At 35.1% G+C, this 101,214-nt stretch overlaps 3 protein-coding genes and 1 long non-coding RNA gene across 7 annotated transcripts; 2 read left to right on the top strand and 2 right to left on the bottom strand.

Annotated features, from left to right (window-relative positions):
* The first annotated feature begins 16,488 nt into the window (after nt 1-16,488).
* LOC128555706 (uncharacterized) lies at nt 16,489-17,647 on the top strand. Of its 2 annotated transcripts, none has more exons than XR_008370278.1 (4): nt 16,489-17,167; nt 17,268-17,370; nt 17,438-17,470; nt 17,540-17,647. It is a non-coding gene; the product is annotated as an uncharacterized LOC128555706 (long non-coding RNA). The 2 variants fall into 2 exon arrangements; XR_008370279.1 differs by having other exon boundaries at nt 16,489-17,068.
* LOC123524404 (EF-hand calcium-binding domain-containing protein 14-like) lies at nt 17,296-48,889 on the bottom strand. 2 transcript variants are annotated; one of them, XM_053538891.1, is made up of 15 exons: nt 48,559-48,889; nt 38,156-38,316; nt 31,976-32,112; nt 30,001-30,099; nt 29,697-29,825; nt 28,614-28,679; nt 27,874-27,957; nt 26,432-26,593; nt 25,883-26,002; nt 25,271-25,357; nt 24,202-24,349; nt 23,453-23,575; nt 22,563-22,643; nt 21,572-21,751; nt 17,296-18,865 (listed from the first exon to the last, which is right to left on the bottom strand). In XM_053538891.1, exons 1-15 carry the CDS (start codon nt 48,693-48,695, stop codon nt 18,813-18,815), a joined length of 1,767 nt encoding a protein of 588 aa, XP_053394866.1. In that variant the 5' UTR covers nt 48,696-48,889; the 3' UTR covers nt 17,296-18,812. The 2 variants fall into 2 exon arrangements, with proteins under 2 accessions (XP_053394866.1, XP_053394867.1); XM_053538892.1 differs by lacking the exons at nt 38,156-38,316; nt 48,559-48,889 and adding exons at nt 36,488-36,633; nt 37,221-37,644.
* An 11,187-nt stretch (nt 48,890-60,076) lies between these two features.
* Nucleotides 60,077-80,767, bottom strand: LOC123524406 (all-trans retinoic acid-induced differentiation factor-like). The gene is made up of 7 exons (XM_053538893.1): nt 80,644-80,767; nt 71,349-71,497; nt 67,139-67,210; nt 65,404-65,475; nt 64,611-64,726; nt 61,923-62,023; nt 60,077-60,204 (listed from the first exon to the last, which is right to left on the bottom strand). Exons 1-7 carry the CDS (start codon nt 80,734-80,736, stop codon nt 60,088-60,090), a joined length of 720 nt encoding a protein of 239 aa, XP_053394868.1. The 5' UTR covers nt 80,737-80,767; the 3' UTR covers nt 60,077-60,087.
* A 93-nt stretch (nt 80,768-80,860) lies between these two features.
* LOC128555707 (tektin-2-like) lies at nt 80,861-91,874 on the top strand. 2 transcript variants are annotated; one of them, XM_053538894.1, is made up of 6 exons: nt 80,861-80,961; nt 82,321-82,737; nt 83,777-83,991; nt 87,788-88,010; nt 90,646-90,869; nt 91,603-91,874. In XM_053538894.1, exons 2-6 carry the CDS (start codon nt 82,324-82,326, stop codon nt 91,793-91,795), a joined length of 1,269 nt encoding a protein of 422 aa, XP_053394869.1. In that variant the 5' UTR covers nt 80,861-80,961; nt 82,321-82,323; the 3' UTR covers nt 91,796-91,874. The 2 variants fall into 2 exon arrangements, with proteins under 2 accessions (XP_053394869.1, XP_053394870.1); XM_053538895.1 differs by having other exon boundaries at nt 80,918-81,036.
* Nucleotides 91,875-101,214: the final 9,340 nt, after the last annotated feature.

Genomic DNA, 101,214 nt, shown 5'->3' on the forward strand with positions numbered 1-101,214 from the left:
CTCGTACACTAAAATTTTAGGTGGCTATATGTACTTTTAATGAAATAAATTACCTTACCTTTAATGTCTGATGTGCTTGAGCAATTGTCAATATCTTATTACATTTACAAAATATTGAAGTAAACACTTCCTTGTCGATGTGTGTTAACTGCTGGGTAAGAATTGGAGTTAATCATAATGGCTATGTTCAAATCGGATGGAACTTTGTCGACATTTAATGCAGAGTACCCATTTAAGTGCATAACGGCTATCCTAGTGACAAAAGCCAACGGGCTTATCATCTCTGGAGATGACAAAATACTACTTTTATCTCAGGATCGTGAGGAGATAGAAAAGATTCATTATGTCACGTACAGTGTTCCGGATATGACCTGGGTACAGGAGAATATCTTTGCTTTCATAGATAAAGGAAAATGGTTCTATAGTGATATTTATCTCATGAAAATCGACAATAAGAGAGTAATTCAAAAATCCAAGTTTTCGACGGAAAAGAACTGTGAAGCGATATTTTTCCGTGGCAGTTGCTTTTTTATGTCTTTTTCTGGACAACCAGGCTTTGTGAAAATAGTCGATGAACGTGGTGAATTCGTTGCAAAAATTAAAAATGACGCAAGTGGAAAGTCGATTTTCTCTGACTGCAGTCCCTTTAAACTTTTCTTTGATGATATATCACAGTTATTTGTATGCCATCACTCATCGTTTACTGATGGCAAAGTAATGACCAAAATACAGTTAAATGAAAAGTTTGAAGTGTTGTTTTATGATATTGTGTATACCTCTCGTGGCGTTGTTACAAGTAATCTAAGCGAGCTTGATAGGGAACGAATTGCTTTTGCAGTTTCTGACGGTAAAAAGAGTAGTGTGAAAGTACTTAATAAAGGAAGCTTTGACGTAGCAAATGTTTCTGGGTTTAAAAATCTCAACAAGGTAGCGGCAATATGTTTTCACAACAATGAAATGCTTTTAGCTTTAAAGAAATCGAGAGTTACAACAGAAATAGTCGTTTGCCGCTTCGAAGGTAACTCCGTTCATTCGTTATCGTATATTTAGCAAAGCTACAATAAGGTAACCGTCGTTTAAGCTAACGACTCAGATTCCATGCGTACTAATGAAACGGACAGCATATGAACTGAAGAAAAAAAAAACACTTTCGTTTAGGAACTGACAGGAAGAAAGGTTCGTGATCAATTCAAACAGTGTAAGCTTTTGTGACGATACCGGATGTTTTTACTATATTTGGCATGTGCACACAGAAGTAACTAATGTTATCCAGCAGAAACATTTTGAAATAGTATATTAGTAAATACCATTTCGTCTGTAACAGAATATAATATGACGCTACGTTCTCTGGTGACATTTTTTGGTGGATGAATCATTTAATTAGCACCTCAAATCTTGTGTAAGGTGTAGGAACTTCAACACGTCAGAGCAGGAACTAGCAGAAAAAAGTAATCGATGAAACATTAGTGATGTTTAACCAATAGACAAAGGATAACCATTTTTAAATGAGCCAGTTAACCACACATTAAGTTCTTGTCTTGTGCAATGGTCGGAGTACGGACGTACGAATCTTTTAGAAGTTGTTGTATGCCTTTTTTCTCATAATTCCAAGCCTTCTTATCGATCGAAGCCTTTGGAAATTTTGTACTTGCATCGATTTCCTTTTTCCAAATTTTAAGCATAATGTGGCAAATCATGGCAGTTGAAAAGAAATAAAAAGAAAATACTATCACTCACATTAAAATAGATTTATGCGTAACAGAAAATTCTGGCAGACAATTGGCTTATTCAAAATCATTGGGTAATGCATTATCTTCTTACAAGACAATCAACTGCTTCTTGTATACATTTTGATGTGCAAGCACAATTATATACATATTAAGACATTTTTCAAAAACAGTTTTAGTTTTTGAGAATTAGAACAAAAGGTAACATGTCTCAGTTAGCCGAGAAATCATCTGGCCATTTCAGAAAGTGAAGGGTCTACGAGGAAATGATATTTATTGTGCTTATTTCAATATATTGATAATGATCTGGGACTGAAAAAGAAAGACAATACTCTTGTTTTATTTCAATAACCACTTTATTTACACATTTGTTTTGTTGCAATATGAATGATAAATAAAAGAAGAAAGTTTGTTGTGAAGCGATAAATTGTGACCTGTACAAGAAAACAAACTGGTGTGTAATATTTGATTATTTTCTCTGATAGCTGTTGCTATGCCCATGTAAGATACAAACTAGACTTTTGTTTATAATCAGTCTGTCATGATATATTTTAACAGCGTAGTTTCACTCACTCTGTAGTATCTTTACCTGTTTAATTTAAACAAATTAGAACACAAACAGTTGTGCAAAATCAATGGTTTACCCCTGAATTGATCCGTTTACAATTACATTTTGTGTAGTTTCTCCCTGAATATATGTCATACATTCAAAATTAAATGTTGAGAAGTAAGTAAAATGCAATAAATTTCCAAAAACAATCAAAAGCAATATGAACTGACTGAATAATGTACAGAAACTGATTTTAAGAGTCGCCAATAACCTGCTACATTGACAATAAGCATATTCTTAATTCTGATGCTGTGGCCTGACAAAGTCACAAGAATCACAGCATTAGATATAATCTAACATTGTTGGATCTTAACAGAAATTTACTTTGCAAATAAAAAAGAGAGGATTTTTACTATTACCAAAATACCCTATTAAAAAGTACACAATTTTCAAGAGTCCCTTAGCTAGAATATGTGTGGTTTACATAAACATTCAGAAAATCATCTGTTTCAGAGGGATAAGCATGTCTCTACAGGTACTTCTAAAACTGTTCATAGGTACAAACTTTATGACCTATTAACAACTGACCTAAGTCGCTCACCTGTACAGGGCAACCCCAAGAAATGTCACATCTCGAACAATTTCTGTTGAGAACCATTCAAATATTTGTCAGAAGTTTTCCTTGTTTCAACTGATTACCATACAACAGTCCAAAACTGAACCCCAACAAAATTAGTAGAGCACCACCAGCCAATACTACCCCGATTGTCATAAAAGGATTATGACCCCAGTGATAGTCCCAAAATAAGACCCAGTTACCGGGTTTAAACAAGTTTTAATGGGAACCAAAGGTACTTTTCTCACTGAAAACTGTGCAGGCCAAACTGTTCGACAGACCAGCACAGTTAATATGTTTGAAAGTGTTTTTTTTTTCTCTGACCAATTTTTAACAAGAAATGCCCAGGACCGTTTGGAGATATTTAAACTATAATCCCACAAGACACTACCTGGAAAAGTAACCCCACGCTGGCAGATTTATCGAGATTACAGAACATTACAATAACAAAGCAAATCCAGTGTAATCTTGTAAATATTGTGATCGGATTCAACAATATTTCCATTATCATTTTATGAGCAAAATTAATTGAAACTAGCATTTATAGACATGTACACTGTAAAACAAAAGCATACATTTACAATCAATTGATTGTTTTTGACAGTTGAGTTTTCTATCTGCCAAATGAATAGTCTTAGTCTACTTATCTGAAGAAACTGGATGCACTTGATTTATTTTCTTCCAGTTAAAAAAGCGCTGAAAACTTAAACTCAATGTTGGATCAAGCATAAAGATTGGGGGGAAAAAAAACGTTTTTAGCTCCACTATTCGGAGAATAGGGGTCGGCGTCGGCGTGAGCTTTCGTAGTTAAAGATTTTCGGCAATTTTTGTTTTTCTGTCATATCTTTGATACTATCGCTTATACCTTACTGTAACTTCACATAAACATTTCGTTTGTTTGTTTTGGGTTTAACGCCGTTTTTCAACAGCATTTCAGTCATGTAACGGCGGGCAGTTAACCTAACCAGTGTTCCTGGATTCTGTACCAGTACAAACCTGTTCTCCGCAAGTAACTGCCAACTTCCCCACATGAATCAGAGGTGGAGGACTAATGATTTCAGACACAATGTCGTTTATCAAAAAGTCACATAAACATTGTCCAGCATACAAACAAAGTATGTGCAGGGGCTGGGACCATTATACCTAAGGTCAAGGTCATCAAGGTGTTATACTTAGGTTATTTTTAAGGTTGATATTTTTTGGCATCCTTTGTTTCTCTGTCATATCTTTGTTACTATTGCTTATATCTTACTGTAACTTCACATCAACATTGTCCAGCACACAAACAAATAAAATAGTAATAACACTAAACAATTAAAAACTAATCACTTTGGTGGTGGAAATAAATAGAAATATAATTTCAGTTAAGCAAAGTCTTTATACTTTATGTGCATGTAGTTTCTTGGACTGTATTTCTGATATAATTTAATACTATCAAAATATAGAATGTCAGTACCACTTCCATACTTGACCTTTAACCCCTCTGAGTAGTAGGATCTTTTTATATCTTGGTGTATCTTCTTTTTAAAGTAGAGGTCTCTTATTGAGACATAAATTCATTTTACTGTCAAATCGCCGAATAGTGGAGCGCGCTGCTCTTGTTTATAACACTGGTCAAACTAGAAAATTAATATAGTTCACTACATAAAATATACTGAAAAATTGGCTTGATGTGCAATAAGCAAATGCATAAATACAATTCTATAAAGAATTTGTTGCTAAACTAATGACTAGCTTTAACATTAAGTATTGTTAGAATTACTAGCGTTAGTAGTCAACTGTGCATGATAAAATAAAGCAGACAGCCTCCAGATCGTTCGACAACAAAAAAAAAACATATTTTTTAGATATCTTGAAATAAATGCTATATTTCTTAAGAAGGCTTTAAAACTTAATTACTGACAAACTTTATGTTACGGAAACACATGAGAATTGCTGTTTTTACTACTTTTTACGATGAAAATCGAAAGCGTTTGTCACGCTTTTACTCCAGGTAAACTGTCTCGATTATAAATATCTATATTTCTCATTATTCACTACTTCAGCTATAGCGCTATTGGTTACGACGACGGGAAAATGTCTTTATTGCCGCGGCGGTCTGGGGTTCGATTCCCGGTCATATTTTTTGTTGATTTGGAACTTCTAAAATATTTTAGAAACATTCATATTCTAATGTTCATAATATTACCAAACTTCAATTTGAAAGAAAGATTATTTTTTAACCAAATCTGGAGGCATGCTGCTTTAAAAGTTTAAACATGATTTTGTATTTCAACAAAAAAGTTACAAAAAATCCTTGAAAACAGTGTATAGATAAACACCAACCTTGGAACGGACAGTAACTATATTGATTATCTACTGGGTTTCAGATGTTTAAATCTGTCAGAGGAAGTTTTGATCTCTCCCTGAAAGTTAATAAGTCTTATATTTACAGATTTTATTATATATAACAATAATGTATTATTACATTTTGGTGAATTCAAAACAAATAGAAAACAAAAATGGCACATAAAATACAAAACGTTTGTCAGTTTTAAACACAAGTTAACTTACCAGACTCTGAAATATTATTTAAGTAGTATATTTACAAATCTATTCAAAATAAACTTTATATGAATAGCATTTCGCTGTATAACATGCATATTTAATTTCCTACTTACAGTCACAATACATACAATTATGTATATCTAAAGCACACAAACTTTCCTCATATATTTTCACACATTCTTTGATAACTGTCAAATGCAATAATAAATACAATTTGTATTTTTATATATAAATGTACATTCTAATTCACTCTTCAATGATTCTATATATGCAAAAGTTTTATCTTTCAAACACACAATGTTTTGATAAAACAGTGCAAAACATAGACTGTTTTTAACAAATCTAATACATTCATATTACTGGTGCCCAAATATTCTTTTACAGTTGATTCAGAAATTAAACTTCTATGGGAATGGAAAGCTTAGTGCAAGAGGTGTGTAAGTGCCTGTCATTTCCAAGTTAATGAATCTTGCTAACTGTAGCATTGTGAAGAAAATTATAACATAATAAACCCTTCTTATCTATCCTTATTGTTAAGGAAGTTCTGCTACAGCAGTTGTTCTGCTATCTGTTTGACATTTAATTGTAATTTTCCTGTATGTAACACAACTGGCATTCAGTTTGCTCATTGTTACTAGTCGCTATGCTAATAATTAGACATTCAGCTGTAAATCAGAACATGACCAAATTAAAATTTTTGTCAGAGATTTAGCATTCTTTCTGCTACTTCTTAGACATTTAGCAGGCGTTTTGCTAATGATTCGACAAAGAGCAGTCTTTCTGCTTTCTTTTAGACATTTAGCAGTCACTTTGCTATAAATTAAACATTTAGCTATCTAGAAGATGAACAGCTATATAGTTTTGTTCTTTAAAGAAAAAGAAAATACTGGACCTAAACAAGTGAATGAAGTATTGCCATGCAATAGAAAGTCCCCTACTGGAAGGCACCTAATTTTCTCTACTGCAGTATAACATAATGAACTGACATCTGCCAATGATGTATAAACAATATTGTACTATATACAATATAGTACAAGGAAATTCATTGATGCAAGCATCAAAGACGCCGCAAAGTGTTGTGTCTGAAGTACATTTTTTGCAATATGAGAAATCACCTAATCATTACTTTATTAGTCTGACTGGCTACAAGTTATCAACATTAGCACATAAACAATATATGTTATAAACTGTTTAAGAATAAACATGATAGAAAAGTTTTACCATGCAATACAAATCCTCTACCTGCAATGACATTAACATTGCAAGTAGGTGGTCCCTTTACATACAAAATTAAAGTAATTATTTCACTAACTAAGGTCACCTCCTGTGAAAAGTTCTTATGTGCAGGAGCGTGTGTATGAAGTTTCACAGAAATGCAGTTTGTTGGGAAATGAGGAAATGTTGAAATTATTTCAAAACTGTGGTTCACAGAAACCATTATTTTTATTATCATGTAATGTAATGAGTGTTTTCTATTTACTGATGAAGTTTTATGGACCTTAGTCACCTACATTATAGATTTCAGAATGCAGATTATACACAGGAATTTACTGTTTCCGTTGCCAAAAACAACCAAAAATTTTGTCCAAGAAAAGAATGATATAACATAAATAATCTCTATATTGCCCCTATTCACAAAGCATGAATCTTTCTTATATACTTTTGAATATCATAGAATTCATTTTTTTCGGACGAACGATAAACTTGAAGTCTTCGTTGAACTGTAAGGTTACTAGGAGTATGTCAGTGTCTAGATTCAAATCTAATATTACACGAAATTTAGCAAGCATAATAACCCGCTGCCAAAGTGTAGAAAATATTTCAATGGACAAATACAAAAACTATCTATTAAATTAAAAAAGAAAAAAGAAAAAAAAAGAAGCAAGTAACAAGATATAATAAAACCAGAACAACTGACTAGTCATATAAGATCAATGAACATATAAATTCAACAAGGAATTCTATTTTAAAGTCACTGATGCTTTGATAAGTTATTGTCCCACGGCTTTTGATATTTCGATCTATCCACATTTAAAGAAGTATTAACTTGTCACTAACAAATTCAGCCAAATGCTCTTTAGCCTATTGCACACCTTAGTTGACAGTGTATATCTGTAAACAATGAGTAGATCTATATGACACATAAGCAAAAAAAAAAAAAAAAAAAAAAAAAAAAAAAAAAGGAAGAAAAAAGAAAGAAAAAAAAAACAAAAACAAAAAACAACAAAAAAAAACAAACAGAAATAGGAACTTGCTAAAGTGTGCGCATTCTGAAATTACATCATTGTACCTATCAACAAAGAAAATAAGACAAAAGGTTAAAAATAAGTTAACAGCGGCACTTCCTTCGTTCATTTCAACATATCTGTGCTTATTGATTCCTTTGTTTACTTTGTAAATACGTTTTTTTCCAAGGAATTTTTATGCAGGCAAATTGTAATTTTTTTAATATTCTCTTCGAAGTTTACTGCAAGATTATTGTGGTATATGGTATATCAGCTCTGTACGTGGTGTGTTCTATTTATAGACAATGAGATAGGTAAGTAGGTCATGCTAAGAATAGAAATAGAAAACTTGACTTACAGAGTAATCTCCCTTATCAATAAATCGGATCAACATTTTTGACGAAATTGTAAATAAAAAATATGTTCTGCTATACAAATAAGGAGAGGAAAGACAGATAGCATTGTTTTAAATCACATAATAAGTTGCATTACATACATTTTTTATGTTTTCTTTTTGCCATTTTTTTGTTTATTCACTAAAAATATTGTGCAATATCGTTGATCCTTTTACAAACTATTCACTGTGTTCAGTTTATCACTCCGAAACTATTCATTACCATCTTTACAGGGTCCGAAATAAAAGTGTATCCCATATACTCGACACCGCCTTCAGGGCGGCGTCGAATAACAAGCACCTGGATTAAAATTTGCATATGTAAAAACCTACAGTTGTTTTCATTTGGAATTTTTATGGCCGATTATAAAAAAGTTATCATAAAAGTTATATATAGTACGAAACAAAGTGAAATTAATCCTAAAAAAATCTATACAATGTAAGTCCACAAGAAACTCTTTACCAGGTAGAGATAGATCAAAATACACCTAAAAATTGGATGTAACATGCATGTTGTACCACAGAAAAGTGGTCTCGATTTTTCCCTACAATATAATCTATTTATAGTAACAACAAAGGGACATAATTCTAAAAACAAGGGTGCATTATGGTGGTGAACATTTGTGCCCAGTTACATCAAAATCCCCCCGTGCATGAAGAAGAAATGCTCCGGACAAAGTTATTCTTGAATTTGACCTTTGACCTTAGACCTAGGGACCTGGTTCTTGCGCATGACAATATGTCTTATGGTGGTGAACATTTGTGCCAAGTTACATTAAAATCACTCCATACATAAAGAAGAAATGCTCCGGTCAAAGTCATTCTTGAATTTGACCTATGACCTCTAAGTATGACCTTGACCTTAAACCTAGGGCCCGGGGTTTGCGCACAACATGTTGTCTCATCCAAGGGAATGTTTGTGCCAACTGATATTTAAATCCTGTTTTGCATGACAAAGTTATAGACCGGACAGGAAAAAAATCCTATTGACCTTTGATCTCAAAGTGTGACCTTGACCTTTAAGCTAGGGTTCTGGGTGCTGCGCACGACACGTCGACTCATCATGGGGAACACTTATGCCAAGTAATATTGTAATCCCTTGATGGACGATAGAGTTCTGGACCGGACAGGAAAAAACCCTATTGACCTTTGGCCTCCAATTGTGACCTTGACCTTTGAGATTGGGGTACGGGTTTTGTGCATGACACGTTGTCTTATCAAGGGGAACATTTGTGTCAAGTAATATCAAAATCCCTTCATGGATGGCAGAGTTAAGGACCGGACAGGAAAAAAGGCCCTAATGACCTTTGATCCTCAATTGTGACCTTGACCTTTGAGCAAGGGTCCGGAATTTGCGCGCGACACGTCGTCTCATCATGGGGAACATCTGTGCCAAGTTATATTGAAATCCCTTAATGAATGACAGAGTTATGGACCGGACACGAAACAGACCCTGTTCATGTCATGTTAACATTTGACTGCTAAGTGTGACCTTGACCTTTGAGCTAGGGGTCTGCTTAAAGTTGTGCATGACACATCGTCTTATTATGAGGTACAATTGTGCCAAGTGATATTAAAATCACTTCATGGTTGGGAGAGTTATGGACCGGACAGGAAAAAAAGCCCTGTTGACCTTTGACCGCCAATTGTGACCTTGACCTTTGAGCTAGGGGTCCGGGTTTTGTGTACAACACGTCATCCTTTCATGGGGAACATTTGTGCCAAGTAATATTAAAATCCCTTCATGGATGAAAGAGTTATGGACCGGACACGAAATTGCGGACGGACGGAATGACGGAATGACAGAATGACCGAATGGCGGAAAAGCGCATTCCTATAGTCCCGGAAACTGGTTTTCAACCAGTAGGGGACTAATAACCCCTCATACTCCAGTCAGAGATAAACTATTTCCATTAAAAAATTATCAGTTCTAAAAGGTTACATTCTCTTAGAAAAAAATATCATTACCTATTAATCTATTTAAAAAAATCAGCATTTCAAGATGAACCTTTGGGACATTCCTCAGATGCTTGGCAACAACATGGCTTCTATTCTTTTATCTAAGTGGTGGTGTAGGTTCTGTAACTGTTTCAGTTGTTGTTGTTGCTCTCATATGCATATGAAATGAATGGACGGATACAATTTTCCGATGAATAATTAGTTTCGCTGTCCTTTACTGGTGTTGCGCGTAAACAAAGACGAAATTGAGGTAAGTGAAGTCATATTTTGCTTAGTATGACACATTTATAAATGTTATCGAAAAAAAAAGAAAAATACTATTCGGCAACGTCATAAATGTGAAATATCTGGTTTGTAATTTACGATTCGGCATTGTTATCACAAAAAATCCGTCGATATTTGAAGCGTGAAAAAAATATGAAATCGACAAAAATGTAAGTTTCTGACCTCATGTGCATTATATGAGGACACATAAAGCTGCTAATGAAAAAAATAAAAAAAACAATTGTAATATAAATGCGAATATCAAATTTATTTGCTTCAAATCCTGCTTATGGGGGCACGATTGACAAAATAGATCATCGGGAATGGGGTTGCTCCTGTTACGTATGTGAAAGCAAAACTACTTTGCGCCTATATAGGTACATATAACTGTGTTATTTCAATTTCAAGATATAATTGCCTAAATTATTTCGAGTAGAAAGGGACCTTGATTTAAACACAATCGGAGATAATGCAAATACCCGTATATTATCAATGTCCGTACTTTATCGTGCACCGGACCTCAGAAATGTTATAGTACTTATACTGCAAGTATAGTCATGAGAAAAACATGAATAATTATCATTTTGTATATCATTTGCGTAATTATAAGGTATTTAGCAGGCAAATAAAGGGGAATTTTTGCAATTCTGCTCTAACGTTGACCTAATGCCGTTGACCACATTTACAGAAATTTAATATTTCATGGTTAAGGAGTTCTGCTAGTGACGTTTCTCTGCATTTCTGGACACCTTTCTGTCGGATTATTGTTGATGCAAAAATCAAGGTCTTTCTGTTGAACTGCTCCTACACAGGTCGCGCATAAATAGGGAGAGGCCGCAGTCTTAAATCATTTGTCCTCCACCACTGATTGATGTGGAGAGGTTGACACGTTTACGGAAAACAGGTTACTACAGGTACCGAATTTCTGCCAGCCCAAAGTTGAAAACGGCGCTAAAGACAAAAAGCCAACATCATGTTTCCTGCTCTTCATTTGAAGTCAAATTCCTTGAGGCAAAAGTTACATGTGTTTTTAACGTCAATATGAACAGCAAACTAGTGACTGCGTTGATTGTATCTTGTTGCAAACATGGCATAGGGTACAATTGTCTTTCGTTGTTCCAGTGGATGGTCTTTATGTACACCTTCAGCCTAGCGTTAGCCATAAACTGCCAAAGCACTATTGCTGCAAACGAGTTTTCTTGCTAACATTAATATGTTTATAAATAAACATAAAGAAGAAGAAAACGACATTGTAAAAATTACTGGAATTGAAAAACGACTATTTGACTATATAAGGTATACGAGCAACTCCATTCCCAGACATGATATACTGAACACAAACTTAATACCAACTTCCTTTATTGTGACTGTTAAAAATGTGGTTTGGTAGAATCTGGAACAACTGATTAGACCTTCCTGGGTAGAATGAATAAAGTTACATCTTTTAACTTGATATTTCTTAATTTAAAATAAATTTTAATATTACAGTGATTTTAAAATAAAATAGCATATAGCAGGTTTGCTGTTTTATTCAGCATATATAAGCGTGAAATGTGTTTCTGATTGATAGCAAAGTGTTAAGTACAGTAGCTGTCAGCATGATCATAACATAAAACTTCTGTAAACATAGCAGGTACCCGCACCTGTATAAGGGTCAGCTATAAAAAGAAAAACTTCATGATGAAAAGAGAAAGAAAATGAACTAGATGTTTAATTATATGGAGGCCAGGTATTATCCGCCACAATACAAACTTACATATTTCAAATTAGTAAATGCAAAGTCCATGCACCTGGATGACAACTTCTAACCTTTCATATTGATAATTATAAATTACATGCGCCAAGATGACAAATTCTTACTTCATTGGGCGTAGACTAAATGTTGCAAATGAGAATCACATATCACTGTTGACTATAGATATTTTTTTTCATGAGATTGGTCATATTTGAAGTGATCATGAAAATATTTTATCCAATAAAATTATTGCATTAATTGTACGGACTCCCATTTCTTCCTTCCTATTCTTTTATAGATGATAATGACAACACTGTTTATTGGTGATAAGATACGTTATGTTACCTAACGGGTAGATAAGAGGTGAAACTTGCATATCTAATTTGTCTTATCAACGGTAAATACAGGGTGCTGTCCCTTGATGAAAGAATACTTTTAGTTTCACATGAAATACTTCCTTGTCGGATGGTGATGGTGTCAGATGATTAATCATAATGGCTATGTTCAAATCGGCTGGAACTTTGTCGACATTTAATGCAGAGTACCCATTTAAGTGCATAACGGCTATCCTAGTGACAAAAGCCAACGGGCTTATCATCTCTGGAGATGACAAAATACTACTTTTATCTCAGGATCGTGAAGAGATAGAAAAGATTCATTATGTCACGTACAGTGTTCCGGATATGACCTGGGTACGGGAGAATATCTTTGCTTTCATAGATAAAGGGAAATGGTTCTATAGTGATGTTTATCTCATGAAAATCGACAACAAGAGAGTGATGCAAAAGTTCAAGTTTTCGACGGAAAAGAACTGTGAAGCGATATTTTTCCACGGCAGTTGCTTTTTTCTGTCCTTTTCGGGACAATCAGGCTTTGTGAAAATAGTCGATGAACGTGGTGAATTCGTTGCAAGAATTAAAAATGATGCAAGTGGCAAGTCGATTTTTTCTGACTGCAGTCCCTCTAAACTTTTCTTTGATGATATATCACAATTATTTGTGTGCCACCAGTTATCGACTACTGATGGTAAAGTAATGACCAAAATACAGTTAAATGAAAAGTTTGAAGTGTTGTTTTATAATTTTGTGTACAACTCTGGTGGCGTTGTTACAAGTAATTTATGCGAGCCTGATAGGGAAAGAATTGTTTTTGTAGTTTATGACGGTAAAAGGAGTAGTATGAAAGTACTTGATAAAGGAAGTCTTGACGTAGCAAATGTTTCTGGCTTGAAAAATCTCAGCAAGGTAACGGCAATATGTTTTCACAACAATGAAATACTTTTAGCTTTAAAGAAATCGAGAGTTACATCAGAGATAGCCGTTTACCGCTTCGAAGGTAGCTCTGTTCATTCGTTATCGTATATTTAGCAAAGCGACAATAAGATGAATCTTCGTTTAAGCTCAAGATGACTATCGCAAATTCCATGCTATTATCATCTCGACACGAATGAAAAACGGGCACCATATGAACTGCAGAAAAAAAAAAACTTTTTCGTTTAAGAATCGTCAGGAAGAGTGATATGACACCAAGTCAAACAATGCACGCTTTCGTGACAATATTGGACGTTGTTTATTAATATATTTGACGTGTGCACGCAGAAGTAACTAATGTTATAGGCAGAAACATTCTGAAGTAGTAAATAAGATCATACAAAGCTATTTTCACTGAAGACATTTTTTTTCAGTTATGCATCTTGTGTAAGGTGTGGGAATTTCAACACGTCAGAGCAGGAGCTAGCAGCGAAAAGTAATCGATGAAACACGAGTGAGACAAAGGATAACCAGTTTTCACTGAGCCAGTTAACCGGACATTAAGTTCACCAAGTGTTACAACTGGCTGTTGCCTTGGACTCGTGTTTTGTGCAATGGTCAGAGTATAGACGTACGAATTTGTTTAGAAGTTGTTGTATGCCTCTTTCTCATAAGCCCGGCGATATATGACCATTTTGTGTCGATTCGCCGTAAAACCCAACTCACTCACTCTTTCTCACAATTCCAAGCCTTTGGAATATTTGTATTTGCAGCGATTTCCTTTTTCCAAATTTTAAGAATACTGTGGCAAATCATGGCAGTTGAAAAGAAATACTCGAGAAAATGTCTTCACAACAATAGATTTATGCATAACTGAAAATTCTGGCAGACAAGTTGGCTCATTAAAAATCATTGGGGTAATACATTACCTTCTTACAAGAAAAGCAACTACTTCCTGTAGAACATTTTAATGTGCAAGCACAGTTACATACATTTTAAGACGTCTTAGTTTTTTGAGAATTAGTACAAATGGTAATAAATGTCAGTTAAACCAGAAAGCATCGGACCATTTCAGAAAGTGATTGTCATCTTGTTAAGCCGACAACTTAGAATTTTTCTTTTTGGGGATGTCTTTCGTTGTTGGGAGTATTATAATGTAACAAGAAATCTTTTGCAACAAACATCTATTATTGACAAGAGCTGAAACACCAGTTAAGGGGCTCGGAATAGAGAAAATGGCTTTTATTATGCTTATTTCAACAGTAATAACCACCGGTAATTATCTGGGACTGAAAAAAGAAAGACAATTCTCTTGTTTTATTTCAATAACCACTTTATTTACACATTTGTTTTGTTGCAATATGAATGATAAATAAAAGAAGAAAGTTTGTTGTGAAGCGATAGATTGTGACCTGTACAAGAAAACACAATGGTGTGTAATATTTGATTATTTTCTCCGATAGCTGTTGCTTTTCTACATGCCCATGTAAGATACAAACTAGACTCTACTTTCCAGATTTTATTTTTTGTTTATAACCAGTCTCTCATGATATATTTTAACAGCGTAGTTTCACTGACACAATAGTATCTTTACCCGTTTAATTTAAACACATTAGAACACAAACAGCTGTGCAAAATCAATGACCAACTCCTAATTTTATCTGTTTAGAATTACATTTTGTGTAGTTTCTCCCTCCTTCAAAATTAAATGTCCGGAAGTGCAAGTAAAATGCAATAAATTTCCAAAAAACAACATAAACTGACTGAATAATGTATATAGACCGAGTCTCCAACAATCTGCTACTCTGACAATAAGCATATTCTTAATTGTTATGCTGGGTCTGCCAAAATCACATGAATCGTATCATTTATAGGTATAATCTAACATTGTTGGATTTCAACAGAAATTTAATTTGCAAATAAAGGATTTTTACTAACACCAAAATACCCTATATAAAAATTGCACTATTTTCAAGAGTCCCTTGGCTAGAATACCCTTAATTTAGTTTACATAAACATTCAGAAAATCGTAAGTTTTAGAGGGATAAGCATGTCTCTACATGTACTTCTAAAACTGTTCACAGGTACACACTTTAGACCTATTAACAACTGCCCTAAGTCGCTCACCTGTACAGGTCACCCCCAAGAAATGTCATATCTTGAACAATTTCTTTTGAAAACCATTCAAATATTTGTCAAAGTTTTCCTTATTTCAACTGATTACCGTACATCAGTCCAAAAGTGAACCCCAACAAAGTTAGTAGAACACCACCAGCCAACACTACCCTGTATTATCATAGAAGAAATTCATGTAAAACACACTGTGATAGTCCCAAAATAAGAACCAGTGACTGGGCTTAAACAAGCTTTGAAGGGAACCACCAGTTAATATTTTACATAAAATGGTTAACTAAAATCACCATTACTTTTTCAATGAAAACTGTGCCGGCCAAACACTTCACCACAGTTAATATCTTTGAATGAAATGATTTTTTCTCTGACCAATTTTTGTAACAAGAAATGCTCAGGACCATTTGGTGGTACTTAAACTATAATCCAATGAGACACTACCTGAAAAATTTACCTCATGTTGGTAGATTTATCCAGATTACAGAACATTACAATAACAAAACATATCCAATGTAATAATGAGTATCACAGAAAAATATGATAATTTACACTAATGTAGTATCACCTTAGCACTAAAATCTTTTATTTACTATAGACTCGTGCTGAAGTGATGCATATGTTATAGTAGAAAAATCGTACAGAGTGTGGCAAATCTAGGATTACCCCAGTGGTATAACAATATATAGATGCTGCAAATATTGCGATCGGATTTAACAATATTTCCATTATCATTTTATGAGCAAAATTAATTGAAACTAACATTTATAGATATGTACAGCGGAAAACAAAAGCATACATTTACAGTCGATTGTTCCTTTTTCGACAGTTTTCTTTCCACAAAATGAAAAATCTTAGTCTCCTTCTTTGAAGAACCTGAGAACCTGGATGCACTGACTTTCTTTTCTTCAACTCAAAACAAGCACTGAAATTTAACTTCACGTTGGATTAAGCAAAAAAACTGAAATATTCAATTTTCATTACACAGGTCAAACTACAACAAATATGTAGTTGGCTACATAAAACGACTGAAAACTTGGCTTGATGTGCAATAAGCAAATGCATAAATACAATTCTGAAAAGAATTTGTTGCTGAACAAATGACTAGCTTTAAATAACATTAAATATATTTATACTGTTAGAATTAGTAGTTATTTAGTTAGTAGTCAACTGTGCATGATAAAATTAAGCAGTTTAAACATGATTTTGTATTTCAACAAAAAAAAGTTACAAAAATTCCTTGAAAACAGCGTATAGATGAACACCAACACTGGAATGGACAAGAATTGTGGATTATCTACTGGCTTTCAGACATCAGGGGTATTAGATCTCTCCCGTTAATAAGTCTCTGTTGAACTTAAACCTCTATGGAAAGGTTTCAAACTTCTTTTTTAGTCAACTCTATGGGAAGGTTTCAAACATTTTTAGTCAACTCTATGGCAAAGTTTCAAACTTTTTTAGTCAACTCTATGGAAAGGTTTCAAACATTTTAAGTCATCTCTATGGGAAGGTTTCAATTTTTTTTTAGTCAACTCCATGGAAAGGTTTCAAACTTTTTAAGTCATCTCTATGGAAAGGTTTCAAACATTTAAGCCAACTCTATGGAAAGGTTTCAAACTTTTTAGCAAACTCTATGGAAAGGTTTCAAACATTTTTAGTCAACTCTATGGAAAGGTTTCAAACTTTTTAGTCAACTCTATGGAAAGGTTTCAAACTTTTTTTAGTCAACTCTATGGAAAGGTTTCAAACTTTTTTAGTCAACTCTATGGAAAGGTTTCAAACTTTTTAGTCAACTCTATGGAAAGGTTTCAAACTTTTTTTAGTCAACTCTATGGAAAGGTTTCAAACTTTTTTTAGTCAACTCTATGGAAAGGTTTCAAACTTTTTTAGTCAACTCTATGGAAATTTATTTATTTATTTGGGTTTTACGGCGCACAAACACAGTATAGGTTATATGGCGCCAAACAGGACTACAGGTTTCAAACGTTTTTAGTCAACTCTATGGAAAGGTTTCAAACTTTTTTTAGTCAACTCTATGGAAAGGTTTCAAACATTTTTAGTCAACTCTATGGAAAGGTTTCAAACTTTTTTTAGTCAACTCTATGGAAAGGTTTCAAACTTTTTTTTAGTCAACTCTATGGAAAGGTTTCAAACTTGTTTTAGTCATCTCTATGGAAAGGTTTCAAACTCTGCTAGTCAGGCAGGAAATAATTTAACAGAACTGGCAGAATAAAGATCACAAATTACTCTCAGACATAAAAAACAAAACTGAACAAAATTTACATAACAAGCACTTAACAGTTCATAGAATCAACGATATTACCAAAATGATTGTAATGAAAAATCTCAACTACATGATCAACAATAATGTATTATCACAATTTAAAACGATTATGGAGACACTTATCACAAACAATTTAAGAAGTACAATATATTAACAAACAGAAAACAAACATGGCACATAAAATACTAAACTTTTGCCAGTTTTAAACACAAATTATCTTTCCAGACTCTGAAATATTATTTAAGTAGTATATTTACAAATCTATTCAAAATAAACTTTATATGAATAGCATTTCGCTGTATAACATGTATATTTTACCTACTTACAGTCACAATACATACAATCATGTATATCTAAAGCACACAAATTTTCCTCATATATTTTCACACATTCTTTAGTAACTGTCAAATGCAATAATAAATACAATTTGGACTTTTATACATAAATGCACATACTAATTCACTCTTCAATGATTCTATATATGCAAAAGTTTTATCTGTCAAACACCCAAGTTTTTGATAAAACAGTGCAAAACAAGCTCTTTTCTTCAACATTTTTTTTTTTTACAAATCTAACATATTCATTATTGATGCCCAAGTATTCTTCTACAAGTGATTAAAAAAAAAAAAAAAAATCTGCAGAAATGGAAAGCTTAGTGCACAAGGAGTGTGTAAGTGCATGTCATTTCCAAGTCATTGAATCTTTCTATGTGTAGCGCTGTGAAGAAAATTAGATAAAAAATTTATCATACACGACAGTTGTTCTGCTATCTGTTTGTCATTTAGTAGTCATTTTCCTATATGTAACACAACTGGCAGTCATCCTGCTCACTGTTACACATTTAGCACTCATTTTGCAAATAAATAGACATTTAGAACATGGCTAATTTCATATTTTTGTTCTTTAAAATAAAATTTGAAAATACGGAAATTCAAAAACAACCTCACACTCCAATCAGAGATCAATTTCTTCCATTAAAAATTTACAAGTTCGAATAGGTAGCATTTTCTTAGAAAAAAATATTATTACAACCTATCAATCTATTACAAAAATCAGCTTTTCAAGATGAATGTTTGGGACATTTAAACATTTGTTTTTCCTCAGTTGCTTAGCAACAACATGGCTTCTATTCCTCTATCTAGGTGGTGGTGTAGGTTCTGTAACTGTTTCTGTTGTTGTTGTTGTTGCTGAAAGAATACCGTAATTCATAAGAATTCATATGAACACGAAATGAATGGAGGGATGAATAATTACAGTGAAGCTCATACTTTATGTTCGGATATTAGTCACTAATGATTATGCCTGTATTTTAGACGTGGCCAAGTTGGACGTAATATCAGACTGAAATAAAATGAATGTGATAAATACGTCACAAGTTAGACTAGGGATGGGCATAATGCTAGAATTATACAGGGCTTTGAATGATCAAAGTATGGAACAAGAGGGCCATAATGGCCCTATATCACTCACCTGTTATCATTGCACTTAAGGACAAGAAGGTCAAAAAATCATAATCAAGATCAATCAAAAGAATTATGAGAAAATATAGTTGAAATTTTCTTAAAGTTACTTCAAATAAAAATATTTTCAAATCAGGCCAGTAGTTTCATACAAGAAGTTTTCTGTATAGCCATATGGGAAAATGAGCCCCTCCCCCAGGCGGCCATTTTTTCAATGAATCAAAATTATTTGAAGGAATTTGGTAGAGGGTTACCCAAGAAACTTTTGTGTAAAATTATTTTGAAAACGGACCAGCAGTTTCTGAGAAAAAGATTTTCAAAGTTCTATATAGGCATATAGGGAAAATAAGCAAAACCCCTTAGGGGCCATGTCTTTCGCTGAATCAAAATTATTTAAAGGACTATAGTAGAGGGTCACCCAAAGAACACTAGTCTTGTGTAAAATTGTTTTGAAATCAGTATTCTATATAGCCATAAGTCCAAAGGACAGGAACAACAAAGGGAAGAAATTTAACCAAAAAGAAATAAAAATTCTTACAAGGTACAGATATGTCAAAATACACATAAAAATTGGAGGTACCATTCATGTTGTACCACAGAAAAGTGGTCTCGGTTTTTCCCTACAGCCAATAATAAAAAAGTTACTAAATAAGCCATTTATAGTAACATAAAAGGGAAGTAATTAAAAAAAAAATCATTGTAAGTGAACAAAAGAAGGATCTGCCAAATAAAAACAAGAGCACTGCAATGCAACGCAAATGCAGAGCAATATACACACATTGTCAAAACAAAATCATATGACCTTTGACCCCTAAGTGTGACCTTGACCTTGAAGTGAGCCATCCAAAACATGCGCTCTGCACGTCGTTTCGATGAGGTGAACATTTGTGTCAGGTTTCTCTGAAATCCTTCAAGGGGTTCAAGAGTTACAAAGCGGAAGGGAAATTGCTAACCAACAGACAGACAGACACCGAGGCGATAACATAATACGTCCCTTCGGGCGTATAAAAAAGAATCGAGATCTTATGGTGATACAAGTTGTGTGCAAGTTTGGTTAAAATCAAATCATAAATGAAGCTGCTATTGTGCAGACAAGGTCAAAATTGCTAATTTTGGCCCTTTCAGGGGCCATAACTCTTGAACCCATTATGGGATCTGGTCGGTTCAAGAAAAGAACCAAGATCTTATGGTGACACAAGTTTTGTGCATGTTTGAATAAATTCAAATCATAAATGAAGCTGCTATTGTGCAGACAAGGTCAAAATAGCTAATTCTGGTCCTATCAGGGGCCATAACTCTGGAACCCATAAAGGAATCTGGCCAGTTCAAGAAAGGAACCAAGATCTTGTGGTGATACAAGTTGTGTGCAAGTTTGGTTAAAATCAAATCATAAATGAAGCTGCTATTGTGCAGACAAGGTCAAAATAGCTAATTTTGGCCCTTTCAGGGGCCATAACTCCAGAACCCATAGTGGGATCTGGCCGGTTTAAGAAAGGAACAGAGATCTTATGGTGACACAAGTTTTGTGCAAGTTTGATTAAATTCAAATCATAAATGAAGCTGCTATTGTGCAGACAAGGTCAAAATAGCTAATTCTGGCCCTTTCAGGGGCCATCACTCTGGAACCCATAATGGAATCTGGCCAGTTCAAGAAAGGAACCAAGATCTTATATAAGGTGATACAAGTTGTGTGCAAGTTGGTTAAAATAAAATCATAAATGAAGCTGCTATTGTGCAGACAAGGTCAAAATAGCTAATTCTGGCCCTTTCAGGGGCCATAACTCTGGAACCCATAATGGAATCTGGCCAGTTCAGCAAAGGAACCAAGATCTTATGGTGATACAAGTTGTGTGCAAGTTTGGTAATAATCAAATCATAAAGCTGCTATTGTGCAGACAAGGTCAAAATAGCTAATTTTGGCCCTTTCAGGGGCCATAACTCTGGAACCCATAATGGGATCTGGCCAGTTCAATAAAGGAAATCTTATGGTGATACAAGTTGTGTGCAAGTTTGGTTAAAATAAAATCATAAATGAAACCACTATCGTGCAGACAAGAAATTGTTGACGCACGCATAATAGCAAATTCTGGCCCTTTAAGGGGCAATAACTCTAGAACCCATGATAGAATCTGGCCAGTTTTCGAAAGGAACCGAGATATCATGCCAATACAAGTATTGTATAAGTTTGATCAAAATTGCTTGAAAAATGTGGTCTCTATCATGTTCACAAGAAATTGTGGACAGACGAAGGGCGATCACAAAAGCTCACCCTGTCACTAAGTGACAGGTGAGCTAAAAATACAAATGAATAAAGAAAATGGCTGGCAACCACATGAACTGATACATTTGGACTGGTACTCGAGCCATCAATGTTAGATCGAGAGGTGTTTTACTGTATATGAAAGCATTGTAAGCATATATATTGTTCTTTACCAAGTGAAATTCCAAATGCTTTTGCGAATTCAGCAAGTGAATATAGTCCATTGTTGTCCTCATCATAGGGTTTGAGATCTTCCTCTTTCGGGGTCTGCGGTCCCAGAAAACCATCTAATACATCATAGTTTACTTGTCCAGTGCCTGCACGATCCCATCGACGGAAATTTGTATCCAGCTCTAAAAGATAAAGACCTCTGTGTTTGTCTTTCGATTAGCACTAAAGCCTGCCAGTTACAAAACAGATGTTAATGTACATGACCATGACATCAACTGATGCTCGCATATGTATATGCTTATTACAGTACAGTGACACAATATAGCTGCAATGATAAATGGCAAGTCTGAAATAATTTACTCTAGATACCAAACTCTGCCAAAAATTTCAAAACCTAAAAATTATTCCAGACAAGTATGATAAAATAAGTCATTGATTTTATGGCAAAATCTAAAACCTGGTGATATCTTTTGGAAGGTTTAACATCATATGTTTAAGATCATGACCTTAACATACAGACAGTACCTCATGTTTCCAAAACTTAGGTATGAACTTAAAAAACTTTGAAATATATGCAGAAGTCCAGTAATTTTGATATTTTTATATCAAAGAAAATTTTGTGACCAAGGAAATGTATATCTTCTTGAACAATGTAGAGCAGAAAACATCAAAGGGACATAATATACTGTTTCTAATTGGATACATTTAATTTTACATTCAGTAGTGTTCTGAACAGCTAATTACTGGTCCAATATATTGTTCCCTGAAGCACAGAACAACAGGTAAGTCCAATACTCAACAGGTAAGTCCAATACTCTGCAAATATATGTTGGAACAGACTGCAAATATTTAACTATTTTAGTTTTTCAACAGCAAAGTTGAAAGGTAAACGAGACAACAACAGTTATTAAGAATTATCTAATACTATTTTCCAAAACATTTTCCTTGTCCTCAAGATGTTCAGAGCTTAGAAAACATGTGCTGCACATATACCTTGTGGTGTTTTTATAAAATCCACATGGATGGTTCCTTGCTCTGACTGTGATGTACTCGCCACTGGACTTGTACCTGGACCTGCAACATCCAACACATGAAATAACTTCTACACGATTATCTTTTACTGATTTCATTTTGTAGACAGTAACAGTATGTACAGTTACAGTATGTAGTATTTTAACTTATTTACATATTTCCTTATTTATTCTGTGATGTCATCAGTCCAAAGTAGTACCAGGTATATAAATGGGCACCTTTTACATGGGTATGGTTTCCGCCAGACATCTTGACTGCCAAGTAGGTAAAGTAGCTTATGGACCTCGATGCCATCTATTGTATTATGTTAAATACTGCAACAATCAAACTCTGATGGTAAAAAGTGTCTTCAGATATGTACTAGTGGGAAGCTACCCTAACCAGTGTGACTTGATTTTATACTAGAACAGACAACTTCCATTTAATATCTTGATAACGGAGGACCAATGACTTCCGACACAATGTCTATAATCAAATCATCATCACAGAGAACATTGGACCAATCCAGGGATCAAATTCATGACCTCTTGATTCATTGTCATCTGCTCTACCTAAGGAACTGACCAGAGGGTATTACTTTCTGAAGACCTTAACAATTACTGTCTCCTTGGTATGAAGGTAATGTTGCTGCTATTTATAACACAAGGAACTGTACTACAAATATCTGTACATGTGCTTCACATGGAACTGAACTGCAAACATTTGTGTGTGTTGCAAAAGGAAGTGTACTGCAGATGTATGTGTATGTGCTGCACATGAAACTGTACTGTGAATATCCATGTATGTACTGTAAAGAGAACTGTCCTACGAATATCTGTGTATGTGATGCACAAAAGTATCCCGAGTTATACCTTTAGTCGTGTTTTCCTCCTCTTTCTTCGTTGTTACAAACTCCCCAGGTTTTACTGTAGTTGTCTTTGTAACTTTCTCTGTACTACCTGGCCCCTCAGATACTTCAGGGGCAGCACTGGTACCTAAATTTGTGTGACACAAAATGGCATTATTCATTTAATGCAATATTTTCTTTAGTAGAACCTTGATTTCATATAAATCAGTTTCAGAAACAATTGCTAAACAGTCTAAATGTTTGTCTAATCCATTGACACGGAGTCTGCTACACAGCAGTGATTAACTTTGCCATACAAACTTATTCGATTTTGCAATATTTGAAATGCTTTCCCACTTTACACTTGGTTTAAACAATATTTTATTAATCACAATTCATTTACAACATGTATATATATATATCAAAAAAGCATACAGGATTGAGTAGGAAGCTGAAAGCTTATTTGATGCTCTCTCCTTACACTCTCTCTCACTTTACACTTCTAAAGTAACAGGAAGATTTTAAGCATTAAGATGCCTGTAATGCCTGCCTCCTTAAGATAAATGATTGAAAAGAGAAGCTAACAAGAGAAAATCCTTGTTTTTAAGCTATCCTTCGAACACAAAAAAGAACAGAGAAGGGAAATGGCGTAAATTAAAATATTCAAAATGCAAGTGATTGCCATAGCAACATCATGTCTGCTACATTCTGCATCAGTATATAGTTTTGTAACAAAGCGACACTCATAGCAACAACATGACACAGATACCGTACCTGCTAGTTTCTGCATCAGTGTTGCTAGATACAGTCTGGTAGCATCAACCTGATGAGTGAGATTTGTTACTGTATTGGACTGTTTTGTCAACAATTGTGACATCGTGGTTACATCTGTTTTCAGACTGATAAATGATGAGTTCAAATTCTGAAAGCAAACATAGGACAATTTAACAGTATGTTTAACAAATAATCAAAGCCTTTGAGTGGTTTGTTACCTGATGTATGGCAGTTCAGAGTTCAGATGTGCACAAACTGAACCAAAAGGGCAGAACAGAGATGCATTTTTCTTTTTTCAGTATTTGGTTATTAAGTACTTAATATATTTTATGGTGTTGGGACATTACATGAAACACTGTACTCAGTTAACGAGGTATTCAAAGATGCAATTTTCAGGTAAATGAACTTCCACTCTAAATAGTATCTGACACTATGAACTAGACATATGGCTATCCCTGGTAATAGATACTGATATGACCACAATTTTGTAACATTACTTGTTCTTTTAGCCACGGAGTAGTAGTATGGAATAAATGGGCTTATGTTGTGCTGCTAGCTGCAATTACCCGTTCGTAGATAGTGGCAGACAGACACTGCCATCTTTCATGTAAACCAGCATATAAACAAGAAGCTGTGTTCAATAAACGCTTGATGCCCCCGGTGGCATCCTTGTCGATACAAAGCAACCTAAGTCCAAAACGAGGTCAAGGTCAAGGTCAAACTGAGGTCAGGTGATGTGTGAAGATGAGGAATGGTCACAGGTTACATCTGCATTAGTATCAAGTCATTCTAGTAAGGGGTATTGATGCTAGACGAAACGGTCCAATTTGGTTAACCTCGTACGGACGGACGAACAAACGAAAGGGATGAACGGACGGACAGGACAACCACTATATGCCTCCCGCATCAGTAGATAAAAACACTGAAAACATCTAAAGAAGATCATTTGGAAGCACAGAACACAACCAAGCATAACAACAGCAGACTCAGTTAGACTGAGTCTGTACATGAGAGGTAATGGAATATGCAACACCTCTCATGCTCCCTAACACCAGCTTTAATACTATACCTCAACTTTTGTCTCAAATCCATCACCTAATGTTTTGAACATTTCCATACTGACATACTCATTGTCCCCATCTGTCACAGGTCCAGGCTGTTAAGGATATAAACAAGACAGTGTCAACTTCTTGCGATAACAATTTCAGCAACTGATTTTCACATTTAAACTTATAAGAAATGAGAAGTATTTTGAACCAGCATGTTAAACAAAATAACATAAGTTTGTAAGATCTTTTTAAGAGACAAAACTTTGAGCTGGCACATGAAGAGGTGAGCATTTCTATACTCTTATACATAAGTTTAGTAATTTCTCAAAGACTTGTCTGCAAGGCAACAAATTTTCAATGCAGTACAGAGTAGAGTAACATTCTGAAGAAAAAAACATGTACCTTAAAACCTGACTAGCCCCTCTATGTGGGATCATTCTGCTGTTGGCTACCTGGGTCATTTACTACAATTTGTGGAGTGACCCCACATAAATTCTTCTGACTCTTACGTTATTTATTTCGTTCAAAAATCTATTTTGTGCTGTATTTGGCACTATAAACACTATAAACTTTTGAGCCAGTGTGACATATTCTCCATGTATAAGACAATAAACATCCAAGAGCAAGTTTACCTGTGACTCAAGATTTTCATATTTTTCTTCCATGTCTTTCAGAGTGCCAAGTACTTGTGTTATATTCGCCATTACTGCTTCTATATTGCTATTAGATGGAAGTGGACTTTCATCACTCAGCTAGAAATAGCAGCATTGTAACAGATTAATAGACAATCGGAATTAAACATGGTTCTACAACTAATCTTTTGTAGAAATATTTTAGTTTTTTTCATGGTTTTAAGTGTAAATTAAATCAGTAATCAGCATATTACACTCTTCAGCTTATTCACTCTATAGAAGGGGACTTAACCTTTCAATATAATGCAAATTATCATGTGACAAAACAATTATTCATGAAAACCAAAGATCTTTCATTCATGCAAAAGAGTTTAGCTGTTAATTCTGGAACTGAGTATGAACTAATACAAAATTGTCTCAAGCTTGAGTTGCAGACAAAGAACCTCTTCCTTCCTTATAATATTGTGGGCTTCAAACACTTTGAAAGACACCCAGTGTTCCACTGCTCTTCAATGACCTGACCCATATATGTTATGATACTAAACTCACCAAATCTTGAACAATGTCTGTGACACTTGACTTGAATTTCTCACTAGTATAGTCATCAGTGAGTAAATCATGTTCACTGGCAATAGATGTGTGGTCTGTAGATATACTGGATATGTTTTTCATCAACATCTGACTCGTCTCCTCCAGCTTCACTATTCTCTCCTACACAACAATCAACATGTATAACTTAAGTTTTAAGCAATCTATGACTAGGACAATGTTTTGTGAAAATGTACAAATCTATTTAATAGTAACTACTGTAATTCTTTGATCATTACCGTATTTAAAGACACTCATTATAAATCAAGAACTGCAGTAATTAAAGATACAAATCTGCTATACACTACACAGTACAAGAGCTGTCAGTGGACAGCGTGCTCGACTATTCTCAGTGCTTGATAGTATAATATAAGCTATGAGTAAAACTTTAACATTACAATAATCATATTTTAAGTCAAAAAGGGGCCATTATTCAGTCAAAATGCTTGACAGAGTTGCCTCCTCCTTTTTACAGACTGGGGTCATGATGGTAAACAAGTATGCAAAATATGAAAGCAATATCTCAATGGACTTTGAAAATATTTGGGGTGGTACGCAAACTTTAACATTACAATAAGCATATTCTAAAAGTCGAAAAGTGGCTATAATTTAGTCAAAATGCTTGATAGAGTTGCCTCCTCCTTTTTACAGACTGGGGTCATGATGGTAAACAAGTATGCAAAATATGAAAGCAATATCTTAATGGACTTTGAAAATATCTGGGGTGGTACACAAACTTTAACATTTGTGTGATGCTCTCGCTCACGCCGACGCCGGGGCGAGTAGGATAGCTCCCCTATTCTTCGAACAGACAAGCTTAAAACTGAAATCTTTCTACTCTTTTTAGTAAGGCTTTGAAAATTGTATATTCAAGGTAAAATGACCTCATCAAGCTAAAACCCACTACTCTAGTTACTTTCTAGTTTTGTAGCAAAATGTTCAAAATTAAGCAAACAATTTTTTTTTAAATTTGACTTACATTATTTATACTGACTACACAATCTATTATATTTTCAAGTAAAACACTAATTATTCTAGTTTTTGACCTATGTAGAATTGACAATTCTGATGTCCTATCAATAAAAAGACATACCTACCATACCTAGATATTTTGCAGATGTTACCCTAAGCAAACACCTATCTAGGACTAAAAGTCAGTAAATAAATTTTCTTAACAATTAACATCTTCATGAATGTCGTTTTTTTTCTAAATCAGTAACTGCGAGGATCTCACTATTGTCAATTTTCCTAGGAATTTCCGAGTTTCCAACATTTTTACATAGAACAAGTCCATTATATGTATTTCTGACAGAAGTGAAATGGTTATCCTACACTGTGTGGACAGCCAGTCATGTACTGAACATAGCAAAGTTAACACATCAAGATATTGTGTTCAGACCTACCTCCTGCTGACTATTGCTCTTCATCAACACTGACAACTGGGTAGACACTGAAGAATTCACTGTCTGTAGCTGGTTGGATAGTCCCTGAAATTATAGTCATATACTGTGAAATCATTTAATTTCCAGGGGAAAACACCTTGTGATATGGGCCAGAACAGGTGTGACCCTGACCTTTAAAGCTAAGGGTCTAGGTTTTACACATGACATATTGTCTTGCTATGGTGATCATGTCTGTCAAGAAATTAGATTTAGGACAGCAATAAAGTCTGAAGCAAACACATTGATCAATTACACAGATATATCAAAACTTAAACCAAGATGCAGACGCGAATGTCAGGGTGAGTAGGATACCTCTCAATATGATCTTAAATCTTCTCTGTGACTTTGGACTTTATTGAAATGGACTTGTTGGTAAACCCTGGAAATTAAAGACACAAGACAGTAATTAAAGCTACAGTAGCCTGTCACCGCCTTCAGCTGGCACAAGATACACTGATCTCGAGTTGCTACATTAGTATGCACAACAATCTGTCATGTACATATTCAAAGATGAAAAATATTCTATATTAAAAATCTTTCATGTTATGTAGTTAATAATATATACTGCTGTTTATTCTAGGGTGAAATTCAATACAATATTGACCATCCCTTGGCAGACCAGACAACAGATATATATGAGCAGTAAGAACACACCTATAGCAATACTAAACATTTACAGAATTATCACTGACATTTATTACCTGAATCACATTTGCCAGGTCTGGTTTCATGCTCTCTCTGTCTGGTGTAACCTCACTTGCAGAAACCTGTAATACAGTCGATATAATTTGCTGGCAGTTGATCATATAACATTTTCGTTACTAGAAATATTTAACAGTTACTATTATGCAATATGAATTCTTGATCATGTATGAATCAATCGCTCAGTCTCAGAAACTATGACACATTTTCCAAACTTACAAAGCTCACATTGTGAGGGATTTATTATTATCACTTGTTCAAGGCTGGCAAATAACTAAGTACTGTATATCTGTGAATTGCTAGTCTGGATAAATTACTAGAAGAATACAGACTACCTGCTATAGGGATACAAAACTTTTTTTCACTGACTGCACTGAAAACATCTTTTTTCTTTACCAAGTTTAGCATTCAAATTTAAATAATCACTATTCACTACTGCCCTCAAGAGCCATACCTTAAAATATTCTGAAGAAGAATGCCAGAAATACATCAGCAATATCTAAATTCATTGGCATTCAATTGTCAGTCCTTAAACTTTCCATTACCACATAAAACACTCTACACCTCTCGGATGATCTTAAACAACAGAAAATATTCTATTCATGTTTTCTGACGGTCTCAAACAACAGGAAGATGATTGAAAACTATCTACATTTGATCTTCACTGGTTTCAAACAACAGGAAAACATTTTACACCTATCTCCGAGCCTACAGTTAAGCATTTTACACCCATCTCCAAAACTACAGAAAAGCATTTTACACCTATTTCTGAAACTACAGGAAAGCATCTTAAACCTATCTCCAAAACTACAGGAAAGCATTTTACACCTATTTCCGAAACTACAGGAAAGCATCTTAAACCTATCTTCAAAACTACAGGAAAACATTTTACACGTATCTCCAAAACTACAGATAAGCATTTTACACCTAAAACTACAGGAAAACATGTTGCACCTAAAGCAACAAGAAAACACTTTACACTTATCTTTGATTGCCTCAAAAAAGTGGAAAACAATCGATCACATTAAACACCTACCTTTGAAAGTTTAAAGCAAAGACAAGTGATAGGAAACATTTTATACCTGATTTTTGACTGTTTCAAACTGTTGTTTGAGAGAATCTATTGATTCACTAGTTGTTTTCATGAAAGGCGAGACTTTATCCACTGTATCCTTCATATTTTTGACATCACTGCCCATTGTTGCCACAGTCTGAAATAGTTTCAACATGCATTTTTCTGGTAACTATACAGCAAGCAAAGATGTCAAAAGTTCTGTGATATTTAAATCTACTTCACACTACCTTTGTTATCAAATCACGTAACAGAGGGTTCCTAGATATAAACTCCAAATTTTACACTAATATAGGAACAAATGACTAAGTTACCTGTGATACTGTCTGTAATTTTTCAGGTAACTGTCTGAGTTCTGGAGCTGCCTTCAGCCCTTCCCCTAGTTTATCAACTCTTCCTGACAGCTGCAACACCTGAAATATTCATACGTAAACAAGAGGGTCATTGACCCTAAAGTGCTCACCTGTGTACAAGGCTTCAAGTGTGTTTGTATAAGTACAGAGTTAGGTTTCTTCTATGTTAGCCTATATTAAATACATATCACACACACTTTTGAACCTAGGGCAATACTTTGAACAATTATGGTAGACATTACAAATCTGATATCACACGCCAGATATCAAAGCTCTAGCTATTATTGATTCAGAGAAGAAAAGTGACCACGCCCCCTGGCAGCCGTGTTTTTAACGAATCGGAATAATTTAAACAATCTTGGTAGAGGGTCACACAAGAACCATTTGTGTAAAATTATTTTAAAATCATGCTTGCAGTTTCAAACAAGATTTTTAAAGTTTCCACTATATACACATAGGGAAAAGTGACCACGCCCTCTGGCGGCCATGTTTTTTGACAAATCAAAATAATTTGAACAACCTTGGTAGAGGGTCACAAAAGAACCATTTGTGTAAAATTATTCTAAAATCGGGCTAGCAGTTTCACACAAGAAGATTTTTAAAAGTTTCCACTATATACATATAGAGAAAAGTCACCATGTCCGGCGGCGGCCATGTTTTTTGACAAATCAAAATAATTTGAACAATCTTGGTAGAGGATCACATAAGGACCATTTGTGTAAAATTATTCTAAAATCGGGCTGGCAGTTTCACACAAGAAGATTTTTAAAGTTTCCATTATATACATATAGGGAAAAGTGACCATGCCCTCTGGCGGCCATGTTTTTTGACAAATCAAAAGGGTCACGGCCATGTTTTTTGATGAATCAGTATAATCTGAATAATCTTGGTAGAGGGTGACAGAAGGACCATTTGTGTGAAATTATTTCAAAATCGGACCATCAGTTTAGGTGGAGATGTCGTTTGAAGTTTTTTCTATTTTTAGCTCTGGCAGCCCCTTTGTGCAACCAAGCAGAACCGTTTGAACAACTTTGGTAGAGGACCACCCAAGGAACATCATGGCCAAGTTTCATCAAAATCCATCCATTGGTTTTAGTGGAGATGTTGTTTAAACACAAATATTGACGACGGACGGACGACTTGACGGACACACGCCAGACACAGCCTGATCACAATACCTCACCATAAGCACTTTGTGCTCAGGTGACCTAATAAAAATACTACAAATTTGTTACAGCAAACACAAGACATATATTTCTCCCTATGACACAGAATATTCTGAATGAAATACTGGTATGAGGTAATATTATCTCACTTGACTCACACTGCTTACTATTTTATTTTCTAGCTTTACTTCATTACATAGAACCCTATTTCTAATAAATTTCGTTTGTACTATCATAAATACTATTAAACAGTCACATAGTTGTAGTATTCAACAAATCAACCTTTTACACTTGCTTATGTCATTGCCATATTATATCACTTTTAACCTTTAGCCTGCTGGCGGCAATTGGTTTTGCCTTTGCAACAAATGCAGACCAAGATTAGCCTGTACAACTGTGCAAGCTGTTCATTCTCTATTCAGTCAGTAAATTTTCAGTAAACACCCCTTTGAATATAGGCCCAAATTGAATGATGGACCAGTCCACTTTAGAAATTTAACAGGGTAAAGGTTAATAAACTGCTATGTTTCAACCAATTTAAAGGGTAAATAAATTGTGAGAAAATAAACCTAAAAGGCCAGTTGAGTTGTGGAATTGAGGAAATCTCATTTGGACTTGCCCAAAACATGGTAGAACCTAAATTTTGGTCAAAATCTCACTTTCTGGTTTCCTTATCTACCACTCTTGGGCATGGCAGATTCACTTTATACATGTACTAAACTGACTTCATGTTCTTTACTGGACAGATCTTTATAGCAGAAAAATCTTACAGTTCTATTTATAGCTGATATATCGGAGATCGTTGTTTTCAGAGATTTACTCTGCTGTTCAAGGGTTTTATTCACTGCTGCCATCTGCTTGTAAAGTTTCTCCACGTCATCCGTGCTGGCCATACTTCGGCTCTCCACTGAAATAGCAAATATTTCTATCAAACACAGGCAGCATACTGAACTCAGCTGTGTCCCTCTGTGAACCTATTCATGTCCTCCCTTCCTAAAACAAACTTCTTTATCATACAAAATTCGTGTTCAAAACATGAATATGATGATAAAACAGATATTTTAATATTAAACTGCATACTATAACGGATAGTATATTATGCAAGTAAATAATGTATTACCACATTTAAGGTTCATTTACTTCAAAAACACATGCAGCGTACATAAATAAAACTAGTGCCATCAAATAATACGTCCATTCTGACCATTTAATACCACAGTGACCATGAACTTTAGCTAAGAAACCTCAAAATCAAGATTGGTCCATGGTGAAACATGTGCTTTCTAATTAAAATGTGGTTTTTCACCAATGGTCACCATGACCATGACCTTTGACCCACTGCCCCCACCCCCAACCGATAAAAATTCATCGCCCAAGATAATGTGCAAACAAAGTTGTGAGGATTGTAAGTCCTGGTGTTTTTAACATACAAAGTCGAAATGGATTTTGTACCACAGTAAGAGTCATTGTGACCCTGACCTTTAACCATCAATATGGGTCATCCACTGCAAAGAGCAATGAGCCTGCAAAAGTTTTAATTATCACTCTGAACCTAAAAATTAACAGTGATCATCTGTTGGAAAATATGTCATTTGTTTTCCCATACAGTGACCACCTCAGTAAGATTTAGTAAAACAAAACAGCCACTTTCTGTTCTGTAAAATATACCCTATTATCATTTTAAAGACAAAATCAATGACTGGATTGAAATTGTTAAGAAGAGCATTTGCTTAGTTGAAAATCAGATCTCAATATTGGATGTGATGCCAGGCAAGACCAAACGGTAAGTCTATTTTGTAGGCGATCTTCCTGAATACTCAGGTACCTAACAATAGGTCTACTTCTGAAATACAGAAAATCATTTCATGATCAATGTAGTAATATTGTAACTCTGAATTCAGTAGGTCATGATTATTTACAAAACACATATGTTGCAAACAATGAATGATAACAGATTGATTTATTAAGCCACACAATACTTGCATCAGAAAATGAATGCAATTCACCTTTAACGGATAAATAATTTTTCATCTACCGGTATTCAGTTGGCAGACATAGGTGTCACGTATCATGTTTATACTTTCAGGAACAGTCACCCTTTTGGGCTGCAAATCACACTCTCAAACTTGGCCTAACTTATGTAATTTTGAACAAGAATGATGTCAACACTATATGATATATGATGCATGTTCCTTAGAAATGCTTTTTTACAGTAGGAGGCATTTTATTGTTTAATATTTGTAAACATACTGAAGTGGTGTACATGTGTAAATGGTGTACATCCATCTTTCCCTTGCGTAATGACATCAAAATCCAAAAACATCTGAACCACACTTAATATGGTGCAGTTGCACTCTGTATAACATTTGATTCTAAATGGACTAGTATTCATCTAGTTTTCTTCTTTACTATGTACTTGGATTACCAGTCAACGCATGCTTTAGTGACCTTGCTGTAACCGAAGTTTCTTAGTTAACTTCTATTTATTGTAATTTGTGACTGAGCAAACTCATGCCCTGCTTTTCATGCTTTATTCCATTTTTTTTTTTTTACACAATCATCTGAACTGAAGGTCAGCTAGTAATTTTACAAAAAAATGTTTTCATAGGAAATTGCTCAAATATATACCGGTATCATAGTTACTTACTTTTTGCTTCTAACTTCAGTCAGAGCTCTACAAAATATGTAACTTCTCTATATGAAACAGAGCTGGTGTATGGATTCAACTTCTCTACATCAAAAAGAGGCAGAAAACTGGATTCACCTTTTAGTTTAGTGGAGAACGGATTCAACTTCTCTGCATGAGACAGAGAATTATAATGATTTTAACTTCTCTGCATAAAACAGAGTAGAAATGATCATTTTCATTAATTACGGGGTACTTTTTCATTATTGAGCTTTTTTTTCTATATAAAACCTAGAAGAAAGGGACCTCTTATCATCAAAATTTAAGTTTACTGATAAAGAAATCTTCGTGTCTACTTGAAGTACTTGAAATGGTAACAAAATAACCTCTTGATTATCTTTCTTCAATAACTTCATCCCATAAATTTGTATTAAATAAAAAACAAACACTTAGATATTAAACAAAGTTCAACCTTGACTTTAAAACAATTAAAGAAGGACAATTGAAAACCAGGAAAAAAAAAACAACACAAAGTTTTACACAGAACTCAAGCATGGTAAAAACTAAACCAATTTACACAAAAGCAAATAGTGACATATACTTAATAGAATGTGCAGAATACATCTTATTTATACTAACCAACTTTTTAAGGGGTCTTCACCATTTATTGATTACACATAAAACTTAAGTAACAATCTCAAAATATACATATGCCATACATTGAAAGTAGAGTAAACTTACCTTATTCTCTATTGAATTTATTTAGCTGTGGGAGCTTTTGATATAGACTATAATTGGGGAAGTCCTAAAATCTTTGAAAAACGGTCGATACAAGAGTTGTCCATTTTGCTTCAGATATTTTGAGAAAGTCATTTTTTTAGATATCAAATATTTCTATTTTTGACATGGAGAAGAGGAAAACCATAAATATATTTAGAAAATTGGTGCACTTAGCTATCATTTCACTCTGAAAAAAACCTATATAAAGATGAATTTGAATTTTTTAGGTACCATCTCTACATATGGCTAATGCACATACATACACTATAACTACAGACATTAGGTAATCAATAAAAGTATTCAAATAAAAGTCTCTCTAGTTAGCATGCATACATTTTTCATGCCCAATACAGACCTACTACAGCACAATATTGATTATGTCACTATCATGTACATGTAAGGTGACAGACAATCAATGACTTCTTAGGTAGATAAACAAATATACCAATTCTAATCAACAGAATGTCAAGTGTCGTACATACAGTGCATGTACATAGTAAATCTTGTAAATATTTCATATTAGTACAGACTGATTCCTCCATGTATCTTTTGCCAAATGTATACCAAGTTTGCTAGGCTGTGTCCTAGACCTTAAAGAATGGCTATTATTTAAGGGTGACATCAAACAAAAACAGAAATGTGTATCTAAAGTTTATTTAAAAGAATGTAAATAAATCATTGCAAAATAACATGATGACAAAATAAATACAACAACAGAGCTGGAATCATTCCATGAAATTTGTATGAAATTCAGTGATGTTTACTTACATACAAATAATTTAGATTTTTATCATTTACACCTTCAAATAATATTTACAAGTAAGAGGAAAACTTTCTTCTTAAAACAAAATTAGAACTACAAGTGCAAATAAGGTGTGTTTGTAAAATATATATGCCTCCCACAATGGCCTATACCACTTCCAGTCCTTGTATCAATTTAACTGTGTCCTTTGACCTACACAATAATAAGTATCATGTACTGACCACAATTATCCTATGAAGGCTGTGGACTGTAAGCCAAACCATTCTTTAGTTACTGACTGGAGACCATATTCAGTCTTGAGGTCTCTGTGACCTTGACCTACTGACCTCTGTAATAACAAAGGTCATCTACAGACCACAAGCAATCATCTTATGAAGTCTGACGACTGTAGATGAACTTTAGTTTTTCAGCGGAAACCATTTTCTGTTTAAATATCCTTGGACTTACTGACCAAAAAAATTTGAATCATCTACTGGCAATCATCCTGTGAAGTTTGACAATCTTATATTTAAAGCCTTTGATTACATCGAAGAATGCAAGCTAGTGCATAAATTATAAATATAGACACATAGACCCCTTTTTGCTTTGACACTTGAATTGCATAAAATCTACATTTCATATCTTGTATAATCCATGTAGTTAAACAACCTGTTGAGAATTTGGTAAATTATACTTAGAAAACATGAACACACTTAGACATATAGATATATATGAAATCTCTTGAAAATATAGAAATAATTTAAATGATCTTGATTTAAACAAGAGCAGTCATAGGGACAGAGAGCCCTGATTACTCATAACTCTTTACCAACAGAGAGGTAACAAAACAGCTGAATGATGTTACAGGAAAAATTATAGTCAAACATTTAGGTGGCTTGCCATAAAACTTTAACCCGAAAGCGACACCAACACTCACTGCAGTGAATACAATAACACCTACTTCTTTGAATAGCCATGCTCAACAAAATCTTCAAATCTCAGTCTCCTATACTCAATCAAAAAGCTGGTATTAAAAATCTTATACAGGATTTAAATGTTAAAAATTTCTGTCTTACAGTAAAAATATCATTCCAGCTCTTAGACACTACTGACAAACGGTGCATATCGAGTTACCTGTTTGCAAGCTTATTCTAAGTAATTCCAGATCTTTCTTCATCTCTACATGCATCCAGGTTAGTCCAGCACATACTAGCATACAGGCAACAAGCAGTAAGAATATGAAGACTGATGTACATGTTGAACATAACCCTGAACCCCGGCTACAAAAAAACAAATGAAATGAAATAAATATACATTGCTACCAACAGTTCTGTTAAGGGTTTAGACAGTCACACTCAAAAAATTGGAGGAAATGGGATACTTTTATAGGGAAGATCCTTCTACATATGCAATTAAGAACTTGTAAACATTGAATGTTTCAGGCATGCAAATTCACTTTAATTAATTGTATCTACAATGCGAGTTATATTTTAATGTCTACATTTTCAATGCTGTCAAGTAATTAACATGTTTACACAGCAAGTGTGTGTTCTTTTAATGAGACAAATAGTAGCCAAGCCTTGATATTGCTAATGGTTCAATTATCACGTAAATGGACCTCAAAACTATGCTATCACATCACGACTATCCCAATGTCAAGTTATAGTTTTACACTAAATTAAAAGAATATGTTTATACTAAAAAATTGACAGTTGGGTGAATGATGTAGATGTTAGCATCTGGTTACCAAACATCTTGTCTTGTTGGTTACTGCGTGTCTGTGAAACTTGCTAACTGAAAGGGTAGAGCTCTATGATCTATTAGATGACACTATTTGAAACAAATCCACACAACAAAATGAACATACACTTTTGGTGAAGATAAATGAAAATCGTCGTCTGAAGAGTCCGACCCGTTGTATTTTAATAATTCATGACCGCTGTTTGAATTTTTTCGTCGGGACTTCACACCGCCGACGAGGGCGTCTAGTTCCCTGCGCTTCTTCATTCTTTTGGACGGTTTAAAGTCCACATTGACCCTCGCGTGTGGATCCAGCTTCGAGCTCTGTATGACTCCCCACACTGTTGTTGTTCAGTTAATTAACCCTGACATAAATTTGTATCACTCTGTGTCAAAATCCCGGAAGTTATGTTAATTGATAACGAAGCGATCCGATTGGCCGTTGGTTGTTTTCCAGTAACACTAACGAATACATTTGCGCTTTCATATTATTATCGTCTACAAGTTTATCGTTGTCATCGCTCTATAACTAAATTGTGCTGCAGTAAATCCTGTATTGGTAAATTATATACATATTCCTAATTTACATTAAAGTTTATTTATTTTAACTAAGCATGGACATGATAAGTAACCTACCAAAAAGTTGTTTACTTTTTTATTTCACCACTGTTTATAATATTCATCTTTGTAATCATGTCACACTAATCATTCCTGCACTAATACAGAAGACAAAAAGCATAAGTCCTCTAGCTCAATTCACATTGATAAAACCTTTTCAACAATTACAGAGAGCAATGTTCAAAACACATCATTGTTATCTAACTTCTACCTACTTTATTCAGAAAATGTACACCGGCCACAATACAGAACAGACCCCTACTTTGAATATGGATTCAGGAAATATTCTTCCCATACTAAAGGTACATCATCATACACAGTAAATATTTGGAAAAGGACACGTATAAACAAAGCAAATTAGTCAATCAATGAAAATAATGTGATATAATAGTTCAAAGCATTCCATATAATGAAGCTCAACAAACACATGTGTAATTCACTTACTCTGCTTGAGCTGTTCCCTAACATCATTGAGTTGTGACGTCAACCATACAGATACAACACACAACAGTACAACTGCACCAACCACAGACAGGAGAAGAAACACCTTCATCATACCCCATATTGACCATCCAGTCTCACGCTGAGCCTTTAAACTCTTTTTCCTGAAGGTAATTCAATCATAAATAAATCTCTACCTGAATTCTAACAGTTCATACAGTAATATAATTAAACTGGCAAAGATATCATACGTTTGTGAGTTTGTATTCTTCTACAGTAAAACAGGATACCATGTGCACAATTCACATGCTATATAACAATCCTCCAATGTTTTATGACTCTAGGTCAAGTAAATTTTGCAATACATGGGAAAACAAGAGCTATCACTAATGGTGACAAATGCCCCCGCAGCGCCTTGACCTTTGACCTGGTGACCCCAAAGTCAATATGAGTCGTGTACTCAATAAGTACTATCAGCATGTGAAGTTTGAAGGTCCTGGGTGCAGTGGTTCGCGAGTAAGGCCAGCATTTTTTAATTTTCTGGTTTACGGGAGCGCCGACCCTACTTTTTGACAAAACAAAATAAAAATAAAAGTCATTTTCAGTATTTTTATTTTCATTTTACCCGCCGACCGTCCATAATTGCTGCTGCCAAAAATAAAAGTTTAACTGTATGGTAGAGGTTTTTAATCTAGATCAGTAGACGCATGAAAAATGGCGGCCTACATGAATGTACATTCTGTGAAATTAAATAGGAAAAATATACAAGTTTACAGACAATAATCTTTGGAATAAGTTGGCAGAGATAACAAGTATTGTAAACAAATTGGATCTGAGTAGAAAATACAACATCTAAAGCTCGACATTAGGAGTAATCACCTACGAAAAAAGACCTTCACCTGTCAACGCTGTCCAGATGTTGAAAAATCTGGCGTATCACATGTACGAGATTTGTTGTCTGTATATTATAATTGGACAACGATCAAATTCATGTGGGACTGTCAGAAAAATACCACAATTCATAAAAAAGGAAAGAAACCAAAGAAATGGCAAGACGGAAGAGCAAAAGTGAGTCAACTTTCTAAACACATTTTTTTTTTACTTTGAAGTCTTGAGGGATAGAGAAGAAAAAAAATAACTAATGCCACAATTTTCAGTAGTTCTGTTCTATATAAAGTGCAATTTCAATGTAAAATGACACATGTACCTGCAATTGCTTGACAATGATAAAATTAATGTGATAAAAGATTCAAACTAGTCAAAATAATTGGACAGTCCGAGTGGAACTAATGGCCATATAAAAAAGATTCTCTCAATATTTCCTAGAACTGCGTAAAATTAGTTTGACTAAAGTTCTAGCCAGCTACTGTAACTCAAAAGATAATTATCAGACATGAAACTCCCAGCAATATTCTCATGTTCACGTAAGTATATCGATAAAATCTGTAAGAAGACCCTTTGAAAGTAAGTATGGGATGGACATTCAGACACTATGCCACATGTGCTTTTGACACTGAGGAACACATAATGACATATCAAGTAATAAATGTTTTTTCGGACTCATAACTTAATAATTCCAAGTCCCATCTCAGTGAAGGGAAACTGGCTGAGTCGGACCATGGCTGATTCGGCCCAGGCTTATTCGGACCAAATATTTTGGCTGATTCGGACCAAATTCTTTGAACAAAAGTACAAAATAACCATATATTTTGGCAGATTTGGACCACAAACTTCGATTTAAGAGTCAATAAGGACCATATATTTTGGATTTTTCAGCAATGTTCAGGAAATAGTCTTGATTATAGGGATTTAACTTGAAGTCAGGACATTTATATGATAAAATATACACCGTACAAGCAGGTAAGAAGTTTTGACAAGCTAAAATGCGTCAGTTTTGCATTTAAATAAGCATTTTAGTAATTCTTTGCATCAGAAATTAAACTTAATACTCATTATTTTTACTCATGATATTAGTGTCAGGAAAATTTTGGCCGAATAAGCCAAGTAAATTTGGGCCGAATCAGCCATGGTCCGAGTCAGCCTGTATTCCAGTGAAGAGTCTTATAAATCTCAGATAATGTTGTTTGAACACAGTCGAGTGGTTGTTATTTTGTACACATTTTAACTGAATCAAAATTCAGATTGATTTGGCTTGTCATACAATATAGGTGGCACTGACAGTCGGTAAAATATAAAACAATATTCGAGCCACTGAAACTTTACCAAAGCAATTTAATTTTAAAGTCAGTGTGCATAATATTTATCAATTTGTAACTTTTCATTTCTAGTATGACAGTGCCTGTCTTTTAAGACTGCATCTCCAGCGAAGTAATATGCATGTATGAAGGATGCAGACCTAAAGTAGTCATTGTATATCCCCATTTTAATAGCAGTTTTTATTCATGTTTATATAATAAACATTATGCAGTGTTCTTATGATATGACAATGTCAACTGTGGTATATGTATATTTTATTATGAAAAATGTTTCCATATGTCTATTTTTACTATAAAATAGATACATACAAAAACACAAATAGTGGTATCCTTGATGACTTTGAAAATGGCATTATTCATACAAGCTACACATAAAGAAAACAACAGTATACTGAGATGATGAGATATAAACCAGTTCAGAATAGTTCATTTGTGAGCGTGTATGCAATTTAAGCTTGCAAGCTTGTTTTCTGTGGTTTACAAAAAAATAAAAAAATTGTATCCTTTTGGACGTTTTATTTTTATTTATTTGGTCGACTGCTCAAAATTGGGACTTTTATTTTTATTTTTATTTGTCCCCCCCGACCCAATTTTTTTGAAAAATCTCCCGTAAACCAGAAAATAAAAAAATGTTGGCCTAAAGTGCCTTCATGCAAAAAGTTATCACTGGCCCCTGTGACCTTTGACCCTAATGACCCCAAAGTCAGTAGAGGTCGTGTACTCAATAAGTACTATCAGCATGTGAAGTTTGAAGGTCCTGGGTGCAGTGGTTCACCAGTAAAATGCCTTCATGCAAAAAGTTAATGTGACGAACGAACGAACGAACAAACTAACTAACGAATGAATGGATGGACAGTTGAAAACTAATATGCCTCCCTTCAGGGGCATAAAAAACTTTAATGTGATTAATGCATATATTTGACTAAGTCAAGGACCATAACTCTGGTCTTCCATAACTATGGTCTTGCAAATTAATATTTAAAAAAATCATTATGCTAAATAATATCCCTAAATGGTTACATGACCTTAGAGCAAATATTTTTTAAGATATATGAAACAAGAATTTTTAAGCACTTTAGGGTATTTTCCCCATGTCAAGGTCCATAACTCTGGTCCGGTTGAATGAAATTCCGAGCAAAAGACCAAGGGCTATATAACTATCCTCTAATGTTTTATTACACTAAGTCAAATACTTTTTGCAACACAGACAAGGGTCATCACTCTGTCTGACCAACTCAAATCTCTAACAAAACCCAAGATGCACAGCTTCACATGCTGAATAATATTCCTGTTATGTTTCATGATCCTAAGTAAAATACTTTTAAGTTACATGGGACACAAACTTTTAGGCCCTTTTTTCATTCATACTTTTGACACAGTCAAGGGCCATACCTCTGGTCTGACTGTGTGATATTCCAATAAAAACACTCGGTCCCAAACTTCACATACTGAATAACAACCCTATGAGTACTGATGACTCTAGGTCAAGAAGGTTTCAAGATATTCAACAGTTTTGGGGGACACATAAATTATAATAATATAAATAAGTGTTCTAAACATTCCTCAGATTTGCCCCCGCTCCTCCAAAAAAAAAAACGAAACAAGGCAGTCTAAAAGACAGCTAAATCCCCCACCACTGTTATGGATAGTGAAAGGGTAAACCTCTGACCATTAGCTGTGATCTTGAACTGATATGGCTGACTCGTAAATTCTGCACAACGTCTTGATGAGGTGATCATTTGACCCAAGTTTCATGAAAATCCTTCGAGGGGTTTAGAAGATACAGAGCTAAAACCTTTGACCTTGAGTTGTGACCTTGACCTTGAGTTGACATGGCTGACTCATGAGCTCTTGATGAGGTGATCGTTTGACCAAAGTTTGATGAAAATCCTTCAGGGGTTTAGGAGATACAGAGTGGACACAAAATGGAAGGCTCAAACCTTTGACCCTAAGCTGTGACCTTGACCTTGAGCCAGATGGCTGACTCATAAGTTCTGCACATAGTTTTGGTAAGGTGATCATTAATTTTGACCCAAGTTTTATAAAATTCCTTGAAGGGGTTTAGGAGATATAGAGCGGACACGAAATGGAAGGCTAAAACCTTTGACCTTGAGTTGTGACCTTGACCTTGAGCCAGTATGACTGGTTCATGAGTTCTGCACATTGCCATGATGAGGTGATCATTTGACCCAAGTCTGATGAAAATCCTTCAAGGGGTTTAGGAGATATAGAGCGGATACAAAAAGGAAGGCTCAAACCTTTGACCCTCAGTTGTGACCTTGACCTTGAGCCGGCATGGCTGACTCATGAGTTCTGTACATTGTCTTGATGAAGTGATCATTTGACCCAAGTTTGATGAAAATCCCTCAAGGGGTTTAGGAGATATAGAGCAGACACAAAATGGAAGGCTCAAACCTTTGACCCTCAGTTGTGACCTTGACCTTGAGCCGGCATGGCTGACTCATGAGTTCTGCACATTGTCTTGATGAAGTGATCATTTGACCCAAGTTTCATGAAAATCCTTCAAGGAGTTTAGGAGATATGAAGCGGACACGAAAGTGTTATGGACAGATGGACAGAAGCATAGAAGGACTGAATGACGGACAGAGACCATTCCTATAACCCCCACCACTTGTGGCGGGGGATTAAAAAAGAGTAATATAATCTAGGTCAAGTGCTGCCAGCTTCCAAAATGCTAATTAATAGTTTTAACAATTCATCACGAGTGTTAGAGGAATATATACAATAATTATGTATTCTCACCAGTATATAAAATTATACGTGTGTATATTGTTTATACGACAAAAACAGTAATCAGACTAAAATTACAAATCAGGGACAGTCCAAATTGATCAATAGTTTTTCGGAAAATTTATCAAAATAGATGGAGTAAGAGTGTAAAATTTTTACATTAGATTTGACTTTTTGATTGTTGGGTACATTTTTCATGAAGCAAACAAGTATTTTCCTTTTTTCGTACCTATTAAAATCAACTAAAATTACCAAGTAGCAGAAACACTTAATATTATCAAAAAAAAAATATATATATATATATATAAAACTGAACAGGGTTGCCAGACAAACTAAAATTATCTAGATGACCCATTTCTGTGATATCACTTTGTCAATATCAAACATAAACAAGCTTTCAGTAAATCTATAAATCTACCATACAAGATATGCAGAGAAATCCAAGCAATATTAAATTTTGTACATTTTACTTCAAGTTGATCGAAGGATACAGAAAGAAGCCATCTTAAAAGAATGAAGGATTTGGACTTTACTGTGAATCAACATTAAAAGAGTCCCATTCAGTTTTTTTTTTTTGTTGTTGATAAAGTGTTTCCTCTACTTTGTAATTTTAGTTGATTTAGGTACAAAAAAAGAAAAATACCTTGTTTGCTTCATGAAAAAATGTATCCAACAATCAAAAAGTCATTTAACTTTCCCTTGGTTATACTGGGTCTTTAAGTCCGCATATCACCAAGGGAAAGTTAAATTGAAAAATGCATTTAAAATGTATCTTTTTTTATAAAAACATACATACAATGCTGAAAAATCAGATGCAACTATATAGTAATATAGTGCTTATGTGAACTGAAGTATTAATCCAGATTTGACAATAAATTCTCATACATGTCTAATTAAAAAGATAAAATAATGTCTGCAAAGTAACTGTACTGTGCTGAAGAGCAATCTCCATGCTATTAATTAAAATATTCTTGATAGACACTAAGGTCAACCTCCTTTTAAGAATTAATAAAAAGTTATCTAACAATTTGTGAAAATAAGACAAAAAATGTTCATAAAAAGCATTGAATTAAAATCTTTGTCATCAGAATCAAATCATGTTACAATATATGCATGATTTCTTTCAACATCCAAAATTCCTTTAACATACTTTTTCTTTTAGCAGTTAACCATAATCATTTATTTAATGTAACTACAAGGAACCTGAACTTGATCCTAAAATCTCATGTATACGCAATTATACCATTCATACTCCTATTAAAAAATTTTTATCAATTTTTTTTTCTTAACTTCAAGTACAAGTTAAGAAAGAAAAAAAAAAAGAAAAAAAGGAATGCACCCAATGAGAAATTTAACATGTAATCTATGTAGTTTGTTTTTAACATGTAACACAAACAGTTCACTATTTTTTTGTATATATGTGATGAACTCAGGACCTAATAGTAATTGTTCAACCTAAATTGTTCGGATTTAGACTAAGGTTGTCCAAAGATTCATTGCTGAAACTATGTATGAATGGTAAAAAGGTAACGTACACAATATTTCCATTTTGATGGAAACCAAACAGTTACTTTACAATGGTCTTAAATGCAATTATTTCTATTCCTAACATCTTTAATAATTTTAGTTTTCAATTCAAGATAGTAGTTTTATGTTGTTGTGGATAGTAATAAGAAAACCATTTCAGACAATTTCAGACCATTTCAGTTCCTTTGTGGTGATTCGGAATAGGAGAGTATGACCCGGATTACACACAGTACCAGTCTGATCATTTACAGAAATCTGTTACAAACAATGTTTTGTTTCTATTTATTTCTTTGAATACTCTTTTTATCGCGACATATTTGTCCAGCTTTTAAGATGAAATTTTTATTTTAAATAAACTTGATGAAGTAAAACAAGAAAAATTTAAAAACTGGTCTGGAAAGGGCAAGTTTGCTGTACATAGTAAACAGGAAATTTTTATAACTGTTGAAACTGTAACATTTTATGAGACATGGAATATACTGTCTGGTAATTTGGCAGGAGCAGAGGAGGGGCAGGTGCTGATTACAGATTACAATGGTCTGTTGCAATGATATGTAAGCCCAAAATCATACCACGACCTATCATAGACCTCTGTACTTCATCAAGTAGTGCAGTCCAAAAAATAGGATGTTTCGGACAGCATGATAACTTTTGACTGTCACTGTCACGTCCATCCAAACTTTATCTGCATATTTCTGTTAGGATATCCCCAATTTGAATTGAAATCTGTCATAATATACTGCCTGGTCAGACTTACTTGCTTTAATAAATTAAACAATACAATACAATAAGTTTTATTTTAAGTCGGCAAGAAGACAACATTACAAAACATAAGCTCTGAAGAGCTTTTGAACCGACTATAAAACAAATTAAAACAAATTTAACAGAGTTATAAAAGAGCTACAAAAGAAATATTTGTTAAGCACATAAATTTAAATAGAGCTACTTGAGCAATACTACAAGCGTTAAAATCTGTGTTGAAGCTGCTGATCTAGACACTGCTGTCTAAAAACTTCCATAAGAAAGGAAAACAAGTGAATGAAGTATTGCCATGCAATACAAAGTCCCCTACTGGAAGGCACCTAATTTTCTCTACTGCAGTATAACTTAATGAACTGATATCTGTCAATGATGTATAAACAATATCGTACTATATATACAATATAATATAACAAAGCACTTGGATTAAAATTTGCATATATAAAAACGTACAGTTGTTTTCATTTGGAATTTTTTTAGCCGATCATACAAATGTTATCATAAAAGTTATTTATAGTAACAACAAAGTGAAATTAACCCTAAAAAAAAAAATCAAAAAAAATCTATAAAATATAAGTCCACAAGAAACTCTTTACCAGGTAGAGATAGATCAAAATACACCTAAAATTTGGATGTACCGTGCATGTTGTACCACAGAAAAGTGGTCTCAATTTTTCCCTACGGCCAGTAATAAAAAAGTTACAATATAATCTATTTATAGTAACAACAAAGGGACATAATTCTAAAAAAAGTGTGCCTCATAGTGGTGAACATTTCTGCCAAGTTACATCAAAATCCCTCCATGCATGAAGAAGAAATGCTCCGGACAAAGTCATTCTTGAATTTGACCTTTAACCTCTGAGTATGACCTTGACCTTAGACCTAGGGACCTGGTTCTGGCGCGCGACAATTCGTCTCATAGTGGTGAACATTTGTGCCAAGTTACATTAAAATCCCCTCAATGCATAAAGAAGAAATGCTCCAGACAAAGTCATTCTTGAATTTGACCTCTAAGTATGACCTTGACCTTAGACCTAGAGCCGGGGCTTTGCGCACAACATGTTGTCTCATCCAGGGAAATGTTTGTGCCAACTGATATTTAAATCCTGTTTTGCATGACAAAGTTATAGACCGGACAGGAAAAAAATCCTACTGACCTTTGATCTCAAAGTGTGACCTTGACCTTAAAGCTAGAGTTCTGGGTGTTGCGCATGACATGTCGTCTTATCATGGGGAACATTTATGCCAAGTAATATTGTAATCCCTTGATGGATGACAAAGTTCTGGACCGGACAGGAAAAAAACCCTATTGACCTTTGGCCTCCGATTGTGACCTTGACCTTTGAGCTAGGGGTCCGGGTTTTGCGCATGACATGTTGCCTCATCATGAGGAACATTTGTGCCAAGTAATATCAAAATCCCTTCATGGATGGCAGAGTTATGGACCAGACAGGAAAAAAACCCTATTGACATTTGACCCCCAATGGTGACCTTGACCTTTGAGCAAGGGCTCCGGGATTTGCACATGACATGTTGTCTCATCATGGGGAACATCTGTGCTAAGTAATATTGAAATCCCTTAATGAATGACACAGTTATGGACCGGACAGGAAACAGACCCTGTTCATGACATGTTAACATATGACTGCTAAGTGTGAACTTGACCTTTGAGCTAGGGGTCTGAAAGTTGTGCACGACACACCGTCTTATTATGAGGTACAATTGTGCCAACTGATATTAAAATCCCTTCATAGATGGGAGAGTTATGGACCGGACAGGAAAAAAGCCCTGTTGACCTTTGACCTCAAATTGTGACCTTGATCTTTGAGCTAGGGGTGCGGGTTTTGTGCAGGACACGTCGTCTCATCATGGGGAACATTTGTGTCAAGTAATATTAAAATCCCTTCATGGATGAAAGAGTTATAGACCGGACACGAAACAGACCCTGTTCATGCCATGTTAACATTTGACTGCTAAGTGTGACCTTGACCTTTGAGCTAGGGGTCTCAAAGTTGTGCATGACACATCATCTTATTACGAGGTACAATTGTGCCAAGTGATATTAAAATCCCTTCATGGATGGGAGAGTTATGGACCGGACAGGAAAAAAACCCTGTTGACCTTTGACCTCCAATTGTGACCTTGACCTTTAAGCTAGGGGTCCGGGTTTTGCGCAGGACACGTCGTCTCATCATGGGGAACATTTGTGCCAAGTAATATTAAAATCCCTTCATGGATAAAAGAGTTATGGACCGGACACGAAATTGCGGACGGACGGAATGACAGAATGACGGAATGACGGAAAAGCGCATTCCTATAGTCCCCGAAACTGGTTTTCAACCAGTAGGGGACTAATAAGATCTGCAATACAAAAAACACACAAAAATGTATGCATGCAGAAACTTCAAATGGGTTGAATTTAATTCATAATTTTAAATAAGAGACTTAAATCTTTGAAAATATGATGCAACAGGTGCGAGGAGATATCTACACTGACACCGGTTTTAATATACAACAGACTGCCAATTTCACTAAATTGCAGAAACAAAACACAAAATATACATTCACAAAATGTCAGCGAGGCAAGTTTATATTCTAATGTAAATATAAATTCATTTTCAGAGATGGGAATTCCAGAGATGTTATCATTTTTAATACAAAAACATTGTTCATGTACCAGAAAACGTTCCCAGCCCTTTTTTTGTAAATTTGGGGAAGGGTACCAGGTCCCTTTTGGATGGGAAATTTACGTCGCGAAATCATTGTTTGGAGGAATACATTTGCTGAAAAGTTGTTAAAATCAGGACTGAAAATCAAAACTAATTTCATTTTTTTTTGCATGGGGAATTTTTGGCCAAGGTGGGGAAAAAAGTATACTTTTTAGATTGGGGAATGGGGCCGAATTTCGGCCCTAAAATCAGCATAAAAAAAGGCCTGGTTCCCAATGGATTTCAATAGATTTCCTAACAGAAATATGCAGAATAAGTTTGGACGTGTTGGAGACAGTGACAGTCAAAAGTTATCATGCTGTCCCGAAACGTCCTATTAATCACTAGGCTGCAAGTAGTGGGACTATTCTCAGATTCTCATATGATACTGTTACATTAGTATGTAACCCGTAAAGTTTCTATGATTCACAGAAAACATACTAACTTTTTTGGCTTTTTGCCTTTCAATGGAGGTAAACTGAGCCATTCAACATCACTGTCAGTGGAGTCCAACAGGTTCAGACTGTCAGCTTTATCCCCTGACCCGCTGTGAATGCCACCATTGCTTTTGCCTCTCATCATTAATGAAAAATGTTTCTGCTCTGTAATTTTTGTTCCTTTTCACTAAAATGACATCTGCATAAATTTCTCTTACTACATCTTATCTAGATCACTCAATAACACTGAATCTAGGAAGTTTAAAACTTGTCAAAGTTTTCACAGGAAGTTGTCATCTGAACCAGGGAGAAGTTCATAAATAAAAAAATAAGAAGTTTTATAAAACTGAGCTAATACTTTGAATTTAGAAAAACATTTAAGGTTTTTATTTCTTTCTTCGTTTTAATTAAATTAATTTCAGTTATCGCAGAAATTGAATCATCATTTTATGAACCACTCCCTCTTAGCAGAGGAGGTAACTTCGCATCAAGGGAGGTAATGATATATTAAAGGCTAAATACCACTAAATCTGACTCTTTTAAAGGCATGGACACACTAAATAGCTTGCCTTCTTTATTCTTTATAGAACTGACACATTTCAAATGTCGGACCCATTTTAAATGTCTGTAACTTACGTTTTCATGAAGAATTTTGTCAGTGCTGAATAAAAATCAAAAGAAAAGTGGGGGTCATGTTTGATGCCAGAAAAATATTTTGGTGGTGGCTACCGTAATCCTACGCTATGACTAGATACCGGAAAGGGCCCTTTCCGCAAAAAGGACATAACATGATCGGAAAGGGCCTGCCATATGTTTATTACTGGAATTTAGATAATTATTTCTTCATATTTCATTATGACATAATAAAAGAAAATAAATTACAAAAAAAAGTTATCAATTTGTTATTTTTAAATGAATTATAGACAAAATACGAGTCATGACATAAACCGGGCTGATCGGAAAGGGCTTAACATGTTCCGAAAAGGGCCTGTCACATGTTTATTATTGGAAATTATTCAACTATTACTTCATATTTCATTTAACAAATGAAAAAGAAAATAATTTAAAATAAAACAATTATCAATACTCGAATTTTAAATGAATTATAGACAATATATGGGTCATGACATAAACCGCGCTGACCGGAAAGGTCTTAACATGATCGGAAAGGGCCTGTCACATGTTTATTATTGGAAATTATTTAATTATTTCTTCATATTTCATTATGACATAATAAAAGAAAATAAATTACGAAAAAAAAGTTATCAATTTGTTATTTTTAAAAGAATTATAGACAAAATACAAGTCATGACATAAACCGCGCTGATCGGAAATGGCTTAACATGATCGGAAAGGGCCTGTCACATGTTTATTATTGGAAATTATTTAATTATTACTTCGTATTTCATTTAACAAATGAAAAAGAAAATAATTTAAAATAAAACAATTATTAATACTCGAATTTTAAATGAATTATAGATAAAATACGGGTCATGACATAAACCGCGCTGATCGGAAAGGGCTTAACATGATCGGAAAGGGCCTGCTGTATGTTTATTATTGGAACTTATTTATTTATTTATTCATATTTCATTTAAGAAATAGAAAAGAAAATAAATTATGAATTATGAAATAGCTATTTATGATTTTTAAATGAATTATAGACAAAATATGGGTTATGACATAAACTACGCTGATCGAGAAGGGCCTAACATGATCGGAAAGGGTCTGTCATATGTTTATTATTTGAAATTATTTAATTGTTTCTTCATATTTCGTATTTCGTTTAACAAAAGAAAATAAAGAAAGAAAAAAGATCATTATCGATTTTTAAATGAACTATACACAAAACACATGTCAGTGCATAAACCGCGCTGATCGGAAAGGACCGGCCTTTGAATATATGCGGCGTAACAAACACGTGCCTCTGATTAGTCCTGATAGAGTTTGATTGGATTATCACACCTATTGATTATATCAATTAATCAGTATATTTGTAAGCACACACAAGTGCCATGTGACAAATAATGTCTTTATATTATAACAATATTTTTATACACTTTGCCTTTTGGACAGATAATAGCCTTTATTGACTTTAATTGCTTTCTTCAAACAATGCCGCTAAATGTTTTGGGTAAAAAGTCACCTGATTCTTAGCATACATGTTTCTTAAGCAAAATGTGTGTACCGTTTGCACGGAACAGTGTTAGACGAACTGTATATTCTGTGAGGTAAGTGCAGTTAATATGACAAGCTTTTATCTAATTTAATACTTGTCGTTATTCCTGCAAATTGAAGAATTGAAGAAAAAAAAACAAGTACATTCGGTAGTATTTTTATTTTTGCACAAGAAATGCTTATAAAGCCGTAAATATATCAGCCGGCGAACAGTAGTTGACAATATTGTTTCCTCCGATGTTTAAGAAGACATACCTGAAATATAAAACATATGTATTTAAAAATCATTATCGTATACGTTTATAAAAATAAAAGTGTTGCATATTATGCACGTGCATGGCATGTGCACCAACATGCACATGTTTGTTTACACTTAACATATGATTATGATAGTACTTGGTTTACAAATTGTAACTATTTCCATTACTTAGATTAGCAAAAGTTTATAATGTCTTGTTCTTTCACCGAAAGAAAATATTATAAATATTTAGCAAAAATAGAAATTTACTTCTTACCTTGGTTTGTCCTTTAATAATCTATCATACATTGGCCTGAATTTTTTACGTGTTGACATTCCAGATACACCATAGAAGGCACATTTATATTTGAAATGCATATTGCCACTGGTATGCTTTTCTAGGCGTGTAACGTAACTGTCACCAAATATAGCATTATTATTCGAATGTTGCGTTTCTGAAATCAGTCTATGGTTTATATATTATATTATTGAATAAAGCATCATTTACTCAATGGCAAATTATTTTGTCAACGAAAAGCCGTAAAAACATCTAACCTTCTTTAAATATTTTGATTGACACGTAGCAATCAGTGTTTACTCAACTTGTTGATTGATAGGTGACATATGAATAACCTGTCCTTTCGTTAATAACAATTATAAGGTACTTTTAACAGAACGATGAGCAATAAACTTTAAAAGTATATTGCAAGAATATTTGTTATTATTAAACTTCCAATAAATACATGTTTTATAAATATTTAAGGGAGATCTGTATTTATTATTATCTCATCAATGTGCAATTTACACGGAGTTAAAACATATAACTAAAATACATTTAGTTTATGAACTGACGCGTATATTGTCAATAATTCATTTAAAAATAAAAATAAATGTTATTTTTTTCTTAAGTTCTTTTCTTTTTGATTTGATAAATGAAATATGAAGAAAGAAATAAATAATTTCCAATAATAAACATATAGCAGGCCCTTTCCGATCATGTTAAGCCCTTTCCGATCAGCGCGCTTTATGTACTGGCACGTATTTTGCCTATAATTCATCTAAAAATCAAAAATTCATATATTTTTTTTCGTATGTTCTTCTCTTTTTGATTTGATAAATGAAATATGAAGAAATAAATAAACAATTTCCAATAATAAACATATAGCAGGCCCTTTCCGATCATGTTAAGCCCTTTCCGATCAGCGCGGTTTATGTTATGACCCGTATTTTGTCCATAATTCATTTAAAAATCGAATATTGATAATTTTTTTATCTTAAATAATTTCCTTTTTCATTTGTTAAATGAAATGTGAAAAAATAATAAAATTAGTTCCAATAATAAACATATAGCAGGCCCTTTCCGATCATGTTAAGCCCTTTCCGATCAGCGCGGTTTATGCCATGACTCGTATTTTCATTTAAAAATAACAAATTGATAACTTTTTTTTCGTAATTTATTTTCTTTTATTATGTCATAATGAAATATGAAGAAATAGTTAAATCAATTCCAATAATAAACATATGGCAGGCCCTTTCCGATCATGTTAGGCCCTTTTCGATCAAATATCACGGAAAGGGCCCTTTCCGGTATCTAGTCCCCAGTAGGCATTTGACGTCGGTTAGACGTCGTATAGACGTCAGACCCCGACGTTGGATTAACGTTGGATTTTGGTTGGATTTGCAAACCGTTTAGACGTCGGATCCCGACGTTGGCTAGACGTCGCAATCCGACCATTTTCCAACCAAAATCTAACCACTTTCCAACCAAAATCTGACCAAATTTTCAACAGAATTTGCAATCAAACAAGTAATCAACACATGTATTTTATCATCTTTATTTCACATGATAGCGACATAAGTCTAATATCATAAATCCAAAAAAGGTAATCCAGTAATTGAAACTTTCAAGTTTAGTCATGTCTGCATGATTCTTCAACTCCGCTAAAATTCCCATCTGAAATGTATAAAATTTGACAGTTTCATCATTTCATAAAATTTGAAAACTTATACAAGTATGCTAGAGCTATTACTAAAGAACATAATTGCTACGTGCAAAACAAACATGTTATATTTTAAATTCTAAAATAATTCTCTATAACCTCATAAAATGTAATGAAGTTTTATGTTAAACGCAATTGATTTTTAAAGTAATAAACATAATGCATCAATCTTTGAAAGAATACGTAACATTAAAAAGAATAACTATTAAATTAAGTACAACTTTCAAAAATCTGCTACTCACGTTGCGGATCCCTTTGTGTAAAGTATTTATAAACTTGCTATCTTATCCCACAAATATCAAATTACCGGAAGACTTGTGTAAACCGATGCAGGCTTATCTCGCGAAGGCATGGCTATTAAACAACATGTGTAGAAGAAGATCCTTAGGTGAATTTAGAATAATTTATACATGTGTATAGAATGCAATTTTTTCCTGAACAGTTTTAAATTGGTAAAAAAAAAATCCGTTTCCGAAAATAGACAATCTCATGCGACATAACATAATTAATGATAATGTTTGATGTGCTAATGAACTATTATTTATAAGCGTATGTTCAGGCATAACTATCTTTAAACTATTATAGCAAAATTACACCAGTTAATTTCATAAATGAAAACATTTAAACAACAGACTTTCTATCCAACCTAATTCCAACGTCTCCTAGACGTCTATTAGACGTCGTGGTTATGACGTTGGTTAGACGTTGGATTCAGGTCGCCGACGTCGCGACCAAAATCCAACATCTAACCAACGTCGGTACGACGTCAGGTGTTTACTGGGTCATGCCCGTAATCCTAGCCTCCGATTCTAAGATTACGGAAGTTCCGTATTCCTAGACAATCCTATGAGGATAGGCTAGGATTATTGAATTTAAGTATGTTAGAGGCATCAAGTATATGTCAGAACATGCATAAATGTTGTTGTAAACTTACTTATTTCACTTAAAGTAGGGATTTTTCATGCCTGTCGTACATACGGGTGTTGATTTCGCCCGATTCTGTATGCGCGGAAATCTAAAGTGACAGGCAAAATCAAATCATAAAATTTAAAGTACAAATTTTTTTTTTTTTTAAATCCCTTTGAGCTATCATTAAGAATATAATTCTACGTTTGTAAGTCAATTTCAAAAAAAAAAAATAATAATAATAATTTATATTTAGTATGGTTTCGGAAAGAAAAACATATGTATATGGGTGTTGATTTCGCCTGTTTCTCCGTGGAAAACTCGAGTGACACGCAAACTCAACTCATAAAATTTAAAGTATAGAATATTTCTTTTTAATCTAACTTTAACCCTCATATTTCTATAATATTTCCACACACCGCATAACACAAAATACATGTAATATGGTAGGCATGAAAAAATCGCTATTTTCAATGAAATAAGTAAGTTTACAACATCATTTATGCATGTTCTAACTTATTTCTGTAATCCTAGCCTATCCTCGTAGGGTTGTCTAGGAATACGGAACTTCCGTAATCCTAGAACCGGAGGCTAGGATTACGGTACCGTAATCGTAGCCACTGCCAAATATTTTCATCAAACACCCAAACTGTATTGAGACCAAAAATTGTAGTGGTGTTGATTGACCTAAGATTCCATGACAAATTCTTTCAAACTTAAGTATTTCTTTATGAAAATGCTTCCTAACTGTCAAGCATAGATTCGTCATGCGATTTTAGCAAAAAATTGCAAAGAAAATATGGAAAATAGCTCTACAGAGCAACACTGAGAAGTATTTGAATCCACCATAATGCGACTCATTTCTTTGCGCCATTTTCCTATTATTGTGTCTGTATACCTAAGTACGTAGTTCTCTAGAATATCAGATTTTCAGATACTACCTATATTCCCATGAAGAACTTAAATCGGTTCAAAAGCTCACACGAGGTTATCTTGTATCCTTATTCACTATCTTGCCGACTTTAAATAAATCTCATCTTAAATATATTGCTAATATAGAAAAGAAAAAGGAATGTTGATTTTGGATTATAGTCAAAACATACCCAAACCAAAATGTACCCTAGTCAAAATTTAATATTTTTTCTGCAAAAATAAACATGGAACTGTTGAATGAAATAAAATACTATCAACTGTCAATTTGCTATTTTCTCGAACTTTAACGTTGGTACATTCTGATTTTCTTGAATACATTTTGACTTTACCATGAGGGTACACTTTTGTTTGGGTATGTGACCTGCACCCTTGTTTTTTTTACATGAGAAAGTTATGCTTCATTCAAAATATCACTCTGAATTCACTCCTTTTGGCTTCTTTCAATGTTTCTTTTTGGATCTGTTGTTGTACAGCATTCTCTAGTTACTTGGCAAAAATGTTCTACTGTTCTGGGTCAATGTGACCTTGACCTATGACCTACTGACCTAAAATCAATAGGGGTTATCTGCTGGTCATGATCAACCTCCCTATTAAGTTTCGTGATCTTAGGCCCAATCGTTCTCAAGTTATCATCCAGAATCAGTTTAACTGTTCTGGGTCACTTTGACCTTGACCTCAAAATCAATAGGGGTCATCTGCTGTTCATGATCAACCTCCCTATCAAGTTTCGTGATCTTAGGTCCAATCATTCTGAAGTTACCATTCAAAAACAGTTTAACTGTTCCGGGTCACTTTGACCTTAACCTTTGACCTCAAAATCAATAGGGGTCATTTGCTGGTCATGGACAACATCCTTATAAAGTTTTGTGATCCTAGGCCCAAGTGTTCTTGACTTATCATCTGGAAACCGTTCAACTGTTCTGGGTCACTGTGACCTTGACCTTTGACCTACTGACTTCAAAATCAATAGGGGTCATCTGCTGGTCATGACCAACCTCCCTATCAACTTTCATGATCCTAGGCCCAAGTGTTCTTGAGTTATCATCCAGAAATGGATTGGTCTACGAACAGACCGACCGACATCTGCAAAACAATATACCCCACCTTCTTCGAAGGGGGGCATAATAAATACTATACCAATTATGACTGCCTAGTGGTAATAGGTTTGACTGTCAATCCAGAGGTCAGGGGTTCAAATTAAACTATCTCTTTAAATAATGTTTTTAACTTGAATGTGTTCGTTTTCCCCCAAACAGATGCGGTTTGTTCGGAAGGAATCATTGTGCACACCAGCAAAATGGTCCATTTACAGCCGACTAATTAATGATGTCCCTAGAACAACAATTTTTTTAAAGGCTCGCATCCCTGATTTTCTGTAGTTGCCAGGGAATCTCATCCAAATATCCAGTTTATCAGTGTTCTAACTGGGGAACAGTCCAACACGCTGATGAGGATGCTATCTCGTCTTCGTGGAGACACACAAAACAACCAAGAGAAAGAGGAGCGAGCAGTTGAAAAACAAAAGAATTAAAAATATTGCTGAAAATTTTCAAGAGCGAGGAGTGAAAGACACATTAAGGGATGTTGCATTTAACATCCAATATCACATGTGATATATAACTTATAATAAAAGTATATTATAAATCGGACTTACTTCCCTTACACTCTGAGTAACTATTGCAAAAACACTGTCAGTGTTTGTCTATATTCTGTTGATGTTATTTTCTGTTTGGTCATGTCGTCTTGTTCATGAAATGCCATGTCGACGTTTTGTCATAAACCCGTATGACACACTGAATCAAGAATGGAAACAATTGTGTTTATGAAAAAAAAAAAGGTGCTGGAATGCTCTAAGATATGACCAAGACAAGACAAGAAACAGCACTTCATATAAGCTCTGTGCCCTTGAATATGCCTCTTAAGAAATGTGTCACTAAGACACTTTTATCACTGGTATGAGTTACATGTAGCAAGAAAACAATGCTGCAAAAAATCAAGTTCTGAACAGACAGGATAAAGTATATTACTGGCATGTCATGAAAATCTTTATATAAACTCAATTTTAAGTATATGCCTCTATGACTTATTATGCTAACAAAATTAACTCCACTCCATGTTTTAGTATATGGTTCGATGTAGCCACCTGTTACACAACAGTTTTTCAGTCAGAGGTCACTTTCAGGTCAAGAGCTAAAAAATTTAAGGCACTATGAATCAGTTTTAATATAAGAATTTCATGTCAGAGAAAAAGCAACTTTTGGATTTTATATTTTTTCTTGAGGCCTAATTGAACTAACTTTAGATAACTTATGGTACCAAAATTGCAAATAATTCTGCCACAAATTACATGATCTGACCAGTTTTCAAAAGCAACTAAGATCTTTCAGTCACCCAGGAGGTAATCTTGCGTAAACTCGTGATCTTATTGAAGCGTTTGCTTTATCACTCATGATCAAATCAACAGACGCTTATTAAAGTATTACACTGGCGATACAGCCGACACATAATAAACCAAATCAGGTCCGATTTTCAAAGGTCAACTGTTGATTTCTCAGACTTCCAATCATATTCATTCTTTCCCCATGTAGAAAATACTAATAACACTAAAAAGACACCATTATCATTATAAACAATCTGATAGAAAGTTTTTCAAGACACAAATTTTTATCCTTCTGCTGTCTGTTTCATACACCGGTAAAACGAGATCTCATTCAGTTCCCACATGATGTTGGCGAGATCTGCTCTATATGCCTTTCAAGTTGCCGATCTATTCATTTTTATAGCTCTTTGAGTCACCAAAGATCTAATCCAGTCTGGTGAACATCCAGAACTAAATAAAGGCATGCATGCAAGCTTGGTCAACTATTTGTGCAAGGGCACATTGGAACCAATTACGATCCAGTCGTGCTCAGATAAGCTACAAAACCTTGAGTGCTATCATCTGGATGCAAAGAAGACTGACAAAAATAAAAAGAATACACATATTTATTAGACTTTTCTTTTTATCATGTCCTTAAAGTTTTTAATTCCATTTCTCTTTTCAGGAAAAAAATATGTCTTAAATGTACAAGTTCAAACAAAATATTATCTTATGAAATAAATTTGATCTAAATGAATCTGTTTTATGCACAAACAAGGATCTGCATTCAATAAACACTTGATGCCCCCGGTGGCATCCTTGTCGATAATGAAAGCAACCTAAGTCCAAAACGAGGTCAAGGTTAAACTGAGGTCAGGTGATGTTTGAGGATGAGGAATGGTCACAGGTTACATCTGTATTAGTATCAATTCATTCTTGTAAGCGGTATTGATGCTAGACGAAACGGTCCCATTTGGTTAACCAAGGGATGGCCCATATAAAGCAACCTAAGTCCAAAATGAAATCAATTTTAGTTGAGGAATGGTCACAGGTTACATCTGTATTAGTATCAATTCATTCTTGTAAGCGGTACTGATGCTAGATGAAATGGTCCCATTTGGTTAACCAAGAGATGGCCCATATAAAGCAACCTAAGTCCAAAATGAGGTCAAGGTCAAGGACAAACTGAGGTCAGGTGATGTTTGAAGATGAGGAATGGTCACAGGTTACATCTGTATTAGTATCAATTCATTCTTGTAAGCGGTATTGATGCTAGACGAAACGGTCCCATTTGGTTAACCAAGAGATGGCCCATATAAAGCAACCTAAGTCCAAAATGAGGTCAAGGTCAAGGTCAAACTGAGGTCAGGTGATGTCTGAAGATGAGGAATGGTCACAGGTTACATCTGCATTAGTATCAAGTCATTCTAGTTAGGGGTATTGATGCTAGATGAAACGGTCCCATTTGGTCCTCGTACGGACGGACGAACGGACGGACAGGACGATCACTATATGCCTCCCGCATCAGTAGATGCCGGGGGCATAAAAATATAGACAAAATTATATATACTGTTGGTACCCAATAAATACAAAGAGCAGCAAAATTCAGGCAAGTTAAAATAAGTTTATAATAATATATTATACAGGCAAGTATACTAAAATATGTTTAAAGAAACAATACATAAAATATAAAGGATCCTCCAATACATCTGCAAGAGAATATGTTTACACATGATAGATCAAAAGGCATACCGATACATGGTCACAAACTTACAGACATGTCTGTTTTCAAGAAACAACAAGAGCTTTCAGAGGAAAAAGCACACTCGACTATTCTGATGCTTAATAGGGAACTAGCTAGGGCACATCTGAGAAAACTAGAGCAATCATTGGAGGAATTAATATCCTCTGATGTTGATGATGATGTTGGACTGTGAACCTGAAATTCTAAGTAAACAGGGGGCATAATTCATAAAAGTAAAGTGCAAGCCAGAACTCTGCAAAATGACAGCATGCATGACTTTTTGAAGCTTTTCCACCTAATACTTGCTTATATACATTCGCTAAATTTTTTAAGTTGAAAAAATGGCATAATTATGATAAAATAAAAGTCAGAAATATGAAACTTGCCATATGAGGTCATCTCATGATGTAAAAGACATTGTGGAGAATCTGAAAACATTTAGTCAAGTAATTCCTGAAAAACATAATTACATGTAAAACTGTCACAAAATTTCTATGTTAAACTGGGATTTTTTTTGACAAAATAAAAGCTAGAGTTATGTAATTTACCATGTAAGGTAATTTTATGATGCAGAATACATGTCTGAAGTTTGAATGCATTAGGTTTACTAGTTCTAGAGGAACTTGTTTACATGCAAAACTTTTGTAACATGGATGCTGACGAAAGGGTGACAACAATAACTCTACTATTTAAAAAAATTCCAATATTCAAGCTAAATATTGGAAAAGTAAATTTACTTAATTACATGATTTTCAGTGAATTATTCAACATTAGACTACAATATATTACACATATATCTGGTTTTGGTGCAAGTATGGCCCTTGAGTCATAATTATTAAGTGGGTGATACTGAGGAATAACTAATTGTTTTAATCAAATGAAAAAAGAGAAAGTGAATGAAAACTTTGACCAAGGTGAGCGCAATGACACAGGGGTGAGCAGGACAGTTCTCCATATATTTTGTATAGTCACACAAAAAGTTTTCCACAAAACTGTTAGTGTAACCAACACAAACAGTTTCACATTGAGAAATTGCACATGTTATCTTTTATTACAGATGTCTACAAATGAACAAACAACAGAAAAATCTCAAAAACACCCTGTATAAGGCTGGCATAAATTTTACATAGGAATGTTGCATTGTTCTTAAAATATTCATCTGTATTCACAAACTTCACGTTAGTATGTGTGTGTCTTCTTTTTAACTTTCCTCCTCTGTGTACACCATAGAAATCCTGATATGACTGCTGTACACACACATATGATGATGGAGTAACTCACTGCTGGAAATGTTCCCTGAAAATTACATCAGCAAATGTTGGTTTTCTCGTGGTGCTGCTCATATATATAATTAATTACAGACTGATTTTATCGTGACATCAATCCTTATTATCTAAGAGTAATAAATTAACATAAGAGCCGCGCCATGAGAAAACCAATATAGTGGCTTTGCGACCAGCATGGATCCAGACCAGCATGCGCCTCTGTGCAGTCTGGTCAGGATCCATGCTGTTCGCTAACGGTTTCTCTAATTGCAATAGGCTTTGAAAGTGAACAACATGGATCCTGACCAGACTGCGCAGACGCAAAGCCACTATGTTGGTTTTCCCATGGCGCGGCTCATATCATTATCTCAGCGCTAAAAGTGGGCAAGTGCTTCTACATGTCAATACACTTACACACTTTTTGCGCTGCATTGATGTTGTTAGTCAGACTGGAGTTAGTACTTGTGTCAGCAAGTGGATGAGCAACATGTACCTATAAACAAAAGTCTACTGCACTGTCATGCAAAACTGACCCAACAAGACACCCTGAACTCTGCAACATTTTATGTCCTGGATATAGGACATATGGAACAGGTATCTTAGTTTCACTTTCTGACAGGCAAACAACTCTGTATTTCAGGAGTGTTATTTTTATTACAAAATGCTATGTAAAAAAAAAAATCATCCCTGGAAATGGGGTAGGGGTGGGGGGAATGTCATTCCTGTATCAGAAATTATCCATCAAACACTACACAAGAAAATAATCAATTTCTTCTATTAAAAGCAAGAGCTGTCACTATTAGTGACAAATGTCCCCGAAGCATGCCCAAGAATGCTACAGTTGTCTGTGCAAATAATGCCAGAATAGTTTAGGTACGAATCACTTTGTGACCTTGACCCAGACCTGAGAAACCCGGATCATAAACTTGACACACCTCAATATGGTTAACATTTGTGTAAAATTATTTTCAAATCCCTTGATAAATGGCAGAGTTATGGACTAGACAAGAAACAGACCATGTTAACCTTTGACTTCTAAGTGTGACCTTGACCTTGGAGCTAGGGGTCTGGGTCTTGTGAATGACATGTCATCTCATTATATGGAACATTCATACCAAGTAATTTTAAAATACCTTATCCTATGGCAGAGTTGTGGACCGGACAAGAAACTAACCATGTTAACCTTTAACCTCTAAGTTTGACCTTGACCTTTGAGCTAGCAGTCTGGATCTTGCCCATGACAAATCATCTCATTATGGGGAACATTTATGCCAAGTAATTTCAAAATCCCTTGATGAATGGCAGAGTTATGAACCGGACATGTGTTAACCTTTGATTTCTAAGTGTGACCTTGACCTTGGAGCTAGGGGTCTGGGTCTTGCGCATGACAAATCATCTCATTATGGTGAACATTTATGCCAAGTTATTTCAAAATCCCTTTTTGGATGGCAGAGTTACAGCCCAGACAAGAATTTGGATGCACACATGCATGCACACACACATGAAAGGACAGTGCAATTTAATCTTTGGGGGCATAAAAACTATTAATCTAATTGTACAATGTACGTTTTTCAATTTAAATATTTACTGATTTATTCATTTGTGAAGTTACATATTATTACTGAATCCTAATAAATTGCTATTAGTTTCAAACAAAAGCACAGGCTATGGGTTCAATGGTAAATAATTACAGCTTTTTAAACAGTAGGTTATCTGGGAAACTCTTTATTACAACAGAAAATAAGTTACCTGTCTAAGACATTTGTATCCATGGTAACCAGGTAAACACAAACATTCCATCACACCTGGACCAGTGAGCACACAATGACTGTTGCTGTTCTGACATGTCACTGAAACAAAATAAAACCGCTAGAGGATAAGATAAACAGTGATACAGAACGAACACATTCCGTCATTGTTTCATATATGATGACAAAACCTCTCACACAGATTTTTACAGGTCTGACAAAACATTTCACAATTTTCTACTTTGTTATTTTGAGACATTTTCATTAGGTAAGCTTGAAGTAGATCCTTCAAAGTTTTATGAGAAAACAAGTATGCCCATGGGCAGAATGTCAACCCGCCAGCTGTCAAGTGTGACCTTGACCTTGGACCTGGTTCTTGCGCATGACACCCTGTCTCATAATGATGAACATTCATGCCAACATCAAAATCCCACCATGCCTGAAGACGAAATGATCAAGACAAACTTCAATTTGACCTTTGACCTTCAACTGTGACCTTGACCTTTGAGATAGGAACATGTGATTTGCGCACGACACACTTTCTCATTGAGGTAAACATTCATGCCAAATATAACAAGATTGGTCCATGCATGTCAAAGTTATGGTCCGGACAAAATCAGACAGACGCAAGGACGGACGCACACACACACCGAACTGCCAAAAGTGGTGACTATATTGAGCTCACTGCAAGCAGGCTAAACAAGAATTGTTTAAAGGTTTTAATATTTCAGCTCCAGCAGCTCCTAAAAGCGGCCATATGCCCGATGATTTGAAAAAGTCAGGAGAGGACCTTATGTTGAAAACTTTCAATAGTGACCTTGACCTTTGACCATCAACAATGGGCCATGTGTGTGTCACATAGTCTAATCATGGGGAACACTGCTGTGTTGTAATGAAAAATCCTTCAATGCAATTAAGTTATGGAGAAGAAACAAATTTTTACTTGACCTTAAACAGTGACCTTGACCTTTAACTGACAAGCATAAATCATGTGTTGACACTTTGTCTCATCATGGGGAACATTTGTGTGTAGCACTAAGATAATCAATCAATGAGTATAAAAGTTATAGAATAGAAACAATTTTTATTTGCTTCTCCTTCCCTCCGGAGCGTGCACGTCGCAGAGAAGGCACAGGGCATCGACAGATGTGGACCTTAGTGTCGTAGCCAACTCAGCTGTTGGTGTCCTGACTAATCCGGAGGGAGTGGCCCTAAGAGGGATTGTTTGTGAAGAGGAGCTATGTACTTGGCCGACGGCCTGCTGTTCAGATGGCCTGCAGAATACTGACAGCATGCAGAGAAGCTACCGAGCTGCTCAAACTCCACGCTCAACGTGGGGGGGCGAGCAGGGAGGGGCACAACACCCACAGCAGCGACGGATTCCAGTGACAACAACAGCGGCTTGCAGCACTTACCGTCCTTTAAAGGGCACCTTGGAGCAAACACGTCTCTTTATGGGTCTCTGTCATTTAGGTCTCATTGGCCGTGACAGTGATTCACTTTTGGCATCAAAATTATTTTTCTTTGGCATATACTCTACGGAAATTGCGTAGAGGTAAATTTTCACCACTTTGGCTTCAAAAAGAATCTTTAACGGCATGCCTGGTGACATGCTGGGGGTCTATACTCTTACATAGCTTAATGCTATATTGTGCCTGAAAGGGCGGATGGACCCTTATATTAAATTTAAACACTGACTGACTGACTGACTGACAATTTTTATTTGATCTTCAATAGGCCATGTGTGTCACATAGTCTAATCATGGGGAACATTGCTGTGTAGTAATAAAAAAAATCCTTCAATGCAATTAAAGTTATGGATAAGAAACAAATTTTTACTTGACCTTAAACAGTGACCTTGACCTTAAACAGACAAGCATAGATCATGTGTTGACACATTGTCTCATCATGAGGAACATTTGTGTGTAGCACTAAGATAATCAATCAATGCGTATAAAAGTTATAGAATAGAAACAATTTTTATCTGATCTTGAATAGTGACCTTGACCTCATGTACATGCAAAATCTACATACATGTACTACCCTCTATTCACATACCGAGTTTTATGAACCTAGCTTGAACACTTTTTGAGTAATTGCAGGATTCAGATTTGTGGCCGGACACAGGCAGTCAGCATTCCTTTAGTCCCCTCTGGTCTTCAGCCGGTAGGGGACTAATAATGGCATAGTTTTGTACAGGTATACATGCAAATTTAAGGATCATTATCCCCAGAATTAACAAAAGGTTAAAATCAAACATTTTTAACTGACAATCCATTTTATGCATTTTGCCTTCTCTAATAATAACTTACACACACTTTAAATGCACTTACACTACTCAATAAAACCAAAATATATTTTACGTAGTACTTTTTATCAAATAAATAATTAACTTTCAGCCTGCTCGCGGCAAGTGATTCTGCCTCTGCAACCAGTGCAGACCAAAATCTACCTGCACGTGCACATCCGTGCTGGCTGATCATGGTCTGCACTGTTTGCTATTCAGTCAGTAAATTTTTAGTGAACACCCCTTTGATTGATAAGTAGCGCTACCCAAACTGAATGATGGACCAGTCCATTATAGAAATTTAGCAGGCTAGAGGTTAAAAACAAAAACTGCTTGAATCATTTCATGTATGAAATCAAAATGAATCAAGGGTTACAAGTCTTTTACTATACACGCACTTACCATTATTTTTTACACATAAATTAATCTCTTCCTCACAAATGACAGTGTTGTTTTGTTTCTCTACTGAGTTCCAAGATTTATTTCCTCCTGGGCATTGTAAGAAATCTGGAAGGGATCTAAAAACAAAACATTACATCATAATCTATCAACAAAACATAAAAGTAGTTTGCAGTCCTTATTTCTATAAACAAGTAGCTAATTAAATACAGTTAATTCATTCTGGAAACAAACAATTTACTGCAATGTTGGCAAGTATAATGCAATATTTGTTAAAATGAATTAATTAATACATACATGTAAATAAAATGAAATTGATAAAGCAAACTCTGATATGTTATCTTAGAAACTAAGAACTTGTTGCAGTGAAGGGAACTCCCAAAATGCAAATATATATACTGAAAGCAAAACATAAGAAAACATTGAAAAATTTGAATATTTGACAATAAAACGTCTTAAATGAACCCTCTCTTAACGATACCTGGTAATAACAGCAGAAAGGTTGCATAGCAACAATTCTTACTTCATGTTATGTTTTCGCACAAAGAAATTGATCATAAGAGCATGTTTCACATATATCTAGCAGGGGCTATAATTTGCAACCCCTTGTTCGATAGTATGGTCTGAGACCAAGTATGCCACACTGTAGTTAACATCAGATTCTGTCTGTTTTCTCTAAAATGTTTTAAAAATTAATGGTAAAAGTTTGGCATGAATGCTGTATTTTTATTCGTCAAAATTTATTTAAGTGACTGCTATTGATATCTTGGTCTCATAAACCACATGATCTACTTACAAATAGAGTAGTTTTGAAAGACCATTAAAATCATCTTGTTTAATCTGCAAATCTGTGTTATTTTCTAACATTCTGAAAAAAGAAACAAAATACATAATGCACATATCATAAACAATCAGTATAATTCTACTGCCAAACATATTTAAGAAAGGTAATTGTGTATTACTCCTAGTCTAATCAAAATTTCATATCAAGTAGAATTCAGAGATTTTTTTTTTTTAATTTTGAAATTGAGACAGTGTTTTCTGACAAATTTGAATTGTAAATATAGAGAAACCACAATATACACACAGGAAAATGTGACAACCTCTGGTGGCCAAGTTTCATCAAACAGAAATACTTCAAACAAACATGCTAGAGGCACAGAAGGAAAATTTCTAAGATTTTTTTTTTCAAAATTGGACCATCTGTTCACAAGACAATGATGTTTATTTATTATATATTTTTAACTTTGGCAGCCATGTTTTAATGAATCAAAAGAATCTGAATAATCTTGGGGGAATGGACCCTAAAGATACATTTCTGAAAAATTACTTCAAAATTGTACCAACATGTCTTTTAAAATATTTCAGAGTCATGCTTTTGAGAGTATATAGAACTTTTACCCTTGCACAACCATCTTATTTTACAGTTTATAGCAGGACTTTGTTACACATGTAGAGTGGTGGAACCTATGCTCGCGGTATTTTGTACATATATAATCTTTTTAAGAAGCAAGAAAAAATTATTAATTCGATTTGCCTATGCAAAAACATAAAGTTATCCTCCTTTTAGCGAAACATATTGTTGATGTGCGTCATCACGTGACTTAGTCGTCTCGTGAGCTATCGACACGGCATACGTAAAAAGGTGAAAATTCGCCCTGAAGGGAACCTATGCTGGCGGTATGTAATATCGATTAAACTAAGGACGAAAATAAAATTCAGCAGACTAAAAATGAACAAACAAGCATATGCGAATATAATATTTAGAACATTACTCATTTATTATGTGAAAAACAAAATAAATGGGGATAACATTTAGTATGTGCCTCTATGTGTATATTTCCCTTACAGAAATGGAGTCACTATTAGAACAAAGCTTAAAAACGTATAATAATGTTGTTTAAAAACAGAATGTTCAAGTATTAAAGATTCAAACAACGACAGTGATTAACTCGCTAATGCTTTCTACACTTCTTTTGTGTGTAGGAAATTTACTCCTCCCTACATCCCAGGAAGAACCATTTGGACTTTGTCAAAATACTAAGACCTTTTCATGGTTCGAAAGGCACTCGTAGTGTAGCCAGGCGCCACATTCATCACATCTTGCTCTTAAATGTATCTTATATCTGAATGTAATGCATGATTTCAAAAAAACTAACTTTAGTTGAGTGATTTTGACATATTTGTGTGAGATTTGTGCGACGGATACAGATTGCGTAAAACGTATCGGCTGCTGTATACGTCACGTGAGCGGCACGCGCGGCTATCGCTACGTTTGTTGTAAATGCATTTTACCACTGGTCGGTGTTGAACATAGCATGATGAAATATTTTTATCAGTGCTTCTGCAGAGAGCGTATTTATCGAAATACCGCGAGCATAGGAATACCGCGAGCATAGGTTCCACCACTCTACATCTTTTTATACATTTTTACTGCCCCCAAACAAGAATGACCCTTTTAAAGGAAACCCATTTCTAATGTGTAATAAATAGATTTTTACATCCATGGTCTGTACTACATAGATACTTACATAACTTTGAGATCATGCATGTTACTGAATAATCCACTGATAGTTTTCAGACCACATCCACTCATATCCACCCTGTAAATAGTTAAAATTCTACAATCTTAAGGTTTCGATGGAGGCATTGAGAAACAAAAATCAAACAACACCAAATCATAGAAAGAAAGAGTTGTTTGACATGAAAATTGAACAGCATGTAAAACATGTATATTACTTTACGAAACAAGTGTCAGTATACTGATATAAACATTGAATTCCGGAAAAGGGCTGCTTAAAGGGGCTCCACTTCCGGACAGTTAAACGCCTTTAAAAACTCACCATTTTCAAAGAACTGTTACACATGTTTGTTTTGATGCATGTGCAATAGCGTGCGAGTGGTGAAATTTCGCATAACAAGGTGGAACACAGTTTTCAGCAATTGTTTATCTTTATTTCTTTACAAATGGCATTCATTTTCAAAGGGAGACAACTGTTCCCGATTATTTTAAGTACAAATGGCATTCATTTTCAAAGGGAAACAACTTTTTTCCGATTATTTTAAGTAACCTTTGAGAAAAGTTGTCTCCCTTTGAAAATGAATGCCATTTGTAAAGAAAAAAAGATAAACAATTGCTGAAAACTATGTTCCACCTTGTTACATGAAATTTCACCACTCGCAGGCTATTGCAAATGCATCAAAACAAACATGTGTAACAGTTCTTTGAAAATGGTGAGTTTTTAAAGGCGTTTAACTGTCCGGAAGTGGAGCCCCTTTAGGCAGCCCTTTTCCGGAATTCAATGTTTATATCAGTATACTGACACTTGTTTCGTAAAGTAATATACATGTTTTACATGCTGTTCAATTTTCATGTCAAACAACTCTTTCTTTCTATGATTTGGTGTTGTTTGATTTTTGTTTCTCAAGTCCTCCATCGAAACCTTAATTACAATACTAGTATAAGCTAAGATATTTTCAGTTCAGAATATAAAATAAGAGGACCATGATTGCCGTAGATCATTCACAACTTGGTTGAGCAGTTTTGGCTGAATTGTGCAAGGAAAATATCTGGGAAAATATTTTGAAATTGGGCCAGTGTTTTCTGACATAAAGATTTTTCAAGTTACCACTATATACATACAAGAAAGAGCAACCTACTACCTCTGGTGGCCATATTTTTAACAAACCAGAAAAGTTAGTTTAAACAAACACGTCAGAGAAGGCTCATTTCTGAGAAATCATTTCAAAATCAGACCAGCAGTTTGAGTAGCATATTTTTAAAGCTTCAAGTACACACATAAAGGGAAAACTGACCTGGCCCTCTGATGGCCATACTTTTCTTTGACAAATAAGATTTAATCTAAACACTCTTGATAAATGGTCCCTATAAAACATTTCAGTAAAATCATTTTGAAACAAGACATGTTTGTAAAACATGCATGCCCCCCCCCCCCCCACATGATGAATTGTTCCACTTTCAGTGCAGTTAGCACTGACTTTCACCTTTGACCTACTGACCCCTAAAACAATAAGGGTAATCAACTTCATAAGCCTAATGATTCTATCAAGTTTGAAGATAGTGGCTGAAATGGTTCTGAAGTAACTGAGTGGAAACTATTTTAAAGGTTCAGGCCCCTATGACATTGACCTTCAACATTCTTCTACTTCATTAAGCATAATTATTCTATCAAGTCTGAAGATACTTGGTAAAGTGATAATTAAGTTAACATGCAGACATAGTTTCCAATGTGCAGGTCCCTGTGACCTTGACCTTTGGACCCCAAAAACATCAGGGGCCTCCGTGGCCGAGTGGTTAAGGTTGCTGATGTCAAATCACTTGCCCCTCATCGATGTGGGTGCGAGCCTCACTCGGGATGTTGAATTCTTCATGTGAGGAAATCATCCAGCTGGCTTACGGAAGGTCGGTGGTTCTACCTGGGTGCCTGCTCATGATGAAATAATGCACGGAGGGGCACCCGGGTTCTTCCTCCACCTATTAAAGCTGGAAAGTCGCCATATAACCTATCATGTGTCGGTGTGACGTTAAATCCACCCCCCCCCCCCAAAAAAAAACATCAGGGGTCACCTACTTCAGAAGTTCTATCATGCTATAAAGTTTAAACGTTCTGGGTCATGTGGTTCTCAAGTTATTGGGTGGAAACCGTTTGCTCTCCCGACCAAAGGATGCAATCAACAGGAGCAAAGCAAAATACTCTTGTTTTTTCCAAGAGGGGCAAAAAAAGAAAAAAGAAAGAAAAGTTCACGAGGTAAAATTAAACAAGAGGACCATGATGGTCCTGAATCGCTCACCTGTTCCCACATGACCCAGTTTTGAGTATGACATCGTTTTTTCTATTATTTGACATAGTGACCTAGTTTTTGAGCTCATGTGACCCAGTTTTGAACTTGACCTAGATATTATCAAGATAAAAATTCTGACCAATTTTCATGAAGATCCATTGAAAAATATGGCCTCTAGAGAGGTCACAAGGTTTTTCTATTATTTGACCTAGTTTTCAAAGGTACGTGACCCTGTTTTGAACTTTACCTAGAAAAATTATCAAGGTGAACATTCTCACCAATTTTCATGAAGATCTCATGAAAAATATGGCCTCTAGAGAGGTCACAAGGTTTTTCTATTTTTATACCTACTGGCCTAGTTTTTGACCGCACATGACCCAGTTTCGAAACTGATCTAGATATCATCAAGATGAACATTCAGACCAAATTTCATGAAGATCCATTGAAAAATATGGCCTCTAGAGAGGTCAAAAGAATTTTCTAATTTTAGACCTTACTGACCTAGTTTTTGACCGCAGTTGACCCAGTTTCAAACCTGACCTAGATATCATCAAGATGAACATTCAGACCAATTTTCATACAGATCCCATGAAAAGTATGGCCTCTACAGAGGTCACAAGGTTTTTTTATTATTTGACCTACTGACCTAGTTTTTGAAGGCACGTGACCCAGTTTCGAACTTGACCTAGATATCACCAAGCTGAACATTCTGACCAATTTTCATGAAGATCCATTCAAGGGTATGGCCTACAGAGAGGTCACAAGGTTTTTCTATTTTAAGACCTACTGACCTAGTTTTTGATCGCAGTTGACCCAGTTTCAAACTTGACCTATACATCATCAAGATAAACATCCAGACCAATTTTCATACAGATCCCATGAAAAATATGGCCTCTAGAGAGGTCACAACGTTTTTTCATTATCTGAACTACTGACCTACTTTTTGATGGCACATGACCCACTTTCGAACTTGACCTAGATATCATCAAGATGAACATTCTGACCAATTTTTATGGAGATCCATTCATAAGTATGGCCTCTAGAGAGGTCACAAGGTTTTTCTATTTTTAAACCTACTGACCTAGTTTTTGACCGCACATGACCCAGTTTCGAACTTGACCTAGATATCATCAAGATGAACATTCAGACCAACTTTCATACAGATCCCATGAAAAATATGGCCTTTAGAGAGGTCACAAGGTTTTTCTATTATTTGACCTACTGACCTAGTTTTTGATGGCACGTGACCCATTTCGAACTTGACCTAGATATCATCAAGATGAACATTCAGACCAACTTTCATACAGATCCCATGAAAAATATGGCCTCTAGAGATGTCACAAGGTTTTTCTATTTTTAGACCTACTGACCTAGTTTTTGACCGCACGTGACCCAGTTTCGAACTTGACCTAGATATCATCAAGGTAAACATTCTGACCAATTTTCATAAAGACCCCATGAAAAATGTGACCTCTAGAGTGGTCACAAGCAAAAGTTTACGCACGGACGACGGACGCTGCGCAATCACAAAAGCTCACCTTGTTACTTTGTGACAGGTGAGCTAAAAAAAACAAAAACAACCCCCCCTCCCCACCCCCACTCCCCAAAAAATGCTGTCGTTAGTTGTCAGCTGGTCAGCGGTTTTGAATAGACATGTGTGATGTGCATGTGACATGTATCTAATGTAAACTTCTGTTTATAAACTCAAAGACAAAATAAACTGGAATGTTAATAAATCATCAAAACTAGGCCAGCAACAGATATGGCCATTTAAAAATGTGGATCATTTGGCCCAAATTTTCACTTGCAATAAAACTCATGTACATAAATCTCGACTAGCAAACTGAAATTTTCACTTGAATTATTCAAGTATGCGGGACTGAATTTAAACCTTGAAAACTTTCACAAGAATAATTACGCTTGACAAAACTGACCTACCCAACAATTAATGAAGTCTGAGATGATACTGTAGAGTTGATACAACATGAGTTATCTTGATGAAGCAATCCTGTTCCATTTTCTTTGCGACAGAACTGTACAAGGTAACTATCTACCTTCGGAGGAGTGGTACACTGACTGCATATTTTCTACAGAAAAAAAAAAAACAACAAGAAATTTTAAAATACCATCCATCTGTTACACAGCAGAGCTCTTGTAATAATGACCGCTTCATATTAGGATTAGATGCGAGGTCATGAGGATGTGAGACAGCACTAAATTTTACAGCCCAAACAGTTTGGGTAAGGTCATTCAAAGAATTACTTTAAAATATACTGTCGTATAGGGGAATATGGTCCCCCATAATCCCTACAGTTTTTTGGTCTGTGCATCTAAGACACATAAAAATATTTGGAAATCAGACCTGTGGTTTAGACGTTTCGTGTTTTTTCTAGTTCTTTTTATAATAGCTTTAACAACTATGTTTTTGACATCTTGGTACAGACTAAATATAAATAGATTAAGTGGAACACACGACCAACACCCAGTATGTTATTTCTTTTATTATTTGACAAGTTTTGACCTTAATTAGTTTTCATCAGGAATATGATCTTGGTAGAGAGTTTGAACAGCATTTTGACCTTAACTATGCCTTTGGCTCTGTATGGCATAAGCTGATTTTGGTAGCATTGAACCGGTTCACAATTGCTGTAGCATTAAACCAGTGCACAATTTCTGTACCACTGAACCAGTGCACAATTTCTGTCATCATGTTTGTGATTGTTATAAACCTCGTCAAAGCTAAAAGGAAAAGACATCAGTAACAAGGGTTATCACAGGACACAGCGCGCTCGACTATTTTGTTGCTTGATAGTGAAACTGGGCACATCTGAGGAAACAGGAACTGTCACTGGAGTGTTTAATGACTCCAATGGTAGATGAAGATATTGCACAATAGCTTGAGTCTGTGTCAAAAATATTAAGTAATAAGAGAGGTAAAGATAAAGTGTATCAAAACACTACATAAGTATAATTCTAAGCAAAAAGGGGGCATAATTCATAAACATTGGTGCAAGAGTTATGCACCTTGTGTCATATGATGTGGGTGGTAGGGTGGAACAACTATTTTAAGTTTGAATCAAATCCATTTAGTAATAACTGAGATAAAGTGAAATTGCACCAAAACTTTAACCTGAAATTCTAAGTATAAATGTGTGTGTGTGTGGGGGGGGGGGATAATTCATGAAATATTGGTGCAAGAGTTATAACCCTTGTGCCATATGATGTGGGTGATGATGAGGAACAACTATTTTAAGTTTGAAGCAAATCCATCACGTACAAAAGGGGGATAAATCATAAAATACAAGTGTCACAATTATGCCAATGATGTAGGTAGTGATGATGAACAATTATTTTAAGCTTGAATCAAAACCCTTGTGAAATAACAGAGATATAATGAAAATGCATCAGAATTAACATAAAATTCTAAGTAAAAAGGGGGCATCATTCATAAACAAGAGGGCCATGAAGGCCCTGTATCGCTCACCTGACCTACTGGCCTAAAGATCATCAAGATTAACATTCTGACCAAGTTTCATTAAGATATGGTCATAAATGTGGCCTTTAAAGTGTTAACTAGCTATTCCTTTGATTTAACCCCGTGACCTAGTTTTTGACCCGACATGACCCAGATTCGAACTTGACCTAAAGATTATCAAGTTTAACATTCTGACTAAGTTTCATGAAGATACAGTTATAAATGTGGCCTCTAGAGTGTTAACAAGCTTTTCCTTTGATATGACCTAGTGACCTAGTTTTTGACCCCACCTGACCCAGATTTAAACTTGACTTAAAGATCATCAAGATTAACATTCTGACCAAGTTTCATTAAGATATGGTCATAAATGTGGCCTCTAAAGTGTTAACTAGCTTTTCCTTTGATTTGACCCGGTGACCTAGTTTTTGACCAGGCATGACCCAGATTCGAACTTATCCTAAAGATCATCAAGTTTAACATTCTGACTAAGTTTCATGAAGATACAGTCATAAATATGGCCTCTAGAGTGTTAACAAGCTTTTCCCTTGATTTGACCTGGTGACCTAGTTTTTGACCCCACCTAACCCAGATTGGAACTTGAGCTATAGATCATCAAGATTAACATTTTGACCAAGTTTCATTAAGATATGGTCATAAATGTGGCCTCTACAGTGTAAACTAGCTTTTCCTTTGATTTGACCTAGTTTTTGATCCTACATGACCCAGATTCAAACTGGACCTTAAGATCATCAATATTAACAGTCTGACCAAGTTTGACATGAAGATACAGCTCTACAGTGTTAACAAGCTTTTCCTTTGATTTGACCTGGTGACCTAGTTTTTGACCCCAGATGACCCAATATCGAACTCGTCCAAGACTCTATTGAAGATAACACTCTGATGAAGTTTCATTAAGTTTGGGCCAAAATTGTGACCTCTAGTGTTAACAAGCTTTTCCTTTGATTTGACCTGGTGACCTAGTTTTTGACCCCAGAAGACCCAATATCGAACTTGTCCAAGATTCTATTAAGGGTAACATTGTGACCAAGTTTCATTAAGACTGGGCCAAAAATGTGACCTCTGGAGTGTTAACAGTCAAATTGTTGACGACGGACGGACGACGGACACAGGGCGATCACTAAAGCTCACCTTCGAGCACTTTGTGCTCAGGTGAGCTAAAAATTGGTGCCAGAGTTATGGACCTTGTGTCATATGATGTGGGTGATGATGTAGAACAACAAATTTAAGTTTGAATCAAATCCATTAAGTTATAACTGAGATAAAGTGAAAGTGCACCAAAACTTTTACCTGAAATTCTAAGTAACAAGAGGACCATGATGGTCCTGAATTGCTCACCTCTTCCCACATGATCCAGTTTTGAGTATGATGTCGTTTTTTCTATTATTTGACATAGTGACCTAGTTTTTGAGCTCATGTGACCCAGTTTTGAACTTGACCTAGATATTATCAAGATAAAAATTCTGACCAATTTTTATGAAGATCCATTGAAAAATATGGTCTCTAGAGAGGTCACAAGGTTTTTCTATTATTTGACCTATTGACCTAGTTTTTTAAGGCACGTGACCAAGTTTCAAACTTGACCTAGATATCATCAAGGTGAACATTCTGACCAATTTTCATGAAGATCCATTCAAGGGTATGGCCTCTAGAGAGGTCACAAGGTTTTTCTATTTCAAGCCCTACTGACCTAGTTTTTGATCGCAGTTGACCCAGTTTCAAACTTGACCTAGATATCATCAAGATAAACATTCAGACCAACTTTCATACAGATCCCATGAAAAATATGGCCTCTAGAGAGGTCACAATGTTTTTTTCATTATTTGACCTACTGACCTACTTTCTGATGGCACATGACCCACTTTCGAACTTGACCTAGATATCATCAAGATGAACATTTTGACCAATTTTTATGGAGATCCATTCAAAAGTATGGCCTCTAGAGAGGTCACAAGGTTTTTCTATTTTTAGACCTACTGACCTAATTTTTGACCGCACATGACCCTGTTTCAAACTTGACCTAGATATCATCAAGATGAACATTCAGACCAACTTTCATACAGATGTCATGAAAAATATGGCCTTTAGAGAGGTCACAAGGTTTTTCTATTATTTGACCTACTGACCTAGTTTTTGACAGCACGTGACCAACTTTCGTACTTGACCTACATATCATCAAGATGAACATTCAGACCAACTTTCATACAGATCCCATGAAAAATATGGCCTCTAGAGAGGTCACAAGGTTTTTCTATTATTTGACCTACTGACGTAGTTTTTGATGGCACATGATCCAGTTTCGAACTTGACCTAGATATAATCTAGGTGAACATTCTGACCAATTTTCATGAAGATCTCATGAAATATATGGCCTCTAGAGAGGTCACAAGGTTTTTCTATTTTTAGACCTACTGACTTAGTTTTTGACTGCGCGTGACCCAGTTTCGAATTTGACCTAGATATCATCAATATGAACATTCAGACCAACTTTCATACAGATCCCATGAAAAATATGGCCTTTAGAGAGGTCACAAGGTTTTTTCTATTATTTGACCTACTGACCTAGTTTTTGACGGCACGTGACCCAGTTTCGAACTTGACCTAGATATCATCAAGTTGAACGTTCTGACCAATTTTCATGAAGATCTCGTGAAATATATGGCCTCTAGAGAGGTCACAAGGTTTTTCTATTTTTAGACCTACTGACCTAGTTTTTGATGGCACGTGACCCAGTTTCGAACTTGACCTAGATATCATCAAGGTGAACATTCTGACCAAGTTTCATAAAGATCCCACAAAAAATGTGACCTCCAGAGTGGTCACAAGCAAAAGTTTACGGACGCACGGTCGCACGCACGGACGACGGACGCCGCGCGATCACAAAAGCTCACCTTGTCACTTTGTGACAGGTGAGCTAAAAAGGGGGGATAATTCATAAAATATTGGTGCAAGAGTTATGACCCTTAAGCCATATGATGATGAGTAACAACTATTTTAAGTTTGAAGCAAATACATCACGTAATAACATCTATAGATAAAGTGAAAGTGCATCAACACCGTAACCTGAAATTTTAAGTACAAAAGGGGGAAAACTTATAAAATACAGGTGATGATGAGGAACAACTATTTTAAGTTTGAAGCAAATCCATCAAGTAATAACAAAGATAAAAAGAAAGTGCATCAAAACTTTAATCAAAATGTGGATGCAGAAGAACGCCGACGCCGGGTTGAGTAGGATAGCTCTCCATACTTCGTATTGTCAAGCTAAAAAGCTTTTGGTAAATGCAGCTTTATTTTGCATGATCCAGAGATAAACTGCCAAAATATAAGTAAAATAATTCAATTTTGTGAGTATGAAATTTCGTAGCTGTGACCAAGATGTCTATTTCATGGGGCTACAAATTTTTTGACCTTTGAAAATAAAATAAATTGAAATTTTACAGCTTCACTGTGATTAAATGTTGTGGCTTGTCTCATCCACAAAAATTAGTCCTCCATGAAAATTAATGACTTCACAGTATTCCCATTTTTAAATTCTAGCAAACTTACAATATCACCCCAAAATTTTATACACTAAGTCTTTTTGGCAAATATTGCTCAATGCTTACTGTGATATCTAGGAAGACTGGTAGAAACTCCAATAAAGTCAAAGTTGAATTTTATCAAAAAATTCAGTGTCAAAAGTGGTGGAAATTTACAATGAAAAATATACCTAAAAATCTTATATATGAAAATAAACAAGAGGGCCATGATGGACCTGAGTCGTTCACATGAGATACACTGCTTGCTTCAACAGTTTTGGAAGATAATTATGCATGGAAAATGTCTGTGAAATTATAATGAAACAGTTTATTTGTACTCCCATTCAAGTGTCACTTGAGACATCCTGAGCAATATATAAGCTTTCTGAGTCAAATGGGTATTTTTTATCATCATGTAATTTTGATTTGAACTGTGTATTGGCATAACTGAAATAAACTATTACGAGCAGAATTAGGCATATTCGTATCTTCAGGAATAGTGCAGAGAGCATAATGATTACCAGGTGGCAGTAATGCTACAACAAAACTAAATGTAACACAATTCAAAATATATTAGAGATAGGTGCCGAAAAACATTATGTCCTTTGGGGAAAAATACATGTACTGCAGTGAAACAAGTCAGTCTCCAAGCAATGTCTCTGTCTATCTAGACAATGAAACATATACCGGTGAATCCAAAAGTTTGTCAAGTGGGCAATCATAGGATTCCTCTCAATGTTCAAGAACGTCAAGAGTCTCTGACTTCCAAGTCTAGACCCATCACTAAGTCTAGACTAATCACCCTAAGTCTCGGTCAGAAAGAAGCTATTCATACTAGGGACAATTTCAAAATTTTGAAACCGGTTAATCAGTTGTTTGAAATCGAATCAAACTGGTTAATTCAGGCTGCTATATTGAAAATGCATTTTCTTTCCTGACGACCCTATCAAGGTATTTCCAGGAGCTGATTTCATTAGGAACGTACGAAGTTAATCATTTGCAAGCAGTGTGATAATTAATAAGTCATATTTTGGTGTATTTTATTTTAAATATATCATGACAGGCAAATCAGAGACACATGATTATGTTGATGTGTTTTAGCGGAAATATACTGCAGGTCTATGTGATGGTCAAAGAAATGTATAAAGATAAAGTACGATTCGTGTCGTCATTAAGAGAAGATCGAAAATAGCAAAAGAAAATGGGGCACTATACACCCTGCTATTCTACCTGTTTATTGATAAATAAACACATTATGGTGCGTTGCTGTCAAGGATGTAATGTATACATGCAGTAACATTAATTTTATTGGGACTGTAGGATGTAAATTGTTTGAGAGCGATTAGCGGTTTTGCAAAATTGAAACCGGTTTCACACTGTAATCGAACTGGATCCGATTAAAAATGTAATCATCCCATTCCTAATTCATACCTGACAGAGCCCCCATGCAAATTTATGACAACAGAAAAATAAAGTGCATTAACTACCATTTTTTTGCAATTTATGCAGATAAATACATTAATTTAACAAAATCAAGAGTACAAAACATTTCCGAAAAAAAGAGAGGAAATTTTGTTGATAATAATTTTCCAAATTTGGCTAATTTTATGACTCAAAGTTTCTAAATTAAATCATGTAGTTTTTCCCAAAATAGGCAGAAAAAGGCCTGCTGTGGTAGATATTGAGTACCACATGCATTACAACTATCAACAGCAGATTTTGTTAAGCTTATTGAAAATATTGAAAAGCAACATTTGAGCTAAAATTAGAAGAATGGCTCTTTTAAACAATAACTGTCTGAAATAAGCATTTCAGAGGAAAGGATCAAAATTACCCCTATGATTGGGTTTTCCTATAGAACATAAAGCACTTAATTTCATATAAGAAGTAAAACTTTTTTATTTTTATTTTACTGGCAGCAGTTGGAAACCATTCATGTGTTGTAATTTTTTGGAAAAAAATATCTACCCAATGAAGGACTGGCACCTATGACTACAACCTCTTCTTGCAAGTTACACTTTTAACAGCTAAAAATGGGATCCTGGTTACACTGAGTAAACATAACTCACAATATACTCCTGATGTTTTTTTTATGTATTTTGGAAAATATTAACCAGCAAATTATCAGACGCAAGACAGCTGAAAGCACCAATAATCTGGGTGTTATGGCCAGCAACAAACTTGGAGGAACCACATCAATGCTAGTGCAGCCAAAGGCAACAGGACGTTTGGGTTGTTAGACGAAACATTATTGACAGCACAACCTAGGTCAAATTAGCAACTTATACTACCAACAGGGGTCACGCTGTCGATCGCCACTTGAGCCATTTGCGACAAAAAATTAAAAGTGGCTCCGAAATTTTCTAATTGGCGAAAATGGCCCGAAGCTATGTCTGTCTGCAAAACTACGAATATTGCCAGTTTTACGAACCAAAAGGTGTGAAAAATCGATAATCTGTGTAGACACAACATCCGTTATTGGAAGAGAGTGAGCCAATTTGCAAATTTTTTATTTGATCAGGCAGTTAATTGGCGATAATTAGATTATTGAATAACAAACTGGGTAATTATAATCATCATCATGTGCACTTGATAATTTTATGAGCAGTCGGCCGTTAGACAAATTTTCTATGATTGCCGAGGGTTAGTTTGGGCAAAAACAAATAAAAATGCTTTAGACAAGCAGAAATTGTAAGTATTGAATAGCTATGATGATAGAAAAGCAATAAAACATAGGTATTTTATCAAATATTTAATTCTTACTTACGTTTTCCGAATTTGTCACCCGTTTTCGCGACCGTGATTTTCGGATATTTCTGTCATTTCTGACGAGATTTTTTAGTGCAATCTTAATAAAAAGCCAATAAAAAGTCTACATTTAAGAAAAATATGACAACTGTTGCAAAAGGAGCTCTTATTTTGAAGTATTTTTTGAGAATAAAACATGCGAAAGCATCGAACCCCACCCACTTGTAGGCAATGTGCAAAATAATTTTTTTTTTAAACATTTTTTTTTCTTTTTTGACATCTTTATTTTAAATGTGATTTTCAGAATTTTTTTTTATTAAATGGCAGATGTTTATAAAAATGATAATTTTAGAAATTAACACAAATTGATTTTCAAATAGCTTTTTAAAGGGTTACTAAGAAATATGAGTACTTTGGTGCATATAATATAGTCCTACAAGAACGTAAATGCTATGCGCTTCGCCGTTGTTGGCCTCATAATTTTATCTTTGGAAAAAGCAGTGGCTCAGAGAAAAAAATTCCCAGTGTGACCCCTGCTACCAACATCTGGTCTACTATAGAAGAATATGCCTCATCAATTTCTCCAAGATCGCCATGGCCAGGGTCACCAACTGCCATACCATTGACGGGTTCAGGCAGAACTCAGGGTCCCTGCCAGCCAGTCACTAGACATCAATATCCTTGTACGTAGTTGTATTTTGAAGAGATTTTTAACCTGTAAATACTACTGCAATTGTTTTGTGGAGCAATGCAGCTATTTCATCACAGGGTACCAGGCATTCTGGCAGGATATACTACACTCACTCTGGATGATGATGATGATGAATATAGGAGAGATCGTGTTTGTATACAAATCCGCTGTATTTTCTATTTTTAGAACTGATAAGACAAAGGTCAGGTGGGCAGACGCCAAGCGTCCATGTCTTTTTGTTAACAGTGATGTTTTTCTAATGGCTTAAACTTTCTTAAAACACAAATGATATCAATATTTTTTGATCAGTGGAAAGGATATAAAACAAGCAATTAATTGATTACTTTTAATTATTATTTCGAAATAAAATGGATTAATTATGAACGCTTGACTTACAGTGTTTTTTCTGAAACTTTGGAGCATCGTTACGCAGCTATTAAAATCAAATGTCATTTAAAATGGTTTTTCATTTTAAAAAGATATTAAAATTAGAAAATATGAAAATCGTAAGCATTTCAAAACTTTTTGAATTTTTAAAATCCATAAATTAGCGAAAAAGTTATTAAAAATTAAAAATTCCAATCCATACACCAAGGATGTAAAAACATTTGTTTAGCCCACCACCAGATAAACAGGTGTTATTGCGTGACGTCACGGCGATCTGTCCTATACGTTTGGCTCTGCATCCGAAATTAGCCATGTCCGAATAGATAAATATGAGCATTTTGTCAGTTTTTCATACAATTTTCGGTTTTGAATAAAATAAAGATCGAGACTTACTGAATGGGTATCTGTTTCAATTGTAGTTGTAATCAGACATATAAAGTAAACAAACGACGCGAAAAAATACAGCTTTTTCATATTTTGACACATTTCCCGGACAAATTCTTAACCGGAACCGGAAATTTAAACGATTTCCGTGAAAAGCGCTACCTACAGGTGAAGCTATAGCAACTAGAGAGCTATTTATAAGATGTCGTGCCATTGGTTAGAAGTTTTCTATCGCCCAATGATCGACGGTGTTACATAAAGGGTCGTCGAAAGTGTTTAGGTAGCAACGATACAATTTGCAGCAGTAACTGCACCATAGAACAGAAGGTAATTATCGGACATTTTCAATGTAAATAAGCATTCCTTTACACTTTTAGCATATCACGAAGATAGTAACACAAGGTAAGCAGTGTTTGAAAGATATTTTGTATGTATTTTCTTGAAATTAAACACTTATGAAGCAAAAATTGAAAAAGATAGGTTTCTGCATTCTGACATGGCATGGCAGTATTGGGAATGTGATGATCGAATGATGGGATGAAAATATGGATTAAAGACATGGATTTCTATCAACATCTTATTTCAATGTAAGAATTTAGATCAACATTATTTGTGGTAACCATTGTAGTGTTAGAAGGTTTAGGCCACTTCCAACAGAACAATGTCAGTGATTGACTCGTGCAGTTGGCATAGAGTGTCATTCTGGACAGCTGGTAGGCTTTGAAAAGTAAAGGGGAGAAGTGTAGTGATAGTATGTTTATAGGCCACTTACAACAGACTTGTTCTTGGGTTAAACCTTTAGTGATGTGGTTGGTGTCTGCCTACGGATCACGAGGTCCGGGGTTTGAGCTCCAGTAGGGACCTTGGTACTTTCTCTCCCAGGGCCAGGGTTAATTTTACCATATGTTGGGTTAAGTAAATTATGCATGTTCTGTCACAGGGGAAAACTAGTTGGTCTGTTGAAATTTACAGTGATGGAACCTGTGCTTGACTTAGTTTGTGTATGATCCTCATTTATGAAATGAAACAAAACTTTCCTTTGACATTTTTCTTCATGACCCAACCTTGACAATGTGCGTACATGTAAATGTGTGTGTAGATGGTATTAGCTTTTGTTAATAGCGTTGACCTCTATAAATCAATTCAAAGTTTATTTTTGTCAGAGAGATTTCAACAAGTTAACATAAGCTATGTGTAGCTTTATACAGACATGAAACATAGGTTACAAATATATTGAAAACATAATTGCAAACTCTAAGATAGATTAGGATATTGTATTTAGGCTACGTAAGGGTGCACAATTTCATATACTGGCATATTTAAATATTCTGAAGTGGAATTTATGCATCCAATAAAAAATATGCAAGGTTCATAATAATAATAATAACTTAAAGAAGGTAACAGATAAAGATATATAACAATCTTAAGTTTCAATGTGGCCTTCTGTAATATTAATAAAACAGTTCAACACACAAAAAATAGATAAAAACTGATTATCTAATTATAATACAAGACAGAATTTGAATGATAAAACATCTAAATACAACATTCACTCTTGACAAACACTCCATTAAATTATATGTTATTTTTTTTCTATAAAATGTACTTTGATTATAGTTATGTCTCCTGAATTTTTTAACTTACTTTACTGGCAGTTGTTAATTTTATGATTTCCTTTATTCCCAGATCATGGCAACAGAGGTGCGTTCTTCTGTGAGGCATCAGCCTACTGATTGGTTCACAAACAGTTATTCAATATCAACAAATGCTGAACGACAGCGTGAAGCCTCACACCAGACCAGACAAGAGAGCAGATATCTTAGAAATGAAACTGATAATCAGACCAAATGGGATCAGCATTCAAATAATGTCAGATTATCTGACAGGGTTGATGTAATCCGTAAATGGAAAGAAATCCTTGAGAAGACACTAGCAGATATTGACAAAGAAATTGCTGATCTCTCTGAAGCAAAAGAGCTCACTGAGCAAGCCCTTGAAGCTAAAAACCTGCCAACAGATGTTGCAATTGATTGTTTAACCCTCAGAGAGGGAAGACAAGATATCGACATTGTTGAAGATGAGGTAGAAAGTCAGCTTCATAAGGTTTGTGTATATACTATCTGTTCTTCCATATTTTTAGTTTGACTATAAAAAATGTAATTATTGATAACTATTCTACTTGTTTCAGCATTTGTCTCCACACCATGGTCAAAGTTTCACTGTATCTCTGTCATCATTAAGGGGCTGATGAGTTTGCTTCAGATTTAATATAGTTGTTCTCACATGATACAACACATGGGCCATAATGCTAAATGCATCAGTATTTCATGAATAGTGTCCCACTTTTACTTTGAATTCCAGCATAAAGGTTTAATGCACTTCCATTCTATCTCTGTTATTATCTGGATTTGATTTAAACTTAAAATAGTTGTCATATATAATCATCAGCATCACATAACACAAGGTCCGGCTTTTCGCATAGAAATTTCATGAATTATGACCCCTTTTTTAACTTTGAACTTCAAGTTAAAGTTTTGATGCACTTTCACACTATTACCAAATAAATTTGATTCAAACTTGTAGTAGTTATTTGACATCGCCCACATCATATGATACATGGTCCGTAACTCTTAAATTGTCCACAGATTGTCCTTAGAAATTCTGGTTAATTCTTTGATGAACTTTCACTGTAATACTATTTCTGTTATTTCTACATTGATTTGGTGCAAACTTAAACGTTGGCCCACATCATCATACAGCAGCACATAAGGGGTATTAATCGCTCCAGTGATAGCTCTAGCTTTCTCAGATTTGCCCTATTTCACAATAAAGCATCAGAATAGTTGAGCTAGTGCACTATCTCCTCAGACAGATCTTCTTAACAGCAACATATTTTGAAAAGTTTTAAGCAGTCTCGGTTAATGCTTAGATCTCCATAGATACAGACTTTACAGAAAAGAAAAGTTGTGTTATTACTGCCTCCATTTGTTACAGTTCTTGATGATAGATAATAGTTATAAAGTTGGTACTTACAAATTTAAATGCTTGGACTTCAGCAGCTGAAAATATTCATAAGTACTTTCGTGAACACAATGTAGTGATGTCAGTATATTTGCTGATGTTTTGTCGCTTTGGTTTTCAGGAAGTCGAAGTGATTGATGGCATCAAGAAATTGCTGCAGCAGAGGATCGGTGAAGGGTTTGAGCAGCTATGCCTTCTACAAGAGGCTCGGCAACAGCTCCAGGCTGACCTCCAGGACAAAAATATTGCCCTCGGTATAGATGTAGAACAGTACAATCTTACAGACAGGTCTCCAAACATAAGCTACAAGCCTGACTCTCTAAGAGTCCCTAAAGGGTAAGTGTGAAAATACTTTGTGCTTTGTACCATTTAATTCCTCTGTAAGTCTTTTTGATTGCTTAAATAGAATGTGATACTGTATGTTAAGTGCTTGTAATGGAACTATAAAGTATGTAAAAAGTCATTTTCAGCTTAAATATTCGATTTTTGAATACTTTATACTTGCAAATACATGTATATTAAAAAGTCTTTGATATTCTAGAACTGACTGCAAATAAGAATTCCAAGACAGCTTTCATATGTTTCATCTCTGCATATGAATGGTCATAATGTAACCATTTTTGAAAATAACAGATCTTCAGTCATTTTTTAATTTTTTTGTGATCGCGCAGCGTTCGTCGTCCGTGCGTCCTTGCATAAACCTTTGCTTGTGACCACTCTAGAGGTCACTTTTTTCATGGGATCTTTATGAAAGTTGGTCTGAATGTTCATCTTGATGATATCTAGGTCAAGTTTGAAACTGGGTCACGTGCGGTCAAAAACTAGGTCAGTAGGTCTAAAAATAGAAAAACCTTGTGACCTCTCTAGAGGCCATATTTTTCATGAGATCTTCATGAAAATTGGTCAGAATATTCACCTTTATGATATCTAGGTAAGGTTCGAAACTGGGTCACATGGGATCAAAAACTAGGTCAGTAGGTCTAAAAATAGAAAAACCTTGTGACCTCTCTAGAGGCCATATTTCTCAATGGATCTTTATGAAAATTGGTCAGAATGTTCACCTTGATGATATCTAGGTCAAGTTCTAAACTGGGTTACGTGCGGTCAAAAACTAGGTCAGTAGGTCTAAAAATAGAAAAACCTTGTGACCTCACTAGAGGCCATATTTCTCAATGGATCTTCATGAAAATTGGTCAGAATGTTCACCTTGATGATATCTAGGGCAAGTTCGAAACTGGGTCACGTGCGGTCAAAAACTAGGTCAGTAGGTCTGAAAAACTTTGTGACCTCTCTAGAGGCCATATTTTTCATGGGATCTTTATGAAAATTAGTCTGAATGTTCACCTTGATGATATCTAGGTTAAGTTCGAAACTGGATCACGTGCAGTCAATAACTAGGTCAGTAGATCTAAATATAGAAAAACCTTGTGACCTCTCTAGAGGCCATTTTTAGTCCCCTACTGGTTGAAAACCAGTTTCGGGGACTATAGGAATGCGCTTTTCCGTCATTCCGTCCGTCCGTCTGTCCGTCCGCAATTTCGTGTCCGGTCCATAACTCTGTCATCCATGAAGGGATTTTAATATTACTTGGCACAAATGTTCCCCATGATGAGACGACGTGTCATGCGCAAAACTCGGACCCCTAGCTCAAAGGTCAAGGTCACAATTGGAGGTCAAAGGTCAACAGGGCTTTTTTCCTGTCCGGTCCATAACTCTCCTATCCATGAAGGGATTTTAATATTACTTGGCACAAATGTTCCCCATGATGAGACGACGTGTCATGCGTAAAACCCGGACCCCTAGCTCAAAGGTCAAGGTCACAGTTGGAGGTCAAAGGTCAACAGGGCTTTTTTCCTGTCCGGTCCATAACTCTCCCATCCATGAAGGGATTTTAATATTACCTGGCACAAATGTTCCCCATGATGAGACGACTTGTCATGCGCAAAACCTAGACACCTGGCTTAAAGGTCAAGGTCACAATTTGAGGTCAAAGGTCAACAGGGCTTTTTTCCTGTCCGGTCCATAACTCTGCCGTCCATGAAGGGATTTTAATATTACTTGACACAAATGTACCTCATAATAAGACGATGTGTCATGCACAACTTTCAGACCCCTAGCTCAAAGGTCAAGGTCACACTTAGCAGTCAGATGTTAACATAGCATGAACAGGGTCTGTTTCGTGTCCGGTCCATAACTCTGACATTCATTAAGGGATTTTAATATTACTTGGCACAAATGTTCCCCATGATGAGACGACGTGTCGTGCGCAAATCCCGGACCCTTAGCTCAAAGGTCAAGGTCACAATTGGAGGTCAAAGGTCAATAATTTTTTTTTCCTGTCCGATCCAGAACTCTGTCATCCATCAAGGGATTACAATATCACTTGGCATAATTGTTCCCCATGATGAGATGACATGTCATGCGCAACACCCAGTACCCTAGCTTAAAGGTCAAGGTCACACTTCGAGATCAAAGGTCAGTAGGATTTTTTTCCTGTCCAGTCATAAACTTTCATGCAAAACAGGATTTAGATATCAGTTGGCACAAATATTCCCCTGGATGAGACAACATGTTATGCACAAAACCCAAGCCCAGGGTCTAATGTCAAGGTCACACTTAGAGACCAAAGGTCAGACACAAGAATGACTTTGTCTGGAGCATTTCTTCTTCATGCATGGAGGGATTTTGATGTAACTTGGCACAAATGTTCACCAACATAAGACGGATTGTCATGCGCAAAAACCAGGTCCCTAGGTCTAAGGTCAAGGTCATATTTAGAGGTCAAAGGTCAAATTCAAGAATGACTTTGTCCCGAGCATTTCTTCTTCATGCATTGAGGAATTCTGATGTAACTTGGACCAAATGTTCACCACCATGAGGCACCCTTGTTTTTAGAATTACGTCCCTTTGTTGTTACTATAAATAGATTTTATTGTAACTTCTTTATTATTGGCCGTAGAGAAAAATCGAGACCACTTTTCTGTGGTACATAATGCATGTTACATCCATTTTTTAGGTGTATTTTGACCTATCTCTACCTGGTAAAGAGTTTCTTGTGGACTTATATTATATAGATTTTTTTATTTTTTTTTTTTTAAGATTAATTTCCCTTTGTTGGTACTATAAATAACTTATATGATAACTTTTTTTTAATCGGCAAAAACATTTCAATATGAAAACAACTGTGGGTTTTTATATATGCACATTTTAATCCAGGTGTGTTGTTATAACATATTGTATATAATAGTACAATATTGTTTATACATCATTGACAGAATGATATCAGTTCATGATGTTATACTGCAGTAGAGAAAATTAGGTGCCTTCCAGTAGGGGACTTTGTATTGCATGGCAATACTTCATTCACTTGTTTTCAAGAGATCTTCATGAAAATTGATCAGAATGTTCATCTTGATGATATCTAGATCAAATTCGAAACTGGGTCATGTGCGGTCAAAAACTAGGTCAGTAGGTCTAAAAATAGAAAAACCTTGTGACCTCTCTAGAGGCCATATTTCTCAATGGATCTTCATGAAAATTGGTGAGAGTGTTCAGCTTGATGATGTCTAGATCAGTTTCGAAACTGGGTCATGTGCGGTCAAAAACTAAGTCAGTAGGTCGAAAAATAGAAAAACCTTGTGACCTCTCTAGAGGCCATATTTTTCATGAGATCTTCATGAAATTTGGTGAGAATGTTCACCTTGATGATATCTAGGTCAAGTTAAAAAGTGGGTCACATGCCTTCAAAAACTAGGTCATTAGGTCAAATAATAGAAAAACCTTGTGACCTCTCTAGAGGTCATACTTTTCAATGGATCTTCATGAAAATTGGTCAGAATTTTTTATTTTGATGATATCTAGGTCACATGTGCTCAAAAACTAGGTCACTATGTCAAATAATAGAAATAACGACGTCATACTCAGTTCAACACTGGGTCATGTGGGGATAGGTGAGCGATTCAGGACCATCATGGTCCTCATGTTTTTTTTTGTAACTGGAACTATCTTAGCTTTGAAGGGCTAAAGCATTCATAACTAATACAAGAATGAAATGAGGGATGTCATTTCTTGAAAATTGCCAGATGACCTGAAAAACAATTCAACAATTCAAGTTAATATTTTTACCTTGTAGGAGTACAACACCACAGCAATGGGAAGATTTCAGTCGGTACAACAAAGAACGTGCAGAGGCCGAGATGCAAGCTTCTACCCGTCTCCGTGAGGCCATCCATCACACACTCCAGCAGACAGACAACGATCTTGAGGCTCAGAAAATTGCTACAGAGTATGCTTTCAGACGTAGAATCCATGAGTTTGAACGTGCTAGAGATGAACTCGAGTGGCAGAAGAAAAATGTAAGTGAATTCCTTGAAATTTCAAGGGCTAAATTGTCATTATTTAAGTCAGATTATATTTACTTATTTGATGCTAAAGTTCAGTGAAATTCTGGAATATTTAAGTGAAGTAAAGTTAATGGAGATGTGAAAATATCATTTTCATTTTTCAGTGGCACTTAATTACACTTGAATTAGATATATTGAAAATGTGTATAATTTGAATTTATATCCTATTTTAAAATAAGTCACCTGGAATATTAATGGTTTCACAGTATTCAAAATCAGTTGAGAATTGCTTTATTTAAAAGCAATTGGGTCTTAATGCAAAAATCAAACATCAGCATCAAATATTTAATGCAAGTTTCAAATGCAGTGATATGTACTACAATACTTGAAATTTTGAATAGGCCAAACCAAGGGTCTTCTCTGCCATCAATTATGGCTGAAAAGTTGCATTGCTATATGCCTTTGCTATGTAGTAAAATTTAAACCATGAAGAACAAGCATTGGATTGCTTACATCCATTTGTCTGACTACAGTGATATGCTTAGATTATTATGTCTCCCACCACACAGTATTGATTTATTCCAATCTGTGTGTGTGCCAGTCTGTCTGTCACAAAGTTTGTCCGCACTCTAAGTTGAACATTTCTCATCCGATCTTCACCAAACTTGAAAAAAATGTGTTTGACCATAAGACCTCGGCCAAGTTTGATAACTAGCCAAATCTGTCCAGGCACTTTTGAATTATGGCCCTTGAATTACTGATCGAGTCCATTTGTCCAAGCCGTCTAATTTGGTCCATTCATCTAATCCATCTAGAGAAACTAGACATTTTTTATAGGGACAGTTGTCAGGGCCCTCGTTTGCCGATTTTTGGGGCCGAAATTCGGCCCCGTTCCCCCCTCGAAATAGTATGCTTTTTTCCCCCGAAGTATAGAAAAATTCCCCCTCGAAAGAAAAAAAAATCAAGCAAAAAATCGATACCCGATAGTCTTAGGAGCGTCTCGTAACTTAATGAGCCTGATAAAGTTTTACTCCTTCCTCTTATCAGTCATTTTCTACAGTAAAACTATATCCACGATAAACACGTGTATTCAAAATAAACACACGCGGTCATGCCCTCCTGCCTTTGATCTTCTGCTAAATTCCCGCTCTTTATCATGTGGACATGCCACGCTGATTTTTCTTTATCAGCAAGTTACGTCACGGCGAGTGAACATAGGTAATGAGAATCAATGAAGTGTTAACATTAATTGATAAAGCGGTACCCGTATTGAGCCTGCATACTGTCAAAAAGGCGCCAATTATTAAATTATCGTAATTAAGCGACCAGCTGATTACCGAGATTTCTTCATGCAAACTTTAAATAAGCTCATTGTTTAATGATTGTACCTTTATATCAACCAGAAAATCCACAAATTTAAATGGATTTGGAAAGTAAAAATAAGTTTAGAATGTCCGTTTACGATTCTAATTACACCCGATGACATATGCAATTTTTCCAAAATTCACTAAAATAACTTGACACACAATGCAATTTTTAATGAAAAGTAGCATCATTATTTGAGGAACTATCTCTGGTTTACCTTAGTGGACCAAGTTTACTGGCAAAAACAACATTTCAGAGGACATTCCAAAAGTGTACCAGTATCCGGATAGTACGTTTTTGGATACATTTTTACAGTGTTTTAGCACTTTTCTGCTAACAAACAAAAATATTGAAGAAAAACCTCATCAAATTAAAATGAATTTTGATAAAATTTATTTACAATATCAGATTATATGACCTGAAACAGAAATTATTATTATGTTATTATGATGTAACATGTTCTTGGTTTTAGTAGCTATTAATTACTTAGTATTACTTTATAAGAAAATATAGTCAATTGTATCGATGTGTTGGGGCAGGACTCTTGTATTTTGAAAAAGGACCCTTCAAAATTTTGACCCAGGGGTCCTGGGACTCTTGGGTTTCCAGGTCTAGTGGAACCCCTGGTTTTACTGATCCGTATAATACACGCGTTTTTCAGTTCCCGGGATGCGTTTATGCAAAGTTACTTAACTTTGAAAATAAAATGTCGCATAATGCACATCATACCGTAAAAAGATCACGGATGCAACAGGGGCGAAATGCGCAAAAAAGATTTGCTTTTTAAGCAGCATGCTCTCAAAAAAACAAACTACTGTCACAGACACCACTGTTTCATCAGGACCAGACATGCACAATCAGGTAGATACGATGAAGGGAAGCCCTGCTCCGGCTGCTGCTGAGACAATGTCCGTGGATACTGCTAGTGCTACCGATAATGACGACATGTGAACCTCGCTTGGATATCACATAACTGATTTAATAAAAGAGAATAAAAGTTGCCTGTTTTTAATAGATTATGTTCCGTACAATACTTCAGATATATTCACATTAGTTTGATATCTGTAATATTCAATTGACCTTAATTTCATATCTCCAGAATGAATTCCCCCCTCCCTTGAAAACGACGCGAAATTCCCCCCTCCAAGGGCCCCGGCCCCAATCCCCCAAAATGTAGAGAGGGCCCTGGTTGTGGGAGACATGTGCTTTTCTCAAAAGCATCTCGTTTGGTATTTGAATTCCTGTTTCTCATGGCTATAATGCATGTATTATATATTAACAGACAGAGGAGGAGATAGCCGAGTTGGAGAATGACATCCGGGGAATTGAGGAGGCAATACGTGCCAAGATCAACCCAACAAAATTAGCTCAGACCCGTCTTGAGAATCGTACATATAGACCAAATGTAGAGTTGTGTCGGGATGCTCCACAATATGGTTTGACCGATGAGGTCAAGCAGCTGGAAGCTACAAAACGTGCTCTGGAGGAAAAACTTAGACAAGCAAAGTAATTACTTTTAAGTTATTAAATGTTTTATCTTTATAACAATAGTATAAAAAATATTTGAATTGATATCTCTTATCTAAGGAATACATATTTATCATTATGGCCAAGGTATTTATTGGTATACATGAAAAACATTTCAATATTTAGTTTGAAATGTAATATTTCCATATTTTTTTCATCAAAGAACTATGATATAAATATTGTTCTATGTTTTGCACGTGCACTTTTAGAAATTCTTTGGGATAAATGAGTAATTAATGTGCAGTGCCTACAAATTTCAAAATACGATTGCTCTATATTCTAACCCAATTCGATTCATTTTCCTATTAAACAAAGGAGGCTGAAAACAGTGAATTAATATATAACAATTCATTTTTCTGACGTCACAATTATTATGTCATAGCATCAAACGGCATAGCAGCATGCTGAAAAAGAAACCAAATGAAAATGGGAAAATATTTAATGAATGTTGCCAAGGATGTACTTTAAAATCATTGGTAATGTGTTCAAAATAATATGTCTCATTTAGTGATTTGCTCTTGAATAAAATCATTGTCGTTCAGATGCTTATTATTATATCACTTATTATATCACTCAGGTTGCACCCTCATGATGTAACTCTTGTGCCTCTTAACTCCAGACTGATTTATTCAGCCACAAGTCACTAAATGAGATATATTATTTCTTAAATATAAAAACTGGAAAGCTTATTAATACCACTTTCTAACTTCAGACATGCATTGGATGGTCTCTACAACAACCTGCACCGAATCAATGACGACTTGGCCCAGAAAAACAACAGCCTTGACCTTGATAACAAATGTATGGATGTTAGACAGAAGCTAAATACCCGTCCACAAACCACCATGGAAAGAAACCTTACATTGACGGGAATTGAGCGTGAAAGATCAAAGATTTTGGCATAATTATTGAACTTACATAAAAAAGAAATTTTTAGTTTTTTCACATTTGGAGCATTTTTAAATAAATAATTTGTATTACATATATCAGTATTTCACCATATTTTTTTCCAAATTATGGTTTTTGTACATGTTTCTGACCTAGATTTTTTTCCGTAACTATTGCTTTTGTAACTTCTGTCTGCTTTTATACTTCTACTTTTTAAGTTAAAACTTAACTTTATTTTGTTAGAATTTTACAATGTGCTCATATTTTGTTTTGTTTTTACCTCTATGTTGGTGTTAAGTCATATAAATCATTCTTTAGTTTATACTATTATTTAGGTCGATTGTGACACAAGTTCTACAACTGATTTTAATCACTCTTGACAACTCATACCTGATGGAATCCATCGCCACGAGGGTATGAGAGAAGAGAGGCCAATTTCCCTTTTTAATGTTGAGCGTCAAGCAAGAGGAGATACTGGTGCCATTTTTCATGTCTTTGGTATGACACGGTCGGAGATCGAACCCACAACCTCCCGCACTCGAGGCAGACGCTCTACCACTAGGCTATTGAGGCAGTTCTTTCATAAACTGCTTTACATAAGTCTTCATTATAAAAAAGTAAAATAAATTGCCAGTAAAGATACCAATTTTAATCTGCACAAGTAGAACTTTTACATTTTAAATAAATATTTAGTTCTAGAAGTATAGCAAGTGTCATTTGACATACAATATTTATTTTTCAAAAGCCAGTACTCCAATTACATTTTGTTTATCATAAAAAAATTACTGAATTTTATAAAGAAATTTATGCCTTTAATTGAAATGTTGAATATTTTCTCATAGGAACAATTATGAGTTAGTCCTATTTATACTTCAGCCTGTTTGCAATGTCCATTTTCCCTATGTTATTGTTTTTGTTAATGAAGCTGTGATACGGTTGTTTGATTCTGTAGCTAGAGAACTTCAGAGTGATCCTCACCCATTGTTATTGTCTGTGTTATACCCCCACCCACTTATAAACCATTTCAATACACATCATGTATATTGTATTCAAACTTTATATGTTTTAAAAACTGCTTTAATGAGAAGTGTTGCTTTCAAGATGTTATTAACATTTTATGTATTTGTCAATTATTTACAAATGTTACATGCATAAAAAAAATGCAAATTATGACATACATTGAAAAAAAAAATTAAGCAAAAACTGTATATAGAGGAAATGTCAAAGTCAGTCAAAACCTCCATGTGGAAGACACACAATTATCTTTATAGTGTGCACTAAATCTTTTAATTGTCTTGTTACAGATATGAGTGATACATGTTTGAAGAATGGAGTTTAAAGAGAACTTTTATAACAGAAACATGCTAAAGTTTGGATGGACTTTTAAACCATAAGGTGTCGTGTTCCACAACTTGTTATGCTAAATATTATATGAAGAGAATGAAAAATAAAAGTGAATGTGTACAACTGTGTTTTGTATTTTTTGAAGATCTGTTTTGAATTTAAATATATATACCTATTTTGAAGTACAGGTGTATTGAATATTCAAACATGACCAGATTTGTTTTCCTATTGAGCAAAAAGGACTGAAACTGTGTTGTTATTGGAAGAAAATCAGTTTGTGCCGTAGCCTTGTCAGTGGTGTACTGAAAAGGAAAGCCACACAATATCAGTAAATGTCTAGTAGATGACGTCAAGAATGTGGATAATAATCCTTGATATTGTGTTAGAGTTGAAATAATATATCTGCATTATTAAAGTTACTTGAGTGTAGGGATTTGTGTTATAAGATCTGCAGGATCCCAGAGGGATTGGTTGGTGCCGAGGGTACCAACGATTCTCGAGGGATACTGAAGATGTTATAACACGAAATAAACATGCCCTAACACTATTCTAGCATAAAAACTAAACACATGAGGGCCATGATGGCCCTGTATCGCTCACCTGAGTACCATTGCTCAAAATGATATGATCAAGTTTTGACATAGAGCACATAGGCATACACATTAAATATCATCGGGATAAACATTTTCTTGTAACAGTCCCTTTTGACCTAGTCGGGGGCCAATTTCCATACCAAGTTTGAGGGTCCTAGGCTCAAATGCTGCATTTTTGTACTAACATGACTATTCCTTACCCTGGAAGACTTAAACAAGGCAGTCTGAAAGACAGCTAAATCCCCCGCCACTGCTATGGATAGTGAAAGGGTAAACCTTTGATTTTAGCTGTGACCTTGACCTTGAACTGACATGGCTGACTCATGAATTCTGCACAACATCTTGATGAGGTGATCATTTGACCAAAGTTTGATGAAGGGGTTTAGGAGATACAGAGCTGAAACCTTTGACCTTCAGTTATGACCTTGACCTTGAATTGACATGGCTGACTCATGAGTTCTTGATGAGGTGATCATAAAATTTTGACCCAAGTTTGATGAAAATCATTCAAGGGGTTAAGGAGATACAGAATGGACACCAAATGGAAGGTTCAAACCTTCGACCCTTAGTTGTGACCTTGAGCTGGCATGGTTGACTCATAATTTCTGCACATCGGTCTGATGAGGTAATCATTTGACCCAAAGTTTTATAAAATTCCTTCAAGGGGTTTAGGAGATATAGAGCGGACACGAAATGGAAGACTCAAACCTTTGACCTTCAGTTGTGACCTTGACCTTGAGCCAACATGGCTGACTCTTAAGTTCTGCACATCGCCTTGATGAGGTGATCATTTGACCCAAGTTTGATGAAAATCCTTCAAGGGGTTTAAGAGATATAGAGCAGACACAAAATGGAAGGCTCAAACCTTTGACCCTAAGTTGTGACCTTGACCTTGAGCCGGCATGACTGACTCATGGGTTCTGCACATCATCTTGATGAGGTGATCATTTGACACAAGTTTTATAAAATTCCTTCAAGGGGTTTAAGAGATATAGAGTGGACAGAAAATGGAAGGCTCAAACCTTTGACCTTGAGTTGTGACCTTGACCTTGAGCCGGCATGGCCGACTCATGGGTTCTGCACATCGTCTTGATGAGGTGATCATTTGACCCAAGTTTTATAAAATTCCTTGAAGGGGTTTAGGAAATATAGAGCGGACACAAAATGGCAGGCTCAAACCTTTGACCTTGAGTTGTGACCTTGACCTTGAACCGACAAAGCTGACTCATGGGTTCTGCACATCGTCTTGATGAGGTGATCATTTGATCATGAAAATCCTTCAAGGGGTTTAGGAGATATGGACCGGACACGATTTTGTTATGGACGGAAGGATGGACGGACGGATGCAGACCATTCCTATAATCCCTCCGCCACGGCGGGGGATTAATAACATTTAAAACCAATTTCATTAGATGCTGCTGAGATATATTCGTTTACATAAAATAAAGGGAGGTAATTTGTCATAAATTCAGTCAAAAGTTATGTCCGAGTCCATCTGATGGCAAAAATGGAGATACACCCATTTTAATTTGAAACAAAGGGAGGTAATTTGACATAAAATCAGTCCATAGCTATCTACCCTGATTGCCTAAGTCCAACTAAAGACAATAATGAAATTTCAAATGAGTTCTATAAATATTTACCAAGATAAATCCATTATTATTAAAATCAGGGGAGGTAATCATGCATTGGTATACATGTATGCATGTAGAAGATACAGAGTACAAGCCTATACAACAATATATTAGTAAAGTATTCATATCGATAAATGTTCAATCAAGAGTTATCTAATATGACTATTCTTACCATGGAAGACATAAATAACGTTTCAAACCAATCCCATTAGAAGCTGCTAAGGTGTATTCATTTAGATAAAAATAAAGGGAGGTAATTTGTCATGAATTCAGTCAATATGTATCTTCACTGATTGTCCAAGTCCATCTGCTGACATAAATGAAATTTCAGATCAGTATCTTCATTAGTTACGGAGATATACCCATTTTAATTTGAAATAAAGGGAGGTAATTTGACATAAAATCAGTCCATAGTTATCTGCCCTGATTGTCTCAGTCCAACTAATGACAATAATGAAATTTCAAATAAGTCCTTTAAGTATTTACTGATATAAATCCATTTTGATTACAATCAGGGGAGGTAATCAGATATAAAATAACTCTTGTACCTACGATTGGATCTGACAGATTCGTCATGGAATCCAAGATTTATTGTTGTTGAAGATATTTTGCAAGTTTGTATCAAATCAAACCATAAATGAAGTCTCTATATGGCTGCAAAGGCCAAAATAGCAAATTTTGGACTTTTAAGAGGCCATAACTCTGGAGCCCATGATGGAATGTGGCCAGTTCAAGAAAGGAACCAAGATCTTATGTTGACACAAGTTTTGTGCAAGTTTGATTAAATTCAAATCATAAATGAAGCTGATATTGTGCAGACAAGGTCAAAATAGATCATTCTGGCCCTATCAGGGGCCATAATTCTGGAACCTATAACGGAATCTGGCCGGTTCAAGAAAGGAACTGAGATCTTGTGGTGATACAAGTTGTGTGCAAGTTTGGTTAACATAAAGTCAACAAGAGCTGTCGGAGGACAGCAATGCTCGACTATTCAACAGCCTTGTCAATTTAATTAATACAAAAGTCGAAAAAGGGGCATAATTTTGTAAAAATGGGGAAAAGGGTTATGGAACCTTCACAGTGCTTATCAGCTCATGACAGTGAACCAGTGTGTGAAGTTTCAATCCTTTCCCATTAGTGGAAATACCAGCTTACATACAAAAACTTTACCAAAAACAGCTAAGTCGAAAAAGGGGCATAATTTTGAAAAAATGCAAAGTAGAGTTATGGGACCTACACAGTGCATGTCAGCTCATGACAGTTAACAAGTGTGTAAAGTTTCAATCCATTCCCATTAGTGGATACTGAGATACCAGCTTACATACAAAAACTGCTAAGTCAGAAAAAGGGGCATAATTTTGAAAAAATGCAAAATTGAGTTATGGGACCTGCACAGTGCATGTCAAATTATGACAGTGAACCAGTGTGTGAAGTTTCAATCCATTCCCATTTGTGGGTACTGAGATACCAGCTTACATACAAAACCTTAACCAAGAATTTCTAAGTCGAAAAAGGGGCATAATTTTGTAAAAAAGCAAAATAGAGTTATGGTACCTGTGCAATGTAAGTCAGTTTGTCACAGTGAATAAGTGTGTGAAGTTTCAATCCATTCCCACAAGTGGTTACTGAGATACCAGCTTACATACAAAACCTTAACCAAGAATTTCTAAGTCGAAAAAGGGGCATAATTTTGTAAAAAAGCAAAATAGAGCTATGGAACCTGTGCAGTGTAGGTCAGTTTATTACAGTGAATAAGTGTGTGAAGTTTCAATCCATTCCCACAAGTGGTTACTGAGATACCAGCTTACATACAAAACCTTAACCAAATCAGGACGCCGATGCGGATGCCGACGCGGACGCATGGGTGAGTCCAATAGCTCTACTATTCTTTAAATAGTCGAGCTAAAAATGAAGCTGCTATTGTGCAGACAAGGTCAAAATAGCTAATTCTGGCCCTTTCAGGGGCCATAACTCTGGAACCCATAAAGGAATCTGGCCAGTTCAAGAAAGGAACCAAGATCTTATGGTGATACAAGTTGTGTGCAAGTTTAGTAAAAATCAAATCATAAATAAAGCTGCTATTGTGCAGACAAGGTCAAAATAGCTAATTTTGGCCTTTCAGGGGCCATAACTCTGGAACCCATAATGGGATCTGACCAGTTCAAGAAAGGAACCAACATCTTATGGTGATACAAGTTGTGTGCAAGTTTGGTAAAAATAAAATCATGAACGAAATCACTATCGTGCAGACAAGAAATTGTTGACGAACGTAAGGACGCACGCACAGACGACGGACGAAGGGTGATCATAAAAGCTCACCTTATCACTATGTGACAGGTGAGCTAATAAATGAATATATGTCCGGCAACGTCATTAAATTTTCATGAAATGTGCGGGAATGTCTACGTTGTTTTTTCACATTGATGTCATTTCCTTTTGATTTATCCGTTTTGGGGTTGTAATATCATATCTATGCCTTGTCAGGGAACATGCATATATAGAATGGTGTTTTAACAGGATGTGAGTCTGAGAATGACTATTAACACACATTTTCTCTCCTGTTAAAACATCCCTGAAAAGTGACAAAAACAGCTAGAATGCAGGGATAATGCATGTTTTTTCATGTTATAACATCTGCAGAATCCCGAAGAATTCTGAAGGATAGTATAACACGAAATTAACATGCGCTAATGCTATTCTAGCATAAAAATACATAAAAACTGATCATCAAAAAACATTTTCTGACCAAGTTTCATGAAGATAGGGTCATAAGTGTGGCCTCTAGGGTGTTAACAAGCATTTCCTTTGATTTGACCTCTAGCATAAAAATACATAAAAACTGATCATCAAAAAACATTTTCTGACCAAGTTTCATGAAGATAGGGTCATAAGTGTGGCCTCTAGGGTGTTAACAAGCATTTCCTTTGATTTGACCTGGTGACCTAGTTTTGACCCCACATGACCCAGTTTCGAACATGGCCTAAGAATTATCAAGATAAACATTCTGTGCAAGTTTGTATCAAATCAAAGCATAAGTGAAACTGCTATATGGCTGAAAGTGCCAAATTAGAAAATTTTGTCCCTTCCAGGGGCAGTAACTCTAGAACCCATAATGGAATCTAGCCGGTTTTCGAAAGGAACTGAGATCTTATTGTGACTTTAGTTGTGTGTAAGTGTGGTTAAAATCAATTCTATAGTGTTCACAAGTTAAAATTAACAAATTTTGGCTCTTTAAGGGGTCAATCGGGCTGTAAATCCGGAACCTATGATTGGACCTGAAGGACTCAACAAGGAATCCAAGATCTATTGTTGTTAAAGATATTTTGCAAGTTTGCATCCAATTAAACCATTAATGAAGACTCTATATGGCTGCAAAAGCCAAAATTGCAAATTTTGGCCCTAATGAAGGGGCCACAACTCTAAAATCGATTATTGGATCTGGCCAGTTTTCGAAAGGAACCGAAATATGCCAATACAAGTTGTGTGCAAGTCTGATTAAAATTGATTGCAAAATGTGTTCTCTAAAAGCTCACCTTCACCTTGTTACTATGTGACAGGTGAGCACAAAAATGACCATCACGGATAAATAGAATAATATTAACAAGAGCTGTCCGTAAGACAGCCAAGCATGACTATTCGAAATATTGTCCCAGAAGCAGGAAAATATTACCCAGAAAGGTTAAATATTAAAAGAGTTTTAAGTTCAAAAGGGGGCATAATTTGACCAAAATGCTTATCTGTTATGGGACTTGCTGCTATCAACTAGTTTTATAACCCCGAAGGCACATGTGAAGTTTTAATTCAATATCTGCATTAGTTTTGGAGATAGAAACTTGCATGTAAAACTTTAACCAGAATTTTCAAAGTCCAAAAGGGGGCATAATTTGCCCAAAATACATGCCAGTGTTATGGGACTTGACCCAGTGAGGTTGGTAATTGATCTAGAAAAAGAAAAAAAAAGTTTCAAATCTATATGCCTTTTAGTAATTGCTATATGTACTTGCTCGCAAAACTTTAACCAGGATTTTCTAAGTCCAAAAAGGGGAATAATTTGCTCAAAATACATGTAAGAGTTATGGGACTTGATCCAGTGAGGTTAGTAATTGATCTAGAAAAAGAAAAAAATAAGTTTCAAATCTATATGCCTTTTAGTAATAGCTGTATGTACTTGCACGCAAAACTTTAACCAGAATTTGCTAAGTCCAAAAGGGGGCATAATTTGGCCAAAATGAAGGTCAGAGTTATGGGACTTGCTGCTATCAACTAGTTTTATAACCCCGAAGACACATGTGAAGTTTCAAATCAATATCTGCATTAGTTTTGGGAGATAGTAACTTGCATGTAAAACTTTAACCAAAATTTTCTAAGTCTAAAAGGGGGCATAATTTTCCCAAAATACATGTCAGAGTTATGGGACTTGACCCAGTGAGGTTGGTAATTGATCTAGAAAGAGAAAAAAAAAGTTTTAAATCTATATGCCTTTTAGAAATAGCTGTATGTACTTGCACGCAAAACTTTAACCAGAATTTTCTAAGTCCAAAAGGGGGCATAATTTGGCCAAAATGAAGGTCAGAGTTATGGGACTTGCTGCTATCAACTAGTTTTATAACCCCGAAGACACATGTGAAGTTTCAAATCAATATCTGCATTAGTTTTGGAGATAGTAACTTGCATGTAAAGCTTTAACCAAAATTTTCTAAGTCCAAAAGGGGGCATAATTTGCTCAAAATACATGTCAGAGTTATGGGACTTGACCCAGAGAGGTTGGTAATTGACCTAGAAAAGGATAAAATAAGTTTCTAAGCTATATGCCTTTAATTGATGGCTGTATGTACTTGCATGCAAAAACTTAACCAAGGTGTGACGCCGACGCCGACGCCAGGGTGAGTAGAATAGCTAGACTATTCTTTGAATAGTCGAGCTAAAAACCATCTCCTAGATCAATTTTGAAAATTTCATGGATTTGTTCTTAGAGAGACTCTATACCTGGAATGCTAAAATTGTTCAGATTCCTCAAAAATATCATGTCTGTGGGTGGGCTCAATTTTTCTTTAATACAGGTATATAGTGTGAATTAAAAAAAATCTTCTTTAAAGATGCTGCAAGCCCAATTTTAAAATGAAATTTGGTTGACCCTCTACTAGTACTGTTCAAATTAATTTGATTTGCCAAAAAACATTGCAACCAGAAGTCACTGTCACTTTTCATTATATGTTCATAGTGGAAACTTTACAATTTTCTTGTCACAAACTGCTTGATTTCAAAATAATTCTACATAGTTTCTTGAAAGACCCTTAACCAAAATTGATTTGCAAGCCATATAGGGAAAACTAGTCCCACCTTTGGATGCCATGGTCGAAACAGATTGATCTGAAGGAACTTGGTCGACGGTCACCAAAGGACTGCTGTGAAACTATTTTAAACATGTGTTTGCAGTTTCAGAGACTTTAATAAACCTTTTCCATATAGCCATATTGAGCAAACTAGCAGTCCTCTGGTAGCCATGTTTTTTTAGTAAACCAAAATGATTTGGCAGAATTTCGCGGTTGCCCAAGGTGCACATCTTTGAAATTATTTCAAACTGGGGTAAGGGATTTATGAGAATTTTCAAATTTTCCTTGGCAACCAGAATGAATGACCTAGATTTTAAGGAATCTTAGAGGACAATCCAAAGAAATATTTCTGTGGTTTTGTAGAAAATGGCTTGATGGTTTACAAGATATTCTTAAAATGCATTGCGGATGATGGACAACCAAGTGTTCTACAAGCTATGAGCACTTTTTGCTCGGATTAGCTAAAAAACTTCAAACATCATTGCCTTATAAACCACTCGTCCAATTTGAAATAATTTCACACAAATATTCT

The sequence above is a fragment of the Mercenaria mercenaria genome, chromosome 3, assembly GCF_021730395.1.
Source record: "Mercenaria mercenaria strain notata chromosome 3, MADL_Memer_1, whole genome shotgun sequence".
NCBI lineage: Eukaryota > Metazoa > Mollusca > Bivalvia > Venerida > Veneridae > Mercenaria > Mercenaria mercenaria.

Bases quoted from the DNA above. Each gene is read 5' to 3' on its own strand.
- LOC123524404 (XM_053538891.1), bottom strand. From the start codon at position 48,695: ATGATGAGAGGCAAAAGCAATGGTGGCATTCACAGCGGGTCAGGGGAT. The intron at 27,958-28,613 runs GTAATAAATGTC...CTATAATTTCAG, and splicing joins ACCTGGCAAATGTGATTCAG to GGACTATCCAACCAGCTACA. The intron at 23,576-24,201 runs GTACGGTATCTG...ACACAAATTTAG, and splicing joins ACTGATGCAGAAACTAGCAG to GTACCAGTGCTGCCCCTGAA.
- LOC123524406 (XM_053538893.1), bottom strand. From the start codon at position 80,736: ATGTGTCAAAATATGAAAAAGCTGTATTTTTTCGCGTCGTTTGTTTAC. The intron at 71,498-80,643 runs GTAAGTCTCGAT...TTTTTTCTGTAG, and splicing joins TTGAAACAGATACCCATTCA to AAAATATGCAGTCAGTGTAC. The intron at 62,024-64,610 runs GTAAGTGCGTGT...ATTTTGTTTCAG, and splicing joins TTTATGTGTAAAAAATAATG to TGACATGTCAGAACAGCAAC.
- LOC128555707 (XM_053538894.1), top strand. From the start codon at position 82,324: ATGGCAACAGAGGTGCGTTCTTCTGTGAGGCATCAGCCTACTGATTGG. The intron at 82,738-83,776 runs GTTTGTGTATAT...TTTGGTTTTCAG, and splicing joins TAGAAAGTCAGCTTCATAAG to GAAGTCGAAGTGATTGATGG. The intron at 88,011-90,645 runs GTAAGTGAATTC...ATATATTAACAG, and splicing joins TCGAGTGGCAGAAGAAAAAT to ACAGAGGAGGAGATAGCCGA.